This window comes from Rattus norvegicus, chromosome 1 (genome assembly GCF_036323735.1).
Source record: "Rattus norvegicus strain BN/NHsdMcwi chromosome 1, GRCr8, whole genome shotgun sequence".
Lineage (NCBI taxonomy): Eukaryota > Metazoa > Chordata > Mammalia > Rodentia > Muridae > Rattus > Rattus norvegicus.
The window spans coordinates 246637508-246781686 of record NC_086019.1 but is presented as its reverse complement, the minus strand read 5'-3'; the positions used below and the strand labels follow the sequence as shown (position 1 = coordinate 246781686).

The window sequence follows — 144179 nt, the reverse complement described above, 5'->3', positions numbered from 1 at the left end:
TATATTGGTAACCCCAAAATATCACATTTAATCTCAAGTTAACAGTAAATGTTTAAAGAAAAACTTTTCTATCTCCTGGAAACAAACTGAGGTAATTACAATAAAATGTTCTACTGGCCCTTTGTATAACCCAACTCCACTTCCTGCTGGAATCAACTTTAAGAGTACCAAAACAAATGAAAACTGGCAGGTGGACATGTTTCATCTCGCAGAACTAGAAAATTAAAGTTTATACGCCATACAAAAAAGGACAGCAGCTGAAATACATGGGGTTATAGAAAAAACTGGAATTAAATCATCCTGTGGACTATAAGAATGTGTTAACATCAGAGAATGTTTTGTCTTAAGGACATGGACTTGTTTATATTTTTTCAAAAAGAAACTATGAATACTAAAAAACTAATAAATCTCAGAGTTAAGCATGGGAGATATTCTGGAAACCTAGACCACTGATCCCAAAAGAGGAAAGAACAGAGCCTATCAAGTCACTGCTTTCTTCTGCAAGTAGGAAAAGCCTGAATGAGAAACATTTACCATATATTTCTGAAAGACCTATGAGCAGGGTTTTGATCTCCTGCAGTACAGAGCCATCCACAATGCTGAGCAACAATAGGACTGTGAACTGGACTTTAAAAAGACTCTTCTGAATACTACATCTTGAATTACCAAGTTGAGACAACCCAAAAGTTCACAAAGGTGTGGGCACAGACTAAAACACTGCAGCAAGGAACTCCAGAATAGAAGATTATAGAATATCAGATAGTCTCTACATATAAAAGGTTCAGGAAGCAGAATCCATGTTACAGAAAAGAAAAGCATCACTGCTAGGTTTTTATCTCAGTTGTGGATAGGATACTGAAAGGTCAACAGAAAGACCACATCAAACACCTAAGAACCCTGGAAAGGACATTGGGAAAAATGGAAAAGCAGCTTCAAAACTGCATAATCAGTAGCTAAAACAAATGACAGGAAATAGAAGGTGCTTTATTTTGCAAAGTTATCCCTTTAATGGATGACAGATGGCTAGTCAACTAACTCTTTTCGAATTATTATTCTCTAGAACTGCTTCATACTATGACCTTTAGTGTCAGTTGCCTCTTGGAATTCTGGGAATGGGAGAGGTTACAAAAACATAACAGAGGCTGAAAGTTGACTAGTAATATTGGACACTAGAAAACTGAACATGTCCCACAGATCCCTGAACCCAAATCCTGTGGGGGCGAAAGTGGGCCCTCAGAGTGTAGACACTCCTGAGAACTCAGAGGAGACAACCACTTTCTGCCCACACACCTGACCCAAGAGGAAATCACCTAGTGCCATCAGTGACCTCCGGGCAAAGGGACCTAGAAGCAGTCAGGGGCAGGACCCTTCAGGTTTCTGCCTGTTCCCAAGATTGCCTAAACACCGAAGAGTAGAGGTAAGACCATCTTTTTGCTCCAAGCAACCTGCCTGGTAAACTCAGGACACACAAAGGCAGAGGTACTCTGGAACAGTGCACTTCTAGTTTCTGACTGTTCCCAGAACTGAACTGAACCGATGCCACAACTGAAACCCCAGAAGCACAGATAATCCTGAGACCTCAGAACAGACCTCCACTTCTGCACACTTCTGTTCACATACCTGGACTCAGAGGAAACTGCATGGTACTTCTAGATACAAGAATATAGGCACAGTCAGCAGCAGGAACAGAGGTTTCTGCCTGTGCCAGGAACTGAACTTAACAGTTCACACAGTTCACTGCACCCAAATTCCCTAGGTAAGAGAGCAGGGTCCTCAGAAGTGTGGACACTCCTGAGAAATCAGAGGAAACAACTACTTTCTGCCCACATTTCTGACCCAAGAGGAAATTGCCTAGTGCCATCTGTGCCCACTGGGCACAGGAACCTGGGAGCAGTCAGAGGCAGGACCTTTTTGGATTCTGCCTGCATGGAGAGTAGAAAGCCAGTCATGAGGAGCACTTATACAATGGAGAGCAGAGCTCTATGTTCCCAGATCAGGATGAAAGAAAACAGGTCTACAGGAGTGCTGACACACAGGCCAACAGGGAGGTCAAGCCACTGTCAGAGACAGCAAGTCAAGCTAACACCAGGGACAAAATGATGGTGAGAGGCAAGCAAAGGAGATTAAGCAACAGAATCTAAGACTACCAGGCATCTTCAGAGCACAGTACTCCAAACAAAGCAAGTTGTGGATATCCAACCATACCAGAAAAGCAAGACTTAGATTTAAAACTAAATTTTATGATGATAATAAAGAACTTTAAGAAGGACATAAAGAATTCCCTTAAAGAAATGCAGGGCAAGACGAATAATAAGTAGAAGGAATTAAAGAGGAAACACAAAAATACCTTAAAGAATTTCAGGAAAGCACAACCAAACGGGTGAAGGAATTGAACAAACCATCCAGGGTTAAAAAAATGGAAATAAGAACAATAAAAAAGCACAAAGGGAGACATCACTGGAGATAGAAAATCTAGGGAAGAGATCAGGAGTCATAGGTGCAAGCATCACCAATAGAATACAAGAGAGAAAGGAGAGAATCTCAGGGGCAGAAAATACTATAGAAAACATTGGCAAGAAAATCAAAGATAATGTAAAATGCAAAATGTTCCTATCCCAAAACATCCAGGAAATCCAGGACACAATGAAAGCATCAAACCTAAGAATAATAGGTATAGAAGAGAGTGAAGACTCCCAAATTAAAGGGACAGTAAATATCTTCATCAAAATTATAGAAGAAAACATCCCTAACCTAAAGAATGAGATGCCAATAAAAATACCAGAAGCCTACAGAACTCCAAATAGATTGAAACAAAAGAGAAATTTCTCCCATCACATAATATTTAAACACAAAATGCACAAAGCAAAGAAATAATATTAAAAGGAGTAGGGGAAAAAGGTCAAGTAACATATAGAGGCAAACCTATAAGAATTATTTCAGACTTCTCGCCAGAGGCTATGAAAGCAAGAAAATCCTAGGCAGATGTCATACAGACCATAAGAAAACAGAGATGCCATGCTAGGCTAATATATCCAGCAAAACTCTCAATTAATGTAGGTGGAAAAACAAAAGCATTCCATGACAAAAATAGATTTACACAATATCTTTCTATACATCCAGCCCTACAAAAAGATAATAGACATAAAACCCCAATACAAGGAGGAAAACTGCACCCTAGAAAATATAAGAAATTAATCTTGCAATGAAACTGAAATAAGAGAGACACACAAAAATAATTTTTCCTCTAACAACAAAATAACAGGAAGCAACAATCACTATTCCTTAATATCTTGTAACATCAATGGACTCAATTCCCCAACAAAAAGATATAGACTAACAGACAAGACACAGCATTTTGCTACATAAAAGAAATACATCTCAGAGTCAAAGACAGACAATACCTCAGAGTAAGAGGTAAAATTCCAATAAAAATTGTTTGAAGAAATAGGCTGGAATAGCCATTCTAATATCAAATAAAATCAACTTTCAAACAAGAGATATCAAAAAAGTTAAGGAAGGACACTTCAGATTCCTCAATGGAAAAATCCACCAAGATGAACTCTCAATCCTATATATTTATGCTCCAAATTCAAGATTACCTACATCCATAAAAGAAATCACACATTATGCTTCACACAATAATACTAGAAGATTTCAACACACCACTCTCATCAATGGAGGAATCATGGAAACAGAATTAAACAGTGACACAGAGAAACTAACAGAAGTTATTAACCAAATGGAATTAACAGATATTTATAGAACATTTCATCCTAAAAAAAAAAAACGGATATACCACTTTCTCAGCATATCATGGTACCTTCTCCGAAATTGACCATATAATTGGCCACAAAACAGTCTTTAACAAATACAAGAAGGTAGAAATAATCCCATGCATCCTATGAGATCACCATGGACTAAGGCTGGTCTTCAATAACAACAAGACAAGAGAAAGCCCACATGTACATGGCAGTTGAACAACTCTCTAGTCAATGATAACATGGTCAAGGAAGAGATAAAGAAAGAAATTAAAGACTTTTTAGAATTTAATAAAAATGAAGGCACAACATACCCAAACTTATGAGACACAATGAAAGCACACCAAAAATTCTACGACAAAAAGAAGCAAATACACCCAGGAAGACAGGAAATACTCAAATTCAGGGCTGAAATCAAACAGAAAACAAGGACTATACAAAGAATCAAGAAAACCAGGAGCTGATTCTTTGAGAAAATCAACAAGATAGATAAACCCTTAGCCAGACTAACCAGAAGGCAAAGATAGCATATCGAAATTAACAAAATCAGAAATGTAAAGGGAGACAAAAACAACAGAATTGGAGGAAATCCAAAAAACCATCAGATCCTACTACAAAAGCCTATATTCAACAAAACTGGAAAATTTGACTGAAATGGACAATTTTCTAGACAGATACCAGCTACCAAAGTTAAATTAGGAACAGATAAACTACCTAAATAACCCCCATAACTCCTAAAGAAATAAAAGCAATTATCAAAAGTCTCCCAACCAAAAAGGGACCAGAACCAGATGGGTTCAGTGCACACATCTATTAGACCTCGTAGAAGACCTAATACCAATACTGTCAAAACTATTACAGAAAATAGAAACAGACTGAACACTATCAAATTCTTTCTATGAAGGCACAGTTATATTTATGCCTAAATCACACAAAGACCCAACAAAGAAAGAGAACTTCAGACAATTTTCCTTATGATTATTGACACAAAAATACTCAATAAAATTCTTGCAAAACGAATCCAAGAAAACATCAAAACTATCATTCATCACAATCTAGTAGGCTTCATCTAAGGGATGCAGGGATAGTTCAATATATGGAAATGCATCAACGTAATCCCCCACATAAACAAACTCAAAGATAAAAATCACATGATCATCTCATTAGATGCTGAGAAAGCATTTGTCAAAATTCAACACCCCTTCATGATAAAAGACCTGGGAAGTTCAGGAATTCAAGGAACATCAACGAAATGAGGTCAAAGGGATGAAAAATAGGAAAGAAAGAAGTCAAAATATCACTATTTGCAGATGATATGGTAGTATACTTAAGCTACCTCAAAAGTTCCACCAGAGAACTACTAATCCTGAAAAACAAAGTGGGTAGGTATAACATTAAATCAAACAAATCAGGACCCTTCTTCTACTCAAAGAATAAACAGACTGAGAAAGAAATTAGGGAATTGACACCCTTCACAATAGTCCCAAATACCATAATACCTCAGAGGGACTCCAACCGAGGAAATGAAAGATCTGTATGAGAAGACCTTCAAGTCTCTGAAGAAAGAAATTGAAGAAGATCTCAGAAGATGGAAGGACCTCCCATGCTCATGGATTTGCAGAATTAGTATAGTAAAAATGGCCCTTTTGACAAAAGCAATCTACAGATTCAATGCAATTCTCATCAAAATTCCAAACCAATTCACAAACACATGTTCCATTATGTTCATAGCAGCCTTATTTATAATAGCCAGAAGCTGGAAAGAACCCAGATGCCGTTAAACAGAAGAATAGATACAGAAAACGTGGTACATCTACAAAATGGAGTACTGTTCAGCTATCAAAAACAATGACTTCAAGTAATTCACCCGCCAATGGATTAAACTTGAAAATATCATCCTGAGTGAGGTAACGCAACCAAAAAAAATGCACATTATGTAAGTGGATATTAGCCCAAAAGCTCAAATTATCCAAGATACAATCCACAGGCCATATGAAGCTCAAGAAGAATGGTTACCAAAGTAGGGATATTTCACTCCTTAAAAGGAGGAACAAAAATATTCATAGGAGGGGATATGGAATCAAAGTTTGGTGGCCCATATATATACAGCCACCAAAACTAGAAAAGATTGATGAAGCTAAGAAGTGCATGCTGACAGGAACTGGATATAGATGTCTCCAGAGAGATACAGTAAGTGCATGGCAAATACAGAGGCAAATTCTAGCAGTAAACCTTTGAACTGAGAATAGGTCCCCCGTTGGAAGAATTAGAGAAAGGATTGAAAGAGGTGAAGGGACTTGCAACCCCAGAAGAACAACACTGCTAACCAACTAGAATTTCCAGGGACTAAACCACTACCCAAAGAACATATTCGGATTGACCCATGGCTCCAGCTGCATATTTAGCAGAGAATGCCCTTGTTGGGCACCAGTGGAAGGAGAAGCCCTTGATCCTGCCAAGCCCTTGACCCCCGGTGTAGGGAAATATCATGGGGTGGTGGGGGCTTGCATGAAGGGAGGGAGTGGATGGGGAGGGGAGCACTCTCATAGAAGAAGGGCAGGGGAATACTATTGGGGGCTTATATCTCTGAAACCAGGAAAAGGAATAACATTTGAAATGTAAATTAAAAACCCAGTAAAATAAAAATAAAAAATAGAAGATTGCAGACTAAACAGGAGAATAGACCAAGAGACAAAAGAGTAGGATCAGAGAGTAGAAGAGAAGACTGCTGCTGAGAGTTGTCCCAGGGGAATCTGAACTGTGCCACAGAAGTTACTGCCAAGAGACACTTAGAAGAACCTAAACGCAAAATAACAAAATAAGAAATAAAATAAAATCTACAAGACATCACAGGACATCAGGGGTTTTCATAAGTGGTTACATAGTGATAAGATGCTCTCCAAACAGCAGAAACTGGCACTTGCAGTGTTTTGTAGGCACATAAAATACCACCATAAAATAAAAGAAACAGGGTTATTGCCCTGAGGTACCAATTAAACATCCTGATCTGACTTTCTGAATTATAATCTTACAAGAATACAAATTTAAAGGACACAGATGAGACAAAATAGTCATTCAAGAGAAATCAAATTACAGCAAAATCAAAGACATTAAACACTTGGATAGTAAGTACTGCTATACAATTACAGGAGTGAAGAAATCATGGTGGTGGACTAGCAAAAGAAAGTTAAGATCAGTGGAGCAGAATCGATGTGCACAAACAACCCCAAAAATCTATTGTCAACACATTTATACAGAGTCTGAAGAAAATTCAGTTGAGAAACGTCTTTTGCGCAAACTGTATGGTGCGAGCACAGTCCATGCTACCAGGATAAGCAACAGATACCACTCTTCAATCACTTCTGGTGAATATTAACTTGAGGTTATACTCAAAGTCTTGCTCTTTGATACACTAACTCTTCCCACAACATGCCTTTTCATATACCATTCAGTCGTTCAGAAATTAGCTTCTATACCTATCATTATAAAATAAACAATATAGCTAGATAAAGTTTAATCCGCTAGACATGCAGGAAATCTAGCCACACAATATGTGCATTTATGGTGCCAATATGCATACTTCCATGACAGTTGGTTGCTTTTTACTTGATTAGAATTTTTTTCATTTTATTGTTATTCTACCTATCTACATTGCAAATGTTATCCCCCTTCTCTGTTTCCCCTCCATAAGCCCCATATCCACTCCTCCCACCTCCCTTCTTCCATAAGGGTGCTCCTCCACCTGCCCACCTACTCCTGCCTCAGCACCCTAGCATTCCATCACCAAGAATCATCAGGCCTCTAGAGGGCCAAGAGGTTACCCTCCCAGTGATGCCAGATAAATCAATCAATCTTCTGCTACATATCTGGAGTCATAGGTACCCCCTGTATACTCTTTGGTTGGTGTTTTAGTCCTTGGGAACTCTTAGTGGGGTTGTTTGGTTGATATTCTTGTTGTTCTTATAAGGTTGCAAACCCCTTCAGCTCCTATAGTCCTTGCCCTAACTTCTCCATTTGGGTCCCTATGTGTAGTCTAATATTTGACTGTATACATCTGCATCTGTATTTGTCTGGTTCTTGTAGAGCCTCTCAGGGGACAGCTATAACAGGCTTCTCTCAGGAAACACTTCTTGGCATCAGCAATAGTGTCTGGGTTTGGTGTCAGCCGATGGGATGGATCCCTAGGTAGGGCAGTCTCTGGATGGCCTTTCCTTCAGTTTCTGCTCCACCCTTTGTCCCTTCATTTCCTTTTGACAGGAGGAATTCTGGATTAATATTTTTGAGGTGGGTGGGTGGTCCCATCCCTCAACCTGGGGCCATACTTATCCACTGGATATGGTCTCTATAGGTTCTATCTCCCCTTTGTTGGGTATTTTGCCTAATGTCCTACCTGTAGGGTCCTGGAAACCTCTTGTGTCCCTGGCATCTGGGACTTTCAAGTGGCTACTCCCCAGTTCCCCCTCCCCCATTTCTACACATTTACCTTCAAATTTTGATTCTTTGTACTTCTTCCCAATCTCCTCCCTTATCTGAACTGCCCTCACTTTCCCCTCACCCTCCTCTCTCCCTCCCAGATACCTGTCTCCCTCTACTTCCCAGAGATTATTCTCTTCCCCTACTGAGTAGGACTGTAGCATCCACACTTTTTTTACATTTTTCCAATCTTATCTGCCCTTTGGCTTGTTTTCTCCACAACTGCAGTGGAGTTAATGTGCTCTGATTAACAAATTCCCTTAATATCACAAGTATCTGTATGCTACATTCTAACATATAACATATACAGAAATCTTTTTCAAAGTATACTGACGTCAAACATCTCTGACAAACGTTTCAATGTTCAACAAACCAGAAAATGTTTGAAAAATAAAATAATCTTATATTAACATTTTACCTGTTTTTGTTTAATCAGGTAATAATCAACAAAATCACGAGGGTTTGTAACATCCAATGATTCCTGGTGTTCTTCTATTTTCTTCAACAAATAGCTTTTCATATAATTAATATTTTTTGCTATTTTGTGATGAGTTCCAGGAAAATAGTCAATGAGTGAAGGAAAACTATTGCAGACCTATAAAACCAGACCAATAATTTATTTTGTTAATATGTGTTGCTTTAATTTTATTTATGTGTGCGTGTATGTGTGTGAATATGTGTATGTATTTGTGTGCCTGTGTGTCATTGTTTGTGCTTGTGTATCTGTGTGTGTCTATACATACACATGCAAGTGTATGATATATGGATGGGTGCCTTTGAAGGCCAGATGTATTAGAGCCTCTGAAACTAGTGGTTGTGAACCACCTGGCATGGGTACTGAAGATTGGACTCAGATCCTTTGGAAGGTAACACACAACCTTAAGCACTGATGCATCTATTCAGTCCCTGACTATAGGCATAATATATTGTGTACTGTGTAAAATGTATCCTTCTATCACTCAAATGCTGATTACCCTATCCTACTCTCTTGTTTCCATCTGAGACAGCGTTATACTGCTTATGTTAAGCAACTCTTGTATGAGGTTTGTGTAAACAAGGTTCATCATTTATTCTCTGACTTGTCCATAAAAGCTGGAAATAACTAGGCAATAGAAAGTATAGGGCAGGACTTTTACCAGCCAGGGGATAAGGAAGAGAAAGGAAGAGAGGATTCAGCATGAGGAAGGGATCTAGACAGACATAAAAAGCAATATACATTTGAATTCCAGATAGTCAAACCAATCCAAAAATTCAAATGGTTTGGGATTTTGCTGGTAGACAGACAGATTTGATTAGAGAATTACAATATAATTTTAATGCTAGATATTATGTTTTAACTTGGAAACTGTCTTGATCTATCTGTGTCATTGTTGGGCAACTAGCTAAGATAAAGAAAAGCACCCTCTGTGCTAATTTACTACACACATACAAAATGATATTCATTATACATTTGCCAAAGAATCCTTTTCAATGGATAGATTTGAAGAAATGCACATATCTAAAATATATACAATGTCCAGCATGGGTTTATGAATGCAGACATGAATAAAAATGGTGTCTAACATAAAGAAATGTATTTCATTTCAGGCATGGAATAATGTAATGCCCTCTGAGTATAGAAAGAATTGGGTGAAAAATTCCTGACCAATTGATCAAAGATCATAAGTTTCCACATTATTGAGTTTGAAATATGATATGTTAATTATTGCCATTTATAGTATTCAGATGATAGCAGAAGGGAAGTGTTAAGTGACTTGATTTACAGAACAAAAGGTATATTTAACTTCCTAAAACCAGTCTCAGCAAAGAGTGAATATTCAGAAGTGGTTGGGGTTCCTAAGAGCCTTGAATGCAAATGTACATCATACCACTTACAAGATTCTCTATGACCACAAAGTTATTATGCAGAATTCAGGAGATGCTAATTCGAGCTATGACAACCGTGTAAGGACATTTGTGGTCTACACAGCATTGAACTATTCATATTCTATTTCTACCTGTCACCTCATCACTAGGATTGTGGCTCAAAAATCAAAGCATTGAAAATAAACATGCTTTCAAGGCAGATTTCATTGCCACTGATATTCTTTCTCCTTACGAGAATATTGATTCTAAACTAAGGTATTTCTGCCCAGAAATATGATGAGTATTGCTTAGTAGTTTAAAGACAACAAGAATGTTGCATTGAATAATGTCCTGTGATTTTTTGGGCACACTTTAAGTGTATTAAATGTTGTGCTTTATACCAACAGTTCTCTGTACATTCATGGGAAGATCAATGAATATTCTTTACATAATACATTGGTCAGAACCAAGGTGTCTTATCACATCACTTTTTGGGAAATATTGAATTAGATCTGTGCCAGTAAAGTATCATTTGTGTTCTCACAAGTTAAAAAAATATTGACATCACCTGCATCCATGGGGAGCTCATAATCTTGAGATTCTCATTCACTTTTTCCATGAACGTAAGCATTTCCTTATCTTTATAATCAAAATGATTCTGGAAAGTAATGGAGCAGATGACATTGCATGGAGCACAGTTCAGGATCAAGGAGGGGTCACAGGGTGAGCCTGAAGATTTAGAAAAAATTAGAAAAATACCATTAAAATAGACAAATAAGACACGCTGTTTCTGTTAAAAGGTAAATATTCTTTAGGAGTTTTAAATCATATCTTGCCTACAATTTTCCTAATAGCTAAGCATTTATTATATATAAAATTCACATATCTCTTTGATCTTAAACCTGAGGTGATTTTTCTAGGGAGAAGCAAAATTTATAGGTTTGTAAATATTTTCCAATATCATCAAATTTCTGTGCTGATATAGTGCTTACAATTTTGCATCATATTGAAGTATATGATCTTACAGGTTTAAAACTCTTAAGGAAAATCTATTATACCAATTCAGCAGTTTTAACTCTCTTCTGTACTGAAAGGAAACAAAAACGTTATAATAAAATTTTCATGTATTCAGAGATTCAGAGCAGAATTTTATCTTACTTCACTGCGTATAGGCTATTTGATACTCAGAAGGAAATAGAAAAGTGTATACCTGGAAGTTGTGTATCCACAATCAATAAATCAAAAAAGCAACTATTGATCCAAAAAAGGAGGAGAGGACCACACTACAGGTGGTTTCCGTATGAGAGGAAAAACCATGATGAGAACTGCTCCTTGCTATACAAGAAGATGGTGCAACTCCAAGAACAGCCAGTTCTCTGTGGATTTGTTGATATGACTAAATTAAATATAAAATTTTACCGTACATATTCTAGGAGGGGAAAAACATGAAAGAATTGATAGAGACTTCTATATTCATTTTGTCACCTGAAAGCGATATATTTTGCTGAGTGCCATGTCTTGCATTCACAATTTTGTACCATAGGCCAAAGTTTCAGGGTGCTTAGGGCAAAGATTAAGAAATTTCACAAAGGAACTCAACAACACAAGGTGCTAGAAGATAAGACAGTCCATAGGTAGACATTTTTAGCTAATGGTACCCAAGTTATGGAAAAGAGAAGTGTCAGTACTAGGTCTTTATCTCAGCTGTAGACAGGATTCTGAGAGATAAACAGAAAGGATCGCATATAGATACCCGAGAACCCTCAGAAAGACATTGGAAAGAATGGAGAATTGGTTTCAAAACTGCATAGTTAGGGGGATCACCAGACACACTTTCCTTACTTCTGTGACCACCAAGCATGTTAGTGGTGCACTCCTATATTTGTAGGTAAGCATTTATATAAAGAAACTAAAAATAAACACAAATATTTAAGTAACAATTCTGGAGAAGGAAGGAATAGGAAAAACTGAAATAGAATTTCCAGAAAGGTGATGGTATGTGAGCATGTTCAAAGCACATGGTACACTACAATAAGGATCTTTATGAAACCCTCACTATATATACTATTAGTATTGATCTTTTTTACAAGAGAACTAAATAACAAGCATGTTCAATCACACTCTACACAAAATGTCTGGGGGAAAACGAGATTTATACTTTTGTAAACATTTTCAAAAATCATCATCATCAAATTTCTGTGTAAATATAATGCTTAAAATTATGCATCACATTGATGTCAATAATATTACAGGTTCAAAATTCATAAGAAAATTCTTTTTTTTAGTTCTGTGAATACATCACAGAAGCGTTGTGTTGTGTTGTGTGTGTGTGTCTGTGTGTGTGTTGTGTTGTGTGTGTGTGTGTGTGTGTGTGTGTTTATACTTAGGGAGATCTGGAAAGCATGTCATATGTCATGGAGCTACCTTATATAGTTGCTGGGAACCCATTGCTGCTCCTCTGGAGAAACATACTCTCCTAGGTGATAAGCCATCTCTCAGGGAAGTTTCTTCTGATGTCCTTTCTATAGAGAATTTTTTTGATCAAATGATCAGTAGTCTTTATTTTCCAGGTGATCCTTAATTTAAGTCTGAAGACTTCACATAGGGATCATTAAATTACCACTTTTCTGAATAAATTAATGAACATTTAAATAAAATAAAATCCTTACAATTGCTGTTAGTATACTGGACTTTTAAAACATAATTATATTCTATATTGTCAAGTAATGTTTTAATTTACCAAAAAGGAGTGGAAGATAAACATTTGGGAATTTTCAAGAGTGTATACATGCTACCCACAGGTTAAATTTGATTTTTCGTTCTTTCCTTTCTCTTTATTTGGAAGACTAACTTAAAAATCATTAGAAATCAAATGGCTAATCAAATTTTTCCTTCAGAAACTTGTTGAGTAGTACCATCCACTGTAGTAGGAAAAGAAAAATCTTTTTTCAGACAAACACTCACAAAGAGTTAACTTGTGTAGAAATGGCAGGCAGCAGAGTTAGTTGAAATAGTTGAGATTTAATTTAAAAAATGATTTAGTTTGAAAATATTTCCACAGCTTCTCTATGCATTTTTAAAGATCTGGGATGTCATATGTATTTTATTAGAACATACGTCAGAATTCTGAGTATATAAAAGAAGAAATAATTAAATTGATTATATTTCTTGATTTTTATTAATTAAAATGTCCCTGAATCTCTGGAATGAATACGACTAGATCATAAAGGATGGAGAGGTGAGATGGCTCCAAAGTTCCACCAATAGTCAAGAATTACTGGCACTTCTTAGTTCTTAAGACAGAATTATTTGACTTTCTTTAAAAGTATGGCTGTCTATAATATGTCAATTGTACTCTAGAAGAATGCCACACATACATGACATTTCTTAACCACTGTCAGAGAAGCTTCTGTTTATAGTAGATGATGACCAACACAGAGACAACAAGAGAACACAGAGCAAAGAATAAGAGACTTCAAAATGTTCAGTCCTAAATATAACTTATGTATTATCCTCCTTCCTTGAAAGATTCAGGGACCATTGAGAAATAGGGAACAGAAAGGTGGTGGATAACCACAAGGAAAAAATGTCTTCTGGGCACAGCAGGACAGCTGCACATATGAAGTCACAGCAAATATAATAGGATGAGCAAGACCTGTGCAAGCCAAAGTCATAACATATCCTAAAACGGTAGCTGGGCATGATGTGCTGTACATAGTGAAGGGATTATTTGCAATTATTAGCTTCTGGAAGAGGAAGTGTCAAATTCCTCTAAAAGTATAGCTGCCACACCTTATAAAAGATATCTCTTCTTAGAGCATATGTGGGACCATCACAGAAAGGCACAATTGGATACAATGCAGATATCAACAGATTGTAGGGATATCAACTTCAACCAACACATCTAAGTCTCAACTTCTCCATTTGTAGATCAGGGAACATGCAGAAGAGGAGGCAGAAACATTGTAAGAACAAGAATAGCATGAAATCTATTGTGAAAACTTGTCCTGGACATGGCTGCAAAAATAATTAGAAAAATGACTGAATCATTAGGAGTGTTAATGTGGGAAGATAAAAAGCTCAGACGCTACCCTTAGACAGAGAGCTATATATGACTGATGGGGTGAGGAAAATTAACCTCTGTAATGATAAGCCCACTTATTGGTTTCATAAGTTGTTAATTGCTAGTGACTGTCTTTGTCATCCACATGGTGGGTAAACTGAACCATTGGAGGTCAGTGCTTAAAGTCACTGACAAGGGTTGATCCAGATACCTACAGGGGCTGCTGCTAAAGGCAGATTAGAGAAGTTGCTCAGCAGACATATTTGCTGAAGGAAGGGAACTTAATTGACTGGGTCTGGCACTCTATATTGCCAGTCCTCCGCCCCCCAAAAAAACAGCCAAACAACAACAACAACAAAAAAAAAACCCTATGAACTCTTTTAACTCCTTGGGGTCAGAGAGAAAGAGGATGAAAGAGAAAGTTCATACACACACACACATACACACACACACACACACACACACACACACACACTCACAGACAGAATGGACAAATCAAAAAGCAGAGTCCAACTTCATACACACAAATATGCTTGCATATATACATACAAACATACACACATGCATACAGATGATCAGACAGACAAATAAATATTCACCTATTGAATGGTTAGAAAAAAGCTTCAGCATGCAAAGTCCAAGTATTACATACATACATATATACATACATACATAGACACACACATACATACATACATACATACATACATACATACATACATACATACACACAACTGGTGGATGGAAGGAACAATGTTCCAAGTCCCATTTGCACAAACTCTACACACACACTTACAGCTGATGGCTGTGAGAGGCAATGTCCCAGCCAAACCATTCACATACACATAGTTGATGCATGAGAGAAACAATGTTCTAGCCACACCCTATCTTAGTTTATTCTTTCTTCTACAGCTCATATATCCCAGCAAAATCTTTCAAGCAGTATATAATTATAATGTGATTACATGTTAGTTTTCTTCTGGTGAATGATTATGAAGAAACAGTATGTTTTCTCCTAACTTTAGGAAATATAATATTACATAGCGCATGTAAAGATCAAATTAATCTTAAAAAATCATATGCATTCATAAACAAGCAACATCTATAGTTTAACAAAATGTAAGCAAGCAAGAGAGTTTCTCACGGTTTTTTCTCTTACTGGAAGGCAGCAATTTGCTGTTATAAAGAAAGAAGTATTACAATACTATTTATCTTTAAAAGTAATCCTGTAAAATCATAATCACAAATCTAAACTTTTATATAAAAATCAGTCATATCTATCTTTTTTATTAGACATATTTCTTCATTTACATTTCAAATGTTATTCCCTTTCCCGGTTTCCTGTCCATAATCACCCTCCCATTCTCTCTCCACCATAAGGATGTTTCCCCAATCAACCACCCCTTATAACCCCCCCAACATTCCCCTGAACCAGGAGTCCACCCTTGGCAGGACCAAGGGCTTCCCCTTCCACTGGTGCCACAACAAAGCTATTCTTTGCTACTTATTCAGTCAGAGCCCTGGATCAGTATATGGATGGTCGTTTAATCCCTGGAATTGCTGGTTGGTTGGCATTGCTGTACTTATGGGTTTGAAGACCCTTCAGCTCTTTCAACCCTTAGTCTAATTCCCCCAAAGGGGGCACCATTCTCAGTTCAGTGGTTTGTTGCTAGCCTCACCTCTGTAATTGAAATACTCTGGTTGTGTATCTCAGGAGAGATGTATATGCAATCACTTTCAACATGCTCTTCATAACATCATCAATCTTATCTAGCTTTGGTGGCTGTATACATATGGGTCACATATGGGGCAGGCACTGAATGGCCATTTTTCAGTCACTGCTGTGAACTTTGCCTTCATATCCCCTCCTATGGACATTTTTGCTACCCCTCTTAAGAAGGAGTGATAGCATCTGCATTTTGGTCATCCTTCTTCTTGAGCTTCCTGTGGTCTGTGGATTGCATCGTGGGTAATTCGAGATTTTTGGCTAATATCCACTTATCACTGAGTGCATACCATACGTGTTTTTCTGTGATTGGGGTACCTCACTCAGGATGATATTTTCTAGTTCATTCCATCTGCCTATGAACTTCATGAAGTCATTGATTTTGATTACTGAGTAATAGTCCATTGTGTAGATGTACAACAATTTCTTAATACATTCCTTTGAAGGGCATCTGGGTTCTTTCCAGCTTCTGTTAGAAATAAGGCTGCTGTAAACATAGTGGAGCATGTGTCTTTGTTGTATGTTGGAGCATCTTTTGGGTACATGCCCAGCAGAAGTATAGCTGGCTCCTCAGGAAGTGCCATGTCCAATTTTCTGAGAAACCTCCAGACTAATTTCAAGAGTGGTTGAACCAGATTGCAGTCCCACCAAAAATGGAGGAGTATTCCTCTTTCTCCACATTCTTGCCAGCATCTACTATCACCTGAGTTTTTCATCTTAGACTGACTGGTGTGAGGTGGAATCTCAGGGTTGTTTGGATTTGGAATTCTGCCTCTGTGTGTCTCGAGTCTACCAGGCAGGTCACTTGGAGCAGAAAAATAGGTCTTATCTCTGCTCTCAGGTGTGTAGGTGCTCCTGGTTACTGTCTTTCAGCTCTCGATGAAGGCAAGAATCAGAAGGGTCCTGTCCCTGACTGCTCCTAGTTCCCTGCATCCAGCAGGCACAGCTGGCACTACGTGATTCCCTCTTGGTGGGGTATGTGGGCAGAGAGTAGTCTCCTCTGATTTCTCAGAAGTGTCTGCACTTCTGTAGGTCCAACTCTCTCCCCTGAGGGATTGGGTTCAGGGAATTGTTTGTCCAGTTCAGTTCAGTTCTGGGCAAAGACCAGAATGGCAGGTATATGCAGTTGATTGTTCCTATATTCCTGTGTCCAGAGGCACTATGAAGTTTCCTCTTGAACAAGCAATATTGGCAAAAGTGGGTAGAAGTGGCAGTCTGCTTTGAGGTCTCAGGATGGTCTGCACTTTGGGTGTTCAGCTCTCTTACTCACAGTCATATCTGTCTTAAATCCTCAAAATGTACATCTACTCATCAACAATAGTTAATAAATCATATCGGAAAGCTGAATGCAAAAAATGATATATGAAATCAGTTATCACCAGTCCATCCTCAATGAGATGTAATGACATCAGAGAATAATGACACTGTTCGTGTTCCCTGACCATAAAAGGTCCCTAGCTTAACTAAAACTGTACCTTTCTGAACTTCACACTGTTCCCTAAGATTTTTTACATCGGAGATAGTAGTAAAAATTATCTCAACCAAGCTTAACTGACTTATTTTTCCCAAAGTTTTCTAAGGGTGGTAGTCATTGTTCACATTCTAAATCTCTAAGTTCTTCTCTAAGGTGGTGTTCCAGTAGTAATGCCAAAAATAAATCAGGCACTAATATTGTGAATGCCACCAAGACTTCCCAGTGAGGGAATGGAAGTCTGCTTAAAGTTTTCATATAACTCTTAAACTAAGAGTGCAACAAACAGAGCAGAACTCCATAACAGCATAATGTCCACAGGACACATAGGTCTCAGGGCTGTGACACAAAAAGGCCCTCCCATAGTGCTATGGTAACCCATGGACTGAATTACATAAATTCTAAAGCCATTTGTCATTTCTCCTGCATGACCCTTGGCAGAGCTGTTTGGTTGTAAAATCATATATAATGTATCCAACAAGCCTGATAGCATACCTGAAAACTCTAGAAAAAAATAAGCAAATACACCCAGGAGAAGTTGAATGTAGAAAATATCAAACAGTGCTGAAATCAACCATGTTGAAACAAAAATAATTATACAAAGAATCAACAAAACCACAAGTTAGTTCTCTGAGAAAATCAACAAGATAGATAAATACTTAGCCAGGCTAACCAGAGGGAACAGACAGTGTATACAAATTAAAAAAATCAGAAATGGAAAGGGAGACATAACAGAAACTGAGGAAATTCAAAAAATTACCAGGTCCTACTACCAAAGACTATACTCAACAAAACTGGAAAATCTGGATGAAATGGACAATTCTATAGACAGATACCAGGTACCAAAGTTTAATCAGGGTCAGATAAACAATCCAAATAGTTCTGTAACCCCTAAGAAATCGAAGCAGTCATTAAATGTCTCCCAACACTTTGGTTGGTGGTTTAGTCCCTGAAGCTCTGAGAGGTCTAGTTAGTGTTAGTTGATATTGTTGTTCTTCCTATCAGGTTGCAAACCACTTCAACTTCTTCAGTGTTTACTCTAACTCCTCCATTGGAGTCCCTGTGCTCAGTCCAGTGGTTAGCTGCAAGCATCATCATCTGTATTAGTAAGGATATAGCAGAGCCTCTCAGGAGACCTCTATCAGACTCCTGTCAGCAAGCACTTCTTGGTATCAGCAGTAGTGACTGGGTTTGGTGGATGAAGAATTGACTTTGAATTTTGCTGGAGATTGAATGGAATCTGTAGATTGCTTTCAGAAAAATGGCCATTTTCATTATATTAACCCTGCCAATCCATGGGCATGAGATATGTTTTCATTTTCTGAGATCTTCAACTTTTTTCTTTAGAGACTTGAAGCTCTTGTTATACAGATGTTTCACTTCCTTGATTAGAGTCACACCAAGGTATTTTATATTATTTGTGAATATTGTAAAGGGTGTCTTTTCCTTAATTTCTTTCTCAGCCTGTTTATCCTTTGAGTAGAGGAAGATTACTGATTTGTTTGAGTTAATTTTATACGTAACTCCTTTGCTGAAATTGTTTATCAGTTTAGCATTCCTCTCATGGAAGTTTTGGGGTCACTTAATTTGTATTATCATATCATCTGCACATAATGATACTTTGACATCTTCTTTTCCAATTTGTATCCCTTTAACCTCTTTTAATTGTCTAATTGTTCTTGCTAGGACTCCAACTACTATATTGAAAATGTAGAGTGAGTGGGCAACCTTGGATAGTCCCTAATTTTAGTGGGATTTCTTCAAGTTTCCCTCCATTTAGTTTGATTTTGGAATGAATCTGTAGTTAATACAGTGTAATTTATCTGTAGTTCAAGAAAATGTAAGCAAATATCTTCTGCCACCTTTATCAGTAGCATTTATTCTTTGATGAAATGATACAAAATGGGGAAACCACATCTATTCTAATAAGACTACATAGTTCCACAACTCAGCATAAAATTACATGAAGCATATATTGTTATTTCTGATTAAAAACAATGAAATTGTTTTAGATAGAACATTATCAACATAACTTAGCCATGCATACCCTAACTAAGATGTAAATGTATAAATTTGTATTTACCTTTTGTTTTCCTCAGTTCTTCCACTAGGCACTGTGCTTCCTCTTGAACACGGTCCTCAATGTTCCTTTTTCCAATTCCCAAATTCCGAAAGGTCATGATTGTGAATCGTCTCATCTCTTTCCATCTGTTTCCATTGCTAAAAACAATGCCTAAAGAAATGAGAAGATACTAGAAATAGATGCTAGGAACAGATGAAAATGGAAGCCATAGAGACGTCCTACTGTGCTTAAGAAGGAAGTCCACCCCTTTCTTTCAAACTTATATCTTAATATAAACATGATACAACACACACATGAATATGTACACTTACTTACCAAAACCTTTAGTAACATTTTCAATCATTGGATAGCTTCCTCTACCAGAAAACTTCTCCCCGTTATCAATCAGAGCTTCCTTTATTGCTTCATATCCATGCAATATGACAGTGGGCTGTGAGCCCAAATACAGAGTGAACACAGGGCCATAGGTTTTTGAAAACTGGAAATAGGAAAGAAAATGCAAATACTAGCAAACATATGTTATCTTAATCTACACAGTGTAAACCTCATTCACACTAACATTGTCTTTGCATTTTAATGATGCAGACATAAATCAGCAAAATTAGGCCCAATTAATGTTTGAAGTGTAAATTTTTAAGACAACACCAATGATTCTATTGATCAGTCCAGATTTGGCTTACTGCTATCACAAACACAGAGAATGAACACTGCAGAAGCAGGTGTGAACACCACAGGTATACAGTATTTCCTGAAAAACTGGTCCCTTATATGGCAGTATTCTTAACACCAGATTTAGGCATGCATGAACCAAAAATGGATATGAATATCACTAAATATGCAGAATGATATTTTTGCATTTCTTGTGTTACTCCATGTCCATTGGTATTTAGATAAATTAGGTATTAGTTCTCTAGAGTCCAGTGTCAAGTAGATAACCTCAATAAAGATATATGTCTAAAAGTATACCTGACTTATTGAATAAAATGTTACTCACTATTGACTCCCAAACAAAACTAATCGGAAAAGCTGTTTTTAAAAAAGAAAACAAATATTCATAAATTTTCTAGTTTGAGTGGATTTTTATTTTTTATTTAAAAAATGTTTTGAGCTGGAGCGCCATTTACAACTTATAGCTCAGTTGTATTCCTGGAGGCCTGAAAGCACCAGGGATAAGCATTTGGACCCCTCCCTCACAAAGTGTGCCTTCCATGTCTCATATGCCCATCACCAACGATCTATGCCCTGTCCCCTGAGCTCTTCCAACTTTTCTGGAGACCTACATGGACCAAGGATAATTTGGTAAGAACCAGCCCCAGACTGCTTGCCTCCAGGGGCCACCAAGCAAAAGCAACCTGAACGTTACCCCCTGTGTTCCATTTTGTCCCTGTATCTCCATTCTCTGAGACTGCATGCAGTGGGGGAAACCAGGTAAAAATGCTCACCTCCAAGTTCCCTGCAAACCAATACCCTCTAAATCATACCAAAGGGTCCTAAGCTGCACATGGTCTCTTGTGTTCCATTGTGCAGCTCAAAACTCTGCCTGCATTCCTGGAGGCCTGCCAGTAACTGGGACAGTCACTTTGGTAAAAGCAGCTTAAGAACAAAAATCAAGAAAAACTTGGGCAAAATGGCACCACCAGAGCCTAGATATTCTACTCTAGCAAGCCGCATATATGCTAACATAGTTAAAACATGAAAAAATGACCTTAAATCCAATAAAGATGATAGAGGACTTTAAGAGGAAATGAATAAAACTGTTTAAGATCTCAAAATGGAAATAAAGCAATAAATAAGTAAATAAGTAAGCAAACAAATAAATACCAAACACCAACAAACACAAACAAAAAATACACAAATATAAAAATCCTGGAGATAAAACAATTAGGTAAAAGAACAGAAGCTACAAATTTAAAGATATCAAAGAAATAATCAAAAGCATAAAAAGGTATGATAGAATAAATAAATTCATCTGTAAAGAATATGATAAATATAAATAGTTTCTGACACAAAACATTAATAAAATCTGGGACAGTATGAAAGACCAAACCAAAGAATGATAGGAGTAAAAGAAGATTGCCAGCTACATGCCCAGAAAGTATTTTCAATCAAATCATAGAAGAAAATTTTCCCCAAGCTAAAGAAAAAACTGCCTATGAACATATGCAAAGCTTACAAAATTCCAACTAGATTGAGCCAGAAAAGAAAATATTTCCACCGTATATTAATGAAAACATAAAACCTAAAGAACAAACAAAGAATATTTAAAGATCCAAGGAAGAAATACCAAGTAACATGCAAAGGGAGATCTAACAGAATTATACTGAATTCTTAATAGAGACTCTAAAAATGAAATGATCCCAGACAAATGTCTTGTAGAATCTGTGAAACCATCAAAACCAACCTAAACTACTATACACTGCAAAATTCAAATTCACCATAGATGGAGAAAGTAGGATATTCCATGACAAAACCAAATTTAAAAGAATATCTTTCAACAATCTAGCCATATAGAAGATACTGGAAGGAAAACTTTAACTCAAGGATATTGACTATACCCATGAAAACACAAGAAATAAGTAATTCCTTACAAATAAAATCAAAAGAAGGTGTATGCGCGCGCGCGCACACACACACACACACACACACACACACACACACACACTCCATTATCATGAGAATAACAGCAATTCATAATCATTGGTTATTAATATCAATCAAAATACAGTTTCTTACTGTGGCTGTAACTTTTCTGATCCTGGCCCACAGCTCCATGCTCCCAAATCCCATGGGAGAGAGAGCTGAACACCAAGAGGTGCGGGCAATCCTGAGACTGCAGGGCAGAACAGACTGCCACTTCTGCCTAGCCTTGTCCTCATCCCTGGCCCAAAAGGAAACTACATAGTGCCTCTGGACACAGGAATATAGGAGCAGTCATCTGCAGGAGCAAGGTGGAGATCTGTGCCCAGATCTGAACTGAACAGGTCAAACAGCTCCCAGCATCCAAAGCCCGTGGGGGTGGAGAATTAGACCCTCAGAAGTGTGGACACTCCTGAGATACGAGAGGAGACTACTCTCTACCCACCTTCTGGTCTAAAGAGGAAAATACCTAGTGCCATCTCTGCCCTGGGAACAGGGAACTAGGAGCAATAGAGGCAGGACCCTTCCAGTTGCTGCCCTCACCAAGAGCTGAAAGCCAGCTGTCAGGAGCAACTATATGCCTGAGAGCAGAGGTAAGGCCAACTGTTTTGCTCCAAGTGACCTGCCTGGTGGACTCAGGACACACAAAGATAGAAGTACTCTAGGAACGGGCACTTCTGGTTTCTGACTGTGGCCAGAACATATCTGATCCCAGCCCACAGCTCCCTGCTCCCAAACCCATGGGAGAGAGAACTGAACACTCAGAAGTGCAGGCAATCCTGAGACTGCAGGGCAGTACAGACTGCAACTTCTGCCCACATTTGCCTACATCACAGGCACAAGCGGAAACTGCGTAGTGACTCTGAGCATAGAAATATAGGAGAACGGCAAAAGATTTATACGATCTGAAGAGAAATCAGACAACAAAAGGAGGTCAAGGGGATATAGATCAGCAAAGAAGAAGTCAAAATATCACTATTTGCAGATGATATAATAGTATATTTAAGTGATCCCAAAAGTTCCACCAGAGAACTACTAAAACTGATAAACAACTTCAGCAAAGTGGCTGGGTATAAAATTAACTCAAATAAATCAGTAGCCTCCCTCTACACAAAAGAGAAACAAGCCAAGAAAGAAATTAGGGAAACAACACCCTTCATAATAGACCCAAATAATATAAAGTACCTCGGTGTCACTTTAACCAAGCAAATAAAAGATCTGTACAATAAGAACTTCAAGACTCTGAAGAAAGAAATTGAAGAGGCCTCAGAAGATGGAAAGATGTCCCATGCTCATGGATTGGCAGGATTAATATAGTAAAAATGGCCATTTTACCAAAAGCGATCTACAGATTCAATGCAATCCCCATCAAAATACCAATCCAATTCTTCAAAGAGTTAGACAGAACAATTTGCAAATTCATCTGGAATAGCAAACCCCCAGGATAGCTAAAACTGTCCTCAACAATAAAAGGACTTCAGGGGGAATCACTATCCCTGAACTCAAGCAGTATTACAGAGCGATAGTGATAAAAACTGCATGGTATTGGTACAGAGACAGAAAGATAGACCAATGGAACAGAATTGAAGACCCAGAAATGAACCCACACACCTATGGGAACTTGATTTTTGACAAAGGAGCCAAAACCATCAAATGGAAAAAAGATAGCATTTTCAGCAAATGGTGCTTGTTCAACTAGAGGTCAACATGTAGAAGAATGCAGATTGATCCATGCTTATCACCCTGTACAAAGCTTAAGTCCAAGTGGATCAAGGACCTCCACATCAAACCAGATACACTCAAACTAATAGAAGAAAAACTAGGGCAGCATCTCGAACACATGGGCACTGGAAAAAACTTCCTGAACAAAACACCAATGGCTTATGCTCTAAGATCAAGAATCTACAAATGGGATCTCATAAAACTGCAAAGCTTCTGTAAGGCAAAGGACACTGTGGTTAGGACAAAACGGCAACCAACAGATTGGGAAAAGATCTTTACCAATCCTACAACAGATAGAGGGCTTATATCCAAAATATACAAAGAACTCAAGAAGTTAGACCGCAGGGAGACAAATAACCCTATTAAAAAATGGGGTTCAGAGCTAAACAAAGAATTCACAGCTGAGGAATGCCGAATGGCTGAGAAACACCTAAAGAAATGTTCAACATCTTTAGTCATAAGGGAAATGCAAATCAAAACAACCCTGAGATTTCACCTCACACCAGTGAGAATGGCTAAGATCAAAAACTCAGGGGACAACAGATGCTGGCGAGGATGTGGAGAAAGAGAAACACTCCTCCATTGTTGGTGGGATTGCAGACTGTTACAACCATTCTGGAGATCAGTCTCTAGGTTTCTCAGAAAATTGGACATTGAACTGCCTGAGGATCCAGCTATACCTCTCTTTGGCATATACCCAAAAGATGCCCCAACATATAAAAAAGACACATGCTCCACTATGTTCATCACAACCTTATTTATAATAGCCATAACCTGGAAAGAACCCAGATGCCCTTCAACAAAGGAATGGATACAGAAAATGTGGTACATCTACACAATGGAATATTACTCAGCTATCAAAAACAATGACTTTATGAAATTCGTAGGCAAATGTTTGGAACTGGAAAATATCATCCTGAGTGAGGTAACCCAATCACAGAAAAACACACATGGTATGCACTCATTGATAAGCGACTATTAGCCCAAATGCTTGAATTACCCTTGATGCCTAGAACAAATGACACTCAGGACAGATGATCAAAATGTGAATGCTTCACTCCTTCTTTAAAAGGGGAACAAGAATACCCTTGGCAAGGAATAGAGAGGCAAAGATTAAAACAGACACAGAAGGAACACCCATTCAGAGCCTGCCCCACATGTGGCCAATACATATACAGCCATCCAATTAGACAAGATGGATGAAGCAAAGAAGTGCAGGCTGATAGGAGCCGGATGTATATCGCTCCTGAGAGACACAGCCAGAATACAGCAATCACAGAGGCGAATGCCAGCAGCAAACCACTGAACTGAGAATAGGACCCCCGTTGAAGGAATCAGAGAAAGAACTGGAAGAGCTTGAAGGGGCTCGAGACCCCTTATGAACAACAATGCCAAGCAACCAGATATTCCAGGGACTAAGCCACTACCTAAAGACTATACATGGACTGTCCCTGTACTCTTACCTCATAGGTAGCAATGAATATCCTAGTAAGAGCACCAGTGGAAGGGGAAGCCCTGGGTCCTGCTAAGACTGAACCCCCAGTGAACTAGATTGTTGAGGGGAGGGCGGCAATGGGGGGAGGATGGGGAGGGGAACACCGATAAGAAAGGGGAGGGGGAAGGGGGGAGGGGGATGTTTGCCCTGGAAACCGGGAAAGGGAATAACACTCGAAATGTATATAAGAAATACTCAAGTTAATAAAAAAAGATTTAAAATAAAAATTAAGTTTCAAAAAGTTAAATATATATATATATATATATATATATATAGCAGCAGTCAGCTGCAGGAGCCCCAAGATCCAGATCTGTGCCCAGATCTGAACTAACCAGTCAAACCGTTCCCTATACCCAAATCACTTACAGTGGGGGGAGATATACTCTGAGAAACAGGAGGAGAGTACTCTCTCCACATCTGACCAGATACATTCAAAGTAATAGAAAAAGTAGGGAAGAGTCTTGAACACATGGGCACTGGGGAAACTTTTCTGAACAGAGCACCAATGGCTTATAATCTAATATCAAGTATTGACAAATGGAACCTCAAAAAACTGCAAAGCTTCCGTAAGGCAAAGAACACTGTCATTAGAACAAACGGTAACCAACAGATTTGGAAAATATCTTTAACACTTGTACATCCGATGGAGGGCTAATATCCAAAATATACAAAAACTCAAGATGTTAGAATCCAGAGAGCCAAATAACACCATTAAGAAATGGGGTACAGCGCTAAACAATGAATAAACAGTTAAGGAATATGAAATGGCTGCTAAGCTCCTAAAGAAATGTTAAACATCCTTAGTCATCAGGGAAATGCAAATCAAACAACCCTGAGATTCCACCTCAAATCAGTCAGAATGGCTAAAATCTAAAACTCAGGCACCAGCAGATGCTGATGAGGATGTGGAGAAAGAGGAACACTTTTCCATTGTTGGTGGGATTTCTAACTAGTACAACCTCTCTGGAAATCAGTCTGGAGGATCCTCAGAAAATTGGACATTGCACTACCTGAGGACCCAACTATACCTCTCCTGGGCATATATTCAAAAGAAAAGGTGCTCTGTCATACAACAAAGGCACATGCTCCACTATGTTCATAGCAGCCTTATTTATAATAGCCAGAAGCTGGAGAGAACCCAGATGCCCTTCAATCAAGGAATGGATACAGAAAATGTATTACATGTTCACAATAGAGTACTACTGAGCTATGGAAACAATGACTTCATGAAATTCATAGGCAAATGAAAGGAACTAGAAAATATCATTTTGAGTGAAGTATCCCAATCACAAAAAACACACATGGTATTCACTCATTGATAAGTGTATATTAGCCCAAATGCTCGAATTACCCAAGATGCAATGCATGAATCACATGAAATTCAGGAAAGATGAACAAAATGTGGATGCTTCATTCCTTCTTAAAAAGGAAAATAAAAAATATCCATAGGAGGGGATATGGAAGCAAAATTTAGAGCAGAGACTGAAGGAATGGCCATTCAGAGCCGGTACCACATGTGGCCCATATACATACATACATACATACATATATATATATATATATATATATACATATATCCAGCAAAACAGATAAGATGCATGAAGCAAAGAAGTGAATGATGACAGGAACCAGATATAGATCTCTCCCAAGAGACACAACGGAACGTGTCAAATACAGAAGTGAATGCTAGCAGCAAACCACTGAACTGAGAATGGGACCCCTGTTGGAGGAATTAGATAAAGAATTGAAAGAGCTGAAGGGGCTTGCGACCCCAAAAGAATAACAATGACAGCCAACCAGCACTTCCAGGAATTAAACCACCACCCAAAGTCAATACATGGACTGACCTTGGGCTCCAACTACACATGTAGCTGTGAATAGCCTTGTTGGGGTACCAATGGAAGGGCAAGCCCTTGGTCCTGCCAAGGTTGGACTCCCAGTTCAGGGGATTGTTTACAGAGGTTAGGGGGAGATGGATGGGAAGGGGAACACTCTTACAGAAAGGGAGGAGGGGTTATGGGGCTGACGGACAGTAAACCTGGAAAGGGGGTAACATTTATATTTTTTAAGTATTCTTTTATTTTCCATCTTTATTAATTTGGGTATTTTTTATTTACATTTTATTGTTATTCCATTTCCCGGTTCTGGGCCACCATCCCCCTAACTCCTCCCCGTCGCTTTCTATATGGGTGTTCCCCTCCACATTCTCCCCCCATTACTGCCCTCCTCCCAACAATCACGTTCACTGGGGGTTCAGTCTGGCAGGACCAAGGGCTTCCCCTTCCACTGGTGCTCTTACTATTCATTGCTACCTATGAGGTTGGAGCCCAGGGTCAGTCCATGTATAGTCTTTGGGTAGTGGCTTAGTCTCTGGAAGCTCTGGTTGGTTGGCATTGTTGTTCATGTAAGGTTGAGAGCCCCTTCAAGCTCTTCCAGTCCTTTCTCTGATTCCTTCAATGGGGGTACCGTTCTCAGTTCAGTGGTTTGCTGCTGGCATTCGCCTATGTATTTGCTGTATTCTGGCTGTTGCTCTCAGGAGAGGTCTACATCCGGTTCCTGTCGGCCTGCACTTCTTTGCTTCATCCATCTTGTATAATTTGGTGGCTCTATATGTATGGGCCACATGTGGGGCGGGCTCTGAATGGGTGTTCCTTCTGCCCCTGTTTTAATCTTTGGTTGGCAGACTTCTAATGACTGCTTCTTTTGCCTTGGGCTCGTGGGTCAGTTTAGATGATTTATCTGAGAGAACATGGAAAGGGCCTCAAACTCATTGATCCCCTGGGGTGTGTATTGAAAGACAGACAGACAGACAGACAGACAGACAGACAGACAGAAAGAAAGAAAGAAAGAAAGAAAGGAAGAAAGGAAGAAAGAAAGAAAGGGAGGGAGGAAGGAAGGGAGGAAGGAAGGGAGGAAGGGAGGGAGGAAGGAAGGAAGGAAGGAAGGAAGGAAGGAAGGAAGGAAGGAAGGAAGGGAAAGAAAAGAAAAGAAATCCTTCTTGAACAAGCTAGGAACCTAGTAAAATAGAAACTCCAGTAATCTATGAGGGTGACTGTAGCCATAACTGTTTCAGTAGGGGATATAGACGCTAAAATAGCCACCTGCTAAGACCAGGCAAAACTTTAGTGGACAGGCAGGGACACCATTCCAGCCACAAAACCTTCAAGTCACAATTTTTCATGTCTACAAGTTGTGCATGGATAAAGCTGGAGCAAAATTTGAAGAAATTACCAAACAATGCCTGGCCCAACTTGAGAGACATTCCTTAAGAAAAAGCCTATCCATGACCCTATTAATGATATTCTGCTATACTTACAGACATGAGACTAGCATAACTGTCATCTGATAGGCTTCAACAATCAGCAGTTGGAATTAGATGGAAACTCACAACCAAATATTAGGAAGAGCTAAGAAGAAACTACAGTCAGGATTTGAGTTACTAAAATAATTAATAAATTAATGCCATGACCTAACTTTCTTCAACATGAAACCTTGTTCATTATTCAATTCCTGACAAGTGCCAGTTATAAAAGGCATAAGCTACACAATACTTGGTGAGAGGTATGACTTTATGATTATTTATAACATTACTGTCTTCAGTACTATATTTTCATTTAAAAGAAGTTCTAATTTATCTTCCTTATCAAGTTATTACAGGATCACCGACAATACTTACCTTGGTTAAGGATTGGCTGATGTTCTTCACATCTATCTGGAGGAAATTACCAATAATTGGGAGAGGAGTGGGGCCAGGAGGGAGCTTCCTTCTCCTAGAGCTCTGTCTCCAGAGTGAGAGGAGAATGAGAGAGGAGAGAGTAAGTACCAGGAAAGTGACCAGATCCATGGAGACCCTCCTTACTGATGCAGTTGTGATCAGGCAGCACAGAGATTTTATAACATGCTGAAACAACATGCACCTCTTTGAGCATCATTGATTAGTCCATTAGGGAATCTTTAATCCCACTTGCTCTCTATCAAGTGATCTTTGTCCCTTTGATAGAGATAAATATAAGATATCATTTACTTTGACCTTTATACAGTGCCCATTTGAATTTCTGGCTAATACTAAGGATTGGTGCCCAATTACTGATAATAAAAGTAAACAAATATTTTCTAATGTGTGGTAATTCTTCAGAATTAATATATTAATTTTAAGATTCAAGAAAACTCCTCCATATATGACTTAAGTCATATATTACTTATGATATTTATATACTCAATGAAATATGTTTATTTTTAACAAAATCATACTATATAACATAGGCAGGTCTCTAACTGACAGCTCTTCTGCTACATTGCCCCAATAACCAGAAATATATTTACATACCACAAAGATCATGCATACTTAAAATGTTTATTTTCTATACTAAACATTCCAACAGATTTTGTTCAATAACATATGCTTTATAGCTCCTTATTTTACTCTTGTCCAATACAAAACAAAGAACAGAAAACATACATGTCAGTCACACATCTTTACTCAATTATAAAAGACCATTATTCTTTTTCTAAGGGTGGTGAAACAAAAAGAACTGTCAGTATCTCACAGATCATAGTTGGAAGAATTTAAAATCCACTGTGAATATCTAACGAGCATGCTTATTACCCTGACTTTATTATAGATTCTTGAAGAAAAGTTTCATGATTCTCCATTTTCCACTAATGCACATATGAAACTGGTTAAGCATGATTCTGTACAGAGAAAATAACAATAACTGATACCAGCTAAGTGTTCCCAAACAGCAGTACCAACTGGGTACCTAGTGTTCAAATGTCTGAGGCTAAGGAGGACATTTCTACATAAACAAAAGCTCAATTCTGAACTATTATGTCCATAATTACTTGACTATTCATTATGTAAATATATTGATGATAACCACTATCACAAAAAATAAACATGACTCTAGTTAATAATTATATTCTTTAACCTTAGAGTCAAAAAGGTTTATTTATTTTGTAATGTTCAGAACTTCAGTGGCCCAATGTCAGGGTTATTCTCATCATTTACAGCAGAGAAAGAAGAAGTTTGTTGTTATCATATTATATAACTCTAAAATCCCCCCCCCAAAATAGATTATATGTATGCATACAATCAGATATCTTTTTATGCCTGGAGAGATATTGATTCTGGTACAATTTCACTTACTTATAAGACATTTTGGGCCTTTGGATCAACTTTTCCTTTATCAAATATAAGAATTACAGAATACTTAGAGAGAGATGAGGCTCTGAGCTCAAGTAGACTACATTTTGCTTGATTTTTGAGGAAGGAGCTGTTAGTGATGCATGGCGTATCAGCAATCATTGCAACTCTATCTAAGATTAAAGATTTTGTGTAAACTTTTTCTTGACACTTTTCTTCATATCATTTCATTTATTGGCATGTATCTTCACCCATCAACACATATTTTGAAGCATTTCTATGTCATTTTGAAAAAAAATATTAGTGCATATTGATTACAAAATTGAATAGAATTCATAATACCATTTTATTAATATCAAGTCATTATGTAATGACTTGGAAATTATAAACACTTTTTTTACCAGTTGTTTCTTCTACATTAGGAATCCTAATAATATTTCTCTTCTAAAATGTCCTTCCATGTCATAGACTACACTCTTTGTTAATAAATATCTCAAAGGGGAGGCCCCAGGGAATCTATGGGAGTGACTCTAGCTGAGACTTCTAGCAGTGCGGGATGTGGCATCTGAAGTGACCATGGCCTGGAGCCAGGCAGGACTCAAAGTGGATAAATAAAGACACCAACTCACCCACAAAACTTTCTACCTAAAGTGTAGTCTGCCTACAAGATGTGCAGAGACAAAGAAGGAGCAAAGATGGAGGAAGAGCCAACCAAATCGAGATCCATCCCATGAGCAAAATCCAATCCTGGACACTATTAAGGATACTAGACATAATAGATTATGCTTGCAGACCAGAGCCTAGCATAACAGTCATCTGAGAGGCTCTACCCAGACGCCAATGGAAACAGATACAGATACACAAATCCAAACATTAAATAAAGCACAGAGAGTCTAGTGAAAGAGTTGGGGAAGGATTGAGAGACCACAAGAAGATAGGCACTCCAACAGAATCAACTAACTTGGACCCCTGGAGATTCCCAGAGATTGAACTACCAACCAAGAGCAAGTATGGACTGAACATACCCGTACACCTGTACATATGCAACATATGTGCATCTTGTCTTCATGTGGGTCCCCATGGCCTGGATTTCCTGAAAGTTTTGGGTTAGGAGATTTTTGCTTTTGAATTTTCTTTGACTATTATGTCAATGTTTTCTATGGTATCTTTTGTCCCTGAGATTCTCTCTTCAATCTCTTGTATCCTATTGGTGATGAATGCAGCTATGACTCATGATCTCTTTCCTATGTTTTCTATATCCAGTGTTATCCTGCTTTGTAAATTCTTTATTGTTTCTATTCCTATTTTTAGATCCTAGATGGCTTTGTTCAATTCCTTCACCGTTTTGGTTGGGTTTTCCTGTAATTCTTTAAGGTAGTTGTTTATGTCCTTCTTTAAAGTCCTCTAACAGCATCATGAGATGTGATTTTAAAGCCAAATCTTACTTTTCAGGTATGTTGGGATATCCAGTATTTACTGTGTTGGGAGACCTGGGTTCTGATTATGCCAAGTAGTCTTGGTTTCTTGTGCTTAGGTTCTTGCTCTTGCCTCTCACAATCTAGTTGTTTCCGATGTTACTTGGTCTTACAGTCTCTGAGTGGAGCGTGTCTCTAATGTGGGTCTGTGGGACTGTAAGCCTGTGACCCTGTGAGCCTATGAGCCCATGAGCCTGTGATCTTTGAAATAAGAGTGCTCCTGGGAGACCTGCTCTCTGCTGGCAGATTTTGGTTCAGAGAGATGTGGAACAGCCCCAGCTCTGGGCATAGATGGAGACTAGAAGTGTCCTGTTCCAGGCTACCTGGTGGCTTCTGAATCCTTCCACTAATGGTGGGTCTCTTTATGGGAGTCAGCTGAGAGAAAGTAAGGTCCTACCTCTGGGCTGTTGGTTTAGGAGGGAGAGTGTTCCTGTCATACCAGCTCTCTGAAGGCAGGTTTTGTGTCTGAGGACTGTGCTTACTCTTGAACATGGTCCTCAATGTTCCCTTTCCCCATTCTTAAATTCTGAAGGGTCATGAGTGTGAAGGTCTTGCCTCTTTCCCTTGCTTACATGGCTAAAAACTTTCCTAACAAATAATAACAGAAACAACAATGTGATCCCAGAAAGAGAAAGGGCATCTGAGAAGACATAACCATAGAGAGGCAGTGGATAAGCCAGAGGATCAAGTCTGGCTTTTCTTTCTATCTTGTTTCTCACTATGATTGCTACCCAGCCAACATATGAACATGCACACTTACTTACCAAGGCCTTTATTAATTTTTCAGCTAGTGGGATGCTTCTTCTTACAGCAAATTACTCCCCATGATCAATCAAGTCTTCGTTTACTGCTTCATCTACATCCAACACCACATTGGACTTCATCCAAAAGTACAGAGTGAGCACAGGGCCATGCACTTTTGATAACTGGAATTTGGAAAGCAAAATATTGGGTAATTGATGTCACAATGTACCTTGTGATGACCCAGGCAGGTGGTATTTGGATTATAGTTAAATGTCACTTCAAAATAGTCAACAGGTCTCTTGATCATGTTCAACAAATAACTGAGCCAAGAGTTTTCCAGATTGATTTTAGGACTTAATTGTTCATGAATAAAAGACTCCATCCCATAGGCAGGACACCAAATGTTGACACTGTTACCAGTGTTATATTATGCTTGTAGACAGGAGCTGAGCATGTTTGTCCTTTGAAAGGTTTTTCCAGGAACTGACTGAAACAGATGCAGTTACTCACAGCCGAGCATTGGACTGAGGTCAGAGAACTTCTTACTAAAGAGTAGGGGAAGGATTAAAGGAACTGAAGGGTATAGTGACCCCATAGGAAGACCAACACTGTCACCTAACTTGGACACCTGGGGGCTCCCAAAGTCTATGCCACCAACCTAAAAGCATGTCTTGAAAAGTTTAAGCCCCCCCTTCCACAAATGTAGCAGAGAATTGCCTTGTCTTGCCTTAGTTCGAGAGGATGTTCCTAATCCTGTAGAAATTTGATATGTGAAGAAGGGGGAAATAGGTGGAAGGTACCCTCTCAGAATGACAGGAGAGAGATGATGGGGAAAGAACTCTGCAAGAGTGGATGAAGTGCAAAATTACAGATGTGAATGAATAATAATAATGATGATGGTGGTGGTGGTGATGATGATGATGATAAAAATGATAATTAACAATAATGATATTAACAACAATGCCATAGTTAAGGTTTCACAGTTATGAACAGACACCACAGCCAAAGCAAGTCTTATAAAGCGATCTACAGATTCAATACAATCCCTATCAAATCCAATCCAATAACATTCCAATACCAATCCAATTCTTCAGAGAGTTAGACAGAACAATTTGCAAATTCATCTGGAAAAATAAACAACCCAGAATAGCTAAAACTATCTTCAACAATAAAAGGATTTGTGGGGGAATCAGTATCCTTGAACTCAAGCAGTATTACAGAGCAATAGTGATAAAAAACTGCATGGTATTGGTACAAAGACAGACAGACAAGTGGAATAGAATTGAAGACCCAGAAATGAACCCACACACCTATGATCAGCTGATTTTTGACAAAGGAGCCAAAACCATCAAATGGAAAAAAGATAGCACTCTCAGCAAATAGTGCTGGTTCAACTGGAAGTCAGCATGTAGAAGAATGCAGATCGATCCATGCTTATCACCTGTATAAAGCTTAAGTCCAAGTGGATCAAGGACCTCCACAGCAAACCAGATACACTCAAACTAATAGAAGAAAAACTAGGGCAGCATCTTGAACATATGGGCACTGGAAAATTTTTCCTGAAAAAAACACCAATGGCTTATGCTCTAAGATCAAGAATCGACAAATGGAATCTCATAAATTGCAAAAGTTCTGTAAGGCAAAGGACACTGTGGTTAGGACAAAACGGCAACCAACAGATTGGGAAAAGATCTTTACCAATCCTACAATAGATAAGGGTTTATATCCAAAATATAAGAAGAACTCAAGAAGTTAGACCGCAGGGAGTCAAATAACCCTATTAAAAAATAGGGTTCAGAACTAAACAAAGAATTCACAGCTGAGGAATGCCCAATGGCTGAGAAACACCTAAAGAAATGTTCAACATCTTTAGTCATAAGGGAAATGCAAATCAAAACAACCCTGAGATTTCACCTCACACCAGTGAGAATGGCTAAGATGGAAAACTCTGGTGACAACAAATACTGGCGAGGATGTGGAAAAAGAGGAACACTCCTCCATTGTTGGTGGGATTGCAGACTGGTACAACCATTCTGGAAATCAGTCTGGAGGTTCCTCAGAAAATTGGACATTGAACTACCTGAGGATCCAGCTATACCTCTCTTGGACATATACCCACAAGGTGCCCCAACATATAAAAAAGACATGTGCTCCACTATGTTCATAGCAGCCTTATTTATAATAGCCAGAAGCTGGAAAGAACCCAGATGCCCTTCAACAGAGGAATGGATACAGAAAATGTGGTACATTTGCACAATGGAATATTACTCAGCTATCAAAAACAATGATTTTATGAAATTCATAGGCAAATTGTTGGAACTGGAAAATATCATCCTGAGTGAGGTAACCCAATCACAGAAAAACACACATGGTATGCACTCAGTGATTAGTGGCTATTAGCCCAAATGCTTGAATTACCCTAGATGCATAGAACACATGAAACTCAGGACAGATGATCAAAATGTGAATGCTTCACTCCTTCTTTAAAAGGGGGAACAAGAATACCCTTGGCAGGGAATAGAGAAGCAAAGATTAAAACAGAGACAGAAGGAACACCCATTCAGAGCCTGCCCCACATGTGGCCCATACACATACAGCCACCCAATTAGACAAGATGGATGAAGCAAAGAAGTGCAGGCCGACAGAAACCGGATGTATATCGCTCCTGAGAGACACAGCCAGAATACAGCAATCACAGAGGCGATTGCCAGCAGCAAACCACTGAACTGAGAGTAGGACCCCCATTGAAGGAATCAGAGAAAGAACTGGAAGAGCTTGAAGGGGCTCCAGACCCATTATGAACAACAATGCCAAGCAACCAGAGCTGCCAGGGACTAAGCCACTACCTAAAGACTATACATGGACTGACCCTGGACTCTGACCTCATAGGTAGCAATGAATATCCTAGTAAGATCACCAGTTTAAGGGGATGCCCTTGGTCCTGCTAAGACTGAACCCCTAGTGAAAGTGATTGTTGGGGGAAGGGCGGAAATGGGGGGGAGGGTGGGGAAGGGAACACCCATAAAAAAGGGGAGGGGGAGGGATTTGGGGGATGTTTGCTGGGAAACCGGGAAAGGGAATAACATTCAAAATGTAAATAAGAAATACTCAAGTAAATAAAAAAGAAAAAAGAAAAAAAGAAAAAAATTGGGAAAAAAAAGAAATAAAATATCATTCACGCTCATGTGGTAATCCTGCTAAGACTGAATGAACCCCCAGTGAACATGATTGTTGGGGGGAGGGTGGTAATGGGGGAAGGATGGGGAGGGGAAGCCCATATAAAAGGGGAGGCGGAGGGGTTAGGGGGACGTTGACCTGGAAACCGGAAAGGGGAATAACAATCGAAATGTAAATAAGAAATACTCAAGTTAATAAAGATAATGAAAAAAATAATAAAAAAAAATAGAATGGAGAAACCTATCGCCCACAGCAGATGAGTGGACTGGAAAGGCATACATGAGCATTCCTGGGCTGGTGTACGCTCTGTGTCTTCTGATTGTTTACACTGTCCCTGCCCTCTTGTTTCATGATAATGAAAGTCAAAACTAAGAGATTATCAGAGTAATATGTAAGATAGGACAAATAACATGGTCTTCTCATTTCAATTAAAAAAAACTTAAGAGATTAAAAAAAAAAAAACAAGAAGAAGAAGCTGACAGGGCTTGCAACACTCTAAGAACAATAATACCAACCAACAACAGCTCCCAGGGATTCAACTACAACTCAAAATCTACACACCAACAGACCCATGGCTTCAGCTGCATATGTATCAGAGGATGACCTTGTTGAGCACCAATGAGAGGAGAAGCCCTTGGTCCTGCCAAGGCTGGACCCTGCCCCCAATGTTGTGGAATGTCAGGTCAGGGAGGCAAGAATGGTTTGGGACACCCTTCTGGAAGAATGGGGAGGCGGGTTTTGGATAGGGCACTATATATGGGAAACTGGGGAAGTGAATAATATTTGGAATGTAAATTAAAAAAATATCCAATTTAAAAAAACCCTCAACATTGGTATTCTTTTAACACTTGAGGCCTGGGCAATCTAATTCCACTTTGACTCAATACTAAAATAAGTATCAATGCTCAGATGATGGTTTCAGAAACACCTGTACAACTTTTCTTGTGAAGCTTAGCCCCTAGAAAAAGAGTGGAAATCCATAATGAGACTGAGGAAAGACCATCCAGAGACTGCCCCACCTGGGGATCCATCCTTTATACAGACACCAAACCCAGACACTATTGCTGATGCCAAGAAGTGCTTGCTGACAGGAGCTTGATATATCTCTCTCATGAGAGCCTGACAAATACAGATGAGGCTGACTGTAGACTACAATTGCACTGAGCACAGCAACCCCAGTGGAACAGTTTGGAAAAGGATTGAATGAGTTAAATGTATTTGAAACCCCCGAGGAAGAACGACAGTATTAACCAAGCCGACCTCCCACAGCTTCTACGGACTAAACCACCAACCAAAGAGTACACATGGAGTGACCCATGGCTTCAGCTACATATGTGGCAGAGGATGGCCTAATCTGGCACCAATGAGAGGAGAGGCCCTTGGTCCTGTGGAGGCTCCCTGTCCCAGTGTAATGTCAGGACTCTGGTGTGGGATTGGGTTGGTGGGATGGGGGAGCACCCTCATAGAAGTACTGGAAGGGTGATTAGATAGGGGGTTTGCAGAGGGGAAACCCAGATGGGAAGTAACATTTGAAATGTAAAGAAATAAAATATCCAGTAAGAGAAAAAGAAATCCGTAGTGAGAACACCAGGTTCATTCTGTCATTACTACACGCTGCACACAGCATGTGCATCTGCTAAGAGAACAGTTTCTTACACTGGGGCAGTCATGGTCCTGGACACAGAATAAAAATCAATTTAGATAGGATCATAAATGTTTAGTTCTCTTATTCCCTGTATTATGCCACATCTATAGATATTTTCTTTTAATAAAGCATGTTATTCAGGGAGCGTCAGTTATTCAAAGGCTACATCCAATAAAACTGCATCTCTAAAGTGCAGCCTCCCTTGGAAGTATTGTACCCTTTACCAGACACTTAAGAAAAAACTATGTTAAACAGCAATTAAATGAAGATCAAAAGACGTATACACAACTTCTGCAAGTTTGCAAATGTTATTACAATATGCAAAGACCCAAAAGTTCTCTAATTTAAAATAGAAATCACTTTTTCCTCGATTTCTGATGGGGACAAGAAATGCAACTTTACAGGTTTCTAACTTTATAATCGATGATTACATTATTGGTTTGACCAGTTCTGAAAATATGCACAAAATAACGTTATACAGACTACAGAGGTTATATGTAGGAATTATATATATATATATATATATATATATATATATATATATGGTACATATACACCTGTAATAACACTTAATAAAAAGAATAGGCCATGGATTTTTAAATAGAACAAGAAGTATATGGGACAGCTTGCAAAATTGCAAAAGCTTGTATACTTCTTCCCATTTTTGTCTTACTATCATTTCCAACAATTTTTGCTAAAGGTCTCTGGTAAAGAGCAAGTCACATCTTCCACCATGTTAGGAGAAAGTGTAATATATTATAATATCAAATAATACTAATGTAAATATAATATAAAATGAAAAATTTAAGAGAACAGTCCAATTTATCTTTCTTTGCAAGGTACTAAAGGAGCATAAGGTATACTTATACATACTTACATTGGCTAAATATTGAGTGACATTCTTTATATCTAGCTGGAGTAAATTGTCAATAATTGGAAGAGGGGTGGGGCCAGGAGGAATCTTCCCTCTCCCAGAACTCTGTCTTCAGAGTGAGAGGAGAATGAGAGAGAGCGTGTAAGTACCAGTAGTGTGATCCATTGAGTTCCTACTTACTGAACCAGCTCTGATCAGACAACACAGAACTTTTATCCTGTGGCTCAGAATCAAGATGTCCTCATAATTGACTAACTAGCTAGCTGATGCTCTTTCATCTATCCTTCATGTGGACATTATCCTAGTGATAAACACAAAATTACAAAAATGTGATCAATAAAACAATGTTCTTCATGTTTACAAAAGTCTCATGTTATAGCTCAGACTATCTACCAATCTTCTTTACTTTCCCAAGGTTAGAAGTGACCATGCCCAGGTTTAACTATATATTTAAAATATATATTTGTTACCATAAACATTTACACAAGCATTCTCAATAAGTGTAATTTCATACACTATGACAAACACAACTAAGTAAATAAGGTGTGTCTAGTGCTACTCATATATCTTGAATAAAAGAAGATGCATTATCTTGTCCATGACCTCTATATGACACAATTCATATAAAATCAATTTGTCCTAATGGTGAAAAAACAAACAGAAGTACTGTCACTATGATACAGTTCATAGAAAAAGGAAGTTGAATACAATGAGATTTTCTTATGGCCATAGTTACTCACTGACGTTTTATTACAATTTTTTATTGAAAATTTATTCTTGTCTAATACCATACATCCAGGCCACTCCTCCCTCCACAATTCCTTCCAGCTCCTCCCATCTCTCTTCTTTCCCAAATTTACTCCCCCTCTTTTTCTCTTCAGAAAATTGCAGGTCTCCAAGGGATGACAGTCAAATTGGACAAATCAAGACATAGTAGTAAGGCAAGACAAGAGCCTTCATGTTGAGGCTAAAAAAGACAACACAATAAGGGAGAAGAGTTTCAAGATCAGGCAAAAGAACCACTCCCCCTGTTAGGAGTTCCACAAAAACACTATAGCTAGCAGCTATATGACTATGTAAGAAAAGTATTGGGATTGTCCCCTTCATATCACTCTTGGCTTTAATAAAACATTGTTGCTTAGGGATGTTGGAATTCATAGTATACAATGACCAGACTGTTCAAAATGGGATGGGAAGAAACAGATACTATAAAGAATCAAATAAGAATAAAATGATATGTGTTATTCTAATTATAATGACAAAGCACAAGCAAAGGCTTGATTTGTAGAGATGGCCTGATATTCTAAATTGACAACAGATATTGCTAAGCTCCCTTACAACAGAAAATTGTCTTTTAAGACTATGTTATGGGGCTAGAGAGATGACTCATTGGGTAAGAGCACTAATTGCTCTTTCAGATGTCCTGAGTTAATTCCCAGCAACGACAGGGTGGCTCACAACTATCTATAATGTGATCTGATGCCTACTTCTGGTGTGTCTGAAAATAGCTAAAGGGTACTCATATACAATAAAAAAATCTTTATTTTTATTATTTTATTTTATTTTTATTAAATATATTTCTTTATTTACATTTCAAATGTTATTCCTTTTCCAAGTTTTCTGTCCATAAGCAACCATCCTCTCCCCCTCCACCATACGTGTATTCCGCTCCATCTACTCCCCTACCAGCCCCCCACCAATATTCCCCTGCACTAGGGGTCAAACCTTGTCAGGGCCAAGGTCTTCCCCTTCCGCTGGTGCCCAAACAAGGCTATTCTCTGCTACATATGCAATTGGAGCCCTGGGTCAGTCCACGTATAGACTTTGGGTAGTGGTTTAGTTGCTGGAAGCTCTGCTTGGTTGGTATTGTTGCTCTTATGGGTTTGCAAGCTCCTTCAGCTCCTTCAATCCTTCCTCTAATTCCCTGAAAGGGGGTCCTGTTCTCTGTTCAATGGTTTGATGCTGGCATTGACCTCTGTATTTGACATGTTCTGGATGTATCTCTCAGGAGAGATCTATATCTGGTCCCTTTCAGCATGCATTTTTTTTATTTTCAAACATATATATATATATATATATATATATATATATATATATATATATATATATGTGTGTGTGTGTGTGTGTGTGTGTGTGTGTGTGTGTGTGTATATACATATACATATACATATATATATACATATATATATATATATATATGCCACATGTGGTATAGGCTCTGAATAGCTGTTCCTTCAGGCTCTGTGGCTCTGTTCTAAACTTTGCCTCTGTATCCTCTCCTATGGATGTTTTTGTTACCCCTTTGATCAAGGGGTGGGAGAATCTGAATTTCCATCATGCTTCTTCTTGATTTTCCTTTGGCCTTTCGATTGCATCTTGGGTAATTCAAGCTCTTGGGCTAATATCCACTTATTAATGACTGAATACCATGTATGTTTTTCTGTGATTGTGTTACCTTGCTCAGGATTATGTTTTTGAGTTCATTCCATTTACCTATGAATTTTAGAGAGTCATTGTTTTTGATAGCTGAGTAGTACTCCATTGTGTAGATGTACCACATTTTTTAATTCAATCCTTTGTGAAAGGGCATCTGGGTTCTTACCAGCTTCTGGCTATAATAAATAAGGCTGCTATGAACATAGTGGAGAATGTGTCTTTGTTGTTATGTTTTAGCATCTTTTGGGTATATGCCCAGGAAAGGTACAGATGGCTCTTCAGGTAGTGCAATGTCCAATTTTCTGAGGAACCTCCAGACTAATTTTGGAGAGGCTTTACCAGTTTGCAATCCTAACAACAGTGAAGGAGTGTTCCTCTTTCTACACATCTTCTCCAGCATCTGCTGTCACCTGAGGTTCTCATCTTAGCTGTACTAACTGGTATGAGGAAGAATCTCAGGGTTGTTTAGATTTTCATTTCCCTGAGGACTAAGGATGTTGAACATTTCTTTAGGTGCTTTTCAGTCTTTCAATATTCCTCAGCAGAGAATGTTTCTTTCACCTCTATACACCATTTTAATAGGGTTATTTGGCTTTCTGGAGTCTAACTTCTTGAGTTCTTTGTATATTTTGGATATAGGTCCTCTATCAGATTGGTATAGATCTCTTCCCAATCTGTTGGTTGCCATTTTGTCCTAATGACAGTGTCTTTTGCATTACAAAAGTTTTGCAGTTTTATGATGTCCCATTGTTGATTCTTGATCTTAGAGCATAAGCCAGTGGTGTTTTGTTTAATAAATTTTCCCTAGTGACCATGTGTTCGATACTCATACACACTTAATTTTTCAATTAATTTGAGTGTATCTGGTTTGATGTGGAAGTTCTTGATCCATTTGAACTTATGCTTTGTACATGGTGATAAGAATGGATCTGTTTGCATTCTTCTACATGCTGACTTCCAGTTGAACCAGCACCATTTGTTGAAAATGCTATCTTTTTTCCATTGGATGGTTTTAGCTGTTTTGTCAAAGATCAAGTGACCACAGGTGTCTGGGTTCATGTGGGGGTCTTCATTTCTACTGCACTGATCTATCTGCCTGTCTCTCTACCAATACCATACAGTTTTTATGACTATTGCTCTGTAATATAGCTTGAGGTCAGGTATAATTCCCAAAGAAGTTCTTTTATTTTTGAATATACTTTTGCTATTCTCACTTTTTCTTTTTATTCAAAATGAATTTGCAAATTGCTCTTTCTAGTTCTATGAAGATTTGAGAAGGAATTTGAAGGGATTTGCATTAAATATGTAGATTGCTTTTGGCAAAATGTTCATTTATACTACATTAATCTTGCAAATCCATCATCATGGGAGACCCATCCATCTTCTGAGATCTTCAGTTTCTTTCTTCAGAGAGTTGAAGTTCTTGTCATACAGGTCTTTCACTTGTTGGTTAAAGTCACACCAAGATATTGTATAATATTTGGGATTATTGTGAAGAGTGTCATTTCTCTAATTTCTTTCCCAACCTGTTTATCCTTTGAGTAGAGGAAGGCCAGGGATTTGTTTGAGTTAATTTTATACCCTGAATATTTGCTTAAGTTGTTTATTAAGTTAAGTAGTTCTCTGGATGAAATTTTGGGGTCACTTAAGTTTACTATCATATCATCTACATATAGTGATATTTTGATTTTTCCCTTCCAATTTGTATCCCTTTGACCTCCTTTTGTTGTCTGATTGCTCTGGTTAGGACTTCGAGTACTGTATTACATAAGTAGGGAGAGGATGGGCAGCCTTGTCTAGTCCCTGATTCTAGTGGGATTGCTTCAAGTTTCTCTACATTTAGTTTGATGTTAGCTACTGGTTTGCTGTATATGGCTTTAAATATGTTTAGATATGGGCCTTGAATTCCTAATCTTTCCAGGACTTTTTATCATGAAGGGGTGTTGAATTTTGTCAAATGCTTTCTCAGCATCTGATGAAATGATCATGTGGTTCTTATCTTTGGGTTTGTTTATTTAGTGGATTATATTGATGGATTTTCATATATTAAATGATCCCTGCATCCTGAGATGAAGCCTACTTGATCATGATGGATGATCCTTTTGATGTGTTCTTGGATTCGGTTTGCAAGATTTATATTGAATATTTATGCATCAATATTCATAAGGAAAATTGGTCTGAAGTTCTCTTCCTTTGTTGGGTCTTTGTGTGGTTTAGGTATAAGAGTAATTGTGACTTCATAGAATAAATATGGTACTGCTCTTTCTGTTTCTATTTTGTGGAATAATTTGGACAATATTGGTATGAGGTCTTCTATGAAGGTCTGATAGAATTCTGCACTAAACCCATCTGGTCCTGGGCTCTTTTTGGTTGGGAAACTATTAGTAACTGCTTCTATTTAGGAATTATGAGTTGTTTAGATGGTTTATTTGTTACTGACTTAACTTTGGTACCTGGTATCTGTCTAGAAAATTGTGAATTTCCTCCAGACTTTTTTTGAATATAGGATTCTGCAGTAGGATCTGATGATTTTTTTAATTTCCTCAGATTCTGTTGTTGTGTCCCCCTTGTCATTTCTGATTTTGATAATTTGGATGCACTCTTTGTGACCTCTGGTTAAGGATTTATCTATTTTTTTTTTATTTTTCTCAAAGAAGCTACTCCTGGTTTTGTTGATTCTTTGTATAGTCATTTTCATTTCTACTTGTTTGATTTTGGCCCTGAGCTTGATTATTTCCTGCCTTCTACTTCTCTTGGGCTCACTTTTTTGTTCTAGAGCTTTTAGGTGTGCTGTCAAGCTGCTGACATACGCTCTCCCCTTTTTCTTTTCAGGCCCTCACAGGTATGAGTTTTCCTCTTAGCCCAGCTTTAATTATGTCCCATAAATTTGGTATGTTGCGTCTTCATTTTCATTAAATTGTAAGAAATCTTTAATTTCCTTATTTCTTACTTGACTAAGTTTTCATTGAATAGAGCATTGTTCAACTTCCAAGTGTCTGTTGGACTTTCTGTCATTATTGTTGTTATTGAAGACCAACTTCGTTCTGTGGTGATCTGATAGGCTTCATGGACGTTTTTGTATCTTCCTGTATCTGTTGAGGCCTGTTTGTGACCAATTATATGGTCAATTTTGGAAAAGGTACCATAAGGTGCTGGGAAGAATGTATATCATTTTGTTTTAGGATGGAACATTCTATAAATATCTGTTAAATTCATTTGGTTCATAACTTCTGTTAGTTCCTCTATGTCCCTTTTTAATTTCTGTTTCCATGATCTGTCCATTGATGAGAGTGGAGCGCTGAACCTATTATTGTAGGATGTGCAATGTGTGATTTGAGCGTTAGTTAAGGTTTCTTTTACGAATGTAGGTGCCGTTGCATTTGGAGTATAGATATTTATGATTGAGAATTCATCTTTGTGAATTTTTACTTTGATTAACATGAAGTGTCCTTCCTTATCCTTTAGATGACTTTTAGTTGAAAGTCAATTTTATTCAATATTAGAATGGCAACCCCAGCTTGTTTCTTCAGGCCATACGATTGGAAATTTTTTTCCAGCCATTTGCTCAGAGGTAGAGTCTGCCGTGGTCTCTGAGGTTTATTTCCTGTATGCAGCAAAATTCTGGGTCCTCTCTATGTATGCAGTCTGTTAGTTTATGACGTTTTATTGGGGAATTGATTCCATTGATGTTGACATATATTAAGAAATAGTGATTGTCGCTCCCTGTTGTTTTCATTGTTAGAGGTAGAAATACGTTTGTGTGTCTCTCTTTTAGTTTCATTGCAAGGAGATTATATTCTTGCTTTCTGCATGACATAGTTTCTCTCCGTGTGTTGGAGTTTTCCATCTTATATCCTTTAGAGGAAGACATTGTGTAAATTTGGTTTTGTCATGGAATATCTTGGTTTCTCCTTCTATGTTAATTGAGAATGTTGCTGGATATAATAGCATGGGCTGGCATTTTTATTCTCTTAGGGTCTTTATGACATCTGCCCAGGATCTTTTGGATTTCATAGTCTCTGGTGAGAAGTCTCATGTAATTCTGATAGGTCTGCCTTTATACGTCACTCGACGTTTTCCCTTGCTGCTTTTAATATTCTTCCTTTGTTTTGTGCACTTGGTGTTTTAACTATTATGTGATGGGAGTAATTTCTCTTCTGATCCAATCTATTCTGACTTCTGTAGGTTTCCTGTATATTTCTGGGCATCGCTTTCTTTAGATTAGGGAAGTTTTCTTCTATAATTTTGTTGAATATATTTACTGGCCCTTTAAGCTGGGAGTCTTCACTCTCTTCTATACCTATTATCCTAATGATTACATCCAGAGTTGACTGGATGTTTTGGGCTAGGAGTTTTTTGTGTTTTACATTCTCTTTGATAGTTGTACAAATTTTCCTATGCTATCTTCTGCCCCTGAGATTCTCTCTTCTATCTCTTGTATTCTATTGGAGATGCTCGTATCTATGACTACTTGTCTCTTCCTTAGGTTTTCTATCTCCATGGTTGTCTCCCTTTGTGCTTTCTTTATTCTTTATAATTCCATTTTTAAATCCTGGACAGTTTTGTTCAATACCTTCACCTGTTTGGTTGTGTTTTCCTGTAATTCTTTTGGGATTTTTGTGTTTCTTCTTTATGGGCTTCTACTTGTTAAAAAATATGGAATTCTTCACGAATTTGCATGTCATCTTGCACAGGGGTCATGCTAATCTTCTCTATATCATTCCAATTTTGGTATATGTACTGCCAAAACAAGCAAAAAGATCTTTTTTTTTTAAGAAAAGACTGTTATACAGTATTTCCTAAATGATATTACACAAATTCAGTGGATTTTCTTAAAATTCTCATTTCAGTATTTCTTCTGATTTTTCTCTACTTTCTTTGTCTAAGACAAAACTATTTCTACTGGCCATTAAGCTGAGCCTTGTACATTTTGTCCTTTGCCTAGGCAGACAGAGAATGTAGGTAGTTGAGCCAGGGTGTGAATCCTTATCTTGCCCTTTTTTTCTCCATATAGAAATTCAGCTCTATTGCATCCACCAACCTTTACTGACAGTGTACTCTGATTCAAAATCAACCTTATTCAGACCTATTCAAAACAAACATGAATTTAGTTACTAATTACATCATCATATTTGACACAGTGGTCAGAAAAGTTTGATCTTAATGATGTTTTGAAACCAGTTAATGATTAGCTCGTCATTTTCTGACATGGAGATTGAAAAGGTATGACCTTAATTATCTTTAGACATCCGGTGATCCAAAGTCATCTTGCCCTGTTGTCTTTGCAAGGTAAACAGAATTTGTTACCTGGCTCATGTTGACCTAAAATCTAAAAGAAACAAGTTCCATTTATTAGGCAGAAGCTAGACTAATATTTAAAGTTAGTCAAATCTTACATTGGTGAGATTCTAAGGGCCTCAATGCCTATAGTACTAGTTGAAGTAGACAGAGTCATATTTCCTAACCTGCTGCATTTCGCACCAGAATCATTGTGGGTGGCTGATAAAATCTTGAGCTACACAGCACCCTCAGAAGTATCAGTATATTAATAGTATGACCTTGGTCCTTCCTCTTTTCTGAGCTGGTCTCAGAACTTGTCTGAGCTATGGGTTTAAGATGGGGTCCAACATACAGCATTGGTTTCCATAGGCCTGCCCACATTATTGCTCTCTCAATATAAGGAAGGTCCATGAACAGTAATTGTCTTTAGAGAAAAAGAGAATATGGGAAGTGGATAACAAGTTGTGACAAAGAAGATTATTTTTGATGGGTACCCACCAACGAAGATTGCTTAGACATATGGTTAAGCCAATAGAGAGTCTATTAGCGAGCTGGTACTACAAGTGTTCAGGATACCAGTGTAGCCCTGTGCCTTTATCATAATGTGCTTTAAGAACACACACAAAAAGACATTTTTATGTTGGCATACTTCAGTTAACAATGGTTAGCCAAAACTAACAGAAGCCAAAGAAGCAAGGTTAATCCATGTAGAGACTTTATCGGAACTATACTTTTATTACTAAGGACTTATAGGGGTTTTGGGTTTTTTGTGTTTTCCTGTTTTTTGTTTTTGCTTTTGTGGGATTTGTTATTGTTCCTTTGTTTGTTTATTCTCTTTTGACAAGTAGTATTGACTATGTTCTGAGTTTTATGGTCTGAATAGTACATCCATCATGAAGTCAATTGTGTTAATATCTGAGGGCCCACTACAATTATAACTGTTCCCATCATAGTTTCTGTGTCTGTGCAAGACCTGAGATAGGGAAGGCACCCAAGGATCAATGGAGGTGTCCTTAGCTATGACTCACAGGTTTGGGGATATTGAGCTTTAAGAGTCTGCCTCCTGTTGCCAGACAGTAACCTAGGTTGAGAGACAGGGGGACCAATAAACTCACTAAATTTTTGATTCAAAACTTATCCTGTCTACAAAAAATGTACGGATTGTTAAAGGAGCATATACCAAGGAAACAGCCAATCGATAACAGCCGAATTTTAGTCCCATTGCATGGATGGTCACCAAATCCTGATACTATTACTGATACTTTGTTATGCTTGCAGACAGGAGTCTAGCATGGCTGTCCTCTGATAGAATCTATCCACCAACTGACTCAGACAGATACAGACACCCACAGCCAAACAGTGGATGGAGCTTGGGAACTCTTATATAAGAAGAAGAGGCAGAATTGCAACTCTTAAAGAGATTAGAACTCCAAAGAAAGACAAACAGAACCAACTAATCTGGACCCTTGGGGTTCTCAGAGATGGACCCACCAACTAAAGAGTATGCACAGGCTGGACCTAGACCTCCTCCATCATATGTAGCAGATGCGCAGCTTGGTCTTCATGTGGTTCCCGAACAACTAGAAAGGAACCTATCCCAAAAGCTGTTGCCAGCAGTTGGGATATAGACTTATAGCTTGTCTTGCCTTGACAGGCCTCAGTGGGAAAGAAAGCACCTATCCTCTCAGAGACTTGAAAAGGCAGGTTGAGTACATACCCAGGGAACTTCTATCCACTCAGAAGAGAGGGTATTGGAGAAGACCTGTGGGAAGGAGTGACAAGGAATGTGAAAGTGAGTTGAATGTAAAGTGAATACATAAAACATTAAAAACTAAAATTAAAAACAAATCCTACTATGGAAACTCTAGTTTTCCACAATTGCCCCACAGTGCATCCTTTTTTCCCACACACCCTTATTGCTAATTTTCACTGCAGTGGGGCACTGGTCTAGCTGAAAGCCTGTGGCTTCTGCTACACCATCAATAGTGGATATGCACAGAAACTCTTCTCAGATATCCTGTTCTTGTCATTTTTCATAGAGAGACTATATCTTTCGATCTGCAGGGGCTGCTTTTATGTTCACTTCAACAGTTCATAGATAATGTAGGTATTTGGGTGGGCCAATTAAAAGCACAGTATTTGGGACTAGGTGGTAGCTACATTGGTCATCACACCAGATCTCCTACACCACACCACCAGGCCCAGGTCTTCAGCATTGTCCCAGCTAGCTCACCCAATGGTATAGCCAACAAGGGACATGGCCAACTCTCACACTCTCTTAATGTACAAGCTGGCTCATCCATGTCATTGCCATCAGGGCCAGCTCTACTGTGCTGCCCAGGGTAAGATGCAAGGCCTCTCTCCCAGTGCTGCACCTAAGGTGGGGTGAGCTAGCTCTTCCATGATCATACATCCATCACCCCCAACCATGGCAGATGGAGAAGGTATCTCTCCAGTACACAATCCATTTCCTAATGGTAGGAAAATGGCAGGGGCAGCTTTCCTACTCTCATACATTCAGGGCTGACACACAATCAACCAGAACCAGCTCTACTGTACTTTCTGAATGAGGTACAGAACCTGCTCTTAGAGTGTTATAGCTGGAGAGCAGTAGAGCCAGCTCTTGCACAAGGCACAGGCAAAGAAAGAGGCCATCTCTGCACAGTTCTCAGACATCAACATGGACCCAAATGGCAGAACAGACCAGGGACATCCTTTGCCAAAAACAGACTCCTAGTGTCTTGGGGCCATGGACCAAGACGTGGCCTTTGGTGGCAGCATAGACCAGGACTTCACAATGGTCTTAGGCAGCATTGCTGTCTATTCATATCAGGGTGCTCCTCATTACTCTCAAGTGTCCAGTTCCAACTCTCTTCCTTGTGCACACATCCTTCTATTTCTCTTTCTCTTCTATCTCTCCACCAATTACTTGCTCAACTTAGTGATACCCAGGGCTTCTGGGTGTCTAAGATTGTCTCAGCAGTTCTCTGCCACACCCATGCCACATAGCACCAGATTGGGGATCCTCTAAGGCTTGCTTTGCCCAACTCATCCTCCTGGGACTGGGCATGATAATCTTGGTGGTGTTCTGACTGCCCAGGCCCTGTGGCGTTGGACTTCGGACTGTCTCTATCTTGTTCTGCCCACCTGGGCCACATGACATCAGCTGCATAGGAAGAAGCCATATTGTCAACCAGTTAATAAAAAAGTCAGCCCCTGCTGTTTTTTTCTTGTATTTGCTATACAGCCTTACTTCCCAAGATGCCCCTCCACTCTATCACTATAATCCAGTTCATGCTGAAAATATACCACCTGTGTTATTGGATTAGATCACACTCTAGTGCTGATATAAAAATAGTCCATGGTAAAGGCCTGTCTTGTGGCAAACCTAAACACAAGGTACAGTGTTCTTGTGTGCTGAGATAATAGTGTCAAACATATAAAGTAAGAACTGATTAAAACTACGATGAGGGGTATTAACTCTTCATAATAATCATGCCTGATATTAAAATAATTAAATTTCACTGATGTTCTAGTTTAAGGAATCCCCAAGGTAAAGGCTCTATATAATCAGAGGCCCTAGTCTGCCTTCTGCAGTCTTCATATCCCCCAATACTGGCAGGTAAAAGGTCCTTAGAACCTCAGTCCCTGGCCCAAATTTCTGTCCTCTCCTTAGTTCACATCACTGAGAGGTAAAGCGTTCTTGAGCCGTAACTGGCCCACATTTGTACTCATCCAGCTGACTCCAGTTACACAAGTCTCAGTACAAAATTACAACCAACATTTAAAAAAAAATCAAGGCAATGTACTGAGTCAGACATTTTGAAATGGTATTCATTTGACATAGCCTATCACCAACCTTCCTAGCCAAAGGAAAAAAACCCTAACTTACACAGTCAAAAGCAAATTCCTTCCTATATATTGCTTCTCACACTCTACCTGGAAACTTCATTATTATATCAACTGACACATCTTCCCTCATATGAGGGTCCTCAACTAAGTAGGACTATTGGTGACAGTCCGTCCATGAGAGCTGGTATGTTACTTTCAAGTAGTATAAAAACTACTTGGAAATGAGAAAACTTCCAGCTCACATTCAGTCAGATTTCTCCATGTCCTGTATCCAAAATGTGAGTTGCTTTTTGGGACAGGGTCTTGCCATATAGTATGTAGCCAACAATAGCAGTAAGACCCTTGTGATCTGGAGAAATTTGTAGATTGCCTTAGTCAATAATTCTTGAGGAGATAAAAGAAAGAAACACTTGTTGCTGAACTAAAAGCCTTATGGCTCCTGAGGGTTCTGCTTCAACCCATGCAGGTTCAAGTTATAAACCCTCAAACTGCTATTTTTACTGTTCTAAGTTATTTCACATCTACAAGGCACCCCAAAGCTTAGCATTATGTTAAAGATACCATGTATTTGAAGAGCTATTACTATCCTTTATAAGAAAATATAATTGGTCTTGGTCAGGTAAGATTGTTTAAAAGAAATACTAACAGCCCCAACACATAATAAAGATCTCTCATAATTTTTATCCAATATTTAGTCAAAAAAGTACTGTTTGGCAAAGCAGTGTACATTAGGCCTTTACCTTAGTGAGTCCTCCACAATGCACAATATTTCTCCATGATTCATCTGTCTATTTCACAGGACATAGATTTCTGTTTAAGAGGCTTGTGACTTGGAAAACACTCTTCACACCAGAATATATAAAGAAGAGAAATGTACAATGTCTACTCTAGGTATATAACTTCCCACACCTAGGTGGAGCTTCATATTTCTATATCTGTGCTATTATATTATATTTGCCTTGAATGTACTGGTGAAAAGTTTATAAAGGCTTCCAGATACTCAATACCACAGCACTCAACTTTCTGTCAATTTGCCCTTGAGCTATTCCAGTTTCAACACATGTGCTGAGACATTGCATCCATGTAAAAGCAGTGTACTCCTTTCATCTGCTCTGAACCATCCTTATTTTCAACTTTTAATTATTTATTAGCAATACAAGGGGATAAGTTTTACAGACTCATTAAAAATACAGTACTACATTGATTTATTAGGATATATTAAGAGCTATATGTACAAAGGTAGAAATAACTAAGTTCTTTAAAGTACACATGCAACATTGGCTTTTAATTGGAAAAGAAGGGGGAATAGAGCAGACCACCCAGAGGTGCAGACATTCCAAGGCTGCAGGACAGCTCTGGACACATCAGCCCACATGCCTTTTCCAATGGGAAACTGCATAGTAACTCTGGACACAGGGATATGGGAGCAGACAGCCACCAGTACCCACAGTTCTCCTCTGTGCCCAGGACTGAACTGATCTGGCCAATCAGCTGCCTGCACCAAAATCCAGTAGGGGAGAGAGCTGGAACCTCAGGAATGTGGATACTACTGAAAAGTCAGAGGAGACTACCTTCTGCCCACAGTACAGATCCAAGAGGGAATCGCATAGTGCCAACTATGACCGAAGGGTGCAAGGACCTACATGAGCAATTAGAGGCAGGAGCCTTTGATCCATGCCCATGCCTAGAGCTGGAGGACAGTCTTCAGGAGCACTAACACACCTGACATCAGAGCACCTGTACTCAGGAAAGGCTGAAAGAAAGCAGGAAAACAGTTCTACAGGAGTACTGACACAGCGGCCTATGGCAGGTTCAAGTCGCTCCCAGAAACAGCAAGACAAGCAAACACCAGAGACAACCCAATGTCTAGAGGCAAACACAGGAACCTAAGCAACAGAAACCAAGACTACTTGGCATCATCAGAGCCCAGTACTCCCACCAAAGAAAATACTGGTTATCCAAGCACAGCAAAAAAGCAAGATTTAGATTTAAAATCACATTTTTATAATAATGGAGGACTTTAAGAAAGACATGAATAATTCCTTAGAGAAATGCAGGAAAACACAAGTAAATGAGTAGAACCATTACAGGAAACACAAAAATCCCTAAAAAAATTACAGGAAAATGCAACCAAACAGGTGAACAAATTGAAAATGGAAATAGAAACAATAAAGAAAGCACAAAGGGAGACAACCCTGGATATAGAAAACTAAAGGAAGAGACAAGGAGCTGTAGATACAAGCATCATCAACAGAATACAAGAGATAGAAGGGAGAATCTCAGGGGCAGAAGATACCGTAGAAAACAGAGACATGTCTGTCAAAAACAATGTAAAACACAAAAAGATCCTAGCCCAAAACATACAGTAAATCTAGGACACAATGAGAAGATCAAATAGGTACAGAAAAAGTGAAGACTCCCAACTTAAAGGGCCAGTAAATATATTCAACAAAATTATAGAAGAAAACTTCCCTAACCGGAAGAAAGAGATGCCCATAAACATACAAGAAGCCTACAGAACTCTAAATATATTGGGCCAGAAGGGAAAGTTCTCCTGTCACATAATAGTTAAAACAACAAATACACAAAACAAAGAAAGAATATTAAAAGCAGTATGGGAAAAACGTCAAGTGATATATAAAGGCAGACCTATAAGAATTACACAAGACTTCTCACCAGAATCTATGAAAGCCAGAAGATCCTGGACAGCTGTCTTATAGACCCTAAGAGAACACAAATGCAGCCCAAGTTACTGTATACAGCAAATCTTTCCATTAGCATAGATTGAGGAAACAAGATAATCCATGACAAAACCAAATTTATGCAATATCTTTCTACAAATCCAGACCTACAAAGGATAATAGATGGAAAACTCCAAACCAATGAGACAAACTACACTGTACAGAAAGCAAGAATAGAATTTCCTTGCAATGAAACCAAAAGAGGCAAACATAACTCCACATCTAACAACGAATATAATAGGAAGTGACAATCACTGTTCCTTAATATCTCTCAATATCAACAGACTCAATTCCACACTAAAAAGACATAGACTAACAGACTGGATACTTAAAGAGGACCCAGCATTTTGCTGAATGCAGGAAACACACCTCAGAGACCAAGACAGACATTACCTCAGAGTAAATGGCTGGAAAACAACTTTCCAAGCTTATGTCCTGAAGAAACAAGCTGGAGTTGCCATTCTAATAACAAATTAAATTGACTTTCAACGTAAAGAGATTAAAAAAATAAGGAAGGACACTTCTTAATCATCATAGGAAAAAATCCAGCAAGATGAACTCTCAATCCTAAATATCTATACTCCAAACGCAAGGGACCTACATTCATAAAAGAAACCATACTAAAGCTCAAAGCACACATTGCAAGTCACACAATAATAGTAGGAGATATAAACACCCCATTCTCATCACTGGATAGAGCATGGAAACAGAACTTAAACAGTGACGTAGAGAAAGTAACAGACATTATGAACCACATGGATTTAATAGATATTTATAGAACATTCCATCCTAAAACAAAAGGATATACCTTCTCAGCACCTCATGGAACCTCCTCCAAAACCGAACATATAATCACAAAACTTTGTTGAGGTCACAAAACACGCCTAAACAGATAACGGAAGATAGAAATAATACCATGCATCCTATCAGATAAACACACCCTAAGTCTGGTCTTCAATAACAACAACAATGACAGAAATCCCACATATACATGGCAGTTGAATAATGCTCTACTCAATGAAAACTCGGGCAAAGAAGAAAAAAGAAAGAAATTAAAGACTTCTTAGAATTTAATAAAATGAAGATATAATATTCCCAATCTTATGGGACACAATGAAAGCATTACTAAGAGGAAAACTCATAGCTCTGAGTACCTGAAAAAGAAACAGGAGAGAACATATGTCAGAAGCCTGACAGCACACCTAAAAGCTCTAGAACAAAAAGAAATAAATAAACCCAAAAGGAGTAGAAGGCAGAATATAGTCAAACCCAGAAGTGAAATCAACCAACTAGAAACAAAAAGTACTATACAAAGAATAAACAAAGCTTGGAGCTAGTTCTTTGAGAAAATCAACAAAATAGATAAACCCAGAACCAGAGTAACCAGAGGTCGCAGAAAGTGCATCCAAATTAACAAAATCAGAGATTAAAAGTGAGACATAACAACGGAATCTAAGGACATTTAAAAAAAAATAAAGGATCGGATCTGACTACAAAAGTCTATATTCAACAAAACTGGAAAATCTGGAAGAAATGGACAATTTTCTAGACAGATACCAGGTACCAAAATTAAATCAGGAAAAAATAAACCATCTAAACAACACCATAACTACTAAAGAAATAGAAGCTGTTATTAAATACCTCCCAACCAAAAAGAGCCCAGGTCCAGATGAGTTCAGTACAGAATTCTATCAGACCTTCATAGAAGACCTCACACCAATACTGTCCAAACTACTGCACAAAATAAAAAGAGAGGGAGCACTACGAAATTCCTTCTATAAAGCCACAATTACTCTTATACCAAAAACACAAAGCCCCAACAAAGAAAGAGAACTTCAGACCAATTTTCCTTATGAATATTTCACAAAAATATTCAATAAAATTCTTGCAAACTGAATGCAAGAACACATCAAAACAATCATCCATCATGATCAAGTAGGCTTCATCCCAGGAATGCAGGGATGGTTTAATATATGAAAGTCCATCAATGGAATCCACTATATACACAAACTCAAAAATAAAAACCACATGATCATTTCATTAGATGCTGAGAAAGCATTTGACAAAACTCAACACACCTTCATGATAAAAGCCCTGGAAAGACCAGGAATTCAAGGACCATATCTATACATAGTAAAAGCAATATACTGCAAAGCAGTAGATAAAATCAAACTAAATGGACAGAAACTTGAAGCAATTCCCTCTAAAATCAGGGACTAGACAAGGTTGTCCACTCTCTCCTTACTTATTCAATATAGTAATCAAAGTCCTAGCCAAAGCAATCAGACAGCAAAAGAAGGTCAAAGGGATACAAATTGGAAGGGAAGAAATAAAATATCACTATTTGCAGATTATATGATAGTGTACTTAAGCAACCCCAAAAGTTCCACCATAGAACTACTTAACCTGATAAACTACCTCAGCAAAGTGTCAGGGTATAAAATTAACTCAAACAAATCAGTACACTTCCTCTACTAAAAGGATAAGCAGGCTGAGGAAGAAATTGAGGAAATGACATCCTTGACAATAGTCCAAATAACAAAATATCTTGGTGTGGATTTAACCAAGCAAGTGAAAGATCTGTATGACAAGAACTTCAAGTCTCTGGAGAAAGAAATTGAGGAAGATCTCAGAAGATCAGAAGACCTTCTGTGCTCATGGATTGGCAAGATTAAAAGTCAAAATGGCCATTTTGCCAAAAGCAATCTACAGATTCAATGCAATCCCCACTAAAATTCTGACGCAATTCTTTGTAGAGATAGAAAGACCAATTTGCAATTTCATTTGGAATAACAAAAATACAGGACAGCAAAAATTATACTCAACAATAAAAGAAATTCTGGGGGAATAACCATCCCTGACTTCAAGCAGTATTACAGAGCAACAGTCAAAAAATCTGCATGGTATTGGTACAGAGACAGGCAGATAGATCAGTGGAACAGAATTGAAGACCCAGAAATGAACCCACACACCTAGAGTCACTTGATCTTTAACACAGGAGCTAAAACAATCCAATGGAAGAAAGATAGCACTTTGAACAAATGGTGTTGTAGAAGAATGCAAATTGATCTATTCTTATCACCATGTACAAAGCTTAAGTCCAAGTGCATCGAGGACCACTACATCAAACTAGATACACTCAAACTAATAGAAGAAAAACTGGGGAAGGGTCTCGAACACATGAGCACTGGGGAAATTTTCCTGAACAAAACATGAATGGCTTATGCTCTAAGATCAAGAATTGTCAAATGGGACCTAATAAAACTGCAAAGCTTTTGTAAAGCAAAATAAAGTCATTAGGATAAAACAGCAACCAACAGATTGGGAAAAGATCTTTACCAATCCTACATGTGACAGAGGGCTAATATCCAAAATATACAAAGAACTCAAGAAGTTAGACTCCAGTGAGCCAAATAACCCTATTAAAATGGGGTACATAGCTAAACAAAGCATTCTCTGCTTATGATTATGGTCAAAAAGCACCTAAAGAAATGTTCAACATCCTTACTCATCAGGGAATTGCAAATCAAAACAACCCTGAGATTCCACCTCATACTAGTCAGAATGGCTAAGATAAAACACGTGACAGCAGATGTTGGCGAGGATGTGGAGAAAGAACACACTTCCATTGTTGGTGTGACTGCAAACTGGTACAACCACTCTGGAAATTAGTCTGGAGGCTCCTCAGAAAATTGAACATTGCACTACCTGAGGGCCCAGCTATACCTCTCTTGGGCACATACCCAAAAGATGCTCCAACATACAACAAAGACACATGCTCCACTATGTTCATAACAGCCTTATTTATAATAGCAAGAAGCTGGGAAGAACCCAGATGCCCTTGAATGGAGGACTGGATTCAAAAAATGTGGTATATCTACTGAATGGAGTACTATTCATCTATCAAAAATATTACTTCATGAAATTCATAGGCAAATGGAATGAACTAGAAAATATCCTAAGTATGGTTACTCAGTCACAGAGAAACACACTTGGTATGCACTCATTGATAAGTGAATATTAGTCAAAAAGCTCAAATTACTCAAGATGCAGTCTTTAGAACACAGGAATCTCAAGAAGAAGGATGACCAAAATGAGGATGCTCTCACTCCTTCTTAAAAGGGGGAAGATATCCATAGGAGGGGTTATGGAAGCAAAGTTTAGAACAGCGATTCAAGGAATGGCTATTCAGAGCTGGACTCATATTTGGTCCATATATATATATATATATATATATATATATATATATATATATATATATATATATATATATATCCCAAAACTAGATAAGATGGTGAAGCTAGAAAATGCATGCTGAAAAGGACCGGATATAGCTCTCTCCTGAGAGACACATTCAGAGCATATCCAACACAGAAGTCAATGCTAGCATTAAACTACCAAACTGAGAATAGGACCCCCGGGGTGATTTCAGGAAGTATTGAAAGAGTTGAAGGAGCTTGTAATACCATAAAAACAACAGTGCCAACCAACCAGAACTTCCAGGGACTAAACCACCACTAAAAGACTATACATAGACTGACCCAGGGCTCCAACTACATATGTAGCAAAGAATAGCCTTGTTGGGCCACTAGGGGAAGGGGAAGGCCTTGGTCCCACCGAGGTTGGACCCACAGTGCAGGGGAATATGGAGTGACAGTAATGGGGATGTATAGGAGAAATACTTGTATGAGGGAGGGGAAGGAGAAGGGAGGGAATGGGGGTTTATGGACAGGAAACCGGGAAGGGGAATAAACTTTTAAATGTATGTAAAGAAATATATCTAATAAAAAATTTTAAAAACTCAGAAAAGAAAATCCTTTTGGAAAACCTAATATTATACTCAGTTTTTAGTGTCTGGTTCTACAGAGATACCTCACTGATCATTAATATTTATTCTTCTTTAAAATAAACAAATTAAGAAGGGAATGAGATAGAAAGAATTAATTGGATTCTATTAGTAAAATAATGCCATTTAGCTAATGCCATGATTTTAAACTATGAGAATACCATTTTTAATTTGAATGTTTTCTTTATTTGCATTTCAAATGTTATCCCCTTTCCTGCCCCCTGGAAACCCCCGATTCCACCCCCTGCTTTTATTAGGGTGCTAACCCAACTACCCATTCCTTCCTGCCTACTTGCCCTGGCATTCACCTATACTAGGGCATCTAGCCTTCCTAGGACCAAGGATATCCCCTTCCATTAATGCCTAACATGGCCATCCTCTGCTATTTATGTGGATAGAGCCATGGGTTATTCCATGTGTACTATTTGGTTGATGGTTTGTTTTCCAGGAGTTCTGGGTATTCTGGTCAGTTGATATTTTTGCTCTTCCTATGGAGGTGCAAACCCCGTCAGCTACTTCAGTCCTTTCTCTAATTCTTTCATTGGGGACCCTATTTTCAGTCCCATGGTTGGCTATGGGCATCTACCTCTGTATTTGTCAGGTTCTGGTAGAGGCTCTCGGGAGACAGCTACATCAATCTCCTGACAGCATGCACCTCTTGGCATCTGCAATAGTGTCTGGGTTTGGTGACTGTATGTGGGATGGATCCCTAGGTGTGATAGTTTCTGGATGGCCTTTCCTTCAGTCACTGCTCCACATTAGGTCTTGATATTTCCTCCTTATTTTGTTTCCCTTTCTGCCCCATCGTTGTGCCCTTTTGATAGATTTTGCAGTTTAGAAATACAATTTACGTGCAGGTTTATTGCATTCAGATCTGTTAAGACCTTCCCTATTAACGATCTCACCTATCATGTGCACAGCGAACCACTAAAGTCATGTAATAGTCTAAATGTACTTACTAGATTAAAAAAAAGTCTTTTTCTAAATCTATTATGAACACAGTACTAACTGGCTTAGTAAACTGAATATCAAACATGTCTTTCTCAAACCTAATTTTCCTGAAATTCCTGTCATTACACTAATGTTTTCTAGGAATTTTATTTCTACTGCTAAAATAAACACCATGACTATCACAACCTTGAGAAGGGAAACGTTTACCTGTGCTTAGACTTTCTGGTAGCAGTCCATTTTCCAGGGAAGTCAGGACAAGAATATGAAGGCAGGAATTGAAGCAGAGATGACGAATAAATGCTACTTATTAGCTTGCCCACAGGTGGGAACAAGCCATGCAATTGGCCTAGCAATTGGTGCTGCTCTTCAAAGGGCAGGGTTAAATAATTCTCAAAAAAAAAAACCTGCTTTAACTACAAACAGATCAGTCATTTCATGAGAGTATGCCCTCACCCTTGCTAAAATAAAAAACCCTCCAATTGAGGGACAGAAGAATGTTCCCCCAATATGGGCTCCACCAAGTACGTTGTGCCCCCATGCCTTAGAGGCCAAAATTGGGCTAGTGACTGTAAATCCAAAACCGACAGCCAAAGATGTCCCCTGCTCCCATGGCAGTTGGGAAACTCTCCACAGGGACAGCTTCTGGCCCCCACTTTCAGGACAGGTCCCGGGGCAATAGGGTTTGTTCCTCAACAAACCAGTCACCACTCACCAAATCAATTGCCCATCTCTGCCAAACCACAAAGAACAACTCAGGATTGGACATCTGTGCCTCCTCCAGTACAATATTAACACCTGAAGAAAGTTTCCAGGCCGCCTACCCCCAAATACTCTTGGCTTGGTTCTGGGGAAGATCTTCCCAATCCCTGAAGGGACTCCAGATCACTCCTGGGGTTATAGACCCTGACCACTAGGGAGAAATACAGGTCCTGGCCAGCATCACAGGTGCCCAGATACTCATACCCACACAACAAGCAATCGCACAGTTGTTGTTACTCCCCAAGATGCCAGTCAAAAATCCACATCATAAAGATGCCAGAGCTCCAGGAGAGAGATGGATATCAGAGAATTTTTGGGCCCAAAAGATATCCTCCTCTCAGCCTATGCTTAACTTGTTTCTGAATGGAAAAACCTTCCAAGGACTCTTAGACTCAGGGGCTGATGCCAGTTATTTCTGACAGGTTCTGGCCAGCTGCCTGGATGTTACCTGACTCAGCCATCCACCCACAAGGAATTGGACACTCTAAAAATCCTAAGATTACCACTCAGACCATTAGGTGGACACATCCAAAAGGAAACTCAGGAACTGTGATCTCCTATGTAATACCTGACTTGCCAATAAATCTCTTGGGGAGAGACATTCTTTTCCAGATGAATGTTTTCATGTATAACCCTAATGAGGTGGTCACAAAACAGACGCTAGCCCAGGGACTCCTACCTGGACAAGGATTGGGAAAACAGGTACAGGGTATCAAAGAACCATTGACAATGACACAAAGTCTAGATCGAAGAGGCTTGAGATTCTTGTCTTCACATTTTCCCTAGAGATCGCAGTCATGACTGTTCCCCAGGCTCACGCAGAAAAGATCTCTTGGAAAGATACTGCCCCAGTCTGGGTTGATCAGTGGCTGCTAACTCAGGAAAAAATTGGCTGCTGCAAGACAGTTAGTGCAGAAACAATTAGCAGCTAGCCACATTGAGCCATCCTCCTCCCCCTGGAATACCCCAATCTTTGTTATTAAGAAAATGTCTGGCAAATGGAGACTCTTACAAGATCTCCGTGTGGTAAATAAAATTATGATACCCATAGGAGCACTAAAACCTGGTCTCCCATCTCCTACCACCATTCCTGTCAAGCTCTTTAAAATTGTTATTGATTTAAAAGATTGCTTCATTATCATATTTCTTCACCCTGAAGATTGTCACCATTTTGCATTTAGAATTCCCCAAGTTAATTTCCAGTGGCCCATGGGCTGCTTTCATTGGTGGGTCCTTTCTCAGGGCATGGCCAGCAGTGCTACCCTGGCTCAAAAATATGTAGCCCATGTAATCCAGCCTCTAAGGAGAGCTTGGGCACAGATATATATCCTCCATTATATGGATCATGTAATACTGGCAGTTCCTGGCCAGCAGCAAGCCCTTTCATGTTTTCAACATCTTCGATAGACACTCAGCTCCCAGGGGCTTAAAATCACCCCTGAAGAGATTCAAACACAAGACCCCTATTCCTACCTGGGGTATGAACTTAAACTAGAACAGATCCATACCCCCAAAGTTGAGCTCCAGCTTCATCCCTTAAAACTTTACAAGATTTTCAACAATTACTTGGAAACCTCCAATTTATCCACCCCCATCTAAAATTCCCCCTGAGGCTCTAGTCCCTCTCAATAAACTTCTTTCAGAGGATTCTCATCCATTGTCCCCCTAAACCCTAACCCCCCCAGGCCATCTTGGCACTACAACAGATAGGTCAAGCGATTTCCTCTCAGATCTCATTCCAGATACATTACACTGCCCTCCTATATCTTATTGTTTGTGCTACTACACAAACCCCAGTGGGAGTCTTTTGGCAACAACCCAGAGTCCCAAAGGAAAAGGGTTCCTTCTATTATGGGTATATCTCCCCTCCAATGTGAGGATGGGAAAGAAGTGAATTGTCTGACACTGGTTTTATATCCAATCCCTTCTGGTGAATGAAAGGTTTCAGCTTAAAATCTTATAAAATAGGATCAAGATTAGAAACAGTTCTATATGAGCTAAGTTTTCCTGAAAACAGAAAACAATTGGAGTATTTGTATTGTATTTTCTTTTTTTTTTTTTCTATTTTCTTTTTTCCGGAGCTGGGGACCAAACCCAGGGCCTTGCACTTGCTAGGCAAGCGCTCTACCACTGAGCTAAATCCCCAACTCCATATTTTCCCTTCATTTATGTTTTTCTCAGCCCCAAGCTCCCAGAAGAACACTATATTTATGTATATTACCAATGCCTTGGAAAGGTTCTTTGGCTAATTCTCTGACTAGCTGATAAATTAATCACCCTGTTATTCTTCTCTGAGTTCTGCCTGGTTACCTGGTCTGTCTCTCTGCCATAATCCTCTCATGTGCCAGACATCCCACCACCCTTTTTCTTGCCTAAGCTAATAATCAACAACGATTTTATTGACAAGTGATTCTTCTATACCATACAAGAGGTTTTCTCTACAGTTCTCCCTTTTGTCTCAATCAAAGGCTTTTTCCACTTACAAGAATAAACTACAAGCAACAATAATACTTATGAGAGCGATCAGGTAAGTTTACATTCATAATGGTCAGTTCATATGTATTCGTCAAACTTGGAGACCTACTCTGTTATTTATCCTGTCTTAGTGATCTCAGACTTCTATACCTGAATTATTGTTTATCTTTTTTTTATTAACTTGAGTATTTCTTCTTTACATTTCGAGTGTTATTCCCTTTCCCGGTTTTCAGGCAAACATCCCCCTAATCCCTCCCCCTCCCCTTCTTTATGACTGTTCCCCTCCCCATCCTCCCCCCATTGCCACACGCCCCCAACAATCATGTTCACTGGGGGTTCCGTCTTAGCAGGACCAAGTACTTCCCCTTCCACTGGTGATCTTATTAGGATATTCATTGATACCTATGAGGTCAGAGTCCAGGGTCAGTCCATGTATAGTCTTTAGGTAGTGGTTTAGTCCCTGGAAGCTCTGGTTGCGTGGCATTGTTGTCTATAAGGGGTCTCGAGCCCCTTCAAGCTCTTCCAGTTCCTTCTCTGATTCCTTCAACGGGGGTACTATTCTCAGTTCAGTGGTTTGCTGCTGGCATTCGCCTCTGTGTTTGCTGTATTCTGGCTGTGTCTCTCAGGAGAGATCTACATCCAGGCTCCTCTCAGCCTGCACTTCTTTGCTTCATCCATCTTGTCTAATTGGATGGCTGTATATGTATGGGCCACATGTGGGGCAGGCTGTGAATGGGTGTTCCTTCTGTCTCTGTTTAAATCTTTGCCTCTCTATTCCCTGCCAAGGGTATTCTTGTTCCCCTTTTAAAGAAGGAGTGAAGCATTCACATTTTGATCATCCGTCTTGAGTTTCATGTGTTCGGTGCATCTAGGGTAATTCAAGCATTTGGGCTAATAGCCACTTATCAATGAGTGCATACCATGTGTGTTTTTCTGTGATTGGGTTACCTCACTCAGGATGATATTTTCCAGTTCCGACCATTTGCCTACGAATTTCATAAAGTCATTGTTTTTGATAGCTGAGTAATATTCCATTGTGTAGATGTACCACATTTTCTGTATCTATTCCTCTATTGAAGGGCATCTGGGTTCTTTCCAGCTTCTGGCTATTATGAATAAGGCTGCTCGGAACATAGTGGAGCACGTGTCTTTGTTATATGTTGGGGCATCTTTTGGCTATATGCCCAAGAGAGGTACAGTTGGATCCTCAGGTAGTTCAATGTCCAATTTTCTGAGGAACCTCCAGACTGATTTCCAGAATGGTTTTAACAGTCTGCAATCCTACCAACAATGGAGGAGTGTTCCTCTTTCTCCACATTCTTGCCAGCATTTGTTGTCACCTGAGTTTTTGATCTTAGCCATTCTCATTGGTGTGAGGTGAAATCTCAGGGTTGTTTTGATTTGCATTTCCCTTATGACTAAAGATTTTGAACATTTCTTTAGGTGTTTCTGAGCCATTCAACATTCCTCAGCTGCGAATTCCTTGTTTAGCTCTGAACCCCATTTTTAATAGGGTTATTTGTCTCCCTGCGGTCTAACTTCTTGAGTTCCTTGTATATTCTGGATATAAGGCCTCTATCTGTTGTAGGATTGGTAAAGATCTTTTCCCAATCTGTTGGTTGCTGTTTTGCCCTGACCACAGTGTCCTTTGCCTTACAGAAGCTTTGCAGTTTTATGAGATCCCATTTGTCGATTCTTGATCTTAGAGCATAAGCCATTGGTGTTTTGTTCAGGAAATTTTTTCCAGTGCCCATGTGTTCCAGATGCTTCCCTTGTTTTTCTTCTATTAGTTTGAGTGTATCTGGTTTGATGTGGAGGGCCTTGATCCACTTGGACTTAAGCTTTGAACAGGGTGATAAGCCTGGATCGATCTGCATTCTTCTACATGTTGACCTCCAGTTGAACCAGCACCATTTGCTGAAAATGCTATCTTTTTTCCATTGGATGGTTTTGGCTCCTTTGTCAAAAATCAAGTGCCCGTAGGTGTGTGGGTTCATTTCTGGGTCTTCAATTCTATTCCATTGGTCTATCTGTCTGTCTCTGTAACAATACCATGCAGTTTTTATCACTATTGCTCTGTAATACTGCTTGAGTTCAGGGACAGTGATTCCCCTTGAAGTCCTTTTATTGTTGAGGATAGTTTTAGCTATCCTGGTTTTTTTGTTATTCCAGATGAATTTGAAAATTGTTCTGTCTAACTCTTTGAAGAATTGGATTGGTATTTAATGGGGATTGCATTGAATCTGTAGATCGCTTTTGGGAAAATGGCCATTTTACTATTAATCCTGCCAATCCATGAGCATGGGAGATCTTTCCATCTTCTGAGGTCTTCTTCAATTTCTTTCTTCAGTGTATTGAAGTTCTTATTTTACAAACCTTTTACTTGCTTGGTTAAAGTCACACCGAGGTACTTTATATTAGGGTCTATTATGAAGGGTGTCATTTCCCTAATTTCTTTCTCGGCTTGTTTCTCTTTTGTGTAGAGGAAGGCTACTGATTTATTTGAGTTAATTTTATACCCAGCCACTTTGCTGAAGTTGTTTATCAGCTTTAGGAGTTCTCTGGTGGAACTTTTGGGATCACTTAAATATACTATCACATCATCTGCAAATAGTGATATTTTGACTTCTTCTTTTCCGATCTGTGTCCCCTTGACCTCCTTTTGTTGTCTGATTCCTCTGGCTAGAACTTCAAGAACTATATTGAATAAGTAGAGAGAGAGTGGGCAGCCTTGTCTAGTCCCTGATTTTAGTGGGATTGCTTCAAGTTTCTCTCCATTTAGTTTAATGTTAGCAACTGGTTTGCTGTATATGGCTTTTACTATGTTTAGGAATGGGCCTTGAATTCCTATTCTTTCCAGGACTTTTATCATGAAGGGGTGTTGAATTTTGTCAAATGCTTTCTCAGCATCTAATGAAATGATCATGTGGTTTTGTTCTTTCAGTTTGTTTATATAATGGATCATGTTGATGGTTTTCCATATATTAAACCATACCTGCATGCCTGGGATGAAGCCTACTTGATCATGGTGGATGATTGTTTTGATGTGCTCTTGGATTCAGTTTGCCAGAATTTTATTGAGTATTTTTGCATCGATATTCATAAGGGAAATGGGTCTGAAGTTCTCTTTCTTTATTGGGTCTTTGTGTGGTTTAGGTATAAGAGTAATTGTGGCTTCATAGAAGGAATTCAGTAGTGCTCCATCTGTTTCAATTTTGTGGAATAGTTGGATAGTATTGGTATGAGGTCTTCTATGAAGGTCTGATAGAACTCTGCAGTAAGCCAGCACACCTAAAGCTCTAGAACAAAAAGAAGCAAATACACCCAGGAGGAGCAGAAGGCAGAAAATAATCAAACTCAGAGCTGAAATCAAACAAGTAGAAACAAAAAGGACCATAGAAAGAATCAACAGAACCAAAAGTTTGTTCTTTAAGAAAATCAACAAGATAGATAAACCATTAGCCAGACTAATGAGAGGACACAGATAGTTTGTACAAATTAAAAAATCAGAAATGAACTGGAAGACAAAACTATAGAATCAGAGGAATTCAAAAAATCATCAGATCCTACTACAAAAGCCTACATTAAACAAAACTTGAAAATCTGCAAAATGGACAATTTCCTAGACAGATACCAGTTACCGAATATAAATCAGGAACAGATAAACCATTTAAACAACCCCATAACTCCTAACGAAATAGAAGCAGTCATTAAAGGTCTCCCAACCAAAAAGAGCCCAGATCCAGGCTGGTTTACTTTAGAGTTCTATCAGACCTTCATAGAAGACCTCATACCAATACTACCCAAATTATTACACAAAATTGAAACAGATGGAGCCCTACCGAATTCCTTCTATGAAGCCACAATTACTCTTTCTTTTTTTCTTGGCTCAGATAGATTTTTAATTATATTTTTTGCTGGACCAAGATTTCTAGAGTCTGGTCTAAATCATTTTACTTCACCCATATTTAAGCAGAGTCTCAGTTCAGGTTTCACTGCTGTGAACAGACCCCATGACCAAGGCAAGTCTTTAAAAGACAACATCTAATTGGAACTGGCTTACAGGTACAGAGATTTAGTTCATTATCATCAAGGCAGGAACATTTCAGCATCCAGGAAGACATGGTGCAGGAGGAACTGAGTTATACATCTTCATCTGAAGGCTGCTAGCAGAATACTGACTTCCAGGCAGCTAGCATGAGAGTCTTAAAGCCCATGCCTACAGTGACACACCTACTCCAAACAAGGGCTTCTTAGAGGCCAACCTGGGGCAGCAGCCTCAACAAAATCAGAGTTGAGGAAGATCCTGAAATAAAGGGGCCAAAGACCTGGGCAGACATCGGGCCTTAAAAGAGCCTTGGGTCAACCTTATGAGGCTGGAATGGAATAATCCCCATGCCCTTGATTTGCTTGCGAACCAGGAACGCCTCCTTTGTATATGTCCTTCTAGATTTCCATGCTTCAGCTTCTTCTCCCTTCTAGCTCCCCAGCATGAGACTAGAGGAACACTTCCCCGCAGCTGCTGGACAGAGCCTTCCTGTTATCCTGTTTTGTGCTCAGAGAAACACTGAAGGCTCTAGACCCCTGTGTCCAAAACTCTCTTGGTCTTCCATTTGGCAGAAAAAGTTCAAGAAACCTATGGTCCATGGCTTTACCCACAAGGATCAAACCAACTCTCAAACCTAAAAGAATAGACAAAGTAGAATACGGCAATTGAGGGTCTGATTTTGACATCTCTTATTGTGGAAACAGACCCAGGTCGTGACTGTCTCCCACAGGCTGACAAGCTTGTCCAGTACTGGCCTCTACACAAGTCTTCTTTCAGGACACATCTCAGTTACTTTTTCTTTTTCTTTTTTTTTTAATCTTTATTCAGTTGAGTATTTCTTATTTACATTTCGATTGTTATTCCCCTTCCCGATTTCTGGGCCAACGCCGCCCTAACCCCTGTTCCTCCCCTTCTCCATGAGTGTTCCCCTCCCCATCCTCCCCCCATTACCGCCCTCCCCCCAACAATCACGTTCACTGGGGCTTCAGTCTTGGCCGGACCAAGGGTTTTCCCTTCCACTGGTGCTCTTACTAGGATATTCATGGCTACGTATGCAGTTGGAGTCCAGGGTCAGTCCATCTACAGTCTTTGGGTAGTGGCTTAGTCCCTGGAAGCTCTAGGTGGTTGGCACTGTTGTTCACATGGGGTCACTGGACCCTTCAAGCTCTTTCAGTCCTTTATAAGATTCCTTCAACAGGGTCCCGTTCTCAGTTCAGTAGTATGCTGATGGCATTTGCCCATGTATTTGCTGTATTCTGGCTGTGTCCCGCAAGAGAGATATACAGCCGGTTCCTGTCGGCCTGAACTTCTTTGCTTCATCCATCATATCTATACTGGTTACTGTATATGTATGGGCCACATGTCGGGCAGGCTCTGAATGGGTGTTCCTTCTGTATCTTTTCTAAGCTTTACCTGCCTATTCCCTCCCAGGGGTATTCTTGTCCCCTTTTAAAAAGGAGTGAAACATTTGCATTTTGGTCATCCTTCTTGAGTTTGATGTGTTCTATACATCAAGGGTAATTCAAGCATTTGGGCTAATATCCACTAATCAATGAGTGCATACGATGTGCGTTTTTCTGAGATTGTGTTAGCTCACTCAGGATGATATTTTCCAGTTCCATTCATTTGCCTATGAATTTCATAAGGTCATTGTTTTTGATAGCTGAGTACTATTCCTTTGTGTACATGTACAATATTTTCTGTATCCATTCCTCTGTTGAAGGGTATCTGGATTCTTTCCAGCTTCTGGCTATTATAAATAAGGCTGCTATGAACATAGTGGAGCACGTGTCTTTGTTATATGTTGGGGCATCTTTTGGCTATATGCCCAAGAGAGGTATAGCTGTGTTCTCAGGTAGTTCAATGTCCAATTTTCTGAGGAACCTCCAGACTGATTTCCAAAATGGTTGTACCAGTCTTCAATCCCACCAACAATGGAGGAGTGTTCCTCTTTCTCCACATTCTCGCCATCATTAACTGTCACCTGAGTTTTTGATCTTAGCCATTCTCACTGGTGTGATGTGAAATCTCAGGGTTATTTTGATTTGCATTTCCCTTATGACTAAAGATGTTGAACATTTCTTTAGGTGTTTCTGAGCCATTCAGCATTCCTCAGCTGTGAATTCTTTGTTTCGATCTGAACCCCATTTTTAATAGGGTTATTTGTCTCCCTGCAGTCTAACTTCATGAGTTCTTTGTATATTTTGGAAATAAGCCTTCTATCAGTTGTAGCATTGGTACAGATCTTTTCCCAATCTGTTGGTTGTTGTTTTATCCTAACAACAGTGTCCTTTGCCTTACAGAAGCTTTGCAGTTTTATGAGATCCCATTCATCAATTTTTGATCTTAGAGCATACGCCATTGGTGTTTTGTTCAGGAAATTTTCTCCAGTGCCCATGTGTTCAAGAACTATATTGAATAAGTAGGGAGAGAGTGGGCATCCTTGTCTAGTCCCTGATTTTAGTGGTATTGTTTCAAGTTTCTCTCCATTTAGTTTAATGTTAGCTACTGGTTTGCTGTATGTGGCTTTTACCATGTTTAGGTATGGGTCTTGAATTCCTATTCTTCCCAGGACTTTTATCATGAAGGGTGTTGAAATTTGTCAAATGCTTTCTCAGCATCAAATCAAATGATTTTTATCTTTAAGTTTGTAGATATAATGGATTATGTTGATGGTTTTCCATATATTCAACCACCCCTGCATGCCTGGGATGAAGCCTACTTGATCATGGTGGATGATTGTTTTGATGTGCTCTTAGATTCGGTTGGACACATTTTTATTGAATATTTTTGCATCAATATTCATAATGGAAATTGGTCTGAAGTTCTCTTTCTTTGTTCGGTCTTTGTGTGGTTTATGTATAAGAGTAATTGTGGCTTTATAGAAGGAATTCAGTAGCGCTCCATCTGTTTCAATTTTGTGGAATAGTTTGCATAGTATTGGTATGAGGTCTTCTATGAAGTTTTGATAGAATTCTGCACTGAACCCATCTGGACCTTGGCTCTTTTTGATTGGGAGACCCTTGATGACTGCATCTATTTCCTTAGGAGTTATTTGGTTGTTTATCTGTTCCTGATTTAACTTTGGTACCTGGTATCTGTCTAGGAAATTGTCCATTTCCTGCAGATTTTCAAGTTTTGTTGAATATAGGCTTTTATAGTAAGATCTGATGGTTTTTTGAATTTCCTCTCATTCTGTAGTTATGTCTCACTTTTCATTTCTCATTTTGTTAATTTGGACACAGTCTCTGTGTCCTCTCATTAGTCTGGCTAAGGGTTTTTGTATATTGTTGATTTTCTCAAAGAACCAACTTTTGGTTCTGTGGATTCTTTGAATGGTCCTTTTTGTTTCTACTTGGTTGATTTCAGCTCTGAGTTTATTTCCTGCCTTCTACTTCTCCTGGGTGTATTTGCTTCTTTTTGTTCTAGATATTTTAGGTGTGCTGTCAAGCTGCTGATATATGATCTCTCCTGTTTCTTTCTGCAGGCACTCAGAGCTATCAGTTTTCCTCTTAGCACAGATTTCATTTTGTACCATAAGTTTGAGTGTGTTATACCACAATTTCTCTTATACGTAAACCACACAAAGACCCAACAAAGAAAGAGAACTTCAGACCAATTTCCCTTATGAATATCAATGCAAAAATACTCAATAAAATTTTTGCAAACTGAATCCAAGAGAACATCAAAACAATCATCCATTATGATCAAGTAGGCTTCATCCTGGGTATGCAAGGGTGGTTGAATATATGGAAAACTATAAATGTAATCCACTCTATAAACAAACTGAAAGATAAAATCCATAGGACCATTTCATTAGAAGCCGAGCAACCATTTGACAAAATTCAACACCCCTTCCTGATAACAGTCATGGAAAGAACAGGAATACAAGGCTCATACCTAAACAAAGTTAAAGCCATATAGAGCAAACCAGTAGCTAATATTAAACTAAATGGAGAGAAAAGTGAAGCCATCCCACTAAAATCAGGGACCAGACAAGGCTGTCCACTCTCTCCCTACCTATACAACATAGTTCTTGAAGTCCTAGCCAGAGCATTCAGACAACAAATGGAGATCAAAAGGATACAAACTGGAAAAGTAGAAGTCAAAGTATCACTATTTGTAGATGTTATGATATGATTTAAGTGATCATAAAAATTCCACCAGAGAACTACTGAAACTGATAAACACCTTCAGAAAAGTGGCTGGGTACAAAATTAACTCAAATAAATCAGTACCCTATGTCTAAAAAAAAAGGAATAAGCTGGGAAAGAAATTATTAAATAACACTTCATAATAGTCCCAAAGAATATAAAATACCTCGGTGTGACTTTAGCCAAGCAAGTAAAAGATCTGTATGATAAGAAATTCAAGCCTCTGAAGAAAGAAATTGAAGAAGACCTCAGAAGATGGAAAGATCTCCCATGCTCATGGATTAGAAAGATTAACATAGTAAAAAATGGACATTTTACCAAAAGCAATCTACAGATTCAACGCAGTCCCCATCACAATTCCAATTAAATTGTTCAGAGAGTTAGACAGAACAATTTGCAAATTCATCTGGAAAAACAAAAAACCCAGGATAGCTAAAACTATCCTCAACAATAAAACGACTTCCGGGGAAATCACTATCCCTGAACTCGAGCAGTATTACGGTGCAGTAGTGATAAAAACTGTATAGTCTTGGTACAGATAAACCAGTAGCATGCAACTGAAGACCCAGAAATGAACCCACACACCCATGGTCACTTGATTTTTGACAAAGGAGCCAAAAAAATCCAATGGAAAATAGATTGCATTTTCAGCAAATGGTGCTGGTTCAACTCGAGGTCAGCATGTACAAGAATGCAGATCGACCCATTCTTATCACCCTGTACAAAGTTTAATTCCACGTGGAACAAGGACCTCCACAACAAACCAGATACACTCAAACTAATAGAAGAAAAATTGGGGAAGAACCTTGAACACATGGGCACTGGAGAACATTTCTCGAACAAAACGCCAATGGCTTATGCACTAAGATCAAGAATTGAAAAGTGGGATTTCATAAAACTGCAAAGTTTCTGCAAGGCAAAGGACACTGTTTTTAGGACAAAACAACAACCAACAGAATGGGAAAAGAACTCTATCAATCCTACAACTGATAGAGGACTTATATCCAAAATATACGAAGAACTCAAGAAGTTAAACTGCAGGGAGACAAATAACCCTATTAAAAATGGGTTTCAAAGCTAAGCAAAGAATTCACAGCTGATGAATGTCAAATGGCTGAGAAACACCTAAAGAAATGTTCAACATCTTTACTCATAAGGGAAATGCAAATCAAAACAACCCTGAGATTCCTACTCATGCCAGTCAGAATTGTTAAAATAAAAAACTCCGGCTACATCAGATGCTAGGAAGGAGGTGGAGAAAGAGGAACACACCATTGTTGGTGGGATTGCAGACTGATAAAACTGTTCTGGAAATCAGTCTGGAAGTTCCTCAGAAAATTGGACACTGAACTACATGAGGACCCAGCTATACCTCTCTTGGGCATATACCCAAAAGATGGCCCCAAAAATAATAAATACACATACTCCAATATGTTCAGAGCAGCTTTATTTATAAGAGCCAGAAGCTAGAAAGAATCCAGATGCCCTTCAACAGAGAAATGGATACAGAAAATGTCGTACATCTACACAATGGAATATTACTCAGCTATCAAAAACAATGACTTCAGCAAATTCACAGGCAAATGGATGGAACTGGAAAATACCATCCTGTGTGAGGTAACACAATTACAGAAAAATACACATGGTATGTACTCAATGATAAGTGGATATTAGCCCAAATGCTCGAATTACCCTAGATAAACAGAACACATGAAATTCAAGAAGGATCCCCAAAATGGGAATGCTTCACTTCTTCTTTAAAAGGAGAACATAAATACCTTTAGGAGGGAATAAAGAGGGAAAGTTTAGAACAGATGCTGAAGGAACACCCATTCAGAGCCTGCCTCATATGTGGCCCATACATATACAGCCACCAAACTATATAAGATGGATGAAGCAATGAAGTGCAGGCTGACAGGAAACAGATGTAGATCTCTCCTGAGAGACACAACCAGAATACAGCAAATACATAGGTGAATGCCTGCAGCAAACCACTGAACTGAGAATGGGACCCACGTTGAAGGAATCAGAGAAAGGACTTTTAGAACTTGAAGAGGCTTGAGACCCCATAAGAACAACAATGCCAACCAACCAGAGCTTCCAGGGAATAAGCCACTACCCAAAGATGATACGTGGACTGACCCGGGGCTCCAACTGCTTCGATAGCAATAAATAACCTACTAAGGGCACCAGTGGAAGGGAAGCCCTTGGTCCTGCCAAGACTGAACCCTCAGTGAATGGTATTGTTGGGAGAAGGGTGGCAATGGAGGGAGGATGGGGAGGGGAACACCCCCATAAAAGGGGAAGGGGAGGACTTAGGGGGCTTTTGGCCTGGAAACCTGGAAAGGTAATAACAATTATAATGTAAATAAAAATACCCAATTTAATAAAGATGGAGAAAAAATATTTCCAAGCTAATGATCCCAAGAAAAAATCTGAAGTAGCCATTCTAATATAGATTAAAATTGACTTTCACCTAGAACTTATCAAAAAAGGTAAGGAGGGACACTTCATATTCATCAAAAAAATTGACACCAAGATGAATTCCCAGTCCTGAATAACTATGATGCAAATGGAAGAGCAACTACATTCAAAAACAAACATTACTAAAGCTAAAAACACACATTGCACCTCACATAATAATACTGGGAGACTTCAACATGCCTCTCTCAGCAGTGGACAGATCATGGAAAGAGAAACTAAACATGGGCACTGAATAACTAAAAGAAGTTATGAACCAAATGTGTTTAACAGTTTTCTATAGAACATTTCATCCTAAAAGAATACAATATATCTTCTAGTTGACACCTCATGGTATCTTCTCCAATACTGACAATATAATTTGTCACAAAACATGCCTCGACAGATAGAAAAAGATTGAAATAATACATTGTATCCTATCAGATCAATATAGACTATGGCTGATCTTGAATAAAAACCGAAATGACAGAAAGCCCACATACACATAGAAGCTGAAAAATGCTCTACCCAATGATAATCTTGTCACGGAAGAAATAAAGAAAGAAATTAAAGACTTTTTAGAATTAAATGAAAATGAATGCACAACATACCCAAATTTATGTAACACAATGAAAGCAGTGAAAGAGGAAAACTCATAGCACTGAGTGCCTCCAAAACAAACTGGAAAGAGCATACATAAGCAGCTTTACAGCACACCTAAAAGCTCTAGAACAAAAAGAAGCAAATACACTCAGGAATAGTAGTGAGCAGGGAATAATGAAACTCAGGGCTGAAATCAGCTAAGGAGAAACAAAAAGTACTATACAAAGAATAAAGGAAAACATGGGATGGTTCTTTGACAAAATCAGCAAGATAGAAATAAAAAAACTCTTAGACAGACAAGACAGAGGGCACAGAGAGAGTATCCAAATTAACAAAATCAGAAATGAAAAGGGAGACATAAGAAAAGAAAATGTCTAAATTTAAACATCACGAAAATAACTACAAAAGCCTATGTTCAACAAAAATGGAAAATCTGGAGGAAATGGACAATTTTCTAGACAGATACCAGGTACCAAAGTTAAATCACATCAAATAAGCCATCGAAACAGTTACACAATGCCTAAGGAAATAGCAGCACTTATTAAAAGTCTCACAACCAGAGAAAGCGCCAGACCAGAAGGTTTTAGTGAAGAATTCTGTCAGACTCTCCTATAAGCCCTAAGACTAATACTGTCCAAACTATTCCCCAAAATAGAAACAGAAGGAAGACTACACAATTCCTTCTATAAAGCAACAATTATTCTTGTGCCTAAACCACATAAAGTCCCCCCAAAAAAGAGAACTTCAGACCAATTTCCCTTATAACACAAAAATGCTCAGTAAAATTCTCACAAGCAGAATCCAAGAACAGATAAAAATGATTATCTATCACGGTCAAGTATTCCTTCCAGGGATGAAGGAATAGCTCTATATATGGAAACCCATCAACATAATCCACTAAATAAACAAACTCAAAGAAAAAGCCACATAATCATCTCATTAGATGTTGGGAAATCATTTGGTAAAATTCAACACCACTTCAAGTTAAAAGTCTAGGGAAGGTCAGGAATTCAAAGCCATTACCTAAACATAGTAAAAGCAATATATGGCAAATAAATAGCCAACATCAAGTAAATGGAGACAAACTTCAAGGAATCTGACCAATATCATGGACTAGATAAGGCTGCCAACTCATTGCCTCCTATTCAATATAGTACGTGAAGTCCTAGCCAGAGCAATGAGAAAACAAAACGAAGTCAAAGACAGTTCAAAATATCACTATTTGCAGATGATATGATAGTATACAACGTGACCCCAAAATTTCAACCAGAGAACTCCTAAGCCCGATAAACAACTTCAGCAAAGTGGCTAGATATAAAATTAACTCAAACAAATCAGTAGCCATCCCCTGCTAAAAGGATAAACAGGCTGAGAATGAAATTAGTGAAATGACAGTTTTCACAATAGTCACAATATAAAATTTCTCAGTGTGACTCTAACCAAACAAGTGAAAGATGTCTATGACAAGAATTTCAAATCTCTGATTAAAGAAGTTGAAGAAGATGTCAAAAGATGGAAAGATCTCAGATGTTCATGGATTGACAGGATTAATATTGTAAACGTAGCCATCTTGCCAAAAAGCAATCTACATATTCAATGAAATCCCTATTAAAATTCCAACTCAGTTCCTCATAAAGATAGAAAGGGCTATTTTTAAATTCATTTGCAATGACAAAAAATCCAGGACAGTGAAAACTATCATCAGCAATAAAAGAACTTCTAGGGCAATCAGCATCCCTGACCTCGGGCTGTATTGCAAAGCAGTAGTGATAAAAATTGCATGGTATTGGAAAAGAGACAGACAGATAGATCAGAAGAATAGAATAGAAGACTCATAAATGAACCCACACATCTATGGTCACTTGATTTTTGACAAAGGAACTAAAACCATCAATGTCAAAAGGATAGCCACAAATGGTGTTTGTTCAACTGGAGAACAGCATGTAGAAGAATGTAAATCAATCCACTCTTATTGCTCTGAACAATGCTCAAGTCCAAGTGGATAAAGGATCTCAAATAAATAAAGGGTGGCCTTAGTGAGGTCTCTTATTAATTGAAGATACAGTGTTGCAAATGACTGGTCTAATATGAGGCCCATGACCCATGCATAAGACTGGGAGGAAGGACTGTAGTAGTCAGAGGCATAAAAATCAATCTGGCAGTTCCTGAGAAAATTACATATAATTCTACATGAGGAACGAACTATAGCACTCTTGGGCATATACCTAAAAGATGCTCCAATATATTACAAGAACACATGCTCCACTATGTCTATAGCAGCTTTATTAATAATAGCCAGAAGCTGGAAACAACCAAGATGTCTCTCAAGGGAAGAATGGATACACAAAATATGGTACACTTATACAATAGAGTACCATTCAGGTACTAAAAAAATGACTACAGGTAATTTTTTTTATTAACTTGAGTATTTCTTATATACATTTCGAGTGTTATTCCCTTTCCTGGTTTCCGGTCAAACATCCCCCTCCCCCCTCCCCTTCCTTATGGGTGTTCCCCTCCCCACCCTCCCCCCATTGCCACCCTCCCCCCAACAGTCTAGTTCACTGGGGGTTCGGTCTTAGCAGGACCCAGGGCTTCCCCTTCCACTGGTGCTCTTACTAGGATATTCATTGCTACCTATGAGGTCAGAATCCAGGGTCAATCCATGTATAGTCTTTAGGTAGTGGCTTAGTCCCTGGAAGCTCTGGTTGCTTGGCATTGTTGTGCATATGGGGTCTCGAGCCCCTTCAAGCTCTTCCAGTTCTTTCTTGACTACAGGTAATTCTTAGGCAAATGGTTGGAACTAGAAAATATTATTTTGAATGAGGTAACACAGTCACTAAAGAACACACATAGTATGTACTCACTGATAAGTGTATATTAGCCCAAAAGACCGCAATGCCCACGACACAACCCACAGACTATATGGAACTTAAAAGGAAGGAAGAGTAGGTGTGGACACTTCAGTCCTTCATAGAGCGGGTACTGGACAATTTCAGGAAGTGGACGGAGGGGCCACCTGGGAGGAAGAGAACAGGGGAGGAAAAAAGGTGGGCAGAATCAGGCACTGAAAGAGACAGGAGAGAGAAACAGAGGGTCAGGAGATACAGTAGCAATATGTAGCAGTGGGGGATGAAGAAATGGGGTAGAGACTGGAGGGTCTAAGATACCAGGAAAGCAAAAGGCTCTCAGGACTCAAGAGTAATGACTTTAGCCAAAAGGCACAGGGAAGGGGAGATAGAACCTATTGAGACCACTTTCAGTAGATAGGCACAACCCCCATTTGATGTAAAGTGCCATCCACCCATCTCAAGGTTTTTAACACATTAATATTCCTGTTCAAAGGAAGAACAGGGACAAAAAATGGAGCAGAGACTGAAGGAAGGAACATGGGGGGACAATCTCATCTGGGTATTTATTCTGTCTGCAGACACCAATCTTGACACTGTTGCTGTTGACAAGAGGCAAATGCTAACAGGAACCTAGTCTACCTGTTAACTGGGAGGTTCATCCAGCAACTGATCAGTGCAGATGTAGAAGCTTGGAGCCAACCATCACACTGAGCTCCAGGCCTCTGGTAGGGGAGACAACAGAAGGAATGGGGTAGCAGAGGGGGATTGCAGCCCCATAGGAAGAGCAACATCAGCTATCCAGACTACCTAGTGCTCCCAGGAATTATAGCACCAAGGGTTGTACAGGGAAGGATCCACGGCTCCAGATACATATATGGCTAAGGATGGCCTTATCTGACATCAATGGGGGAAAGCCAGAGGTACTGGGGAGATTTGATGCCCCAGCATAAGAGGATGCTGGAATGGTGGAGCAGGAGTGGGTGGATGGGGTGGGAAGCACCCTAATGTAGGCAAAGCTGAGAGGGGAGATGGTAGATGGCATGGGTGTGGTATAGTGAGTTAACTGGGAAGGGAGATATCATTTGAAGTGTAAACAAATGGAATAATTAATTTTCTGTGCCCAGGACCTTAATGAACTGGCCAAATAGCTCCCTGCACCAATATCCTATGGGGGAGAGAGTTGGACATTCAGAAGTGTAGATACTTCTGAGAAGTGAGAGGAGAAGATCCTCTGCCCACAGTCCAGACCCAAGAGAATTGCACAGTGCCATCTGTGGCCACTGGGTGCAAGAACCTATAGGAGCAATTAGGGGCAGGACCCTTTAATTCCTGCCCACGCCTAGAGCTGGAAGACAGTCCCAGAAGCGCCACCACAGTTGAGAGCAGACATAAGACCCACTTTTCTGCTACCAAGTGACCTGCTTGGTGGATTCAGGATACACAGAGGCAGAATTCCTTGGGGTCAGAGCCCTTCCTGTTTTTGGCTCTGCCCGGAAGTGAACTGGCACCATCCCACAGTTTCGTGCACCCAAATCCCATGGGAAAAAGTTCTTACTAGCACAAATACCAAGTGGTCAGTCCTAAAAGCACATGTATACAAAAAAAAATCATCATGAGAACACAGCCTAGATAATCAACTATTCAGAGCCATAACAGTTCACATAGATGGAAGCAAAGACCAAATGGGTCTGCATTAGGTCCTCTGCATACATGATGTGGTTGCATAGCTTAGTGTTTTGAGGACTCCTAACAGGAGGAGTCTGGGTATCTCTGCCTCATTTGTCTACTCTTTGGACCATTTTCCTCTTCCTTGTTGAGTCGAACCTTGATATGACGATTTGTGGCTAATCTTGTCACACCTTTTTATGCCAAGTTGGCTTGATATCCCTAGAAGGCCTGCTATTTTCTGAAGGGAAATGAAAGAACAATGGATCTGGGGAAGAATAACGGTTCCTTCAAGAGGAACTTGAAGAAGTGGAATGTTGGGGGAGGGGCTGTAGTGAGGAGATGCTATATGAAGAAAGAATAAATCAAAGGAAAAAGCACTAAGAGTTTTTTGTCAGTATTGTTGAAAGCAAATCTTCACACAACCTGCATGTTTATTCCTCCCTGTGAGTTGTCTTCATTGTATTTGTCTACAGAGTTCTTCAGTTTCTCATCAGCATTTATATGTTTCAAACACAAATACTGCTAGTGGCTATACTTAACATTCAGGAAAAAAAAGCTTTCTTACTAATCTCCCATTCACGTTCCCTTTTATATTAGTTAAAGGGGAAGATAATGTGTGCATGACTAGTTGCATGTTTGAGAAGAGAGTCATATCTATGTAAAGGCCAGAAGTAAAACTTTTACTAGTACTGTTTCTGTTAGAAACATCTTGTCTTGTTTTGCGAAACAGTTTATCTCCCTAGTATGGCTATTAATCTAGTATGGTGACCAGGAAACCCAAGGGATCCTCCTGTGCCTGCCTCTCAAACCCTGGTATAATGAGCACATGCACTGACTTTGAGACATGCACTGAAGATGAAGGTTGGGTCTTCAGACTTGAATGAAAAGGGCAACAGGAGGAACCGGTTCCTCCCCAGAACTGCCACTTTACATGCTCTGTTATCATTATACGGAACAACATGATATATTGAGAATCTAGTGTTTTGGTTTTAGCCTGAATTGTAAGGAAACACTGAACAAAGGCAACTCAATCAAAAGATCTTATTTTTGAGAACATAAAGAAGATAAATTTCTGTGAATTACCAGTGCTATAGCTAAACCACAGTAAGAACTCAAATTTAGATATACATAGGTACATGAGATTGGGAGACTGTTACAGAGAATAGGGAAGTGCAGATATATGTGAGCAGTGACTCCAGAAACTGGAAAATGCAATGTGTATATTTCTTGAATCTTGAGGAGTGTAGGAGTTATTTTAAGGGAGAAAATACAATACATCCGGAGCCAGGCAATTTGATCTCTTTATTTATTTATTTATTTATTTATTTATTTATTTATTTTTTTGGTTCTTTTTTTCGGAGCTGGGGACCGAACCCAGGGCCTTGCGCTTCCTAGGTAAGCGCTCTACCACTGAGCTAAATCCCCAGCCAATTTGATCTCTTTAGAGAGGAATGAAGCACAGCTCATAAAATGGTGGCAGAGAGGCAAATCCATTGAAAACTGGAGTTGTATCGATATCCTTTGGGTGAAGTACAGATTTCAGCTTAAAGTTTTGTAAAATCGTGGTCAGGAATAAAAATAACTCCATGCGGGCTAGGCCCTCTCCTGCACACATCCGTTTTCCTAGGAGGAAAATGCCAAAAAAGGTAATTATTCCTTGTACACGGTGTTGACCTGAGATGTACTGCACTGGTACAAAAAATACAAGGGAATAACAGTAACTACTGAGTTAAAGCATACATTTTTTTAGATTAATGGATGGCTAAAGGAAAAACATTTTAGACAAAAAGAGTCATTTTTCAAACTAACATATGATATCAAAGAATACATCATTCAAAAGTACTAGTCACCTAGATAGATGTTATGATCTTACCTATATTCAAAGCAAGAGGAAAGTTGTGGAGGGGGAGGTTTTTAATTTTTCATAAAGAACATAAAACTAAGGTAGCACACACACTACAGAAATGTACTTTATATCCACTGTTCATACCCTGAATTTGGGAGAGGGGAACCCTGAGGCCACTGCAGGGCATGATGGCATATCTACAATATTTTCATCAAACTAAGGTGATCTGAAAATTTTTCAAAAGAGAGAAAATGTCCTCTTCAATTGGTTAACAAACTTCAAAGAAATGATCTCCATTTTCTTTTGAATATTATTTGTGACCTATACCCTTTGAGTAAGTTAGACATTTTAATGAGAATGCTGCTCTATGTTTTGTACAAAATGTAATGTGTGAAAGAGCAAGGTATGAACTTTTCCCAGTATCCCTCTGGCCTAGGGATATGTGATAATCTCACATGCATTAACTATACTGTATTGGCATGAAGTAATCACTCCTCTGTTTCCTGTATATGTTTTAGGCCCCTTGGTGCTTTTCTATGTTTTAGGAGACATAGCTTATTATCCAGTCTGGAGGTGAGTAAGAGCAAAGAAGGAATTTAATTTTGAAGAAGTCTCCATTTTCATGGGGAGTAAGTAAAATGTAAGTGAAGTTTAGTTTCTAGAATGGTGTCCTTGGTATTTCTGTAATTTACCTAAAAGAAGAAAGCAAATTCCCTATACTCTAGGTTTCTCAATTTATGAACAACTTATAAACAATCAAAACACTCATTTTCATACCCTGATAAAGAAGGTGGTCATATCCAGGACAGTGCATACACAATGAAAATTATGCTCCTTATCATGCAGATGCAAGCTATCAGCACATGTAGAGTCACACTCTAAGTCCCCACGGTTCTGCATGTCACTGGAACCATGGAAATGAGTTTCTATTACCTGCTGAGAAAGGCATGAAATAGTCACTTTTCTTAAACTTTCCATTCCCATCTAAAAAGTGGCCAGGGTCAAATATCTCTGGGTCGGGGAATTCCTTGCTGTCATGCAGCACTGATGAGAGTGATGTTATTATTGTTGTTCCCTGTAATGACACACAGAAGAGTAACAAACAAGCAAGTTACAAAAATTCATGACTTATAAGGAAAATAGTAAATAACATAGTTCAATCTTCTGGTCCATAGGTAAGATTAAGTTTAAAGAATATCGGGTATATTTATGACAGAGAAAGCATAGGAAGAGTATGAGAACTGTGACAGTGATGTTACTAAAGTGCCTTCAGATCAATTTTAGGTCAGTACTTCAGTAGTGAAATCATCATCTCTAGCAGAATTTTAAGCAAGCAACATGGCTGCTTGGGCAAGAGATCATATCCAAACTCCTTTTAGATCTGTGTGACCTGGCTATAATACAGATATGCCTTAAATTCCAGGAGACAAAGGCAAACAAACCTCTGAGTTCAAGACCAGTATTGCATAGAGAAAGTTTCAGTTAAACCAAAGCATAGGTCCAGGAATGGTAGCATACACCCTTAATCCCAGCACTCAGGAGACAGAGACATATAAATCTCTGAGTTCCATTTAATTAGTTGCATTAGTTCAGTGACCTAAAAGACAGGAGAAAGGAGTGGAGTTCATGGTAGTTCATTTTGTGGAGTTCAGCAGCAGTTTTTATCAGGGGCAGATTTACAGAGACAGGTTTCAAGGAGAACAAGTTAGACACAAGTAAAGTCAGAATGACTCAGACAATATAAAGAGTCAAAAGATTAGAATAGATTGCCAGAGTTAGTTTGATTGGGTGAGAATCTGAGAGAAGTCAGATTGAATCAGTCAGCTTGGAGAGAAGTTTGGGCCAAAAGAACTGAGTTAAACCAGCCAACCAGAGTTCAAAAAGAACAAGAAAGGATGTGCTTATTTAGCATTAAACCTAGATGACAACTTCATCAGGTGAATAAAATTTACCCTTACAAAGTTCATATCAAAAACATTATTCATCACAACCAGACTGGTTAAATCCAGAAATGCTTGGATGACCCTACCCAAAAGAAGAGAACACTTCTCATACTCATGAGAAAAACGTATACTTACTTAGGTCATACAGCTCAAAGATACAAATGCTACATATTTTCTCTACCTTAGGAGTCATGGTTAAAATATTTGTGTGTTTTAGGCTTTTTAACTTAGGGTATATGTTGGGACTAGATAGCTAAATGCAGGTGATTGTCAGTGGAAACGCATGGGGGTAGTAGAATACATGTTAAATGAAAGTAGAAAGGACAGTACTGGGGGCAGGATTTAAAGAGGTAGTAAAGTTATATGAAAGGGAAAGTTGGCAAAAAAATGAAGGCTTAAACAAAATGTGATGTATGTAAGAAGTTATGTAGAAACCTACATAGCATTCCCAATGGGAAACTCACAGTCCAAGGAAAAAATATGTAATAAAGGGGTATAATTGAATGTGTATATTATCAAAGAACAGGGCAAGTATGATAGAAGTGATAAGTTTAAGCATGGATAGAGAAATAAGGAAAAGAAAAAAATGAGGGTTAAGGATTCAATCATATCCTCAATCCTCAGGGAATACCATGAAAGAATGGGGAGAAAAAATGTAGGAATCAAAGGTAAAGTGTGACTGAGAAGACTGGAGCACACAGCACAGATGTGCAGCAGAGAAAAGGAAAGCTTACCTTGGGTATTAGGTAGTTCCTGAACTTAATGTCACAGGTCACCGCATGTGGCAGGTTGGTAGGAATGAGGTCAATGAACCTCTGGACCTCATGAATCATGGCATCTGTGTAGGGCATGCGGCTCCTGTCCTGCATGCAAGGGCTGCGATGTTTGCCAACCACACGATCAATCTCTTCCTGGACTTTAGCTGGTTGGTCACAGTAGAAGTGTTGAAATGGGAAAGAAGTAAATTGTTTATCACAATGCATGACTACATGATGCACAAAAGTAGCATTACAAATGCATTTTATATCCAGGAGTACATTAAGGCATGCAGATATGCTATATATAGATGCATATCACTATCTCACTAATAGCTGTTAAAATACATCACTATGTATTATTATAATAACAAGAACAAAAGGATTAAGTAAATACTTCAAGTAGCATAACAACATAAATAACCGTCATATCATAGTCTGAAAAAGATAATTAGAAATCAAACATTGAATTTTTGTCAAAAATATATCTTAAAATATCTTTAGTTTGTGTGTGTGTGTGTGTGTGTGTGTGTGTGAGAGAGAGAGAGAGAGAGATAGAGAGAGAGAGAGAGAGAGAGAAATTTGGTGGGATATAATGTTCATAATAGGTCACCGTCAAAGTCAACAAGTGCTTCTGAAGTATAAACATATTTGTCAATAATTAATGTTTGCTATGCAGCCAATTACATAAAATATCTTCTGTTGTGAAAAATGAAAAACATGAATTACAGTTATATTCCATATGCTAAAAGACAGCTTCAAAAAGACAACACAAGCATCACACTTTCTGTTACTTCATGAACAATGTGTTTGATTTCAGAATTTAGTTATTCCAATTTTCACTGTGAGATTCATTGACAGTATATAAATATGATTATCCATCATGAAAAATTTGATCATCTTCTACTAGTACTAGTCATTTATATTTAGTTTGCAATATTCCATTTTATGAGTTTAAAATTGTATCTAAGTATTTAAATTCATAGCTCTTGAAATAAAAGCTCAGTTGATGTAGGCATCAGACCACATATTACTTCTCCTTTTTCCCTCATCTTTGTTCATGCATGCAGGATCCACATGGTAAAGACAGAATAGAGATCTCTATAGGTCATGTGTCCAGAAACCTAGCCTTTATCTTATCTTTCTATGTGGGCTGTTCTGATTCCTGGAGCCCATGACTTCCTTGACCCTGATTCAGAGAAGTAGATAAAAATATTCTCAGGTGTTTCATTAAGAAAAGACACATTTCTACGAATACTGGAGTCCAGGCTTACATTTTTGCTTAGCAGTCTCAAGGCAAGTGTTTACATGTGACTCAGGGGTCTTTCTAGAGGATGTCATGCTTATATTTAGTCTGATGTTCTGAAACTCTGTGACTGTTTCTTGGATTAGTGGTTTCATTCTCTTCACATTGCAGAGTATTTAGAATGGTTTATTAAGGTGATAGATAACACACACACACACACACACACACACACACACACAGTTACTAACTTAACTAAGAGGTAGATCTTGCCCCTAAAATTCACAAGCAAATTAGAGAAAGGTGCTCTGATCCTCTCAATTCTGGAACTGGAACATGGTCACTCTTCCCCTTTCATCCCTGTAGATTGCTCTTTCTCTGTCAGCCACTAAAGATCTTTGAATACAGGGCTACTTAGGCTGACTCTTTAAAAGCAACTCTGTCTTCTTCCATGGGGGACACTTAGTCACTGCAGGACTGTGGGTAGAAAGGGAGCCCAAGCAAGAAGAGACCCCTTTTATAAACCTTTTATAGCCCTATGTTGGCTCCTTATTGTTTTCAATCGACATCCATACTGTAACTGTAGAAATGTAGTTTACATGTTCATCTGATATCTATGTTACAGTGTCATCTTCCCTGCCCCATTTTTCTTTGTTCCTCATTACACTGTTGTATTTAAGTATTTTTGTGAAGCTCTTAATCATGTGACATTTTCCATTTCTCCTACCCTTTAATTATTAATTATTATTCATATTTTTGCTAGAGTCACTTTAATGTAAATTACATAAAATTGAGAGGTGAACTTCATATATGCTAAAATATTGAATGTATTTAAAAGTAACTTTTGGGTTGGCACAATCAGATGCTTTCTCCAGGGTACACACTCCCCTTTAAGAGGAAACAGAGGGAACCACGTCCCCTTTGGAAGAAATTAAGACAGTTCTTATGGATGCTCTATTTACTCTGATGACAATAATATAAGAAAAACGTCTGTCGCACTTTGTTATTTCCTTTTTTCTATCTCCAGATGTTAGACTAATGAAAGCATTAAAACTGCATACTTACCACATGTGCAATAGTAACATTTAAAGCTCTCTGGCTACATAAGTGTCATAGGGAAACTTTTGTTCTATCCAGTAATATATTTTTTTCTTAAATTTTAAGTATACAGACCTATTCAGAAGCATGATAGATAACTTAATAAATACTGTAAAATAATAATAGTAGAATAACTTTTCTATAATAATATTTTTAAAATAAATGCTGCTGGTACAACTGGAATAAGTGTGAGCAATATAGGTTGCATGGAAATGGATATTTGAAATAATAACATTCCTTTTTCTATAACTATTGCCTTATATGGAAATAACTTTCTAATGAATTTATTATTTTTACTCCTTCTCAGAGTAGACATTATCTCAGATAAGCTCAGAAATTCCAGAATTCATGCTTATTTCAGTGAAGTAAGTTTTCACCTCTGTATACCTCAAAATTAGGTTTATTAGAAACAAAGAAGGTAAGTACAAAAAGTTGCCTGCTCTGAAAACCTAATTTGGGGACAAAAAATGTATAGGCAAAGCAAGCCAAAGAAGGCTGTAAGTGCCTTTCCCAGATTATCTCCAAAAGAACCCAGACACTTAACAGCATTCTTTTCCTATGTGGACAGTCTCTTCATTCCTCTCATTCATCCTACACTTTCTGGCCAGTAGCACAAAAAGTCAAGGGCAGACTTTTCTAAGAATAATACACAGGACATCAACAACGTCTTCCCAGCATACAATGAGAATGCCAAGGTTCACCACCTGTGTCCTTACCTGTGACTTCTGGACACTTCAGCAGGAGCAACAGAGCATATCTCAGTGTTGTGCTTGTTGTCTCTGTCCCAGCACCAAACAAATCAGTCACAGTGATTGATAAGTTTTCAAGTGTAAATTCCGAATGTGGATTGTGATTTTCCTAAGAATTGGTTGATGTAATTTTCTGGTAAATTGTTTACAAGCACCTATGATAACAATGATTCTACAATATCACCCCATTTTCTGCATGGTTACCAACACAGAACTGAAAATATAGTGCCAGAAGAAATTAGCACAACATTGCAGAGACTAATACAGAGGATCTAAATTTCATTCCGTACACTCATATATTTTTGCTTGAATTCAGAGATACTCTACATCTAAATTTGTATGATAAAAATTAGCATCAAGACTTAAAAGGATGTAAACAAGATTGTTGTTCATTCATTAAAAACAAAAATCCATATGCTAAATATAGTGAGAAAAAAATCAAAGGCATTTGACTCTAACAATATGGGGGGTCTCTGTTATGCTACAACTGGTCTATAATCCAAACTGCTTGCACTGTAGTAAAATAAACCAGTTCTTTCTTTAAGGTATTTGTACTACCCTTAAATCAATAGGATTGAGAAAGTGGTTACACACTGTTCAAGATGTTACAAGCTTATATTACACATTTGTTATTCATTGCTTTGTTCACAACTTTATGGACTCAATATTGCTGCAAATTTGCACCAAAGTTGAACTTGTAAAAAGTATAAAAGTTCAAATATCTAGAAGGAATGGGGAAAAAATAGTCTCACAATGTGAAAATACCATGGCTCCATTCCATAAGCGAGTTCACTAGTAACATGTCATGTATAGGGAAGAATAATTAGACCATATAAACTGAGGAGAGAATAGGTCATGAAGACAGGGGAAATACACACAAATAGCTCTACTAGGATGAAGGAGAGAGTATTTATAACATAATTATGAAAACGATGAATAAAGCTTAGCAGATAGCATACGGTAGGGATTTCATCATATTATATCTATGGATATTTAGTCAGGATATGATTATTCATATATCCTAATTTAAAAATAAGTAACACTACAGTGTTTGATATTATGTAATAACACTATTAACACAATTTAAATCACCTTATCTATGTTAGTATCTGTGAAAAATACACATCTCCCTTTCTCACATTACTTCAGGTACTTTTGTTTCCTGAAATTCATTTTATCTTATCGTTCTGGTGGATCCTTCCGAAAAATCATGAGAAGTCATATATTGTCTTTTTTCTTATTTTACTAGCCCTAGTACAGTGGTCCAGACCATGGGAATCGTCTGGGAAAGACTAGTAAAAGCATGTATTCTTCAATTCTAATTCTTTATTTCAGACAACAAAGTACGGCATGAAAGACAGCAAATCATAACCTGCACCTGCACTTATGAATAAATTTTTACAAATCTATGTCACATCCTGTTGTCCATTTTTTAATAGAAAGATGGCACTAAATGATTGTGGCCATATGTTCTTTCTATGGAAAATAAGTATTCATGAGCTGACCCTACACAGAAAAATGTTTACAAGTCTATGCTCTAGCACAGTCATACTGATTGGTCTCTTTGAAAATTTCAGACCAATTCCTCTTATGAATATCAATGAAAAATTACTCAATAAATATCTTACAAAACAAATCCAGGAACACATTAAAATGATCATACATCATGATAAAGTAGGCTTCATCACAGGGATGCAGGGATGGTTCATTATACAGAAATTCATCAAGATTATTCACCAAATAAACAAATTCAAAGAAAAAGCCACATGATCATCTCATTAGATGCTGAAAACGCGTTTGATAAAATCCAACATCCCTTCATGTTAAAAGTCTTGGAAAGATCAGAAACTCAAGGCCCATACCTGAACATAGTAAAAGCACTATACAACAAACCAGTAGACAACATCAAACTAAATGGAGAGAAACTTTAAATAATCCCACTAAAATCAGGAACTAGACAAGGCTGCCCAATCTCCCCCTTCTTATTCAATGTAGTACTCAAATTATACCTAGAGCAATTGGAAAAAAATGAGGCAAAGAGGATATAGTTAGAAAAGAAGAACTCAAAATATCACTATTTGCAGATGATATGACAGTATATTTAAATAAGCCCAAAAGATCTACCAGAGAAATCCTCAATGTGGTAAATGGCAGCAAAGTGGCTGGGTATAAAACTAACTCAAACAAATGAGTGGCCTTCCTCTACACAAAGGAAAAACAGGCTGAGAAAGAAATTAGGGAAATGACACCCTTCATAATAGTCACAATTAATATAAAATACCTCTGTGGAACTCTCATCAAGGAAGCAAAATATCTGTATGACAAGAACTTCAAGTCTCTGAAGAAAGACCTCAGAAGATGGAAAGATCTCCCCTGCTCAAGGATTGGCAGGATTGATATTGTAAAATTGGCCATCTTGCCAAAAGCAATCTACAAATTCAGTGCAATTCCCATCAAAATTCCAACTCAATTCTTCATAGAATTAGAAAGAGAAACTTGCAAATTCATTTGGAATAACAAAAAAACCCAGGGAAGCAAAAACTATTCTCAACAATAAAAGAACTTCTGGGTTAATCATAGTCCCTGACCTCAAGATGTATTACAGAGTAATAGTGATAAAATCTGTTTGGTTTTGGGACAGAGATAGACTGGTAGATCAATGGTATAGAAATGAAGAGTCTGAAATGAACATACACACCTACAGTCATTTGATCTTTGACATAGGAGCTAAAAACAGCCAATGGAAAAAAAGATCGCATTTTCAACATATGGTGTTTTCAACTGGCAGTCAGTAGGTAGAAGAATCCAAATTGTTTCATTCCCTTGTTTATAATAATAATAATCATTTATTGTTTCTGCTTTTTCACTAGGATATTTTTATTTACATTTCAAATAATATCCCCTTTCCTGGATTGAAATCCATAAGCCCCTAGCTCATTTTCCCTTCCACTTCTTCTATGAGGGTGTTTCCCCAACCAACCAACAACCCCTTCCCACCAACCTCCAATAAGCCTATTAAAAAATGTGGTACAGAAGTAAACAAAGAATTCTCAGTGAGGAATATGGAATTGCTGAAAAGTACCTAAAGAAATGTTGAACATCCGTAGACATCAGGGAAATGCAAATCAAAACAACTCTGAGATTCTACCTCATACCAGTCAGAATGGATAAGATAAAAAACTCAGGTGACAGCAGATGCTGGCGAGGATGTGGAGAAAGAGGAATACTTTTCCATTGTTGCTGGGATTGAAAGCTGATACAATCACTCTGGAAATTAGTGTGGAGTTTCCTAAGAAAAAATGGACATAGGACTACCTGAGGAATCAGCTATACCACTCCTCAGCATATACCCAAAAGATGTTCCACTGTATAACAAGGACACATGCTCCACTATGGTCATAGCAGCCTTCTTAATAATAGACAGGCGCTGGAAAGAACACAGATGTCCTTTAAGAAAAGAATGGAGACAGAAAATGTGGTACAGTTACACAATGGAATACTACTCAACTATTAAAAAGAATGACTTCATGAAAAATAAAATTCTTACACAAATGGATGAAAGTATAAAATATCATCCTCAGTGTAGTAAGCCAAACACAAAAAATCACACGTGGCATGCACTCACTGATAAGTGGATATTAGCCCAAAAGCTCTGATTACCTTATGGACTATCCATATGAAGCTCAAGAAGGACAACCAAAGTTTAGATGCTTCAGTATTTCTTAGAAGGTAGAACAAAAATATTCATAAGAGGAAATATGGAGACAAGATGGGAGCACAGACTGAAGGAAAGGCCATACAGAGACTCTGCACTTGGTGTTTCAGCCCATATATAGTCACCAAACCTAGACAATATTGCTGATTCCAAGAAGTACATGCTGAAAGGAGCCTGATATTGTTGTCTTCTGAGAGACTCTGCCAGATCATGACAAATACAGGTTGGCTTGCAGCCAACTGAAAATAGGGTCCCAATTGGATAAGTTAGAGAAAGTATTGAGGGAGCTGAATGGGTTTGCAACCCCTTAAGAAAAATAATACCATTCTGGAAATCAGTCTGGAGGTTCCTCAGAAAATTGGACATTGAACTGCCTGAGGATCCAGCTATACGTCTCTTCGGCATATACCCAAAAGATGCCCCAACATATAAAAAATACACGTGCTCCACTATGTCCATAGCAGCCTTATTTATAATAGCCAGAAGCTGGAAAAAACCCAGATGCCCTTCACCAGAGGAATGGATACAGAAAATGTGGTACATCTACACAATGGAATATTACTCAGCTATCAAAAACAATGACTTTATGAAATTCGTAGGCAAATGGTTGGAACTGGAAAATATCATCCTGAGTGAGGTAGCCCAATCACAGAAAAACACACATGGTATGCACTCATTGATAAGCGACTATTAGCCCAAATGCTTGAATTACCCTAGATGCCTAGAACAAATGAAACTCAAGATGGATGATCAAAATGTGAATGCTTCACTCCTTCTTTAAAAGGGGAACAAGAATACCCTTGGCAGGTATTCTTGCCAAGGGCAAAGGTGAAAATAGATACAGAAGGAACACCCATTCAGAGCCTGCCCCACATGTGGCCCATACATATACAGCCATCCAATTAGACAGGATGCATGAAGCAAAGAAGTGCAGGCCGACAGAAGCCGGATGTAGATCGCTCCTGAGAGACACAGCCAGAATACAGCAAATATAGAGGTGAATGCCAGCAGCAAACCACTGAACTGAGAACGGGACCCCCGTTGAAGGAATCAGAGAAAGAACTCGAAGAGACTGAAGGAGCTCGAGACCCCTTATGAACAACAATGCCAAGCAACCAGAGCTTCCAGGGACTAAGCCACTACCTATGGACTATACATGGACTGACCCTGGACTCTGACTTCATAGGTAGCAATGAATATTCTAGTAAGATCACCAGTGGAAGGGGAAGCCCTTGGTCCTGCTAAGACTGAACCCCCAGTGAATGTGATTGTTGGGGGGAGGGCGGCAATAGGGGGAGGATGGGGAGGGGAACACCCATAAAGAAGGGGAGGGGGAGGGGTTAGGGGGATGTTTGCCCGGAAACCGGGAAAGGGAATAACAATCGAAATGTAAATAAGAAACACAAGTTAATAAAAAAAAAAAGGAAACAATAGCCGATAAATAAAAGGAAATATTATAAGTTCAAATAATTACAAAATGAAAAAGAAAAACATTACCAACAAACCGGAGCTTCTAAGGACTAAACCACCATCCAAGAGTATACGTGGACATACTCATGGCTCCAGGTGCATATGTAGCAGAGTATGCCATTGTCAGCCCCGAATTGGAGGAGAAGCCCTTGGTCCTGCCAAGGCTTGGTGCCCAATTGTAGGGGAAAGTCAGAGCAGAGAGTTGGGTAGGGGTGGATGGGAGGCTGGGGGAACACTCTCCCAGAAACAGAGGAAGGGGGAGATGGAATAGGGGGTTTATGCATGGGAAACTGGATAAGGCTATACCATTTCAAATGTAAATTTTAAAATATCCAACAAAAAAAAACCTTTTTATTATTTATTTTACTTTTCATTTAAATTTTCTTGGACACTTTATATATTTACATTTCAAATGTTATCCCCTTTCCCTCCTCTCCCAGAATCTCCTCCCCTGTCCCTCTCCTTCTATGAAGATGCTCCCACTCCCACCTACCCACTCCAACACCTATACTCTTGCATTACCCCACATTGAAGACAGGAGACTTCCAAGGACCAACTGCTTTTCCTCCTATTGATGCTGGACAATGCCACCCTCTGCTACATATTCTCTACTTACCAAATGCTACATAGCAGACAATAACTAAGTGCTGCTCTTCATACCCAGTTTTCTAAGTCCACTTAACAGTGTGTCTGGATCCAAATGTAGAATCTAAAAGTTGATTGCATACTATGCCTTCTGACTTCATTGCCAATGTAATACATGTGCGTAAATTACTTAAATGATATATAGGATATTCATTGGTTTTCTCCTAAATATTCTTAAGAAGTATGTCTTTCCCAGTTTACATTCCAGATAACAAAATATTGCTGTTCACAGAGATCAGCATTTGAGCTCAAAACAGTAATTTCTGAGAAGCTTTTAAATGATACTAACCTTTCACAGTTAGGTTATATGTATATATGATCATATATTCATATACAGAGTTGTACACATGCATGTGCATATACAAATATGCACCCATATACATATGTCAGGTTTGCAGGCACACATTCCATATAATTAATAGTCCTATACTACAAATAATAAAGTGACTACCTTGTCTTGGCATTTTATTACAAATAAAATTAATTTGTGACCGGGGTTGCTTGTTCATAAGTGCTAAATACAAAGTGTTGATAGCAGTAAAGCTAATAAGACTGACTTATACTTACTTCTCATTAGCTTAATTTGGTTAGGTAGTTTTCAATTTCCCATCTACAGTTTTACTATTGTGCACATTTTCTAAGTTACTCAGATTTATCTGGCTCAATGCAACTTGTACTGAGTTGTTCAACTGCCACTCTATGTGTGCCTTAGTCCAGAATAGCTGATGCTTCCACTCAGGTCCATAGCTTCCACTACCAAAGATTGAGAAACTCCTCCCTCACCTGCGGTCCTTACCCAGGGTCAAATCCTATCCCTAATCTGCATCTGGAACCTCTGGTCTATATCACTGGTCATATAACGTCACCATCTTGGATATTCACTGGTAAATAAAACTATGAGTATTACAAGATACCCAACTACATTTGGATTAGTTTTAAAGCCTGCAGCAAGGAATTTAGTACCCAGAAAAGTGTTGCTGGTTAAAAGCCCATGGATGGAGAAGCCAAAAACCCGAGGTTACAGCTTACTGATGTTATAATGCTAATGGTCATAATGTTCAACTACTGTGTGTGTGTGTGTGTATGTGTGTGTTTGTGTGTGTGTGTGTGTGTGTGTATACATAAACTTGGGCTGTTATAAATTTAGGTACAATAAGTTTCTGTTTACAGATTAGAAGTCTATGCAGATCCACAGGCACCCATGACTGCCTGACCATTCACTCACAATGTCCTTCTTATTCACCATGATAAGTTGTGTGCCACAACTGGTCAAACATGTTAAATTCTTATCCATCATCATGTCTCACCTTCTTAAATGATTGACTTTCTTCTGCAGTATCTTTCATTCAGAGAAGAGTCCAAAGGTTTCAAAGCCAAAGTAACTTGTAAGGACATTCAATGTGCTTTTGCACAAATGGGAAAGAAGTCCTCAAAACTTCATCTATAGAACCTAAAATTATTTTAAAACACAGTGTCTCATGGGGAGCAACTCAACATCCTCATATGATTTTATTTTTCAGGTAGATTCAATTAAAATTATGGGTCTTACTAGAGGTCAGAAATCCAAATCTTTTCTTGTTGAGTATTTTATGATTTTTTAAAAAGAGAATATTTACCCTCCTAGAACGTATTCCTTTTAATGTTTATTCATAAAATACAAAATTATTCATATTTAACATGCATAAAACAAACCTGATTAAAGTAGTACCTCCAAACATCTAAAAAAAAAAAAAAAAGAAGTCTATGCAGAGATGTGTGTATTATAAAAGTGCAAAAAATAAGAGTCCGAGTACTCAGCCCTTTATTAACCCCATATTCCTGCTAAGAAGTGGTAGAAAAGCTGTAAGAATTAGAGGATAGGATGCAGAGAAGTGATGTGCAAATAAAACGACACACTTATGCACATTTGATCTTTGACAAAGAAGCCAAAAATATACAAAGGAAAAAAGAAAGCATCTTCATTAAATGGTGCCATTCTATCTGGATGTCTGTATGTAAAAAATTACAAATAGGCCCATATTTGTCACGATGCACAAAGCTCAAGTGCAAGTGTTTTGAAGACCTCAATATAAAACCAGATACACTGAATCTAATAGAACATAAAGAGGGGAAAGGGCCTTGAACTCATTGGCACAGGCAGAAATTTCCTAACGAGAACTCCGATGGCTCATGAACTAAATTCAGGAATTGATAAATGGGACCTCATGAAACTAGAAAGCTTCTGTAAGGCATCAGACATAGTCAATAAGACAAATTGATATCCTACAGGTTGGGAAAAGGAGATAGGTGTTGGGGGAGAGTGTAACTTAATCTTATATTGTGTGGGTGAAAGGACTGAAGCACTGAAGGCCAGCAGAAAGAATTGAAACAGGTGAATTCAGGAGGTAGGAGGTTGGGAGGACAATCTAGAATGTACCAGAGACATGGGAAGTGAGTGATTCTCTGGAATCAGAGAGGGCAGATACCCTAGATGAAAGGCCCCACAGTGGGGAGAAGGAAATTATTGAATTCGCCACCAGCAGAAAGACAGGTCATTAAATGAGAGATGGGGTTGCTATCACACAACCAAAGCTCTGACCCATAATTCTTCCTGTCCGAAAGCAATGCAAGGATGAAAATGGTGAAGAGCCTGAGGAAAAGAAAGTCCAGTGACAGGCCCAAAGTGGGGTCCAGCTGAAGGGGAAGCCCAAGACCTGACACCATTACTGACCCTATGGGGTGTTCACAAAAAGGGACCTACCATGACTTCTCTCCAAAAGACCCAACAAACAGCTGAAAGAGTCAGGTGCTGATATGTGTACCCAACCAATGAAAAAAAAAACTGCTTACCCTCCAGTTGAATTAGGGAAGAGCTGTAGGAAGCTAAAGAGGAGGCCAACCCTGTAAGAGGACCAGCAGCCTCAATTAACTTGGGACGCTGAGATTAGACACTGGATCACCAACCAGGCAGCATACAACAACTGAGATGAGACCTCCAACACATATACAGAAGAGGATTCCCAGGTCTGGGTTAAGTCAGAGAAGATGAATCTAACCCTCAAGGGACTGGAAGCCCTAGGAAGTTTAGAGGTCTGTTGGGATGGGTATGGTGGTGACATCTTTCTTGAAACTGGTGGGTGGGGAGTATCGGGAAACAGGGAGCAGGTATTGGATGTAGAACTCCCAGGGAGTGGATCACAAGGGGAATAAAATCTGGAGTGCAAAAATAAATAAATAAATAAAGAAAGAAAGAATGAATGAATGAATAAGTAAACAAACAAACTCTCAAGAAAGAAATCAAAGAAGATCTCAGAAAATGGAGAGATCTCCTATGGTCATGAATTGGTAGAATTAACAAAATAACACTACCAAAGCAATCAATAGATTCGATGCAACCCCCAGTAAAATCCCAACAAATATTGTTTTTTTTTATTTTCATTTTTCTACATACAGTCTGCCAGTTAGACCAACACTAGTTTTTGAAGGAGTTGTCTGTTTTCCATTGTATATTTTTTGTCTTCTTTGTCAAAGATCAAGTGTCTGTAAGTTTTTAATTTTATTTCTGGATCTTGAATTCTATTCTGTTGACCAGTGTTTCTGTCCCTGTACCAATACAAACTTACAGACACTTGATCTTTGACAAAGAAGACAGAAAAAAACAGTATTTGTCACATTACACAAGCTCAAGTCCAAGTGAGTCAAGCAACGCAACCCTAAAACAAGATACTTTGAATTTACGATGTAACAAAATGGAAATTGGGAAAGAGCATGGAACTCATGTGCACAGTAGACTATTTCCTAAATAAAATGGCTACAATGGCTCAGGCTCTAAATAAAGAACTGATAAATGGGACCTCATGAAACAGAAAAGTTCTGTAAGACAAGGACATTGTCATTAGGACAAATTGAAATACAACAGATTGAAAAAAAATGTTCAGTAACTTGACATCTGATAGGTGTTAGTATTGAAAATACACAAAAATCTCAAAAGCTAACCACCAAAAAACAAAAAAAACACACACACACATTCAAAATGAGGTATAAAACTTAACAGAGAATTCAAAAAAGAGGAATCTCGAATGCCTGAGAATCACTTAAAGAAATGATCAAAGTCCTCAGTGATCAGAAAAATGCAAATCAAAATGGCCCTGAGATTCCACAGTACACCAATCAGAATGGCTAAAATCAAAAATTCAGGTGTCAGCACATGTTGGCAATGATGTGGAGAAAAGGAACCTTCCTCCATTGATGGTGGGATTGCAAACTGGCACAACCACTCTGGAAATAAACTTGCAGGTTCCTCAGAAAATTGGAAATATATCTACCTGAAGACCCAGCATATACCCAGAAGATGTGCCACCATGCCACAGGGTGTGTCTTCCCCTATGTTCATAGTGGCCTTCTGTGTGACAAACAGAAATTATAAACAGCCCATATGTCCCCCAAAGGAAGAATGTGTTATGAAAACATGGTTCATTTGCAAAATGAAATACTATTTACCTATTAACAACAATGGCAACCTGAGTGAGGTAACTCAGACCCAAAAGGACATGCATGGCATGTACTCACTAATATATGCATATTAGACAAAAAGTACAGAATTCCCAGGATACAGCCACAGAATTCAAAAAACTAACAAGCCAAAGGGCACAACTGAGCCTGCTCCAATCAACATGGCAGAGAGAAGAAAGCAATCGTGGTAGGCGGGAGAGCAGACGGAAGAAGAGACCAGGCTGGGAAAGAAGCTGAGGTGGCAAAAGAAGAAACATTATCTTGTATTGGGGGAAACAGGACTAAAGCCCTGAGAGTCAGATAAAAAAATGGAAACAGGCAACCTTGGAAGATGGGTTGTAGGGGAACCCTCTAGAATGTACCAGAGATCTGGGAGGCGAGAGATTCTCAGGACAAAAAGGGAGGGACTCCAAAAGAAATTCCCTCAGAATATTGGACATAGAACTACCTGAGGACACAGCTATACACTCATGGGTATATACCAGAAAGATGCTCCAATATATAGCAAGGACACATGCTCCACTGTGATCATAGCAGCCTTATTTATAATATCCAGAGAATGGAAACAACCCAAATGTCCCTCAACAGAAAAATGGATACAGAAAATGTGGTACATTTACACAATGGAGTACTATACAGCCATTAAAAAGAATGATTTCATGAAATTCACAGAACTAGAAAACATCATCCTGGGTGAGTTAACACAGTCACAAAAGAACACACAGGGTACGTATTCATTGACAAGTGGATATTGGGACAAAATCTCAGAATACCGACAACACAACTCAGAGACCATTGAAGCTCAAGAAGAAAGAAGACCAAAGTATGGATGTTTCAGTCCTACTTAAAAAGGAGAGCAAAGTAATCACAGGAGGTTTAGTGTTAGAAGAACATGAAAGGAATAGTGGACGGGGAGAGGAAAAACAGGGGCGAGGCTCAGGTTTGGAAGGAGACAGGGGAGATGTTCAGAAGATCAGGAAATTGAACAGAGTGTGTAGCAATAGAAGATGGAGAACTGGGTGGTAGGCTATAGAAAGTCCCAGATGCCAGGAAAACAAAGGCTCCCAGGACCCAACAGGGATGGCATTAGCTGAAATACCACCACCACCCCAAAAAAGAGAGAGGGAACCTGTAGAGACAATATCCTGAGGTTAGGCACATCTCTGATTGGTGAATGGAGCCATTCAACCTTCTCAAAAATTTAACCCTGAATTGCTCCTGGCTAAAGGAAATAGAAGGATAAAGAATGGAGAAGAGACTGAATGACAGACCACCATAGACTGACACACATGGGAGTTTGAGAAAGGACTGAGGTAACTGAGGGGGGTTGCAAGCCAATAGGAAAAACAACAATATCATCCAACTAGACAGTCCAGAGCTCCCAGGGACTAAACCACCAATGAAAGAAGGCACATAGAAGGACCCAGGGCTCCAGCTGCATATGTAGCAGAGGACAGAGTTATCTGGCATCCATGGGAGGGAAGGCCCTTAGTCCTATGAAGGGTTGATATCCCAGTGTAGGGGAATGCTAAGGCAGTGAGTTGGGAGTGAATCAGTGGGTGGGGAAGCTACCTCATACAGGGGAATAGGGTAAACTGAGAAGGAGGATAACATTTGAAATGTAAATAAATAAAAGAACAAGTAAATTTTTTTAAAAAAGGAAATGCCCTACAGTTGGAGAGGGAACAGGTAGAGTCCACCTCAGGTAGAAAGACAGAATGTCAAGTGAAGGAATTGGGTTGCCATTCCGCAGTCAAAAACTCTAACCCAGAATTGTTCCTGTCTGAAAGAACTGCAGGGACAAAAATGGAGAAGAGACTGAGTGAAAGGAGGTCCAGTTACAGGCCCAAATTGGGATCCAGCTCAAGGGTGGCACCAAGGCCTAATACTATTACTGATTCTATGGTGCATTTGCAAACAGGAGCCTAGCATGGCTGTTGTCTGAGAGGCTAAGGAAGCAGCTGAAAGAGTAAGATGGAGATACTTACAGGATACTGAAGTACATAAGCTATGGACCCTTGTGGTCAAATTATGGAAAAGTTGGAAAAAAGGAAGAGGGGAACCCCATAGGAGGACCAGCAGTCTTCCTAGACTCCCAAGGTCTTCCTTGTTGTGCCACCAACAAGGCAGCATACACCAGCATATTTGAGGCCCCCAATGCATATACAGCAGAGGAATACCTGGTCTAGTCTCAGGGAGAGAAGATACACCTAACCCTTGAGAGAATTGAGGCTCCAGGAAGAGTGAATATCTAGTGACATGGTGCTGTTGGGGACAAATTATTGGAGACAGGGGCACTGCTGAAATATAGGATGAAGAACAATCAGAAGGCAGACTGAGAGGGAGATAAAAACTGGACTGTAAAAAACATTAAAGAGGTCCCCTGCATTCCAGACACCGCCCAGAACTGAAGGGATCCGATCAAAAGCTCCCTGATCAAATCCCTTGGGAGGGAGAGTTAAACCTTCAGAGGGACAGACATGGATGGGAAGCCAGAAGAGATTATACTCTGCCCACATTTCTGACTCCAGAGGAAAACACCTAACGCGATCTGGGATCCTTGTGCACAGGGGCCGCGGGAAAAGGCAGCACAGGCCCTCCTGGTTGCTGCCCTCACAGAGAGCTCAAAAGAAGCCCCCCATTAGCAACTTCAGCCCAGGGACCACAGGTAAGACCAACTTTTCTGCTCCAAGCGACATGTCTGGTGGACTCAGGACACACAGAGGCAAAATTCCTCTGGGACTGGACACTTCCGGTTTTTAGCTGGAGCCCCAACCCCAATGATCCCTGCCCAGAGTTCCCTGCTCCCAAACCCCTTGGGAGAGAGAGCTCACAACCTGGACAGGTGGGCACTCCTGAGATTGCAGGGTGGGAGAAACCATGAATACTGTCCATTCCTGCCCACATCCCTGGCCCAAGAGGAAACTGTATATGGCCTCTGGGAACCTGAATATAGAGGCACTCGAATGGCAGATTCCCTGCAGTCCAGACACCAGCCAGATCTGAAGGTAACTGGTCAACAGTTCTCTGCACCCAAATCCCACGGGAGGGGGAACTAAACTTTCAGAAGAGCAGACGCGCCTGGGAAGCCAGAAGAGACTACACTCTGCCACATTTCTGACTCCAGAGGAAAACACCTAAAGCCATCTGTGACCCCGGTGCATGGGGCCTGAGGAAAAGGCTGCGCAGGCCCTCTTGGTTGCTGCCCTAACAGAGAGCTCAAAAGCTGCCCCCCCACAAGCAACTCAAGCCAGGGGACCACAGGTAAGACCAACTTTTCTGCTCCAAGCGACCTGCCTGGTGGACTCAGTATACAGGCCACAGGAACAGCTGAAGACCAGTACACATGAAAGACTACACACCCAAAAGCAGAACACTCTGTTCCCATAAGTGGCTGAAAGAAAACAGGAAAACAGGTCTACAATACTCCTGACACACAGGCACATAGGGCAGTCTAGCCACTCTCAGAAATGTCATAACAAGGTAACACCAGAGAAAACCTGACAGCAAGAGGCAAGCACAGGAACACAAGTAACAGAAAACAAGACTACATGGCATCATCGGAGCCAATTCTCCCACCAAAGCAAACACTGAATATCCAAACACACCAGAAAAGCAAGATCTACATTTAAAATCACATTTGACCATGATGATGGAGGACTTCAAGAAAGACATGAAGAACACGCTTAGAGAAACAGAGGAAAACATAAATAAACAAGTAGAAGCATATAGAGAGGAATCACAAAAATCCCTGAAAGAATTCCAGGAAAACACAATCAAACAGGCAAAGGAATTAAAATCGGAAATAGAAGAAATAAAGAAAGCACGAAGGGAGACAACCCTGGATATAGAAAACCAAAGAAAGACACAAGGAGCTATAGATACAAGCACAATAAACAGAATACAAGAGATAGAAGAGAGAATCTCAGGAGCAGAAGATTCCATAGAAATCATTGACACAACGTTCGAAGATAACATAAAACGGAAAAAGCTACTGGTCCAAAACATACAGGAAATCAAGGACACAATGAGAAGATCAAACCTAAGGATAATAGGTATAGAAGAGAGTGAAGACTCCCAGCTCAAAGGACCAGTAAATATCTTCAACAAAATCATAGAAGAAAACTTCCCTAACCTAAAGAAAGAGATGCCCATCAACATACAAGAAGACTACAGAACTCCAAATAGATTGGACCAGAAAAGAAAGTCCTCCTGTCACATAATAGTTGAAACAAAAAATGCACAAAACAAAGAAAGAATATTAAAAGCAGTAAGGGAAAAAAGGTCAAATAACGTATAAAGTCAGACCTATCAGAATCACACCAGACTTCTCAGCAGACACTATGTAAGCCAGAAGATCCCGGAAAGATGTCATACAGATCCTAAGAAAACACAAATGCCAGCACAGGTTACTGTATCCAGTAAAACTCTCAATAAAAAATAGAGGGAGAAACCAAGATATCCCATGACAAAACCAAATTTACACAATATCTTTCTACAAATCCAGCCCTACAAAGGATAATAAGTGGTAAAGCCCAAAATAAGGAGGCAAGGTATACCCTAGAAAAACTGAGAAACTAATTGTCTTGGCAACAAAACAAAGAGAAGAAAAGCACACAAACATAATCTCACATCCAAACACGAAAATAACAGGAAGCACCAATCACTATGCCTTAATACCTCTTAACATCAATGGACTCAACTCCCCAATAAAAAGACATAGATTAACAAACTGGATACACAATGAGGACCCTGCATTCTGCTGCCTACAGGAAACACACCTCAGAGGAAAAGAAAGACATTACCTCAGAGGGAAAGGCTGGAAAAAAACTTTCCAAGCAAATGGTCTGAAGAAGCAAGCTGGAATAGACATTCTAATATCAAATAAAATCAATTTTCAACGAAAAGTCATCAAACAAGATAAGGAAGGACACTTCATATTCATCAAAGGAAAAATCCACCAAGATGAACTCTCAATTCTAAATGTCTCTGCTACGAACACAAGGGCACCTGCATACATAAAAGAAACCTTACTAAAGCTCAAAGCACACATTGCAACTCACACAATAATAGTAGGAGATTTCAACACCCCACTCTCATCAATGGACAGATCATGGAAACAGAAATTAAACAGAGACATAGACAGACTAAGAGAAATCATGAACCAAATGGACTTAACAGATATTTATAGAACATTCTATCCTACAGCAAAATTCTATCCTTTCACCACCCCTGGAACTTTCTCCAAAATTGACCATATAATCAGTCATAAAACAGGCCTCAACAGATACAGAAAGATAAAAATAATCACATGTGTCCTATCAGAACATCACAGGCTAAAGCTGGTCTTCAATAACAATAAGAGAAGAATGGAAGTTGAACAATGCTCTAGTCAATGATAACCTGGTCAAAGAAGAAATAAAGAAAGAAATTAATGAACTTCTGAATTTAATGAAAATGAAGGTACATCATACACAAACTTATGAGACACAATGAAAGATGTGCTAAGATGAACACTCATAGATCTGAGTGCAGAAAGAAACAAGAGAGAGTATATATAAGCAGCTTGGCAGCACATCTAAAAGCGCTAGAACAAAAAGAAGGAAATACACCCAGGAGGAGTAGAAGGCAGGAAATAATCAAACTCAGAGGTGAAATCAACCAAGTAGAAACAAAAAGGACCATACAAAGAATCAACAGAACTAAAAGTTGGTTCTCTGAGAAAATCAACAAGATACAAAAACCCTTAGCCAGACTAATGAGAGGACACAGAGACTGTGTCCAAATTAACAAAATGAGAAATGAAAAGGGAGACATAACTACAGTATCAGAGGAATTCAAAAAATCATCAGATACTACTACAAAAAGCAATATTCAACAAAACATGAAATTCTGAAGGAAATGGACAATTTCCTAGACAGAAACCAGGTACCGAAGTTAAATCAGGAACAAATAAACCATTTAAACAACCCCACAACTCCTAACGAAATAAAAGCAGTGATTAAAGGTATCCAAACCAAAAAGAGAACAGGTCCAGGCGGGTTCAGTACAGAATTCTATCAGACATTTCATAGGAGACCTCATACCAATACTATCTAAACTATTCCACAAAATTGAAACAGATGGAGTGCTACCGAATTCCTTCTATGAAGCCAAAATTACCCTTTCAGCTAAATGACACAAAGACCCAACAAAGAAAGAGAACTTCAGACCAATTTCCCTTAAGAATATCGATGCAAAAATACTCAATAAAATTCTGGCAAACCGAATCCAAGAGCACATCAAAACAATCATCCACCGTGATCAAGTAGGCTTCATCCCACGCATGCAGGGATGGTTTAATATATGGAGAACCATCAAGGTGATCCATTATATAAACAAACTGAAAGAACAAAACCACATGATCATTTCATTAGATGCTGAGAAAGCATTTGACAAAATTCAACACCCCTTCATGATAAAGGTCCTGGAAAGAATAGGAATTCAAGGCCCATCCCTAAAAATATTTAAAGACATACACAACAAACCAGTAGCTAATATTAAACTAAATGGAGAGAAACGTGAAGCCAACCCACTAAAATCAGGGAGTAGTCAAGTCTGCCCACTCTCTCCCTACTCATTCAATATATTTCTTGAAGTTCTACCCAGAGCAATCAGAAAACAAAATGAGATGAAATGGAAACAGATTGGAAAAGAAGTCAAAAATCACTATTTTCACATGATATGATAGTATATTTAAGTGATCCCAAAAATTCCACCAGAGAACTACTAAACCTGATAAACACATACAGCAAAGTAGCAGGGAATAAAATTAACTCACATAAATCAGTAGCCTTCCTCTACACAAAAGAGAAACAAGCCGAGAGAGAAATTAGGGAAATGACACCCTATATAATAGTCCCAAATAATATAAAGTACCTCGGTGTGACTTTAACCAAGCAAGTGAAGTATCTGTATGATAAGAACTTCAAGCCTCTGAAGGAAGAAATTGAAGAAGATCTCAGAAGATGGAAAGATCTCCCATGCTTATGGATTGGCAAGATTAACATAGAAAAATGGCCAGTTTACAAAAGGGATCTACAGATTAAATGCAATCCCCATCAAAATACCAATCCAATTCCTCAGAGAGTTAGACAGAAAAAATTTCAAATTCATCTGGATAACAAAAACTCAGGATAGCTAAAACTGTCCTCAACAATAAAAAGACTTCCTGGGGAACCACTATCCCTGAACTCAAGCAGTATTACAGAGCAATAGTGATAAAAACTGCATGGTATTGGTACAGAGACAGACAGATAGACCAGTGGAATAGAATTGAAGACCCAGAAATGAACCCACACACCTGAGAGCACCTGATTTTTGACAAAGGGACCGAAACCATTCAATGGAAAAAAGATAGCATTTTCAGCAAATGGTGCTGGTTCAACTGGAGGTCAACATGTAGAAGAATGCAGATCGATCCATGCTTATCACCCTGTACAAAGCTTAAGTCCAAGTGGATCAAGGACCTCCACATCAAACCTGATACACTCAAACTAATAGAAGAAAAACTAGGGAAGCACCTGGAACACATGGGCACTGGAAAAAATTTCCTGAACAAAACATCAATGGCTTATGCTCTAAGATCAAGAATCGACAAATGGGATCTCATAAAACTGCAAAGCTTCTGTAAGGCAAAGGACACTGTGGTTAGGACAAATCGGCAACCAACAGATTGGGAAAAGATCTTTACCAATCCTACAACAGATAGAGGCCTTATATCCAATATATACAAAGAACTCAAGAAGTTCTACTGCAGGGAGCAAATAACCCTATTAAAAAATGCGGTTCAGAGTTAAACAAAGATTTCACATCTTAGGAATGCGGAATGGCTGAGAAACACCTAAAGAAATATTCAACATCTTTAGTCATAAGGGAAATGCAAATCAAAACAACCCTGAGATTCCACCTTACACAGTGAGAATGGCTAAGATCAAAACCTCAGGTGACAGCAAATGCAGGCGAGGATGTGGAGAAAGAGGAACAGTCCTCCATTTTTGCCGGGATTGCAGACTGGTACAACCATTCTGGAAACCAGTCTGGAGGTTCCCCAGAAAATTGGACATTGTACTACCTGAGGACCCAGCTATATCTCTCTGGCATATATCCAAAAAATGCCCCAACATATAACAAAGACACATGCTCCACTATGTTCATAGCAGCCTATTTATAATAGCCAGAATCTGGAAAGAACACAGATGCCCTTCAACAGAGGAATGAATACAGAAAATGTGGTACATCTACACAATGGAATATTACTCAGCTATCAAAAACAGTGACTTTATGAAATTCATAGGCAAATGGATGGAACTGGAGAATATCCTCCTGAGTGAGGTAACCCAATCACATAAAAACACACATGGACTCATTGATAAGTGGTTATTTGCCCAAATGCTCAAATTACCCTAGATGCAAAGAACACATGAATCTCAATGATGACCAAAATGTGAATGCTTCACTCCTTTAAAAGGGGAACAAGAATATCCTTGGAAGGGAATAGGGAGGCAAAGCTTAGAACAGAGGCAGAAGGAACACTCTTTGAGAGCCTGCCCTACATTTGGCCCATATATATACAGCCACCAAACTAGGTAAGATGGATGAAGCAAAGAAGTGCAGGCTGACAGGAACCGGATGTAGATCTCCTGAGAGATACAGCCAGAATACAGCAAATACGTACGTGAATGCCATCATTACACCACTGAACTGAGAACGGGACCAATGTTGAAAGAATCAGAGAAAGGACTTTTAGAGCTTGAAGGTGCTTGAGACCACAAGAACAACAATGCCAACCAATCAGAGCTTCTAGGGACTAAGCCAATACCCAAAGATTATACATGGACTGACCCTGGACTCCAACTGCATAGGTACCAATGAATAGCCAGCCTAGTAAGAGCACCAGTGGAATGGGAAGCCCTTGGTCCTGCCAAGACTGAACCCCCAGTGATCGTGATTGTTGGGGGGAGGATGGTAATGGGGGGGATGGGGAGGGGCACACCCATAGAGAAGGGGAGGGGAAGTGGTTAGTGGGATGTTGGCCCAGAAACCAGGAAGGGGAATAACAATCGAAATGTAAATAAGAAATACTCAAGTTAATAAAGATGAAAAAAAACCTAAAAAAAATTAAAGAATAAAACAAAACCAAAAATTAAAATAAATAAAATTAAAATCTCTTTCCTATTTCAGAAAATGCTTAAGGCACAAAATGACAATTATATGTGAATAGTTTTCTTACATAATGTACTAAATAAATAATAAATGAAAATCCCATAATGGCATGAATTTGGAAAAGCAGTGGAAAAAATACAAAGCTTATTTATTCACAATTTCTTATACTTTATCACATGATTTGAGTCGGTTTACATCTCTGCTGCACTTCATATTGTCTTTTTCCTCAGTTATGTTACTTTTTGTGGTGAAATAACTGTCAATGTGTTCTGATTAACCAATTCCCCTTATGTGTTCCTGAATCTATATTGTACTTTCATGGCTCAATAACTATTCAAGTTGGTTTTCAAATGACAGTGAACTGAGGCTTTTCAAAGCTCTGGCAAATAAGTTTTCAGTGACTGTGAATTTACTTGAAAAAATGAAATAAATGAATATATATAAATGCTTTACCTGCTTCCACTTAATTAGGTAATAATCAATAAAGTCCCGGGGATTTGTAACATCCAGTGATTCTTGATGCTCTTTTATTTTCTTCAGAAGGTAGTTTCTAATATGATACACATTTTTAGCTAATGTCGTATGACTTCCCGGACAATAATCAATTAAAACAGGGAAAAAACTGCAAAACTACATGGAAAAACACCAAGGATTTATTAAATGCATAAGGGATAGTAAAGAAATACATACATACTATAATCTAGCAATTCTCATTGGGATTTATAATTACATATATGGCTTAGGTTCACCTTGAAAAAGAGTTGCTCCATTTTAGTATAATAATATTATATATAAACTCTATGCTAGTAGAAGAATTGAGGAAGAAAATCCTGCTCATATAATTCTGGTTCATAGTGAATTTTTCCACATTCAGTAATAATTCAATTTTACCTGCAAAGTTTAAATATCATATGATATAAAGTAATGTAATCCAAACATTCTGGATGCCAGTATATGTTAAGAAAATAGGGTAAATAATTTACTGCAGAAAGCTTTTCAATCAGCCAATCTCTGAGATGAAGTGAAAGTATAGAATTGTGTGGGTCTCTAAAGCTGCTTGGACAAAAATTATACACCTTTATTTACTTCTCTGTGGTCCATAACTACTATATAGAAAGAGAGCAGGAGATGCTAATTCCTCACATGGAAAGATTGTCACGATATTAGTGACCTACACACCATACAACCATTCATGCTACCATTTCTTCTTGTTCCCATGTCAGGGAGGATCCAAAATAAAGCAGCAAACATTCCAATGTTTTCAGTGCTTCCTGTATCATTATCCAAAGTTTCCTTTAGCAGATTATTTTCTGTCTACACTGAGCAATTATGCCAAATACTGAAATGAGTAGGTCTTAACTTTTCACAGTACAAGAACTTGTGAGTAATGCAAGAATATTCTTTTATGAGTGACTGAATATCTTTCTAAAAATCAATGGATTAATTTGTAGAAAAAGCTCTCTGAAAGTCAATGACTAAAAATAACATCACATAGGAAGCTAAGTAGCTTGAGCCATCTTAGCATTTGTGCTTTGTTTATCTGTTGGTTAAGCAAAGGATGTAGACCTCCCTTGCAGAGGTCCTATCCATACTACTCTAGGCAGGTCATGTGTATCATTACATCACTATTAGTCCCCTTGTAATTTGACCTGAGAGAAAGAATAGTCACAAGTTTTCAGGAGGAGATGAATTTTATTCACCTGTGTCCAGGGACTGCTCAAAATCTTCATGTTCTCATTGAGTTTTTCCATCAAGTTAAGAAAATCCTGATCTTTATAATCAAAACGATTCTGGAAAATAATGGAGCAGATGACATTGCAAGGAGCACAGCCCAGGATAAACGTGGGGTCACAGGGTGAGCCTGAGGAATGGGAAACAATTGCAATATGTTATTAAAATATACCAAGAGGGCACTTTATCTTTGTAAATAGATAAAATCCTGGAGAAATTTTAAACTTCACTAAAATAAGATTTTCAGTCTTCATTTTATTTTGGAGAAAGTACTTAAAGACAAGTTTCTTCATAATTTAAGCAGATAACTTGACTGTTCTGTGAAAGGTATTTCAGGGGTGAGTAGCATTCACATAGCAATTGAAGATCTGTTCATCACCTAAGCCAAAACAGCGAATACAGAGAGAAATAGTTTACACAACAGAAGACAGATATGTAATATACTTAACAAAAATGAGATGTTGTTAATGAAAACAGTTCAAGGTTACTTATACAAGTCATTTTATTAAGTTCTTTGTGTTTGAAGATTAATACTGTCATGTATAATTTCTTAAAGCATAAAAAATATAATAAAATGAAATTATGATAATTTTTCAAATCATCATGAAATTCTATTACATAGCCAAGGAATGAAATTATATTTTAACTCATAAGTAACCAGGACTATGAAAACGAGCATTCAAGACACATTGCCATATCAGTGAATTTGGGGAGATGAAAGTAGGCCCACAAAATGAAAACAAATATCATCTGGTTTGGGATCTATAGATGTAGATGATGTCACTACCACCATTATCAATAGCAACTCTTCTGTACTAAAATGATCAGCAATAAATAAGTTATGTTCACGCTAAGAATGGAACTCATTAGAAAATTAAAATAAAAGCTGTTGTAAAGTAATGCCAGTAGATCCTTTGACCCTTTGTACTCTAACAGGATGGAAAACTCAAAACACAAAAATTTACTTACCATTGGTTTTCCTCAGTTCCTCCACAAGGCACCGTGCTTCCTCTTGAACACGATCCTCAATGTTCCTTTTCCCCATGCCCAAATTCCGCAGAGTCGTGAGGGTAAAGCGTCTTATTTCTTTCCATCTATTTCCATGGCTAAAAACAATTCCTAAACAAATGGGAATAGAAACTACAATGTGATCTCAGAAAGAAAGAGGGCATTGGAGAAGACACAACCCTAGAGAGACATAGTCTGAGCCCCAGGATCAAGTCTGGCCTTTGCTGTCTATCTTCTTCCTCACTGTGAATGCTACCCAGCTCACTCATAAAAATGCATACTTACCAAGGTCTTTATTAATTTTTTCAGCTACTGGGAAGCTTCCTCTTTCAGCAAACTCCTCCCCATGATCAATCAAGGCTTCTTTTACTGCTTCATATCCATGCAATATTACAGTGGGCTTCGTGCCAAAGTAAAGAGTAAATACAGGACCATACACTTTTGAGAACTGGAAATTGAAAAGCAACCAATGGGTACTTGTCACTTTTCAGTGATGTCACAATGGCCCAGGTACTTGATATTTAGAATACAATAAAGTACCGCATCAAAATATTCAGCAGGTCTCTTGATCGTGTTTCAGTAAGTACTTCAGGCAAAAGTTTTCCAAATTCATTTTGGGGCTGAATTGCTCATGAATAAAAGATCCATTCCATGGGCAGTCACCAAACCCTGGCAACTGTTACTGATTCAATGTTGTGCTTGCAGACAGGAACCTAGTATGACTTTCCTATGAGAGGCTCAAAGAGCAACTGATTGACAAAATTATAGATGTTTACAGTCAAAAATCGAACTGTAGGAAGAGTAAGAAAGAGTGGGAAGATTGAAGGAACATAAGGGAATAGCAATCCCATAAGAAACCACAGAGTGTTAACTAACCTGGGCCACTGGGAGTTTTCAGGGACTAAATCACAAACTAAAGAGAATACAAACCCTGAACTGAGGCTTCGGCACATATATAGGAGAGGACTACCTTGTCTGACTTCAGTGGGAAAGGATGTGCCTAATACTACAGAGACTTTATACACCAGGGAAGGGAGATGAATAAGGGGCACCTTCTCAGAAACAAAGTAGAAGGAGAATGAGGAAGAACTATGCAAGGGGGATGATATTCAAAATTGGGGGGGTAAATAACATAATAATAATAACAATAATAATAACTAATATTAATTTAAAAATGTAGCGGAAGTCCCACACCCGCGGATCCCGGCCCACAGCAGCTCTCTGCTCCCAGACCCGGTGAGAGAGAGACCCAACCGCCTGGTTAGGTGGGCACTCCTGAGGCTGCAGAGCAGAAGAGACCACCAACACTGCTCACCCCTGCCCACATCCCTGGCCCAAGAGGAAACTGTATAAGGCCTCTGGGCTCCCGTGGGGGAGGGCCCAGGAGCGGCAGGACCCCTGTGCCTGAGACACCTCTGGAACCTGAAAGAAACAGACCGGATAAACAGTTCTCTGTACCCAAATCCCGTGGGAGGGAGAGCTGAACCTTCAGAGAGGCAGACAAGCCTGGGAAACCAGAAGAGACTGCTCTCTGCACACACATCTCGGACGCCAGAGGAAAAAGCCAAAGACCATCTGGAACCCTGGTGCACTGAAGCTCCCGGAAACGGCGGCACAGGTCTTCCTGGTTGCTGCCACTGCAGAGAGCCCGTGGGCAGCACCCCACGAGCGAACTTGAGCCCCGGGACCACCGTAAGAATAACTTTTCTGCTGCAAGAAAGCTGCCTGGTGAGCTTGGGACACACGGAAGCAGAATTCCTGTAGGACCGGGCACGTTCTGTGTTTACCAGAAGTCCCACTCCTGCGGATCCCGGCCCGCAGCAGCTCTCTGCCCCCAGACCCTGTGAGAGAGAGACCCAACCGCCTGGTCAGGTGGGCACTCCTGAGACTGCAGAAGGGAAGAGACCACCAACACTGCTCACCCCTGCCCACATCCCTGGCCTAAGAGGAACTGTATAAGGCCTCTGGGCTCCCGTGGGGGAGGGCCCAGGAGCGGCAGGACCCCTGAGCCTGAGACACCACCAGAACCAGAAGGAAACAGACCTGATAAACAGTTCTCTGCACCCAAATCCCATGGGAGGGAGAGCTGAACCTTCAGAGAGGCAGACAAGCCTGGGAAACCAGAAGAGACTGCTCTCTTCACACACATCTCGGACGCCAGAGGAAAAAGCCAAAGACCATCTGGAACCCTGGTGCACTGAAGCTCCCGGAAACGGCGGCACAGGTCTTCCTGGTTGCTGCCGCTGCAGAGAGCCCGTGGGTAGCACGCCACGAGCGAACTTGAGCCTCGGGACCACAGGTAAGAATAACTTTTCTGCTGCAAGAAAGCTGCCTGGTGAACTCAAGACACAGGCCCACAGGAACAGCTGAAGACCTGTAGAGAGGAAAAACCACACGCCGGAAAGCAGAACACTCTGTCCCCATAACTGACTGAAAGAGAGGAAAACAGGTCTACAGCACTCCTGACACACAGGCTTATAGGACAGTCTAGCCACTGTCAGAAATAGCAGAACAAAGTAACACTAGAGATAATCTGTTGGCGACAGGCAAGCGCAGGAACCCAAGCAACAGAAACCAAGAGTACATGGCACAATCGGAGCCCAATTCTCCCATCAAAACAAACATGGAATATCCAAACACACCAGAAAAGCAAGATCTAGTTCCAAAATCATTTTTGATCATGATGCTGGAGGACTTCAAGAAAGACGTGAAGAACTCCCTTAGAGAACAAGTAGAAGCCTACAGAGAGGAATCGCAAAAATGCCTGAAAGAATCGCAAAAATCCCTGAAAGAATTCCAGGAAAACATAAATAAATAAGTAGAAGCCCATAGAGAGGAGACACAAAAATCCCTGAAAGAATTCCAGGAAATCATAAATAAACAAGTAGAAGCCCATAGAGAGGAGACACAAAAATCCCTGAAAGAATTCCAGGAAAACACAATCAAACAGTTGAAGGAATTAAAAATGGAAATAGAAGCAATCAAGAAAGAACACATGGAAACAACCCTGGACATAAAAAACCAAAAGAAGAGACAAGGAGCTGTAGATACAAGCTTCACCAACAGAATACAAGAGATGGAAGAGAGAATCTCAGGAGCAGAAGATTCCATAGAAATCATTGACTCAACTGTCAAATATAATGTAAAGCGGAAAAAGCTACTGGTCCAAAACATACAGGAAATCCAGGACTCAATGAGAAGATCAAACCTAAGGATAATAGGTATAGAAGAGAGTGAAGACTCCCAGCTCAAAGGACCAGTAAATATCTTCAACAAAATCATAGAAGAAAACTTCCCTAACCTAAAAAAAGAGATACCCATAGACATACAAGAAGCCTACAGAACTCCAAATAGATTGGACCAGAAAAGAAACACCTCCCATCACAGAATTGTCAAAACACCAAACGCACAAAATAAAGAAAGAATATTAAAAGCAGTAAGGGAAAAAGGTCAAGTAACATATAAAGGGAGACCTATCAGAATCACACCAGACTTCTCGCCAGAAACTATGAAGGCCAGAAGATCCTGGACTGATGTTATACAGACCCTAAGAGAACACAAATGCCAGCCCAGGTTACTGTATCCAGCAAAACTCTCAATTAACATTGATGGAGAAACCAAGATATTCCATGACAAAACCAAATTTACACAATATCTTTCCACAAATCCAGCACTACAAAGGATAATAAATGGTAAAGCCCAATATAAGGAGGCAAGCTATACCCTAGAAGAAGCAAGAAACTAATCGTCTTGGCAACAAAACAAAGAGAATGAAAGCACACAAACATAACCTCACATCCAACTATGAATATAACGGGAAGCAATAATCACTATTCCTTAATATCCCTCAATATCAATGGCCTCAACTCCCCAATAAAAAGACATAGATTAACAAACTGGATACACAACGAGGACCCTGCATTCTGCTGCCTACAGGAAACACACCTCAGAGACAAAGACAGACACTACCTCAGAGTGAAAGGCTGGAAAACAACTTTCCAAGCAAATGGTCAGAAGAAGCAAGCTGGAGTAGCCATTCTAACATCAAATAAAATCAATTTCCAACTAAAAGTCATCAAAAAAGATAAGGAAGGACACTTCATATTCATCAAAGGAAAAATCCATCAAGATGAACTCTCAATCCTAAATATCTATGCCCCATATACAAGGGCACCTACATACGTAAAAGAAACCTTACTAAAGCTCAAAGCACACATTGCACCTCACACAATAATAGTGGGAGATTTCAACACCCCACTCTCATCAATGGACAGATCATGGAAACAGAAATTAAACAGTGATATCGACAGATTAAGAGAAGTCATGAGCCAAATGGACTTAACGGATATTTATAGAACATTCTATCCTAAAGCAAAAGGATATACCTTCTTCTCAGCTCCTCATGGTACTTTCTCCAAAATTGACCATATAATTGGTCAAAAAACGGGCCTCAACAGGTAAAGAAAGATAGAAATAATCCCATGCGTGCTATTGGACCACCACGGCCTAAAAATGGTCTTCAATAACAATAAGGGAAGAATCCCCACATATACGTGGAAATTGAACAATGCTCTACTCAATGATAACCTGGTCAAGGAAGAAATAAAGAAAGAAATTAAAAACTTTTTAGAATTTAATGAAAATGAAGATACAACATACCCAAACTTATGGGAAAGAATGAAAGCTGTGCTAAGAGGAAAACTCATAGCGCTGAGTGCCTGCAGAAAGAAACAGGAAAGAGCATATGTCAGCAGCTTAACAGCACACCTAAAAGCTCTAGAACAAAAAGAAGCAAATACACCCAGGAGGAGTAGAAGGCAGGAAATAATTAAACTCAGAGCTGAAATCAACCAAGTAGAAACAAAAAGGATCATAGAAAGAATCAACAGAACCAAAAGTTGGTACTTTGAGAAAATCAACAAGATAGATAAACCCTTAGCCAGACTAACGAGAGGACACAGAGAGTGCGTCCAAATTAACAAAATCAGAAATGAAAAGGGAGACATAACTACAGATTCAGAAAAAATTCAAAAAATCATCAGATCTTACTATAAAAACCTATATTCAACAAAACTTGAAAATCTTCAGGAAATGGACAATTTCCTAGACAGATACCAGGTATCGAAGTTAAATCAGGAACAGATAAACCAGTTAAACAACCCATAACTCCTAAGGAAATAGAAGCAGTCATTAAAGGTCTCCCAACCAAAAAGAGCCCAGGTCCAGAGGGGATTAGTACAGAATTCTATCAAACCTTCATAGAAGCCCTCATACCAATATTATCCAAACTATTCCACAAAATTGAAACAGATGGAGCACTACCGAATTCCTTCTACGAAGCCACAATGACTCTTACACCTAAACCACACAAAGACACAACAAAGAAAGAGAACTTCAGACCAATTTCCCTTAAGAATATCGATGCAAAAATACTCAATAAAATTTTGGCAAACCGAATTCAAGAGCACATCAAAACAATCATCCACCATGATCAAGTAGGCTTCATCCCAGGCATGCAGGGGTGGTTTAATATACGGAAAACCATCAACGTGATCCATTATATAAACAAACTGAAAGATCAGAACCACATGATCATTTCATTAGACGCTGAGAAAGCATTTGACAAAATTCAACACCCCTTCATGATAAAAGTCCTGGAAAGAATAGGAATTCAGGGCCCATACCTAAACATAGTAAAAGCCATATACAGCAAACCAGTTGCTAACATTAAAAGAATGGAGAGAAACTTGAAGCAATCCCACTAAAATCAGGGACTAGACAAGGCTGCCCACTCTCTCCCTACTTATTCAATATAGTTCTTGAAGTTCGAGCCAGAGCAATCAGACAACAAAAGGAGATCAAGGGGATACAGATCGGAAAAGAAGAGGTCAAAATATCACTATTTGCAGATGATATGATAGTATATTTAAGTGATCCCAAAAGGTCCACCAGAGAACTACTAAAGCTGATAAACAACCTCAGCAAAGTGGCTGGGTATAAAATTAACTCAAATAAATCAGTTGCCTTCCTCTATACAAAAGAGAAACATGCCAAGAAAGAAATAAGGGAAACGACACCCTTCATAATAGACCCAAATAATATAAAGTACCTCGGTGTGACTTTAACCAAGCAAGTAAAAGATCTGTACAATAAGAACTTCAAGACACTGAGGAAAGAAATTGAAGTAGACCTCAGAAGATGGAAATATCTCCCATGCTCATGGATTGGCAGGATTAATACAGTAAAAATGGCCATTTTACCAAAAGCAATCTACAGATTCAATGCAATCCCCATCAAAATACCAATCCAATTCTTCAAAGAGTTAGACAGAACAATTTGCAAATTCATCTGGAATAACAAAAAACCCAGGATAGCTAAAGCTATCCTCAACAATAAAAGGACTTCAGGGGGAATCACTATCCCTGAACTCAAGCAGTATCACAGAGCAATAGTGATAAAAACTGCATGGTATTGGTACAGAGACAGACAGATAGACCAATGGAATAGAATTGAAGACCCAGAAATGAACCCACACACCTATGGTCACTTGATTTTTGACAAAGGAGCCAAAACCATCCAATGGAAAAAAGATTCCATTTTCAGCAAATGGTGCTGGTTCAACTGGAGGTCAACATGTAGAAGAATGCAGATCGATCCATGCTTATCACCCTGTACAAAGCTTAAGTCCAAGTGGATCAAGGACCTCCACATCAAACCAGACACACTCAAACTAATAGAAGAAAAACTAGGGAAGCATCTGGAACACATGGGCACTAGAAAAAATTTCCTGAACAAAACACCAATGGCTTATGCTCTAAGATCAAGAATCGACAAATGGGATCTCATAAAACTGCAAAGCTTCTGTAAGGCAAAGGACACTGTGGTTAGGACAAAACGGCAACCAACACATTGGGAAAAGATCTTTACCAATCCTACAACAGATAGAGGCCTTATATCCAAAATATACAAAGAACTCAAGAAGTTAGACCGCAGGGAAACAAATAACCCTATTAAAAAATGGGGTTCAGAGCTAAACAAAGAATTCACAGCTGAGGAATGCCGAATGGCTGAGAAACACCTAAAGAAATGTTCAACATCTTTAGTCATAAGGAAAATGCAAATCAAAACAACCCTGAGATTTCACCTCACACCAGTGAGAATGGCTAAGATCAAAAACTCAGGTGACAGCAGATGCTGGCGAGGATGTGGAGAAAGGGGAATACTCCTCCATTGTTGGTGGGATTGCAGACTGGTAAAACCATTCTGGAAATCAGTCTGGAGGTTCCTCAGAAAATTGGACATTGAACTGCCTGAGGATCCAGCTATACCTCTCTTGGGCATATACCCAAAAGATGCCTCAACATATAAAAGAGACACGTGCTCCACTATGTTCATCGCAGCCTTATTTATAATAACCAGAAAATGGAAAGAACCCAGATGCCCTTCAATAGAGGAATGGATACAGAAAATGTGGTACATCTACACAATGGAATATTACTCAGCTATCAAAAACAACGAGTTTATGAAATTCGTAGGCAAATGGTTGGAACTGGAAAATATCATCCTGAGTGAGCTATCCCAATCACAGAAAGACATACATGGTATGCACTCATTGATAAGTGGCTATTAGCCCAAATGCTTGAATTACCCTAGATCCCTAGAACAAACGAAATTCAAGACGGATGATCAAAATGTGAATGCTTCACTCCTTCTTTAAATGAGGAAAAAGAATACCCTTGGCAGGGAAGGGAGAGGCAAAGATTAAAACAGAGACTGAAGGAACAGCCATTTTGAGCCTGCCCCACCGGTGGCCCATACATATACAGCCACCCAATTGGACAAGATGGATGAAGCAAAGAAGTGCAGACCGACAGGAGCCGGATGTAGATCGCTCCTGAGAGACACAGCCAGAATACAGCAAATACAGAGGCGAATGCCAGCAGCAAACCACCGAACTGAGAATAGGTCCCCCGTTGAAGGAATCAGAGAAAGAACTGGAAGAGCTTGAAGGGGCTCGAGACCCCAAAAGTACAACAATATCAAGCAACCAGAGCTTCCAGGGACTAAGCCACTACCTAAATACTATACATGGACTGACCCTGGACTCTGACCCCATAGGTAGCAATGAATATCCTAGTAAGAGCACCAGTGGAAGGGGAAGCCCTGGGTCCTGCTAAGACTGAACCCCCACTGAACTAGACTATGGGGGGAGGGCGGCAATGGGGGGAGGGTTGGGAGGGGGACACCCATAAGGAAGGGGAGGAGGGAGGGGGATGTTTGCCCGGAAACCGGGAAAGGGAATAACACTTGAAATGTATATAAGAAATACTCAAGTTAATAATAATAAAAAAAAAAGCAAAGCAAGAAAACCCTATAGGCAAAATGAGAATAATGTCAAATAAACCACACTTTATATTATGGAGAGTTTGCAAACCTATCTTCTGAAATTAAATATTCTTTCTCAAAAAAAAATGTAAAAGTACTCAACATTTAAAAGCACTCTTTTTTTATCACTTGATGCCTGGACAATCTAATTCCATGTTCGCTCATACTAAAATAAGTGTCAATGCTCAGATGGCGATTTCAGCAACACCTGTAAGCCTTTTTCTGTGCAGCTTACCTTCAGGAATAAAAGAGAAAATCCATAGTGAGGACCCAAAGTTAATTCTATCATTACCACAAGTGTGGAGACTGTGTAGTACCGAAGCTGCACAAAGCATGGGCATCTGTTAAGAGAACAGTTTCACCCTGAGGCATTCTTGGTCCCAGGCACAGAATAAAAGTCAATTTGAATAGTATCAAATATGTTTAGTTCTCTTATTTCCTGTGTTTTGCCTCATCTATGGATATTTTATTTTAATAAAACATCAGTTATTTAGGGAGCTTCAATGCCAAAAGATAATAAATACACATCTTTAAAATGCTGCATGATTTGGTGGATGGTGTCATATACCCTTTTCCAGAGACTTAGCAAAAAATATGGAAAGAGCAATAAAATAAAGAAAAGAAGTATACATAGTTTTTGCAATTTTCCAAATGTTATTTTAATATGTAAAGACCCAAAGTTCTCTAATTCACCATAGAAATTGCTTTTTCTTCAATTTCTCATGGGGATAGAAATGAACCTTCACAGGATTCTAACTTTACAATCATTAATCAATTACAAGGCCATTTGGGCAAGTCCTGAAAATGTAAATGAAAATAAGATTACACAGACTTTATATGCTATAGTTATGAATATATGTATATAAATATACCTATTTGCATGTACCAATTAATAAAAGAATGGCCATTGATTGTATAAAAGAAAAGTAGGAGTGTATGGGAGGGTTTGGAAAGAGAAAAGTGAAAGAGGAATATATTATGATCTCAAAATAATAATTATGTAATTATAATCTCAAAATGAAAAAAAATTTTAAAAGAGTTATATTCACCTTTCCTTGCAACGTAAAAGAGGAGCATAAGCATACTTACACTGGTTAAGGATTGGGTGATGTTCTTCACATTTAGCTGAAAGATATTGCCAATAATTGGGAGAGGAATAGGGCCTGGGGGGAGCTTTCCTCTCCCAGAACTCTGTCTCCAGATTGACAGGAGAATAAGACAGGTGAGAGTGAGCACCAGCAACATGACCAGATCCATTGAGTTTCTCTTTATTGACACAGCTCTGCCAGGAAGCATAGAGCTTTTATCATGTGGCTGCTGAATCAATATTGCATAATTGACTAATCAGCTACCTGCTGATCTTTTTCTTTTACATGAACTTTATCCTAGGGACAATAACAAAAATAAGCTCTTCTTCGTTCTTAAACATCTCATGATATAACTCAAACTGTGTACTTATCTGCTTGACCTTCCCAAGGTTAGAAGTATATGCATGAGCCACCATGCCCAAGTTTAACTGTATATTTAACTGTGTGTATAATTGAAATATTTGTTACCTCAGACATTTACACAAGCATTCTCAATAACTGTAACTTTATAAATATTTAATACCCCATTTTTCATTGGGTTGTTTGGTTCTTTGATGGTTAGCTTTTTGAGTTCTTTATAGATTTTGGATATTAGCCCTCTATCAGAGGTCAAGTTAGTGAAATAATTTTCCTTAATTTGTCGGCTGCTGATATTCCCTATTGACTATGTCCTTTGCCTTACAGAAGCTTTCAAATTTTGCGAGGTCCCGTTTATCAATTCTTGATCTTAGAGTATGAGCAATTAGAGTTCAATTTAGGAAATTTCCCCTTTTCCTGTGAGTTCAAGAAACTTTCCCACTTCCTCTTCTATTAAAATCAGTGTCCCAAACTGGGATCCAGCTCAAGGAGAGGCCCCAAGGACTGACAATATTACTGAGGCTATGGAGTGTTCACAAAAATGGACCTATCATGAATGCTCTCTGAAAGACCCAACAAGCAGCTGAAAGAGAAAGATGTAGATATTCATATCCAACATATGGACAGAAGCTACCAGCCCCTGTGGTTGAATTAGGGAAATCTAGAAGAGGCTGAGGATGAGGGCAACCCTTTAGGAAGACCAGCAGTCTCAATTAACCTGGACCTCCGAGAGCTCTCATAAACTGAACCTCCAACCAGGCAGCAGATACCAGCTGATATGGGGCTCCCAACACATCTACAGCAGAGGACTGCTCAGGCCGTGTTCAGTCAGAGAATATGCACCTAACCCTCAAGAGACCAGAAACCTCAAGGATTTAAGAAGTCTGATGGGGTGGCGGTGGGGAAATCCTCGTGGAAATAGGGAGTTTGTTGAAGTGGGGGAGATATGGGATTGGAACAGTCAGAGGGTGGACCCAGAGGGAAACATATTCTAGAGTGTTAAATAAAGATAATAAATAAATTTTTAAAAAGTATTTAAAAGACTAGTGCAGAATTCTATCAGACTTCATAGAAGACATCATACCAATACTGTCTATACTATTCCACAAAATAGAAACAGACAGAGCACTATCAGTTTTCTTCTATGAAGCCACAACTACTCTTAAACCAAAACCAAAGACTCAACAAAGAAAGAGAACTTCAGACCAATTTCCCTTATGAATATCGACTGACAAATACACAATAAATTTTTGCAATCCAAATCCAAGAACACATTAAAATGATCATCTATAATGATCAAGTAGCTCCATCCCAGGGGTGCAGGGATCGTTTAATATACAGAAATCCATCAATGTAATCCACTATATAAACAAACTCAAAGATAAGAACCACATCATCATTTCATTACATGCAGAAAAAGCATTTGACAAAATTCAGCACCCCTTCATGACAAAAGCCCTGGAAAGATCAGAAATTCAAGGCCCGAACTAAGCATAGTAAAAGCAACACACAGCAAAACAGTAGGTAACACTAAAATCAATGAAGAGTAATATGAAGCAATTCCACTAAAATCAGGGACTACATGAGACTGCCCACTCTCTCCCTATTTATTCAATGTAGTATGCAAAGTTTTAGCCATAGCAATCAGACACAGAAAGGAGGTCAAAGTGATACAAATTGGAAGGGAAGAAGTCAAATATGACTATTTGCAGATGATATGATAGTATACTAAAGTGACCCCAAAAGTTCTACCAAAGAACTATTAACCAGCTAAAAAATTCAACAAAATGTCTAGAGATAAAATTAACTCAAACAAATGAGTAGACTCCTTCTACTCAAAGGATAAACAGGCTGAGAAAGAAATTAGGGAAATGGCACCCTTTATGATAGTCTCAAATAAATAAATAAAATATCTTGATATGACGTTAACTAAGCAAGTGAAAGATCTGTATGACAAGAACTTCAAGTCTCTGAAGAAAGAAATTAAAGAATATCTCAGAAGACGGACAGATCTCTCATGCTCATGGATTGGCAGGATTGATTTAGTAAAAATGGCCATTTTGCCAAAAGCAATCAACAGATTCAATGCAATCCCCATCAAATTTCCAACTCGATTCTTCATAGAAAGAACAATTTGCAAATTCCTTTGGAATAAGAAGAAACAGGATAGAGAAAAATATCCTCAACAATAAAAGAACTTCTCGGGGAGTCACCATCCCTAACCTCAAGCAGTATTACAGAGCAATAGTCATAAAAACTGTTATTGGTACAGAGACAGGCAGATTATATCAATGGAATAGAATTGAAGACCCAGAAATAACCCCACAGACCCATGGTCACATGATCTTTGTCAAAGGAGCTAAAATAATCCAATGGAAAAAAGATAGCATTTTCAAACAATGGTGCTGATTCAACTGGAGGTCAGCATGTAGAAGAATGTGGATTGATCCATTCTTATCACCCTGTACAAAGCACAAGTTCAAATGGATCAACAACCTCCACATCAAACCAGATACACTTAAACTAATAGAAGAAAAAGTGAGGAAGATGCTCGAACACATAGGCATTGGAGAAAACTTCATGAACAAAACACCAACAGCTTACGCTTTAAGAACCAGAATAGACAAATGAGACCTCAAAAAACTGCAAAGTTTTGTAAGGAAAAAGACACCGGCATTAGGACAAAACGGCAATCAACAGATTGGGAAAAGATCTTTATCAATCCTCCATCTAATGGAGGGTTAATATCCAAAATATACAAAGAACTCAAGAAGTTAGACTCCAGATAGCCAAATAACCCTATTAAAAGTGGGGTACAGAGTTAAACAACGAATTCTAAGCTGAGGAATATCGAATGGCTGTGAAGCATGTAAAGAAATAACATCTTTAGTTATCGGAGAAATGCAAATCAAAACAACTCTCAGATTCCACCTCATACCAGTCAGAATGAATAAGATAAAAATCTCAGGTGACAGCAGATGTTTGCAAGGATGTGGAGAGAGAGAAACACTCCTCCATTGTTGGTGAGATTGAAAACTGGTAGAACTATTCTGGAAATCAGTCTGGATGTTCCTCAGAAAACTGGACATTCCACTACCTGAGGACCCAGTTATACCTCTCCTGGGAATATACCCAAATGGTACTCCAACATACAACAAAGAAACATGCTCCTATATGTTCATAGCAGCCTAATTTCCAATATCCAGAAGATGGAAAGAACCCAGATGCCCTTCAACAGAGGAATGGATTCAAAAAATGTGGTACATTTACACAAAGGAGTACTACTAATCAATCAAAAATAATGACTGGGGTTGGGGATTTAGCTCAGCGGTAGAGCACTTGCCTAGCAAGCGCAAGGCCCTGGGTTCGGTCCCCAGCTCTGAAAAAAAGAAAAAAAATAATGACTTCATGGAATTCATAGGCAAATGGAATGAACTAGAAAATATCATCCTGAGTAAGGTAACCCAATCACAGAAAAACACACATGGTGGGCATTCATTGATAAGTCTGCATTAGTCCCAAACTCGAATTACCCAAGATGCAATTCACAGACCACATGAAGCTCAAGAAGTAGCATGACCAAAATACGGGTGCTTTCACTCCTTAAAATGAAGGAAAAATATCCATAGGAAGGGTTATGGAGGCAAAGTTTAGAGCAGAAACTGAAGGATCAGCCATTCAGACCCTGCCGACATGTGGCATATATAGCCACCAAAACTAGATAAGATGTATGGAGCTAAGAAGTGCATGCTAACAGGTATCAGATATAGATCTCTCCTGAGAGACACAACAGGAGCATGTCAAATACAGAGATAAACGTTAGCAGCAAACCACTGAGCTGAGAATGGGACACAATTTGGGGGAATTAGAGAAAGGATCGAAAGAGCTGAAGGGACTTGCAATGCCATAACAACAGCAATGCCAACCAACCAGATCTTCTGGGGACTAAACCACTACCCAAAAACTATACATGGACTGACCCAGGTATCCAACTACATATGTAGCAGAGAATAGTCTTGTTGGGGCACCAGTGGAAGGGGCAACCCTTGGTCCTGCCTAAGTTGGACCCATAGTGCAGGGTAATTTCAGGGGGATTGTAGTGGTCCATATGGGGGGGGCACTTTTATGGGAGATGCTAAGGGGCTAGGAGTCTTATGGACATGAAACCAGGAAAGGAAATAACATTTGAAATGTAAATAAAGAAATATATCCAATAAAAAATACTGATAAATACAACTAAGTAAAAAAGTGCGCCTAGTGTTACTCAGACATCTTGAATAAAAGATCATAAAATACAATCCATGGAAAATACTTTTTATTTGTCCTAATGGTGAAAAGACAAAGAGAAGTACTGTCAGTATCACACAGTTCATAGAAAAAAATGAATTCAGTGAGATTTTCTTATGGCCATAGTTACTCACTGTAGTTTTGTTACAACTTCTTATTTAAAATAGATTCTTATCTAATATCATACATCCAGGCCTCTCATCCCTCTACTTCTCCTTGTTTCTTCCATCTCCCTTCTCTCCGCAGTATTACTCCTCTCGCTGCTCGGTTTTCTGTTCAGAAAAGTGCAGGCCTTCTAGGGATGACAGTCATATGGCGCAAATCATGATACCGTAAAAATATACAAGAGCCCTTATTTGATACTAGAAAAGACAACACAGTAGGAAGGAAAAAAGTTTCAAGTTCAGGCAAAACAGCTACACCCTCTGTTAGGCAGTCCACAAAATCACCAAAGTACAGCTGTATACCTATATGACTACATAAAAAAGTATTGGGATTGCTGCCTTCACATCATTCTAGAAGAGAAACTAGCTCAGTATAACTGACCACAGAAACATTTGATATCTGAGCAGAAAATACTTGCAGAACTGTGAGTAACTGAATATATTGTCTCCCCAAGAAAAAGTGTTTTCTATTTTTTATTATTGTCTAAATTATAGTTAATAATGATGTGATGAAATATCATAACCAAAAGCAAATTAAGGAGGAAAGTCTTTAAATGGTTTACAATTCTACAGGATGGTTCATAATTGGAGGAAGTCAAAATAAGAACTCAAGCAGGGTGGGTTCAGGAAGTAGAGACTGATACAGAAGTCATGGAGAGATGACTTTACTGGTTTGTTTCCCAAGGCTTGTTCATCCTGCTTTCCCCTAAAACACAGAAACACCATCCCATAGATGGCCCCACCCATCATGAGCTGGGTCCTCTTCAATCAATCACTAATTAAAAATATATCTATAGCCAGAACTGAGAGAGACATTTTATCAATTGAGGTTCACTTTTTCAAAATGACTCTAGCTTGTTTCAACTTGACATAAAACTGTCATCATAACTCTGTAATTGATAAGAAAAAATTACTATACAATAAATAATGAAAGTTGAAAACAGTGCAGTTTCCTCTGGCTTTAATATATCATAGGTAATTGAGAATGTTAGGAATCATAGTTTAAAATGACCAAACCATTCAGAATGGGATCATAAAAATTAAAATATTAATGGAATGATATATGTTATTCTAATTATAATGGCAAAGCTCACGCAGTGGCATCCTTGTAGAGGTGACATCATACTTGTTCTAAATTGGCTAAAAAGATATTGCTAAGCTCTCTTATCACAGAAAATTGTCTTTTAAAACTGTTATACAGTATTTCATAAATCATATTATACATATTCTGTGTATTTTCTTAAAATGCTCACTTCAGTATTTCATTTGATTTTCTCTACTTTCTTTGTCTAAGCCAAAATTATTTCCACCAGGGATTAAAAGGTAAGTCTTGGAGATCCTGTTCTTTTCCTAGGCAGACAGAGACAGGTAGTTGAGCCAGGATGTGAGTCCTTATCTTGCCCTTTTTTTTTCTCCACATAGACATTCAGTTCTATTGCATCTACCAACCTTTACTGACTGTGTACTGTGATTCAATATCAACCTTATTAAATCCTATTTAAAACAAACATGAACTTAGTTAATAATTACATCATAATACTTGACATTGAGATCAAAAAAGTTTGATCCTTATCTTTCAAATCTAGTTAATAATTAGATCATTGTTTTCTGACATGGAGGTCAGAAAAGTTCTATGTTAATATTCTTTAGACTTTTGGTGACCAAAAGTCATCTTGTGTAAGTTAAGCAGAATTTGCTGCCTGACTCACATTGAACTAAAATCCCAAAGAAACAAAGTTACATTTACTAGACATAAGCTAGACTAAAAAGCATAAAACTTTATATTTGATTTTATATTGGAAATTAGTAAGCTCTTAAATTGATGTGATCCTTATGGCCTCAATGCCCAGGATACTAGCTGAAGTCAGAGCCTATGGAATAGTTAGAGAAATATGTCTTAACCTGTTTTATTTCCCACTAGAATCATTGTGGGTAGCTGATAAAACCTTGAGCTACAAAACACAATCTGAAGTATCTGTACATAGGCAGCATGACCTAACCTTGGTCCTTTCCCTTTACTAAACTTGTCTCTGGACTGGTCTAAACTATAGTTTCAGGATGGGATATGACAAACAGCATTGGTTTTCAAAGGGATGCCCATACTATCCTTCTTCCCACATCAGGAAGCACAATGAAGAGTAATTGTCTTCATAGGAAAGACACAAAAGAAGGTGTCTTATAGGTACCCATAAAAGGAGACTGCTCAGACATAGGTTTAAGCCAACAGTAAGTCTATTAGCCAGCTGGTAACAGCATTGGTTTTTCTGGATCTCAATGTAGCCCTGAGCATTTCTTATGATGAACTTTTAAGCACAAATACCATACTCTATGCTAACATACTTCAGTTAAAAATATGATTAGTTAGAAGCTGAACTACAGAAGCCAAAAAGTAAGAATAATACATTGGGAGACTTTCCCAGAACTGGACTTTCATGACTAAGGGGTTTTTTTTGTTTTTAGTTTTTCAGTTTTTGTTTTGTTTGTTTTGTTTTCATTTTGGCAAGTAGTATTGGCTGTGCTCTGAGTTTTATGTCCTAAGGGTACGTTCATCATGAAGTCAGTTGTAGTAAGCTGTAGGGGTCTCCATTGAACAAACAGACAAATTTTATTTGTATACACACAAATATGAAAGGGTTTCATGCCAGCTTCCCCCACATCACCCTGGCTTAAATCTGAAGGATAATAAAAGCATGTTCCTCATGTGCATCAATTATTACCATCCCGGCTTTAAAAATGATGGACCCCAACCCCAGAGCTCTCTAATAAATCACCTGAGGGTAAATTGGTGTCATCTATGTTTCTCAATTTGCTAGGCAAAAGTATGCTTTTGTTACAGTAGATCCATACACATGTGGGCTACAGCCCAAATAAGTGAAAAGTCAAAACAGCTAATTCACCATATGCTCTCTACCTTTGCCATCATGACATTCCTCAACAGATAAAACCTGATAATCTCCCTGACTTCACTAGCTCTCAATTCAAAACCTTCTGCACATGTTGGGAAATTGTTCACCATACAGGGATTTCCCTCAAGGAATAGTAGAAAAAGTACATCAAACCCTTGAAATCCAATTTCAAAAACAAAAGACAACCACATACCCCCTAATGTACAATTAATAATAGCTCTGTCTACACTAAACAAATTTAACATTTACAAAAACTCCAAACACCCTCCTATCTTCCTCCACTGACACACACCAAATTTATCTCCCCCTGCCATAATATATGGACATGGTCCTTTGGATGGAATTTGGAAGGGACCAGACCCTCAACTTAAACTGGGTGTGGTTGACTTATGTTTTCCCACCGGATCAACTAAGCCTATCTTGGTTCCTAACAGAAATGCCTGACACCACCCCATCAACCAAGAATATGGCAGATCAAGTGCAAAGGAGGAGGAGGAGGAGGAGGAGGAGGAGGAGGAGGAGGAGGAGGAGGAGGAGGAGGAGGAGGAAGAGGAGGAGGAGGAGGAAGAGGAGGAGGAGGAAGAATTCTCTCCAAGAGATTCTGCCACTAGATGCTGCCCTGGCAACACACCACAGTCACTTCCTACCCAGTAGCCCCAACCTGTCCACTGCATTTTACCTGCTATCCTAGCCCCCTGCCAGTGCTTCACCACTTTGTGCCAACCATAGCAGAAGCTTCAAATACAATTCCACTCCCTACTTGTGCTAGCCTTTCAGCAACATAATAGCAGTGAAAGAAAGTGGCTACCTTGACATGGCTCCCTATTCCCCCTCAAAGAGTGTAATGGTTTGTTTGCTTCAGCTGTCCCCCACCCCCACAGATCTCCATGGATGTCTTCTGGTATACAGATCATCATGTCTGATTTATTTCTTCATGTTCTATAGCTCAAGCATGTGATATATTTAGGTCTTCAATGTTATTGATACATCATGGTATTCCCTGCATTCCCATCTCCCACTTAGCAGTAATATTTTGCCTGGCTCATGTTGCTCTATTGGCAGCACACCAAAGTTCTAGAACAAAGAGAAATAAATTCACTCAAAAGGAGTAGAATGCAGGAAATAATGAAAAAATAAGGTATAAAACTAAACAGAGAATTCACAAAAGAGGAATCTCGAATACCTGAGAATCACTTAAAGAAATGATCAAAGTCCTCAGTGATCAGGAAAATGCAAATCAAAATGACCCCATGATTCCACCTTAGCCCATCAAAATGGCTAAGATCAAAAATTCACATTACAGCACATGTTGGCAAGGTTGTGGAGAAAAGGAACCTTCCTCAACTGCTGGTGGGATTGCAAACTGGTGCAACCACTCTGGAAATCAGTTTGCAGGTTCCTCAGAAAATTGGAAATATATATATACCTGAAGACCCACTATACCTCTCCTGGGCATATACCCAGAAAATGCCCCACCATGCTACAGGAGTATGTGTTCCACTTGTTCATAGTGGCTTTATTTGTAACAGTCAGAAGCTGTAAACAACCCACATGTCCCACGATGGAAGAATGGATAGGGAAAACATGATTCATTTGCGTAAGAAAATACTATTTATCTATTGACAACAAGGACATCCTGAGTTTTGCCAGCAGATGGATGGAACTAGAAAATGTCATCCTAAGTGAGGTAACTCTGACCCAAAGTGGCATGCATGGCAGGTACTCACTAATATGTGCATATTAGCCAAAAAAGTACAGAATACCCAGGATACAGTCCATAGAATTCAAGGAAGCTAACAAGTCAAAGGACACAAGTGAGGATGCCTCAATCCACTTGACAGGGAGAAGAAAGCAATCATGGGGCGCAGAAGGAAGAAGGGACTAGGGTGGGAAAGAAGACAGGCAAAAGAGGAAACATTATCTGGTATTGGGGGTAAACAGGACTAAAGCCCTGAGGATCAGCTGAAAAAAGTGAAAACAGGCAACCTTGGGAGATAGGTTGTAGATGAACCCTCTACAAGGTACCAGAGACCTGGGAGGTGAGAGATTCTCAGGACACAAAGGGAGGGACTCCAGAAGAAATGCCCTCAGAAAATTGGACATAGTACCAAATGAGGACCCAGCTATACACTCCTGGACATACACCTGAAAGATGCTCCAACATATAACAAGGACATATGCTCCACTATGTTCATATCAGCCTTATTTCTAATAGCCAAAGAATGGAAACAAACCAAATGTCCTTCAACAGAAAAATGGATACAGAAAATGTTGGTACACTTACAAAATGGAGTACTACACCACCATTTAAAACAATGAAACTCACAAAACTATAAAATGTCATCCTAAGTGAGGTAACACAATCACAAAAGAACACACATGGTATGTATTCATTGATATGTGGACATTAGTACAAAAGCTCAGAATACCGACCATAAGCTCAGAATAACTCAGAGACCATAAGAATCTGAAGAAGAAGAAAGACCAAAGTGTGGATGCTTCAGTCCTACATCGAAAGGGCAGCAAAGTAACAACAGGAGGTATAAGTGGGAGGGACATAGGAGGAAGAGAGGAGGGGTAGAGGCAAAAGAAGGGGGCAGGATCAGATGTGGAAGGAGACAGGGGAGATGTTCAGATGGTCAAGAAATTGAACAGAGGTGTGTAGTGATGAAAGACGGGGAACAGGGGGAAGCCAACAGAAAGACCCAGATGCCAGGAAAGCAAAGGCTCCCAGGACCCAACAGGAATGATATTAGCTGAAATACCCAACAAAGGGGAGGGGGAACCTGTAGAGACCATATCCAGAGGTTAGGCACAGCCCCTGGTTGGTGATGGGGCCATTCACCCTTCAAAAATTTAACCCTGAATTTCTCCTGGCTAAAGGAAATAGAAGGAGAAAGAATGGAGCAGAGACTGAAAGACATACCAACCAGAGACTGACACACATGGGAGTTTGAGAAAGGACTGAGATAGCCGAGGGGAGTTGCAACCCCATAGGAAGAATAACAATATAAACCAACCAGACACCCAGAGCTCCCAGGGAATAAACCACGAACCGAAGAATAGGCATGGAAGGACCCAGGGTTCCAGCTGCAGAAGTAGCAGAGGACAGAGTTATTTGGCATCCATGGGAGGGGAGGCCCTTGGTCCTTTGAAGGCTTGATGCCCCAGTGTAGGGAAATGCTAAGGCAGTGATGTGGAGTGAGTGGGTGTGTAGGGGAGCCACCTCATGCAAGCAGGAGGATAGGGTGGTGTAGGGTGCTTTTGGAGGGGAAATTGGGAAGGAGGATAACATTTGAAATATAAATAAATAAATTGATAAATTAAATTTTAAAAAAAGTAATGCCCTACAGTCAGGAGAGGAAACTGGTAGAAAGACAGATTGTCAAGTGAAGGAATGGGGTTGACATCCCACAGTCAAAAACTCTGACCCAGATTTTTCCTGTCTGAAAGAATTGCAGGGACAAAAATGGAGAAGAGACTGAAGGTAAGGAGGTCCAGTGACAGGCCCAAATTGGGATCCAATTCAAGGCTCAGCAAGCAGCTGAAAGAATCAGATGCAGATACTTATAGGAAACTAATGGACAGAAGCTACTGACCCTTGTGGTTGAATTAGGGTAAAACTAGTAGAAGGTAAGGAGAAGGGTGACCCCATAGGAAGACCAGCAGTCTTCCTGGATCCCCAAGATCTCTCAGACCATGTGCCACCAACCAGGAAGCATACACCAGCTGACATGAGGCCCCCAACACATCTACAGCAGAGAACTACCTGCTCTGACCTCAGTGAGAGAAGATGCACCTAACCCTTCAGAGAATTGAGGCCCCAGGAAGTGGGAAGGTCTGGTGGCCTAGTGCTGGTGGGGACAACCTTTTGTAGACAAGGGTGGTGAGGAAGAATAAGATGAAGAACAATCAGAAGGCGAACTGAGAGAGGAATAAAGACTGGACCATAAAAATAAAGAATAGAACAAAAAACATAAAAATTAAAATAAAATAAAATCTCATTTCTGTTTGAAAAATGCTTAAGGCACAAAATGATAATTACAAATGAATACTTTCTTACACAATGTATTGAATAAATAATAAATGAAATCACACAATGGCATGAATTTGGAAAAGCAGGGAAAAACAAAAAAATACAAAGTTTATCAGTCACAATAACTTATACTTTATGGCATGATTTGGGTCAGTTTCCATCTCTGCTGCACTTAATATTGTCTTTCTACTCGGTTTTGTTTATTTTATGTGCTAAGATAAATGGCAATGTGTTCTAATTAACCAATTCTCCTTATGTGTTCCTGAATCCATATTGTATTTTCACACACCCAATAACTATTCAAGTTAGTGTTCAAATGACACTGAACTGAGTGTTTACAAAGCTCTGGCAAATATTTAAGTATTCAGTGAATGAGAAAATACTTGAAAAATGAAATAAATGAGTATATATCAACGCTTTACCTGCATCCACTTAATTAGGTCATAATCAATAAAGTCATGAGGATTTGTAACATCCAGTGATTCTTGATGTTCTTTTATTTTCTTCAGAATGTAGTTTCTAGTATGATACACATTTTTTAGCTAATGTCATATGACTTCCCAGACAATAATCAATGAAAACAGGGAAAGAACTGCAGAACTACAAGGAAAAACACCAAGAATTTATTAAATGCATAAGGTATAATAAAGAAGTACATACATACTATAATCTAGCAAGCCTGATTTTGATTTATAGTCCCATGAATGGTTTATTTTCACCTTGAAAAAGAGTTGCTCCATTTTATACATAATAAAATTATATATAAATTCTATGTAGTAGAAAAATTGAGGAAGAAAATCCTGCCCATATAATCCTGGTTCACAGTGAATTTTTTCAAATTCAGTAATAATTCAATTTTGCCTACAAATTTTAAATATCATATGATATTAAGTAATGTAATCCTTACACTTTGGATGCTAGTACATGCTAAAATAGGGTAAATAATTTACTGCAGAAAGCTTTTCAATCATCCAATCTCTGACATGAAGTGAGAACGTGGAATTGTGTGCGCCTCTAAAGATTCCTTGACAAAAAGTACACACCATTATTTACTTCTTTGTGGTCCATATCTACTATATAGGCAGAGAGCTGGAGATGCTAATTCATCACAGGGAAAGATTGTGAAGATATTCATGATCCACCATTCATATTATCATTTCTTCCTGTTCCCTTGTCATGGAGGATCCAAAATAAAGCAGCAAACATTTCAGTGGTTTCAGTGCTTCCCGTATCATTATCCAAAATATCTTTAGAAGAATATTTTCTGTCTACACTGTTATTTATGCCAAATACAGAAATGGGTAGGTTTTAACTATTGATAGTACAAGAACTTGTGAGTAGTTCAAAAATGTTCTTCTATGAGTGACTGAATATCTTTCTAAAAATCAATGGATTAATTTGTAGAAAAACCTCTCTGTGTGTCAAATAAAAATAACATCACATAGGAAGATAAGCAGCTTGAGCTTTCTTGGCATTTGTGCTTTATTTATCTGTTGGTTTAGCGAAGGACATAGACCTCTCTTCCAGAGGTCCCATTCATACTACTCTAGGCAGGGCATGGGTACCATTACATCACTATTAGTCCCCTTGTAATTTGATCTGTGAAAAAGAATAGTCATAACTTTGCTTTCAGGAGGAGATGAATTTTCTTCACCTATATCCAGGGACTGCTCACAATCTTGATGTTCTCATTGAGTTTTTCCATCAAGCTAAGAAAATCTTGATCTTTATAATCAAAACAATTCTGGAAAATAATGGAGCAGATGACATTGCAAGGAGCACAGCCCAAGATGAAGGTAGGGTCACAGGGTGAGCCTGAGGAATGGGAAACAATTGTAATATGTTATTAAAATATACCAAGAGGGCACTTTATCTTTGTTAATGGGTAAAATCCCTGGAGAAATTTTAAACTTCACCAAAATATGATTGCCAGTCTTCATTTTATTTTGGAGAAAGTACTTAAAGACAAGTTTCTTCATAATTTAAGCAGATAACTTGACTGTTCTATGAAATGTATTTCAGGGTTGAGTAGCATTCACATAGTAATTGAAGATCTGTTCATCACCTAAGCCAAAACAGAGAATACAGAGAGAAATGGTTTACACAACAGAAGACAGATATGTAATATAATTAGCAAAAATGAGATGTTGGTAATGAAAACAATTCAAGGTTACTTAAACAAGTCATTTTATTAAGTTCTTTGTGTTTGAAGATTAATACTGTCATGTGTAAATTCTTAAAGCATACAAATCATAATAAAATGAAATTATGATAAGTTTTCAAATCATGACGAAATTCTATTAAATACAGCTAAGGAATGAAAATATACTTTGACTCATAAGTACCCAGGACTATGAAAATGAGCATTCAAGACACATTGCCACATCAGTGAAGTTGGGGAGATGAAAGTAGTTCAAGAAAATGAAAAAAATAACATCTGGTTTGGAATCTTTAAATGTAGATGAAGTCACTGCCACCATTTTCAATAGCAATTGATCTGTGGTAAAAACGACTAGCAATAAATAAGGTATGTTTGTTCTAAGGATGTAAGTTATTAGAAAATTAAAATAAATGCTGTGTTCATGATACCTGATTCAAAAGCAACAGAGAAAACATCATTTTGAATAGAATAATACCAGTAGATCCATTGGACTCTAACCTGTATCAGGATGGAAAAGTCAAAACAGGAAAGTATGATCACCATTGGTTTTCCTCAGTTCCTACACAAGGCACTGTGTTTCCTCTTGAACACGGTCCTCAATGCTCTCTTTCCCCATACCCAAATTCTGCAAGGTCATGAGTGTAAAGCGTCTTATTTCTTTCCATCTATTTCCATGGCTAAAAGCAATTCCTGAACAAATGGGAATAGAAACTACAATGTGATCCCAGGAAGAAGGAGAGCATTGGCGAAGACACAACCCTAGAGAGGCATAGTCTGAGCCCCAGGATCAAGTCTGGCCTTTGCTGTCTATCTTCTTCCTCACTGTGAATGCTACCCAGATCACTCATAAACATGTACACTTACCAAGGCCTTTATTAATTTTTTCAGCTACTGGGAAGCTTCCTCTTTTAGTAAACTCCTCTCCGTGATCAATCAAGCCTTCTTTTGTTGCTGCATATCCATGCAATATCACAATGAGCTTCATGCCAAAGTACAGAGTGAACACAGAGCCATTCACTTTTGAGAACTGGAAATTGAAAAGCATAATAATGGGTAATTGTTACTTTTCAGTGTTGTCACAATGTGATGACCCAGACAGTTGAAATTTAGATTACAATAAAGAGTCACATCAAAATATTCAGCAAGTCTCTTGATCATGTTTCAGTAAGTACTTGAAGCAAGAGTTTTCCAAATTCATTTTGGGGATGAATTGCTCATGAATAAAAGACTCTATCCCATGGGCAGTCACCAAATGCTGACACTATTACTGATGCTATGTTGTGCTTACAGACAGAAACCTAGCATTTCTTTCCAATGAGAGGCTCTACAAGCCGCTGACTGAAAAGGATATATATTTACAGTTCAACATTGGACTATAAGAAGGGTAAAGAAGAGTGGGAGGATTGAAGAAACTGAAGGGGATAGCAACCCCACAGGAAGACAAAGAGTGTTAACTAACCTGGACCACTGGGAGTTTCCAGAGAATAAGCCACAAACTAAAGAGCATACACAAACTTGTACAAGGCTTCTCACACATGTATAGCAGAGGACTAAACATGGCTTCTGGCTTTAGTGGGAAAGGATGAGACTAAGTCTACAGAGACTTTATATACCAGGAAAGGGGGATGACTAAGTCACCCTCTCGGAAACAAAAGAGAAAGGGAATGAAGAAGAACTCTTCAAGGGAGTAATAGGCAACATTTGGGAGGTAAATAATTTCATAATAATAATAATAATAATAATAATAATAATAATAATAAACTAAAAATCTAAGAGTACTCAACATTTAAAAATACTCTTTTTTATCACTTGATACCTGGACAATCTAATTCCATGTTCACTCATAATAAAATAAGTATCAATGCTCAGATGACGGTTTCAGCAACACCTATAAGGCTTTTCCTGTGCAGCTTAGCCCCAGGAAGAAGAGAGAAAATCCATAGTGGGGACCCTAAGTTCATTCTATCATTACTAGAGATGTGGAGATGGTGCACCACTGAAGCAGCACACAGCATGGGCATCTGCTAAGAGAACAGATTCACCCTGAGGCATTCATGGTCCCAGGCACAGAAGAAAAGTCAATTTGGATAGTATCAAATATGTTTAGTTCTCTTATTTCCTGTGTTTTGCGTCATCTACGGATAGTTTCTTTTAATAAAACATCAGCTATTTAGAGAACTTCAGCACCAAATGCTAATAAATACAGAGATTTAAAGTGCTGCCTGACTTGGTGGATGGTATCATGTGTCCCTTTCCAGAGACTTAGCAAAAAATATGGAAACAGAAATAAAATAAAGATGAGAAGTATACATAGTTTTTGCAATTTTCCAAATGTCATTATAATACGTAAATACCCAAAGTTCTCTAATTCACCATAGAAATTGCTTTTTCTTCAATTTCTGATGGGGATAAAAAATGACCTTTACAGGTTTTTAGCTTTACAATTATTGATTACAATGCCGTTTGGGCAAGTCCTGAAAATGTACACAAAAATAATGTTATACAGACTTTACAGCTTATATTTAGGAATATATATATATAAATATATCTATATGCATGTAACAACAATAATAAGAGAATGGCCATGGATTATATAAAAGAACAAGAAGGAGTATATGGGAAGGATTGGAAAGAGAAAAGAGGAAGAATATATTATAATCTCAAAATAATAACTATGTAATTATAATCTCAAAATGAAAAGAAATTTTTAAAAGAGTTATATTTACCTTTCTTTGCAAGGTACTAGAGGAGCATACTTACACTGGTTAAGGATTGGGTGATGTTCTTCAAATCTAGATGAAAGAAATTGCCAATAATTGGGAGAGGAGTAGGGCCTGAGGAAGCTTTCCTCTCCCAGAACTCTGTCTCCAGATAGACAGGAGAATGAGACAGGAGAGAGTGAGCACCAGCAACATGACCAGATCCATTGAGTTTCTCTTTACTGACACAGCTCTGATCAGGTAGCTTAGAGCTTTTATCATGTGGCTACAGAATCAATATGGCATAATTGACTAATCAGCTAGCTTCTGATCTGTAATCTGTCTTTTACATGGACTTTATTCTAGTGACAATAACAAAAATAAGCTGTTCTTCATGCTTTAATATCTCATGATATACCTCAAACTATCTACTCATCTGCTTTAGCTTCCCAAGGTTAGAAGTGTATACATGAGCCACCATGCCCAAGTTTAACGGCATACTTAACTGTGTATTTAACTTCAAATATTTGTTATCTTAAACATTTACACAAGCATTCTCAATAAGTGTAGATTTATACACATTTAATACACCATTTTTTGATTGGGTTTTTTGGGTTCTTTGGTGGTTAGCTTCTTGAATTCTTTATAGATTGTGTATATTAGCCCTCTATCAGATGTCAAGTTAGTGAAGTTTCTTTCCCCAATCTGTAGGTTTCTGATTTTCCCTGTTGACTATGTCCTTTGCCTTACAGAAGCTTTCCTTCTGTTTTGTGAGGTCAATTCTTGATCTTAGAGTATAAGTCATTGGAGTTCAATTTAGGAAAATTCCCCCTATGCCAATAAGTTCAAGAACCTTTCTCACTTTCTCTTCTATTAAATTCAGTGTCCCAAAGTGGGATCTAGCTCAAGGGGAGGCCTCAAGGCCTGACCCTATTACTGAGGCCATGGAATGTTCACAAAAACCGACCTATCATGACTGCACTCTGAAAGATCCAAAAAGGAGCTGAAAGAGTAAGATTCAAATATTTATACCCAACAAATGGACAAAAGCTGCTGGTCCCTGTGGTTGAATTAGAGAATGCTAGTAGAGGTTGAGGAGGAGGGTAACCCTGTAGGAAGACCAGCAGTCTCAATTAAACTGGACCTCCAAGATCTCTCACACACTGAACTGCCAACCAGACAGCATACACCAGCTGATATGGGGCTCCCAACACATATACAGCAAAGGATTGCTGGCTCTGTGTTCAGTCAGAGAAGATTCACCTAAGCATCATAAGACTGGAAGCCTCAAGGATTTAAGAGGTCTTGTGAAGTGGTTGGTGTGGAAATCTTCTTGGAAATGGTGAGGTTGTTGAGGTGGAAGAGATATGGAATGTGGAACAGTCAGAGGGTGGACCCAGAGGGAAACATAATCTGGCATGTAAATCAAAAAGAATAAATAATTTTTTAAAAAAAGTATTTAAAAGACTGAAGAATACAACTAAGTAAATAAAGTATGTCTAGTGTTACTCAGACATCTTTAATAAGAGGTTATGTATTATCCCGTCCTATAATACAAGTCATGGAAAATAAAGACTTGTTATTTGTTCTAATGGTGAAAAGACAAACAGAAGAACTGTCAGTATCACAAAATTTATATAAAAAATGAATTCAATGAGATTTTCTTATGGCCATAGTTATTCTCTGTAGTTTTATTATACCTTTTTATTTAAAATAGATTCTCGTCTAATATCGTACATCCATGCCTCTCATGCCTCTACTTCTGCATTTTCCACCTACCTCTCCTCTTCCCCCAGATTTACTCCCCCACTTTTTTCTGTTCAGAAACGTGCAGGCCTTCAAGAGATGACAGTCAAATGGGGCAAATAAGGATACAGTAAATCAACACAAGGGCCCTCATATTGAGACTGGGTAAGACAACAGAGTTGAAAGGAAAAGAGATTCAAGATCAGGCAAAAGAGCCATCACATCAGTTAGGAGTTCCACAAAATCACCACTCTATCAGCTATATGACTATGTAAGAAAAGTATTGCGATTGCACCCTTCACATCACTCTAGAAGTAAAACTAGCTCAGTATAACTGACCACAGAAACATCTGATAACTAAGCAGAAAGTACTTGAGGAACTGTGAGTCCTTGAATATATTGTCTCCCCAAGAAAAGGTGTTTTGTATTTTTTTATTCTTGTCTAAATTAGAGTTAATAGTGCTGTGATGAAATATCATAACCAAAAGCAAATTAGAGAGTAAAGACTTTAATTGGTTTACAATTCCACATCATGGTTCATCGTTGGAAGAGGTCAAAACAAGAACTCAGGCAGGGTAGGGTTCAGGAAGTATAGTTTGATACAGAAGTCATGGAAGGGTGCCTCTTACTGCCTTGTTTCCCAAGGCTTGCTCATCCTGCTTTCTCCTAAAACACAGGAACACCCTCCTGTGTTGGCCCCACCCATCAGGAGATGGGTTCTATTCAATCAATAACTAATTAAAACTATATCTATAGCCAGTTCTTAGGGAGACATTTTATCAATTGAGGTTCACTTTTTCAAAATGACACTAGCTTGTGTCAACTTGACATAAAACTGTCATCATAATTCTGTAATTGATAAGAATAAAAATTACTACATAATAAATAATGAGGTTGAAGACAGAGTAGTTTCCTCTGACTTTAATAAATTGTAGGTACTCAAGGATGTTACAAATCATAGTTTAAAATGACCAGACTATTCAGAAGAGAATCATAAAAATTCAAATATTAAGTGGAATGATATGTGTTATTCTAATTATTATTTTCTTCCAACTTTATTAAATTGGGTAGTTCTTCTTTATATTTCTTTTTTTTTATTAACTTGAGTATTTCTTATATACATTTCGAATGTTATTCCCTTTCCCGGTTTCCGGGCAAACATCCCCCTCCCCCCTCCCCTTCCTTATGGGTGTTCCCCTCCCAACCCTCCCCCCATTGCCGCCCTCCCCGCATAGACTAGTTCACTGGGGGTTCAGTCTTAGCAGGACCCAGGGCTTCCCCTTCCACTGGTGCTCTTACTAGGATATTCATTGCTACATATGGGGTCAGAGTCCAGGGTCAGTCCATGTATAGTCTTTAGGTAGTGGCTTAGTCCCTGGAAGCTCTGATTGCTTGGCATTGTTGTACTTTTGGGGTCTCGAGCCCCTTCAAGCTTTTCCAGTTCTTTCTCTGATTCCTTCAACAGGGGACCTATTCTCAGTTCAGTGGTTTGCTGCTGGCATTCGCCTCTGTATTTGCTGTATTCTGGCTGTGTCTCTCAGGAGCGATCTACATCCGGCTCCTGTCGGTCTGCACTTCTTTGCTTCATCCATCTTGTCTAATTGGGTGGCTGTATATGTATGGGCCACATGTGGGGCAGGCTCTGAATGGGTGTTCCTTCAGTCTCTGTTTTAATCTATGCCTCTCCCTTTCCTGCCAAGGGTATTCTTTTTCCTCATTTAAAGAAGGAGTGAAGCATTCACATTTTGATCATCCGTCTTGAGTTTCGTTTGTTCTAGGGATCTAGGGTAATTCAAGCATTTGGGCTAATAGCCACTTATCAATGAGTGCATACCATGTATGTCTTTCTGTGATTGGGTTAGCTCACTCAGGATGATATTTTCCAGTTCCAACCATTTGCCTACGAATTTCATAAACTCGTTGTTTTTGATAGCTGAGTAATATTCCATTGTGTAGATGTACCACATTTTCTGTATCCATTCCTCTGTTGAAGGGCATCTGGGTTCTTTCAATTTTCTGGCTATTATAAATAAGGCTGCGATGAACATAGTGGAGCACGTGTCTCTTTTATATGTTGAGGCATCTTTTGGGTATATGCCCAAGAGAGGTATAGCTGGATCCTCAGGCAGTTCAATGTCCAATTTTCTGAGGAACCTCCAGACTGATTTCCAGAATGGTTTTACCAGTCTGCAATCCCACCAACAATGGAGGAGTGTTCCTCTTTCTCCACATCCTCGCCAGCATCTGCTGTCACCAGAGTTTTTGATCTTAGCCATTCTCACTGGTATGAGGTGAAATCTCAGGGTTGTTTTGATTTGCATTTCCCTTATGACTAAAGATGTTGAACATTTCTTTAGGTGTTTCTCAGCCATTCGGCATTCCTCAGCTGTGAATTCTTTGTTTAGCTCTGAACCCCATTTTTAATAGGGTTATTTGTTTCCCTGCGGTCTAACTTCTTGAGTTCTTTGTATATTTTGGATATAAGGCCTCTATCTGTTGTAGGATTGGTAAAGATCTTTTCCCAATCTGTTGGTTGCCGTTTTGTCCTAACCACAGTGTCCTTTGCCTTACAGAAGCTTTGCAGTTTTATGAGATCCCAGTTGTCGATTCTTGATCTTAGAGCATAAGCCATTGGTGTTTTGTTCAGGAAATTTTTTCCAGTGCCTATGTGACCCAGATGCTTCCCTAGTTTTTCTTCTATTAGTTTGAGTGTGTCTGGTTTGATGTGGAGGTCCTTGATCCACTTGGACTTAAGCTTTGTACAGGGTGATAAGCATGGATCGATCTGCATTCTTCTACATGTTGCCCTCCAGTTGAACCAGCACCATTTGCTGAAAATGCTATCTTTTTTTCATTGGATGGTTTTGGCTCCTTTGTCAAAAATCAAGTGACCATAGGTGTGTGGGTTCATTTCTGGGTCTTCAATTCTATTCCATTGGTCTATCTGTCTGTCTCTGTACCAATACCATGCAGTTTTTATCACTATTGCTCTGTAATACTCCTTGAGTTCAGGGATAGTGATTCCCCCTGAAGTCCTTTTATTGTTGAGGACAGTTTTAGCTATCCTGGGTTTTTTGTTATTCCAGATGAATTTGCAAATTGTTCTGTCTAACTCTTTGAAGAATTGGATTGGTATTTTGATGGGGATTGCATTGAATCTGTAGATTGCTTTTGGTAAAATGGCCATTTTTACTATATTAATCCTGCCAATCCATGAGCATGGGAGATCTTTCCATCTTCTGAGGTCTTCTTCAATTTCTTTCCTCAGTGTCTTGAAGTTCTTATTGTACAGATCTTTTACTTGCTTGGTTAAAGTCACACCGAGGTACTTTATATTATTTGGGTCTATTATGAAGGGTGTCGTTTCCCTAATTTCTTTCTCGGCTTGTTTCTCTTTTGTATAGAGGAAGGCAACTGATTTATTTGAGTTAATTTTATACCCAGCCACTTTGCTGAAGTTGTTTATCAGCTTTAGTAGTTCTCTGGTGGAACTTTTGGGATCACTTAAATATACTATCATGTCATCTGCAAATAGTGATATTTTGACCTCGTCTTTTCCGATCTGTATCCCCTTGATCTCCTTTTGTTGTCTGATTGCTCTGGCTAGAACTTCAAGAACTATATTGAATAAGTAGGGAGAGAGTGGGCAGCCTTGTCTAGTCCCTGATTTTAGTGGTATTGCTTCAAGTTTCTCTCCATTTAGTTTAATGTTAGCAACTGGTTTGCTGTATATGGCTTTTACTATGTTTATGTATGGGCCTTGAATTCCTATTCTTTCCAGGACTTTTATCATGAAGGGGTGTTGAATTTTGTCAAATGCTTTCTCAGCATCTAATGAAATGATCATGTGGTTCTGTTCTTTCAGTTTGTTTATATAATGGATCACGTTGATGGTTTTCCGTATATTAAACAATCCCTGCATGCCTGGGATGAAGCCTACTTGATCATGGTGGATGATTGTTTTGATGTGCTCTTGAATTCGGTTTGCCAGAATTTTATTGAATATTTTTGCGTCGATATTCATAAGGGAAATTGGTCTGAAGTTCTCTTTCTTTGTTGTGTCTTTGTGTGGTTTAGGTATAAGAGTAATTGTGGCTTCATAGAAGGAATTCGGTAGGGCTCCATCTGTTTCAATTTTGTGGAATAGTTTGGATAATATTGGTATGAGGTCTTCTATGAAGGTTTGATAGAATTCTGCACTAAACCTGTCTGGACCTGGGCTCTTTTTGGTTGGGAGACCTTTAATGACTGCTTCTATTTCCTTAGGAGTTATGGGTTGTTTAACTGGTTTATCTGTTCCTGATTTAACTTCGATACCTGGTATCTGTCTAGGAAATTGTCCCTTTCCTGAAGATTTTCAAATTTTGTTGAATATAGGTTTGTATAGTAAGATCTGATGATTTTTTGAATTTCCTCTGAATCTGTAGTTATGTCTCCCTTTTCATTTCTGATTTTGTTAATTTGGACGCACTCTCTGTGTCCTCTCGTTAGTCTGGCTAAGGGTTTATCTATCCTGTTGATTTTCTCAAAGAACCAACTTTTGGTTCTGTTGATTCTTTCTATGGTCCTTTTTGTTTCTACTTGGTTGATTTCAGCTCTGAGTTTGATTATTTCCTGCCTTCTACTCCTCCTGGGTGTATTTGCTTCTTTTTGTTCTAGAGCTTTTAGGTGTGCTGTAAAGCTGCTGACATATGCTCTTTCCCGTTCCTTTCTGCAGGCACTCAGCGCTATGAGTTTTCCTCTTAGCACAGCTTTCATTGTGTCCCATAAGTTTGGGTATGTTGTATCTTCATTTTCATTAAATTCTAAAAAGTTTTTAATTTCTTTCTTTATTTCTTCCTTGACCAGGTTATCATTGAGTAGAGCATTGTTCAATTTCCATGTATATGTGGGCATTCTTCCCTTACTGTTATTGAAGACCAGTTTTAGGCCGTGGTGGTCCGATAACACGCATGGGATTATTTCTATCTTTCTGTACCTGTTGAGGCCCGTTTTTTGACCAATTATATGGTCAATTTTGGAGAAAGTACCATGAGGAGCTGAGAAGAAGGTATATCCTTTTGCTTTAGGATAGAATGTTCTATAAATATCCGTTAAGTCCGTTTGGCTCATGACTTCTCTTAGTCTGTCGACATCACTGTTTAATTTCTGTTTCCATGATCTGTCCATTGATGAGAGTGGGGTGTTGAAATCTCCCACTATTATTGTGTGAGGTGCAATGTGTGTTTTGAGCTTTAGTAAGGTTTCTTTTACGTATGTAGGTGCCCTTGTATTTGGGGCATAGATATTTAGGATTGAGAGTTCATCTTGGTGGATTTTTCCTTTGATGAATATGAAGTGTCCTTTCTTATCTTTTTTGATGACTTTTAGTTGAAAATTGATTTTATTTGATATTAGAATGGCTACTCCAGCTTGCTTCCCCTGGCCATTTGCTTGGAAAGTTGTTTTCCAGCCTTTCACTCTGAGGTAGTGTCTGTCTTTGTCTCTGAGGTGTGTTTCCTGTAGGCAGCAGAATGCAGGGTCCTCGTTGCATATCCAGTTTGTTAATCTATGTCTTTTTATTGGGGAGTTGAGGCCATTGATATTGAGAGATATTAAGGAATAGTGATTATTGTTTCCCTTTATATTCATATTTGTATGTGAGGTTATGTTTGTGTGCTTTCATTCTCTTTGTTTTGTTGCCAAGACGATTAGTTTCTTGCTTCTTCTAGGGCATAGCTTGCCTCCTTATGTTGGGCTTTACCATTTATTATCCTTTATATTGTAGTGCTGGATTTGTAGAAAGATATTGTGTAATTTTGGTTTTGTCATGGAATATCTTGGTTTCTCCATCAATGTTAATTGAGAGTTTTGCTGGATACAGTAACCTGGGCTGGCATTTGTGTTCTCTTAGGGTCTGTATGACATCAGTCCAGGATCTTCTGGCCTTCATAGTTTCTGGCGAGAAGTCTGGTGTGATTCTGATAGGTCTCCCTTTATATGTTACTTGACCTTTTTCCCTTACTGCTTTTAATATTCTTTCTTTATATTGTGCGTTTGGTGTTTTGACAATTATGTGACGGGAGGTGTTTCTTTTCTGGTCCAATCTATTTGGAGTTCTGTAGGCTTCTTGTATGTCTATGGGTATCTCTTTTTTTAGGTTAGGGAAGTTTTCTTCTATGATTTTGTTGAAGATATTTACTGGTCCTTTGAGCTGGGAGTCTTCCCTCTCTTCTATACCTATTATCCTTAGGTTTGATCTTCTCATTGAGTCCTGGATTTCCTGTATGTTTTGGACCAGTAGCTTTTTCCGCTTTACATTATCTTTGACAGTTGAGTCAATGATTTCCATGGAATCTTCTGCTCCTGAGATTCTCTCTTCCATCTCTTGTATTCTGTTGGTGAAGCTTGTATATACAGCTCCTTGTCTCTTCTTTTGGTTTTCTATATCCAGGGTTGTTTCCATGTGTTCTTTCTTGATTGCTTTTATTGCCATTTTTAATTCCTTCAACTGTTTGATTGTGTTTTCCTGGAATTCTTTCAGGGATTTTTGTGTCTCCTCTCTATGGGCTTCTACTTGTTTATTTATGTTTTCCTGGAATTCTTTCAGGGATTTTTGCGATTCTTTCAGGCATTTTTGCGATTCCTCTCTGTAGGCTTCTACTTGTTCTCTAAGGGAGTTCTTCATGTCTTTCTTGAAGTCCTCTGGCATCATGATCAAAAATGATTCTGGAACTAGATCTTGCTTTTCTGGTGTGTTTGGATATTCCATGTTTGTTTTGATGGGAGAATTGGGCTCCGATGGTGCCATGTAGTCTTGGTTTCTGTTGCTTGGGTTCCTGCGCTTGCCTCTCGCCATCAGATTATCTCTAGTGTTACTTTGTTCTGCTATTTCTGACAGTGGATAGACTGTCCTATAAGCCTGTGTGTCAGGAGTGCTGTAGACCTGTTTTCCTCCCTTTCAGTCAGTTATGGGGACAGAGTGTTCTGCTTTCGGGCGTGTAGTTTTTCCTCTCTACAGGTCTTCAGCTGTTCCTGTGGGCCTGTGTCTTGAGTTCACCAGGCAGCTTTCTTGCAGCAGAAAATTTGGTCTTACCTGTGGTCCTGAGGCTCAAGTTCGCTCGTGGGGTGCTGCCCACGGGCTCTCTGCAGCGGCAGCAACCAGGAAGACCTGTGCCGCCCCTTCTGGGAGCTTCAGTGCACCAGGGTTCCAGATGGTCTTTGGCTTTTTCCTCTGGCGTCCGAGATGTGTGTGCAGGGAGCAGTCTCTTCTGGTTTCCCAGGCTTGTCTGCCTCTCTGAAGGTTTAGCTCTCCCTCCCACGGGATTTGGGTGCAGAGAACTGTTTATCCGGTCTGTTTCTATCAGGTTCCGGTGGTGTCTCAGGCAGGGGTCCTGCCGCTCCTGGGCCCTCCCCCACGGGAGCCCAGAGGCCTTATACAGTTTCCTCTTGGGCCAGGGATGTGGGCAGGGGTGAGCAGTGTTGGTGGTCTCTTCCGCTCTGCAGCCTCAGGAGTGCCCACCTGACCAGGCGGTTGGGTCTCTCTCTCACCGGGTCTGGGAGCAGAGAGCTGCTGCGGGCCGGGATCCGCGGGTGTGGGACTTCCGGTAAACACAGAACGTGCCGGGTCCTAGAGAAATTCTGCTTCCGTGTGTCCCAAGCTCACCAGGTAGCTTTCTTGCAGCAGAAAATTTGATCTTACCTGTGGTCCCGAGGCTCAGGTTCGCTCGTGGGGTGCTGCCCAGGGGCTCTCTGCAGCGGCAGCAACCAGGAAGACCTGTGCCGCCCCTTCCGGGAGCTTCAGTGCACCAGGGTTCCAGATGGTCTTTGGCTTTTTCCTCTGGCGTCCGAGATGTGTGTGCAGGGAGCAGTCTCTTCTGGTTTCCCAGGCTTGTCTGCCTCTCTGAAGGTTTAGCTCTCCCTCCCACGGGATTTGGGTGCAGAGAACTGTTTATCCGGTCTCTTATTTACATTTCAAATGTTATTCCCTTTCCCATTTTCCAGGCCAACATCCCCCTGGCCCCTCCCCCTCCCCTTCTATATGGGTGTTCCCCTTCCCCCATTAATGCCCTCCCCACAAACAATCCCTTTAAGTGGGGGTTCAGCCCTGGCAAGAACAAGGGATTCCCCTTCCACTTGTGCCTCTACTAGGCTATTCATTGCTACCTATGAATTTGGAGCCCAGGGTCAGTCCATGTAAAGTTTTTAGGTACTGGCTTTGTCCCTGGAAGCTCTCGTTTGTTGGCATTGTTTTTCATATGGGGTCTCAAGCCCCATAAGCTTTTTCAGTCCTTTCTCTGATTCCTTCAACGGGGCTCCAGTTCTCAGTTCAGTGGTTTGCTGCAGGCATTCGACTATGTATTTGTCATATTCTGGCTGTGTCTCTGAGAAGAGATCTATATCCAGTTCCTGTCAACCTGTACTTCTTTGCTTCATCCATTTTAAATAATTTGGTGGCTGTATATGTATAGGCCACATGTGAGGCAGGCTCTGAATAAGTGTTTCCTCAGTCTCAGTTCTAAACTTTGCCTCCCTATCCCCTCTTAAAGGTATTCTTGTCCCCCTTTTAAAGAAGGAGAGAAGCATCCACATTTTGGTCATCCTTCTTGAGTTTCATGTGTTCTGTGCATCTTGGGTAATTGGAGCATTTGGGCTAATATTCACTTATCATTGAGTGCATACCATGTGTGTCTTTCTGTGATTGGGTTACCTCATTATGGATGATATTTTCCAACTCCATCCATTTGCCTATGAATTTCATAAAGTCATTGTTTTTGATAGCTGAGTAGTATTCCATTGTGTAGATGTACCATAGTTTCTGTATCCATTCCTCTGTTGAAGGGCATCTGGGTTCTTTCTAGCTTCTGGCTATTATAAATAAGGCTGCTATGAACATAGTGGAGCATGTGTCTTTGTTGTATGTTGGAGCTATTTTTCTAAGTATAATGGCAAAGCTCACGCAAAGTCTGAATTTGTAGAGATGGCATCATATTTGTTCTAAATTACTAAAAAGATAT

General features: G+C 39.0%; 2 protein-coding genes and 1 non-coding gene across 11 annotated transcripts in view; all 3 read right to left on the bottom strand.

Annotated features, from left to right (window-relative positions):
* The window catches only part of LOC134484003 (cytochrome P450 2C7-like), a 301184-nt gene extending 271947 nt beyond the window's left edge, over window positions 1–29237 (bottom strand). For 3 of the 6 annotated variants that reach the window (XR_010061296.1, XR_010061297.1, XM_063280361.1), the window contains exons 1-5: window positions 28950–29237; window positions 19735–19897; window positions 19420–19569; window positions 10645–10805; window positions 8650–8826 (exon numbers count right to left, since the gene is read on the bottom strand). Coding sequence is in view for 4 of the 6 variants with exons in the window: in XM_063280361.1 (XP_063136431.1) it covers window positions 8650–8826; window positions 10645–10805; window positions 19420–19569; window positions 19735–19897; window positions 28950–29186 (888 nt within the window). In the remaining 2 variants the exon portion in view is untranslated. The remainder of the gene's footprint in view (window positions 1–8649; window positions 8827–10644; window positions 10806–19419; window positions 19570–19734; window positions 19898–28949) is intronic. The other 3 variants (XM_063280367.1, XM_063280364.1, XM_063280363.1) reach the window with 2 other exon arrangements.
* Window positions 29238–45417: 16180 nt separating this feature from the next.
* On the bottom strand, window positions 45418–45523 carry LOC120100168 (U6 spliceosomal RNA). Its single transcript, XR_005499960.1, has one exon. It is a non-coding gene; the product is annotated as a U6 spliceosomal RNA (small nuclear RNA).
* A 33216-nt stretch (window positions 45524–78739) lies between these two features.
* Window positions 78740–117027, bottom strand: LOC120093077 (cytochrome P450 2C6). 4 transcript variants are annotated; one of them, XM_039101411.2, is made up of 10 exons: window positions 116829–117026; window positions 115975–116080; window positions 107640–107802; window positions 107316–107465; window positions 106316–106476; window positions 105069–105245; window positions 85058–85199; window positions 81980–82167; window positions 80236–80377; window positions 78740–79079 (listed from the first exon to the last, which is right to left on the bottom strand). In XM_039101411.2, exons 2-10 carry the CDS (start codon window positions 116026–116028, stop codon window positions 78898–78900), a joined length of 1359 nt encoding a protein of 452 aa, XP_038957339.1. In that variant the 5' UTR covers window positions 116029–116080; window positions 116829–117026; the 3' UTR covers window positions 78740–78897. The 4 variants fall into 4 exon arrangements, with proteins under 4 accessions (XP_038957339.1, XP_038957341.1, XP_008757837.3 ...); XM_039101413.2 differs by lacking the exons at window positions 80236–80377; window positions 115975–116080 and adding an exon at window positions 80080–80235 and having other exon boundaries at window positions 116829–117027; XM_008759615.4 differs by lacking the exon at window positions 115975–116080 and having other exon boundaries at window positions 116829–117025.
* Window positions 117028–144179: the final 27152 nt, after the last annotated feature.

Excerpts from the sequence above, each read along its gene's own strand:
- LOC120093077 (XM_008759615.4), bottom strand. The coding sequence starts at position 116,996 with ATGGATCTGGTCATGTTGCTGGTGCTCACTCTCACCTGTCTTATTCTC. Across the intron at positions 106,477-107,315 it reads GGAACTGAGGAAAACCAATG|GCTCACCCTGTGACCCCACG; the intron begins GTAAGTAAATTT and ends CCCATTCCTCAG. Across the intron at positions 80,378-81,979 it reads GGAACTACCTAATACCCAAG|GGAACAACAATAATAACATC; the intron begins GTAAGCTTTCCT and ends GTGTCATTACAG.